The sequence below is a fragment of the Pleurodeles waltl genome, chromosome 10 (assembly GCF_031143425.1).
Source record: "Pleurodeles waltl isolate 20211129_DDA chromosome 10, aPleWal1.hap1.20221129, whole genome shotgun sequence".
NCBI classification, from domain to species: domain Eukaryota; kingdom Metazoa; phylum Chordata; class Amphibia; order Caudata; family Salamandridae; genus Pleurodeles; species Pleurodeles waltl.
In genome coordinates, this window is record NC_090449.1 from 618216170 (window position 1) to 618360348 (window position 144179).

The window sequence follows — 144179 nt, forward strand, 5'->3', positions numbered from 1 at the left end:
TGCCTGGATTTTCGAGGCCTGAATAAAATAACTATTAAAGATCGTTATCCTTTGCCTCTCATAAGGGACATTTTAGAGGCAGTCAGAGGGGCCCAACGGTTTACCAAACTAGATCTACGGGGAGCCTATCACCTCTTACGCATTAAAGAAGGAGATGAGTGGAAAACGGCCTTTAGGACTCCATTTGGCCACTTTGAATACAGGGTAATGCCTTTTGGTCTTACTAATGCCCCGGCAATCTTTCAGAGATTTATGGACTCAGTATTTTCGGATCTCCTGAATCAGACAGTTGTAATCTACCTTGATGATATTCTTATTTATTCCAGAAATCCCGAACTCCATTCTTCCCATGTGAAACAAGTCCTTCAACGACTCCGGGCACATCAACTATTTTGCAAACCCGAAAAGTGTGAGTTTGACAAGACGGAAGTCAAATATCTAGGATATCATTTAAGTACCACCGGTGTAGCTATGGATCAAGAAAAGGTACAAGCTATTCTAGATTGGCCTTCTCCATCTTCTATTAAAGAAACACAATGCTTTCTAGGATTAGCGAACTTCTATCGACAATTCATCGCAGACTTTGCAAAACAAACTAGCCATATAACTCACACTTTAAAGAAGGAAAATCTTATTAAAGGGTTTGTCTGGACTAAAGCTGCCGAAACAGCCTTTCAGGATTTAAAGAAGGCATTTACTCAAGCTCCCATCTTAAGACATCCAGATACCAACAAACAATTTATTGTCGTCACCGATGCTTCCGAAAAGGCCATTGGTGCCGTCCTACTCCAACAACAAGAGGAGGATGGTCTTGAACATCCTGTTTTCTATTTGTCTCACATACTCTCTATTGCAGAACAACATTACTCAGTACTGGAAAGAGAATTGTTGGCTCTGAAAACAGCTTGTAGTGAATGGAGACAGTTTCTGATGGGTTCCAAGGAACCTTTTGAAGTGAGAACCGACCATCGAAACTTACAATGTTTACGAAATTTCATATGCCAAAATAGTCGTCAAGCTCGTTGGGCCTTCTTCTTCAGCCAGTATGATTTCTACATTACATATATTCCTGGCTCCCAAAACATTCTGGCTGATGCTCTGTCATCGGGCTTCCATCCTCAGACCAATGGACAGACTGAGCGTCTGAACCAAGGCTTAGAACAATACCTTCGTTGTTTTTGCAACTCAACTCAAAGCAACTGGAACACTTATCTCCCTATTGCTGAATTCTCTTACAATAATTCAGTCCATAGTGCCTCCAAGACCACTCCTTTTTTCTGTTCTTATGGTTTTCATCCTACCTCTTTTCCTACTTCTTCTCTGTCTCCCACTCCCTTGCCCGCTATTACTCATTTTTCCAAACGTCTTCTACAAATCCATAGACTAATTCGTTCTAATCTCTTACACACCAAGAGATATATGAAGAAAGTAGCAGACAAGAAACATAGGGCCTCTCCGGACTACCATCCACAGGATAAAGTTTGGCTTTCTTCAAAGTTCTTACCCTCACGTCTTTCTCAGAACAAATTCACACCTCGCTACTACGGGCCTTTCCGCATTTTCCAGTTGCTTAATCCTGTCACTGTCCGTCTTCACTTGCCTCACACGTGGAAGATTCATCCAGTCTTCCATGTCTCCCAACTCAAACCTTATGTTCCAGATCCGTATTCTCGTCAGTTTTCCTGTCCTCCTCCTGTCTTAGTGGATGATGTTTCTGAATATGAGGTTCAGGAGATTTGTGACTCTCGTCTTTTTCACACCCGTCTGCAGTATCTGATTCATTGGAAGGGTTATCCTCTCAGTGAATGTTCTTGGGAAGATGCATCTTCTGTTCATGCTCCTCTCCTGACTCAGCGCTTTCACCGTTTATTTCCTTTCAAACCAGGGCCTTCGGGAGGGGGACCTACTGTCGCGCCACACCGCGCGGCGCGAGCCGAGCGTTCGGCACAAGCCGCGCGTTCGGCTCGGGCCGCGCTTCGCGTCTTTAAGACGCGGCGCGCCCCGAGCCTTTCCTGCACACTACGAGGCCCCAGGGCTTACTTGGGGCCTCGCGCTGCTCTCTCCCTCCGTTTTGTTGGGGTCTCCTGACCCCTCTTACCTGTTTGGGCTCCTTTTCTTCTTTCTTCTGTCTTCTTCCTTTTTGGGTCTGTTTCTTACTCTTTCCTTTATGTCTTTTCCCCTTCCCAGGTTACCCTTGTCTTCCCAGCATTCCTCCTTCCCTATTCTCTATGGTTTCTGCTCCAGTCTATTCTATCTACTTTTCCCTATCCAAGATGGTGTCCTTTTTCTTCCTGTGGGTCACTTCCTGTTTTATGGTATTTAAGGGTGGTGTTTTCTTCTCCTCTTTGCGCTGCAACACTTTCTGTTCAGTTAGTGTCCTCGCTCCTGATTTCCTAGCCTTTAGCTCTGGATTTCGCCATTTCTGTGTTATTCGTCAGTTCTTTTGATTCCTGTTCCTCTGTTCTTGTTTCAGGAATCCTCTGCGAATCTTCTTGGAGGTTTTTTCCTCTTCTTCTGAAGGGGTTTTTTCCCTCTGGCGCTACTTTCTCACGGTCACGGTCTGTCCTTGGCGTTTCCCTTGCCTACAGCACCGTGGCTACCAGAAAGAGTCGCCCCTTTTTGGGCCAAAGTCGAACTCTCAAGATCCACGCCTCAAGATCTGCAAACTCCAGGCGCAAGCAGCATGTGAGTCGTGACACCACTCCGCCGACCTCGCCCTCGCAACAGTCCCCCGCATCCAACGCACCATCTCCGGCAGAAGATCCTTCTCCCATCTTGCCACCAAAACCTGGAACTTCCTCCCCACCAACCTACACAAGACCCAGGACCTCCTAGCCTTCAGAAAACGCCTCAAAACATGGCTCTTCGAGGATTAGCACCCCCCATCCCCACCCCCAGCGCCTTGAGACCCTACCGGGTGAGTAGCACACTTGACAAATTATTGATTGATTGTTTGATTGATTACTAGCTGTAGGTACCTACCTGCACTTACTAGGAAAACACTTTTCAACACCATGAAGCCTGATCTAAGGCCTGTTCAGCATCCAGCAGTATCATACCCAACCTACTGCCAATTGTCCTTGCAACATCAAAAATAGCAACTGCGGAGTTTGTATGACTTGTGGTACCCCTACAAGAGACAAAGCTATGTTGCTGTCATTAGGCTAAATGCTGAATCAGAGGGACCAGGCAAGCAGCTAAAGTTTAGGCAAGGATTTTTGTGTCAGAATGGATGAGAGAGATAGGCTGATATGACCCTCTCCCCGCTGTGTGTTTCTCTTTTTTTTCATAAACACTATGATATTAGTGTAGTTCCAGTAGGTGGGAATTTGCCCACGATTATCAATATTTATGACAACATTCATAAATATGAGTAGCAGAATATTACTAAGGGCCTGATTTAGAGCTCAGCAGACGAGTTCCTCCATCACAATAATCATAAATATCCTGTCTGCCGAAATCTAAATCTATTCAATGCAATGGGGTTTAGATTTTGGCAGACAGGATATCGTCACCGTTGTGATGGAGTAACACGTCCACCGAGTTCTAAATCAGGCCCTAAATGTCTTATAGAGTTCCAGTGGGATAACATCCTCATCCGCTGCATTCCCCGATGGTTGCAATTTGATTGTCTCCTCAAATTCCTGAAAGGTAATATTTCTGTACAGGCCTACGATCTGATGTGAGTCAAGACAGGGCAACCACACACTTTGTGAGTAATCATTGACCTCTGGTTGTTGAATAGGTAGTGAGTGACCATAAATATCCTTATAGAAATGTGTAAACTGCTCCTCAATTAGCTTGGATGCTGTAGTGAAGAGTGCTGTCTTTATTCTTAATACATTTAATTATGTTCCTGTGTCTTTTTCCGCAATTTGATGTGCAAGCACTTGTTAAGTATTTTCCCCATACTCATATTGAAGCTACTTTTTGCTACAATACTTAGCCGCATCTTTTTTTCCCGTAGCCCTCGATCCAATATACAACAAAGTTTTACCAGTGCTAAGTAGACAGAACACTCATCCTAGCTTCATCCCTAACTGCTTGGGGATGCTGGATCTCTGCGCCCTGCAGTTGGGTTCGACATTTCGAGACCTCATATTTCTTTAACCTCTCAGCCTGCAAGATATACTGAAGTGTAGTACCAGGTAGAGAAGCCTTCATTGCCTCCGATACAACATGGGGTGTAACAGTACCAGTATTGACTGCATTAAATTCCCAGAGGCAGTCAGTCATATGAGTTAGATAAGCAGACTTTTAAAAAAGCCAAGGAAATCTAAAACAATGCCATTCCTTACTAGAGTCAGGTGGCTGCAAAGTCAGCAGTACTGGATTGTGACTTGACGTGATCTTAGGACACATCTCTATGCGTGCAGATTGAGCTAATCATTGATCAAGCATTCTATTTACCTTAGAATACTGTCTATGTAGTGCAGGAAAAAAGGTATAGCCAGGTCTCATAAAATGGTGAGTCCGACAAACATCAGTGAAACCATGAACCTGATCCTGGATGGCAACTCTAGTTTTCACCATCTGAGGATTGGCAGCACAGTTAATAGTGCCCAAAGCGTAGTTCATAATACAGTTAAAGTCAACAATAAGTACTAAGTCCCCTGACCACTCTGATAATTCTAGATTCAACCAATCAAACAACAGTGGATCCTTAGTATTTGGCTCATTTACAGTACAGATCGTAATCTTAGCAAGGACCATAAATTAAGCAATAGCCCACCTACCCTTAGAGTCAGATGCAGTTCTCGGTATCGAGCATTCCTAGTGTCTAGAACAGAGCGTGGCAACCCTTCATATAGAGATAGATTGACTGGTGCTAATAACAGAATTGTACCCAAGCTACCTTAGGAAAGACTGATCTTAATATGCAAAATGAGTCTCTGTTAAACAAACAGTTTGGGACTTGTAGGCAACATTTTTCTCACTGACCATCCTAGGCATAAAGGGACAGTTAAGGCCAGCTATATTCTACCAAATTGTCTTTAAGCGGGCATAGTGTGTGTCTTACAACAGCACTAAACAATTCAGTAATATATGATTAACACTCATCTGCAAACCTTAAACACACATGATCATAGCAGTTCATTTATCCTAGCACCCACCGAAACTCCTAAAAAACCCACCCAAAATAATGAAAGAAGACTCAACATGAGTGATATCACCCTCCAAGCACATAACTCCACCTTGGGCACAGAGAAAAATCATCTTATCCCTAAGGGTATCAGAACACCGAGATAGCCCTTAGTGTGCTCTCTTCCTTCCTCCAAACCCCACTCTTAGCTACCTATATCTGCAAGTATCCATTATTTTATACCCCTGAACAAGAACAAATAAGAGATAGCCAAAAAAGAGAGGCTGAAAACTAGGGAGAGAGAGGTGCAGAGCATAAAAATATAATAGAATAAAACAAGGTGGTGCATCTACATCATCAATCCTCTATCCTCTGTCCTTGACCCTTTTTAAGAGTTCTGGCAGTATCACTCCAACCACACACAGAGAGATTCCGAGTTAATCAAAATCAGAGCTGAACGGTGTGCTTTGAGAAAAATTACTTGTCTCAGTAGAAATTTACCAATATGTATCAATTTCGGCCATGTGCGATCTCCATCTAATTTGAAGGCATCATGGTGTAGTTGAAGATGTTGAGCATGCTAAATTTGACAGTCCAGGTCCCAATCAGCCAGCTCCAGGAAAGTCTTTGTGAATAGCGGGATTATAAATTATTGGGGATCATGCCCCTCTTTCCTTTTGGGAATCCCAAAAACCCAGAGATTGTTACAAAGTTGGTGATTCGCCAAGACCTCAATCTTAAACTAAATCAATGCAGGCAGGCCTTCATGCTCCCTGACTGACTTTGCAGAGGTCATTCCAAACTTTTCTGTATCTGCCACTAACTGCTGAAGTTTCAAGACCTGTGAGGTAAGCGCTGATACTTTCCACATTATCTCAGCTAAATATTTCTGCAGCTGTAAGTTTTCAAATAAATCTATCCTGGGTGTAGCGTTGGAGTGCCTCGAGCGCTAAAGCTGCATAAGTTGAATAATGGTGGTAAAATAGGACGAAGTAGCTGCCGCAGAAGTTGCTGTATTAGTAGTAAGTCAGTTTCCCAGTTGATGCCCACTGCAATGCCATTACTAGATAAGGAGGGCTCTGTATTACCTTTTTAGTTGATTGATCAGCTATATCATAGTCCTTCTGGAGCCATCAGAAATTCACAGACAATCCGCACGTGGGAGAGAAAGGGCAAGTATGCTACTGCCATTGTTCGAGCTAGTTTAGGGGCGGCCCTTCTGTCCTATGAAGTTATTGACGGTAAACTGAAATAACCCATACTGACTGACAGCCTGATTACCACTGATTGCCTGAGGATCAGCAACTTTCTCTTTCTTTTGCGAAGTAACCTACTGCTATAGAAGGCTACCCTTAGAATGGTCAGCCTTGTTGTCAGACTTGCTCCTTGTCCCTTCTCCCCCTTCTACAGCCGGAATCAGCTTATTATGTGAGGTAGCCTGTGATATTGTGTGTGTATCAGTCACACTCCTGAATGGAGAGGCTGCTCGAATGTCAATGTGTAAAGGAACGCAGTGTGCCTCATGTTATTATTATATGGAAGGACATTGTGCTCTTGGCTACAGTTAATGCGGTGGACCTCTGAGGCCTCTGAGGACTCTGCATCAGGTCTAAGAGCTATACTATGAGTATTTCGCTGAACATTCTCAACTCTCCCAGCGACTGAGGTCTCATCATTCTGTTTAGAATTATTACATGCATTATCGCAGACAGGAGCAACGAATATAGGACAGTCAGCAGCAGAATCATTGTTACCCTGTGAAGCAGCAGCCAGCAGAGTAGCAAAAGTAACTGCAGAGGCGGATACATTGTGACTTAACTGTTGATCCTTTTGATGAACTTCCAGCTTTGCAGAGGAGGGCGGACTGATTGAAGACATTGCGGAAGGTAGGGACAATATCTCCTCCTTGGGCATATTCCCATTAGCGCTCGCCTGCAACATCAGGGCCACAAGCAAAGTTGCCACATGGGTAGCCCTTGACTCAAGCCCCCGAGACAGCAGACAGGCGCTAGCTCTGATGCAAGTAGCTTGGACAGTGGTCGCACAATTTGAGATGCGGATCCCGTCTCTGTCAGCTGCTGCGTGCCAGAGACACCGGCTCATGAAGCTGTGTTGTTGGCAAGCCAAGTTCGTCTCCCTCCTCGTAATGTGCTCCGCTTTGTCGGTGCCATGACCGCTCGGAAGACACAAAGGGGAAGGTGAATCTTACCAAGGATGGTGTAGCTGCCCAAGGAAGCCCACACATATATCAGTCACATCAGCCAAAAGCGATGCCGGTAGGCCACTCACCTTTATTAAGTATATGCACTTGCGGCCAGACAAGAAACAGTGGTAATAATGGAACAGCGAGGTAGGGGGAGAGTGCTCAGCCCGCGACCATCTTCTTTTTCCCCACCAGATAGCTCCAATTAGAGCATTTCTTTGTAGGCAAAGGTTTGTTGCATTCCAGCTTCCAAAGTTCAGTGCTAGTAACACTTGTTATTAAAAAATTTATAAACTGCTGAAATGCGGTTTGAAGAACTGTATACACACACATTAACTTCTTTTGGGAAGGCAAGTATTGGAATGAGATGCTTGATGTCTAGTACAGTATTCAAGAGCTTGTGTGAGCCTCAGAAGTTAATCTGCTGTCTTCTTTCTCCAGTGACAAAAAGAATATGGAAACGTGTAGAGGCATGTAGCCAGTAGAATTAATGTCCCGATTGCTTACTGGTAATCTTCACTACTCGAAGTTCAAGTTTTCCTCGTCACAGTCAACATAACAAGTTGCGTCCTCACCTATAATACAGTCAATCCACTTGCTCCCTCAGAAAAAAACAGATTAATCTTCCGATAAAGATAATTTTGCTCTTCGTCTTCCTGTTTCCATAAGAGCCTTCATAACTCATCACGCATTCTGGTTTGTCTCTCTCCACTGAAGGAAGGTTCTGCAAGCCAACTACTTTTCAGCATGATGATAAGTGTTGGCTGTCTGATTCAGATTTGTCATGCTTGGTTTAGGTGTGTTTTTTTAGAACTTGCCTAGAAACTGCTGAAGCTGCCTTGCCAGCTTCAGGTAATACAAAATAAATCATGAATGCAAAACATACTTATGCACTTGCATAGAGGTGTTTTAGGTCAGCTCTCTTTATCTATTGGTCTGCTCAACTCTTAGTCACATTTTGCATATGCCCACCAAAGCACACAATAAGCTAATAGCACCTTTCTGTACCACTAAGGTTTATATTTTCCTCGTTTGTGCATTAAAATTAAAAGGACTTTTTATACCCATTCTAAGAATGCCCGCATGCCAGGAAGCACCTGCTCTCTCACAATTACATGAGATGGCTGTTTTTTTTTTTATTAATTCATTTATTTTTACTTTTTATTGAGCGCATATGGCCACCACCTTTATGCAGCAACATGTTTCTTTTTGAGGCATATGCTCTCAATAAGAAGTAAAAAAGAAAACAGCAGTCGCACCAACGTGAAAGAACAGTCCCGTTGGCTTTATCAATGCTTATTTGTAGTGTTTCTTCCCTCTGGCTTATTAAAGGAGGTTGTCAAACTGTTAATGGCACATCCACGCTTGGTTTTGGTCCTTCACAGGGCCTGAGCTGAGCCAATGTGGGGTGTGATTTATTGCCTTTAAACATGTGGTACTGAACAGGGAGCATCTCGATAGGTGGAGAAAGCCTAGGCAAGTGGTATCTTTACAGTGGAAAAAAATCTTCATTGAGAAAAAAAAAAAAACATAAACATACACTTACTGTTATACCTGTCACCCTTAGTGTGATTTTCCCCAAAACAGCTTTGCCTCTGTCCTTCGCATTTTGCTGAAATTAATTTTGTTGGCTGTGGGACTCTGTGCACTTTATGACTGCTAACCAGTGTTAACGTGCCTGAGCGTGGCAAATTAGTTTGCACCTGATTATCAAAATTGCCTTGCACTTGATTGGCATATTTAATTTACTTCTAAGTCCCTTATAGAGGGATATGCCATATACCCAGGGCCTGTAAATTAAATGTTAAATGCTTCTAGTGAGCCTGCAGCACTTATTATGCCTCCCAAATAAGTAGCCCCTTAAAGCAGGTCCTAGGCCGGCCATTGCTGCCTGATTGAAGTTTTAACCTACCATTATGACTTGGCAATCTAACTCCCTCTCCAAGCCCTAACTTGCATATAAGTCACCCCTGAGGTAGGGTCCCAGGTAGTCCATATCACAAGGTACATTGTACTTAAAATGTTGGACATACACTTTTAAGTTTTACATGTACTGGCTGTGAAAAACTCCTGCATTCGTTTTTCAGGACTGTCAGGCCTACCTCTCTCATTATATAACATTAGTCTTATTACATTAATTAAATGCGAATGCTTGATTGGGAACAGGTTAACATTTCACATTTAGTGCTTGGGGAATTTTATTTAAAAAAACCCTCTTTGACGGCAAAGTCAGATTTTAAGTTACAGTTTTGAAAATACCACTTCTAGAAAGTTGACATTTTCCTGCCTTACCATTTGGTGCCTGCAGCCTGTTCCTGTGTCCCATGAATGGGTGTATTTGGCAGCTGAACTTTTATTCCCAGACAGTCACGCAATAGATGGATTAGGTGTGCCTGGATGGGCCATCAACTGGAAGGATGGGGGAGCAGAGCTGGGCACAGCCCCACTGGCAACTGAATAGGTTGTAGTCTGCCTTCACACAAAGGAATTGTCACCCTTGCTTTGTTGATGTAACCAGCCTGGAGCCAGAGCAGGGGAAGAAGGAAACATCAAGCACTTCAAAGGGAATTCTCTAGAAAGTTATCTTACTAAAAAGAAGGCACCAGGAATAAAAGTAGGACTTTCAAACCCACTCTTTAATTCACTTTCTAGACCTGTGTAAGGACTCTTAGAGGACTGTCTGCTGCTGTGGCCTACGGTTTTTTCCACAAGACTGGACCTGGAAGAACTGCTTTGCCACATGGAGACTGCCTTGAAACCTGAGAGGCCTAACTTTCTGTTTGAGTCCTGTTTCTGCTGTTAAACGCAGGACTACCAGAGTGACTCCAAGGGCTAGTTGGCTAGCCCCTTGACCAGAGCCTCAGGGACAGAAAAGCTTCCAAACATCTTAAACCTGCAATTGGACTCAGCTTGAGTGAGACTTAACACCCCAAGTGGTGCTTCCTCCCCCAAGCCCTAAAACCTTTGTGGTGATGCTAAATGTGCACAGATAAGCAAAATGCAAAACTTGGGACTTAGAAAAATTTTGGCTAAAAACTAAGGGGCATATTTAAGAGCCCCTACTGCCACCGGAATGTCTCTTTTAGTGTTGCTCCAGTGGCGCTATGCCCTGTGCCATATTTAAAAGGTGGTGTTAATCCACTTTTTGTGGCTTAACGTCACCATGCAAATACAGGCCCTTCACATGCAGCCCTTTGCGTGGAAGGAGCGTGCAATGGGTGTTGCTGTAGGCATGCCACAGAAACACCTATTGCATTTTGACGCTGCCTCAGATTTACGAGATTTCGTAAACCTGAGGCTGTGCCAAAATCGAATGCCACCCCAGGGATGGTGATAGCAAGGCGCAACAAGGAGGAATACTTTTATTCCTTCTCGTTTTTTGCTTTTCCTATGCATGCTGCATTGTGCAGCATGCATAGAAAGAGCAAAATGCAAGACATGATTGTTTTTGTGTGGGAAGGTGTCCCTTCCTGCATATAAACAATCATTTCAAAATGACGCTTTGGCACATCTGTGTGTGCTGCATTCTGCAGCACACACAGAAGTGTCAAATCATCATCAGTGATTGTTAATGTGCAGGAAGGGACACTTTCCCAGACAAAAACAATCAAACACATCAACGCAGACAGCTTTACATGATGGTGCAAGGATACATGCGTTGGTGCAGGCAGCTTAATTTAGCACCAGCGCAGGGGACAACTTAGGGGTGCACCGTACCAGTTAAATATAGCGCATTCCTGCATTGTGAAAACGATGGAGCGCGGCACTGCCAATTTTGGTGCAGCGTCGCTCTGCATTGTTTTCTTTTCAATGTGGCCCTAGAAACCCAGAGAAGATGGGAACCAACCTACTCATCTATCTGTTCAAGATGCATCACCGCTCAGCCTCACTCTGCGGAAGCTCCCACTTTGTTCTTGTCCACAGCAGGAAATCCTGTTCAGGGGTCCTTCTCCAAAGGGGTATGAAGTATTGTGTAGTTCTCTCATTGTTTCCAGATTCCAGCCTAGTTCCTGCTAGAGATTTTGGACTTCCAAAAAACAGATTTGGTGTGAAAGTAGAATCCTGAAGGCAACCAACCCACTAGCCGCTTTCGACCCCAGGGACACCATCACCCTGGGCCTGGTGCATTTTTTAGGGATAGGAAGGCATGGGTCCCCTGTTCCAGGGCCACTTTTGGCCCGGGTGATGAGTCCCCTTTGGACCAGCAACATATTTCAGGAGATTTTGGCCCTGGGGCCCCATACCACAGGGCCCAGCACTGTTTAATAGGGAGAGGGACATGCAACACCCCTCACTGGGACAAAGTTTGACCCTGGGGAACCCATACCCCTGGAAACCCCATCCCTGTGGCCCAACACATTTTGCATAGGGGAGAGCACATGTCCCCCTACCTGGGGTGATTTTGGCCCCAGGGACCCCATCTCTCTGGGCTCACCACTATATTTATGGGGGCACACAACCTCCCTCACTGGTCTAATTTTGACCCCGGGGACCCCATCACCCAGGTCCTAGCACCTTAAAAATTGGGGCGTGGGTACTTAGCCCCCATCCCTGGGCTGGTCTTTGCCCCAGGGATGCCATCCCCCCAGGCTCAGCACCTTTTAAAAAGGGGATGGTGCATGCAGCCCCCTCCCCAGGCCAATATATGCCCTGGAGACCCCATCCCCTGGGCACAGCCAATATGTAAAGGGGAGGGGTGCATGCAGCCCCCTCTTTCCGGGCTTATTTTGGCCTCAGGGAACCTATTCCCTGGGGGATGGCCAGCAAAGGGTGGGTGCCCTAGTGCGTCAGTGAGGGCTGGGAAACAGATGAAAAGTCCACTATGAATGGGCAGGAGTATGTTTCATGCTCCCGCTCACTGGGAGCTGACTAAGGTTCAGATGTACGAAAGAATTTTGAATTTCCTAAGAGACCGAATCGCAATTTCGGTCCATTAAAAAATGTATTACTGCCTTTCCACATGTACAAAGGTCTAAACAGCATCACAAAATGCAATTCAATTTCTACCCAGTATAAATCGCATCTTGTGAATCTCTAAGTAGGAAATCGCATATAGGGCTTTCCTATTTGTGATTTCCTAAGCACATGTACAAAGCATTTCTTTAATGCAAAATGAGCATCTAAGAAATGCTATTGCAGTCAGATCCAATCTGATGGAAACCATGTGCAATTTAAAAAAGACACCCAAAAATGCTTTTTTTAAGTGCCATAGAGTGCACACTTGCCCTAGAGCATTTGAGCACTTTACCAATTTTATTTTGGGGTGCATCAAGGGGGGGCCTTAGGCCTGTGTGCATTCTTGGTTTTGCATTTCCATATTTGGATTTCCTATCAGGAAATCACAAATTTAGAAATGCAAAACCATTCGAAACTATGGGGCATTAGGCCCATAGGAATGAATTTTTTAGCATTTCCTAAATGGCGATTTCCAAAATAGCGATTTCCTAATAGCGATCCCTACTCCATAGGAATCGTTATTAAGAAATCGTTGGTTTTGTACTTTCAAATTGCATTTCCTAGAAAACAAATTCTTAGGATTCGCTATTTAGGAAATGCAAAAATGAAATTTCGCACATATGGCCCTTAGTGCATGCTCCTGTTTGCCAGGAGTTTTGAAATTGCTCCCCCAAGCAAGAACAAAGACAGAGTTCCCTGCCTGGGCCACTGCGGGCAGGGAAACTTTTATGTCTCAGGGTTGGGCACCATAGGACATAGCACAAGCCAGCCCTGATGGATGGGCTCCCCAGGACCATTAATGGTTCAGGAAGAGGGGCATTTATGGCATTCCTCCCTTTTGAAATTGCGTATGGGTCATGGGGGATGGGGTCCCTGGGGTCAAAATAGGCCTGGGGAGGTGGGCCTCATGCCCCCCTTTCCCTTTTTTACTGGGTAGTAAGTGCCTGTATCGGTGAGTGAGTTCTGTGAGTGAGTATATGGCTGATATGGCTGAGTGTGTGTAAATGCTTGTATGGGTTAGTGAGTGGGTGTATCATTGGCTGTATGGATATGTTAGTGGGTATGTAGGTGGTTGTATGGGTGTATAACCGGGTGTGTGAGTGGCTTTATGGGTGAGTGGGTAGCTGTATGAGTGTGCAAATAGCTGAATTAGTGCTGTATGGGTCAGTGAGTGGATGTGTGAGTGTTGTCTGAGTTTGTGAATGAGTTTGTGTGTCTGGTGTTTTATGGGTCTGTGAATGAGAATGTGAGCAGTTTGTGTGTGGATATATGAGAGTTTGTATGGGGTATGAGTGGGTGTGTGAGTGGTTCTGTGGATAATGTCATCAGTGATGTCATTGGTATCAGAGGGTAGGAATTTTACTATCTTGCTAATGTTCTATTAGTGGAAAGTGGACACACAGCGTTGTCATGTGGCATGCTGTTGTAGACATGACACATAGGCAGTGGTAGACTATTTACAGTTACAATCTTGACAGATATGTATGAACATCATATTCCCATTGAAAGGTTCAGTAATGTATCAACATTGGCAATAGTTATGTTTACTTGTGGTTGCTATGGTTGCTATGAAGGATGTGGCAAATGAGTCCTGGCTGTCTGGGAACCTAATGTTGGCAATGACACCTATGTGGTGCAGGTGTGGTAGTTCACATACACATGTGAGTAGTACTGTAAGTGTATCTAGGCGTGTGGCTTGCATTATGGTAGGTCTACTTGTCATGACAGCAACACATGTGCTTTGGCCCTGAGAATCCTCCACAGACAGATGTAAGGCTTGCAATGTCTGATGTATGTGTAGTGATGTACCCACTCAGTCAGTGGACCATTGATGGACTAATTGCATGATTATGTAGGTCATCTTTCTGCACAGTATGTTAGTCCCTATGTGTGGTACACCCATTTTGACATCTTGTGGTTGTGTGTGGGACATAGGTCTGAAATTACTTGGCCCTTACTTGACTGATAAAGTTTGTTTGTTTTCAGAAGATCAATTACCTAAATGACTTGGTCCACATTGTATTTTCAATCGTTGATACATCACTATTGGGGCATGTGTGTGTGCCATGTGTTCTGACTCCTTAACCTTAAATTTTAATGTATGACAATTTGAGTCGTTACAGGTTTGCATATGTCCATTGTGTATGGTTGTAAGTATGTGACATGAAGAAGGTATGGCTTGTCTAAACTAGGCTTGCTTGCCTTTACTTTACAACATGTGCCTTAGCTTGGTACATGGCATTTGAGTGAAATATTTGTATGTGTAGAGTATGTGCTTTTGATTAGTGATAAGAAATTTCACATTCCTTACTATTGGTTGATTGGTGCTTGACTATATTGTTGTGGTTAGGGAACCTGTACCATGTGGCAAAGTCGTCTTCTCATGGTATGGTCAGTGTGATTGGTCAACTTCACTCATGGTATTGTAGGTGTCAGTTAGGTAGCTTAGCTGGTGTTTCACAATGTTCATATTGGTGGACATTCATCATATTTTGTTGTGACACGATGTTGGCACATTACTGGCACTACCTGGGGAGGTTGGTGACCAGGATGTAATGAGACTTATGTCTATTGTATGATGGAAGTGTTATCTTGTGAATGTGAGGACCATCCTTTCTGTTTTTCAGCATCAGCATGGGCAGACGAAAGAGATGGGGCACAGTGAAGTGGGGAAGCTTGTGGCCACGGGACCTCCAGCCACGAGGACACCAACAGCGAGGAACCCAGTGGTCCGGAGGGCGAGGGGTGTGCCATGGGGGAGACCGGATCCAGTACATGTTCTTCAGAATCCTCTTCCAGTGGCCATTCCCTAGTGGTGGCGACCCCATCTGGGATATCACAGTGCCCTTTCCTCAGGATCTGCACGCTGCTGAACAAAAGGCCCACCTCCCGGCATCACCAACTCAGAAAGCTATCAGAGCACAGAGTTATGATGAAGCCAGGCGGGGGGAAGGAAATTAGGGTAGGGAACTGCAGGGAGAGAGATCTGAAAAGAAACGGTTGGAACAAATATGCATATACTCATTCATAACAGTATAAACTCACCAATAGACTATCTGGTATCAGATTGAGACCCTTTGTGAATTGGGCATGGCCCCTTGTTTGAATCATGAAACAAGAACAAACTGCCACCTCTGAACCTGGAGATGGCAAAAGCTTTGGACTATGGTCATACTCTGAATATCAATAAAGTAACAATTATGCATTCATAACATAAACGTTTGATCTCAGCCTAGAAATTGTCAAAGACTTAAATATGTATCTCATATATTATGCTTCCCAAAAAACAATGAAACTATAATTTGCTTATCTAAAAACGTTTTCACATTTACTACTAGGGCCTGAAAGTTTTACTCATTGAACTTGAAGGGCTTTGTTCATTGGGCAGAAGCACCTTGTTTGTTGTTCATGAAGGGCTTTGATCATCATACATGAAGCGCTTTGTTCATTATGCCAGAGAGCGATTTTACTTGCTTTGTCTGAAGCACTACGTTTATTGTGCTAATGGGGCGCTTTACTCATGTGGCATGAAGCACTTTGACCATTGTGCCAAGGTCGCTTTACTCGTGTGGCCTGAAACACTTTTGATTGTCGTGCCAAGGGCGCTTTACTCGTGTGGCCTAAAGCGCCTTTGATTGTCTTGCCAAGGGCGCCTTACACGTGTGGCCTGAAGCGCTTTGCTTGTTGTGCTAAGGGGCGCTTTATTCATGTGGTCCGAAGCACTTTGATCGTCGCGCCAAGGCTGCTTTGCTCGTTTGGCCTGAAGCATTTTTATCGTCGTGCCAGGAGCGCTTTACTCTTTGGACTGAAAGCGCTTTGCTCGTTGTGCTAAGGGGCGCTTTACTTTTGGAAGTAACGGCTCCCTTCAAGAATGGTCTCATCAAGACCTTACTGCTACGAGTACGACCTACTCGTATCTGAATTCACCATGGAAACAAGGATACTCTGATTTGCTGTCAATCTGCCTTGCAGGAAATCTGCTCTTCTTCAGAGGAACCCCCACAGGGTCTGACTGCATCGAACTCTTCAAAATAGTGAGCAATGGGCTTAGGTGTGGCTGGGCTTTGTAGGCCTGCCACAACCCAAGATGGCTGCTGCATCTAGAAACCTGGGAATTGTAGTCCATTTTTAGAATAGCACTAATAAGTGCATCTTGTCCACCAATGTCCTGACCCTGCAGCTACATGAGCTTTACCACAGGGCAGGCGATGCTGATAACCACTTCTAGAACAAGAGGGGGTGAAAAGTGGTGCCCATGAAGCGCCGCAGATATGCACAGCGGAGTTTGGGGCGGGACCTGGACCGCACACAGCCTTATTCCTGACATGGGACCACCCCAGTTCCATCTCTGTCCACCACCCCATCCTATCACCACCCTCCCTCTAGGTCCCCACCCTGTTGGCCGTGCCCACCCATCCAAGAGGGTGGGCATCTCCTTCACCGCAGGCACCTCTGCCCCAGCCCCTGTTTGCCCTGCTGCCCTCAGTGAGGAGGCTATTGACCTCTTGAGGTTGATCTGTGTGAGTCAGTCGACCATTATGAAAGCCATTCAGGGACTGGCAACTCAAATCCAACAGCGCAATGCATTCCTGCAGACCCTTCACTGTGCACTGGCTGGCCTACAGAGATAATTTCGGGCTCTGGCCTCCACACTAATGTCAGCCAGTCACCCCTTGTTTACCCTCCTCCCTCCACCTTTCCTCTTCATAGTCCTATTCCCCCCTCCCCGACACAGCCAAAGCACACAGACAGGCATGCATCCACCTCAACATCCAAGAGTAGCACAGACAAACATAAGCACCACAGGACACACCACTGGCACGCACACAGACAACATCCACCTGCAGACACAGCAACAGTCATGCCAGGCCCTGACACCCCCATTACCGCCAGCATCACAGACAAAACACCTGACACACCTGCAGACACAACACAAACATTCACTGATCTAGCCACCACACCTATCCTACCTGCAGACAGCACCCCAGTAGACCCTCAGACATCCAAACCAGTCACCACACCTGCAGACACCACAACCACTGACATGTCTACATGCAGAACATCCACGATACCTGCAGTCACCACCCCATCAGACAGGCACCCACCCTACCACCATGGCATCACCCAGCACCTCTATCCCCCTCAGCCCAGGACACATAAACACCCTCACGCACCCACCCAACAGACTCCCACCACCGACAAGCACACCTCCCACAAATACACACCCAAGGCATCCTCTCCTAAATGTCATACAACCACTCCCTCAACCTCCACACCCAAAACCCTCCTGATGACCATCCTCGTGTGTCTAAGAAATGTTTTCTGTATGAGTTTGACCTTTTCCCAACTCCTCCTCCCTGTGACACCCATAAGGGATCTGTTTCCCTCCCCAAGGCCATCCCTGCCACCTCCAAGGCCTCCCCTACCCCCTGCCAGCACCCATACCCTTCCCCCGTCAAAAAGAAGTCCACCCCTCCCAAAAAGGTTCAACCACATGCCAAGCCAAACTCTAAATTCTCCCCTTCCAAGTCTGAGCCCAAACCTCCCTCCCCCACCACCCCGAATGTGCCTGCCTGCCCCCTTGATGGAGGTGAAATGGCAGTCAAGAGTCAAGTTGGGGCACCATTTTGTGCCTTTGGTGCAACATTATATATGTATGGACTGGCCAATGGCCTTGGACTTTAATTTGTTTTAAAAAACATCATTATAATACATTATACCCAACCAGGTATTGGCTTTCTCGTTACATCTTTCTTCTGTATTTCCTTTCCTAGTTTTGAGTTGTTCCTGGCTGACATTGGTTGTGGGCAGTATTTTTGTGTGTGTGCTGCTTGATGCTTCTGGTACTGTCTGAGCACTCTGTGAGGTTGTGTGCAGTGATTTTATCCAACAGGGATAGGGTGTGTTTTGTGTGTGGGTATGCGTATGTAGCTGACATTTTTTTGACATGGTGTTGTGTTGTGTCAGTGTTGATATGTGTTTGTTGTAGTGCTGTGTGGATTAGTGTGTTTGGACTGTTTGAGTCTGCGTGCATTGTGCATGCCATAATAGGTTTGTGTACTCTGTATGTGTGTGGTGTGTATGTCGATGGTTGTATATTGTGTTGTATGTATGTTATGTAAGAGTTCCAATTTATACATTTTACTACTGTAACAGGTGAGTGTGTGTACTTACGGTTTTTGTCTTCCTCGTCCGCGATGATTCCGTTGTCTTTTCGTGAGCAGCGGGATGACATCCAGTTGTGTTTCCATGGCAGCTCCGGACGAGTTTCCTGGAGGTGAGTGTCTCCTTTCATACTGTTTGTTTCCTCCTGGTGTTCCGTGTTGGTCTGATCCCAGCAGAAATCTTGGCGGTGTGCAACCTCATAATGAGTCCGGTGTAAACATGGTCTCCACCGGACTGGTGGTGGCTCAATTGACTGTGGCGGTCTGACCACACTGATACTGCCGCCAGTGTCATAATTTGGGGGTGTTAGCGTGCCCTTAGCTTATCTATTTTATTATAATAATAGTAAGTGGATGCAACTTTAAGGTCAATGACCCTTTTGACTCGTTTAAATTAATATAGTTAGGTGTCACATTACAAAGCAATATAAACAACACAAATCACACTAAAGAATCAGTAAAGAACGCACCATGACCCATTTGGCCATGAATAACCACACCTTTAGTATCAATTAAAATGTTTATTCCCCTATATTCACAATGCTAAGATCATGAAAAGAATCTCAATGTAAACAATGCAATTAAAACAATTATTTCAATAGCAAAAACACAAATTAATAGCAGCAATATTTGAGGAAGAGAAATAACGTACATTTTTTCAATCCTAGAAGGATATCAGTTCAAAGGTATAAAGGAAAACACCTCACTAACTTCAGATTAGCATTGGCATGTTGGGCTTCATGCGAAAGTTTTTAGTAACATAAATTTAGAAAACATCTAGTTATGGTGTTAGCAAAACAGTAGCAGTATCAAAACAGTAGCAGTTGGTACTTGAAAAACAAAAGACAAATAGCAATGCAAAGATTAAACATAGTTACCTACCCCGAGGGAATCAGCAAAACAGCATAGCTTCATCAGAGGGTCAGCAACATCAGGACAGGGGGCAGGAAAATGGGTGACAGTTCAGAATTTGGACTCTAAGTTCTCTGAACCATCAAGTTAATTATCTAAGGCAGGCAACAAAGTGCTACAGACTCTAAGCATTGAGCGATAAAGTGACCACCAGCATCATTGCATGGAGCATGGGAAATAACTCAAATAATAAAGTACCAGAATGTCAGTAGACTAACAGTCAAGTGTCAAAGTGACTGAGTGTCAAAATGACTAGCATCACAGAGAAGTTGTGCAGTGGCATAGAGTGACCAAAGAGACAGAGAGCTGACTGACTTAAAGTTCCAAGTGACGTGATTCAATTAAAATCATTCCACATTGTCATTGGTCAGAAGCATCAGGCCAAGAAAGAACATCCAATTACGAAAACAATAGCTATCACAATTGCATAAAATGTTAGTGAAGAGGGTTCTTTGGGAATATTTGAGGAAGATACACGTGCAAACTCAGTCAAGGTATTTACTGGGTGAGTTTTATTGTTTTGTTCATAAATTGCGGAGTTCTCAAAAGAAATGTCTTTAGTCTATTTTGTTTTCCTTTCTCTATTTTTATAGTTCTTCTCTCTTGTCTTTTCTTTTAGGTGTATGTTTAGCTGCCCTCTTGTTTTTCTTCTCTTTTAGGGTTTTGGCTCCTTAAAGTACTTCAACGCAGATGGGACCATGCGGACAAAACAGAAGCGGGAGATAAAGGTAAGTGGACTATTTTTATCGATGTTTAATAAAGGGGGTATGTGTGTGTGAGAGGACAAATAGTGAGTGAGGATTACCCCATGTGAAAAAGGACTTTAGGAGATACTCGTATAGACACCTTATTGTGAGAAAAAATAAAAAAATACTATAGCTAAATCTTCCCTCTATGGAGTGGAAGATACGGTGGAGCCCAGCTGCTCAAAATAACAGGGCTGCTCACTCTCTGCCCGCTTTGTCGTTCCCTCCTCCCCCTACCACCAATATCCCGAAGAGTTTTGAAAGCAGGCACGTACCTGCGTGAGCCATGTCCCTCCAGGGACGTGGCTGTCTCCGGTGCCTTCTGCCGCAGCTGCAAGTGGCAGTACTGTGTCGGTCGGCTCCTTGGTCTTTTCCAGTCCGGCTGTTTCCATCCTGAGGGGCTCGCCGCCGAGGTTCTGCCATCCTCCTTCTCCTTTCTCACCTCCGTTTTCACGCACGCTCTCCTCCTCGTCTCCTGTCTGTTGAACCCGCATATCTGGGTTTTCGAGTACCGTCTGGACTTTGGTGATATCTTCTGTACCTCCGGGGTATGATAACACAGGCCTGCCTCACCCATCTTGCCGCAGGGTTGTTGAGACCCCGTTATAGTTAGCTTAGAAAGTGTTGATTCGCTTCTGCACTTTTTACGTAATTCAAACTTATTCTAAATGTAGCACTGTGACTTTCTCTTCCGTCTGTCATCTGTAGGCCCTTTTGCTTCGCATCTTCTGGATTTGCTTCTACTAGGCAGTGGTTACAAAGATATGGCAACATTTTCGTGCAGTACCATTTCCCTCGAAAGAAATACATTACATTAATTACATGCAATGATTCAAACAAAAGAAGTTTGTTATTCAACGCACATGAGCACATACAAATGATACTTTAGCTAAAACTTGGTAGTAAGATAACTTCTCGCTGCGGCCTTGCTCAGCTTCAGGCCCAGCAGAAAACAAGAAATACTCATATAGAAAGAAATACATTACATTATTAAAAGTTTTAAACAACTTTGAGATTCAAACAGAATGTGTTATTCAGCGGACATGAAATCATTCTACTAACATTGCAACTTTCACAAATTTGGCAGACATTCAACATCAGCTCTGGCCTTCCTATGCTAGAGACCCAGCAGTTACACAAGAAATACTCATATTATTTCAGCACTTATTAAACTAAACAGAAAACCCTTCTTAAAGGAGAAAGCACTTTTAAACAGCATTAGTGTATTCTTTTCAGAGTGCATGTGCAGGCTTTTTACTTGATGGCGGCCAATCAAAAAGGTACATTCTTTGTTAACATTGATTTTATAGTTAAAGCATTTCACACATTAGTACATGAACATGATTACGTAAAAGATAAGTATTTATGTCAGAATATCAGCGGTCTTCTCCACCAACCTGTTAGCGGTCCGACCGCCACTGCCAACATGGCAAAACTCAGACCGCCAAACTCGTAATGAGGCCCTATTTACTATTATGTATGCAAAAATGTCTTTGAAGATAAATGATCAGTCCTAAAAATAATAACTTTCCAGAAGTACACTCCAAAATCTTTGTGAATCCAAGAAATTTGAAAAACTAACATCAAACAAATGTGCAGCTTAATTATATACTCCAGAATTCCTTTGAAAATAGGCAACGTCATTTCCTGCCTGATCATTTTAAACATGATTTCTAATTGTATCTATTATCAAAGTTTGTAAGCGGCCACGATAAACCCTTAGATGGAACTAAAAAGACAAACAGATATTAAAGAAAATGACCACCAAACCATTCAAAGTTTGAACTGAGGGATTATGGGTAGTTTTTGCGTCCCAACATTTTACACAAGATGTGAGTGAGAGATGATTTCAAGATAAACAGGACCAAGTAAGTGAAAAATAAAATAAACTAAATATGTGTTATCATTTCCCAGGTCTGGAGTTGGAGCTTGGCTTTCTGACCCAGTCACACTTCGCTGTGGTGGAATGTATCTGCAGTGGTTTAGGCTGATCCGTTTTCTACACGAAGTAGTATAATTGTTACACTTTACAAACCATTTTATTTCACAGAGTCTAATGTCTGCTTTGTACCATTCATTAAAAAGACATATATGTTCTGTAGGCATCACACTATAATTTAATTCATAATTGCATGATAAAAAAATGCAAATGAGCCACGGTTGCGAAGCAGACAGCTCTCTGGTTTCCACATTTCTTCAAGGGTTGTCTCCAGTTTGAATGAACGATGCAGGCTGTAATTAGCAGCCTGATGTATTTGACTTATAATGTCCCTGAAGACACAGCAGAAGACCGACCTTATCCAATTAGTACGTCCTCAATGTATGACTTTCCGCTGGCGAACTGTCTCCTTCAGTGGAGTGATTTAATGTGAAGTCTGTTGGTGGGAGGTAATTTTAATGTTAAGATCTTAGCTATAAACTGACTTCCCGCAGGGGATTCCATTCTCACAGAAATGACTATGTATCTGAAGACACTTAAGTCATTACCAGCTTTGTCCAGAATTCGATGTCATTGAGTTACTCTTGCTTTGCTTCAGTCCCTTCTTTTGTTGCCCCTACTCCTTCATCAGTATTAACCTGCCAAAATTCAGCAAAGTATGGTGCCCAAGTAGTATTTTACATCGTGTAGAACGAGGATTTATTTTCTTACCTTACAATACTGGAACCCTTGCTACCATATATCATTTCCCGGGGAGGGGAGGCATAATCTTTGCTCGAGCTTGACCACAATACTTGACCAAGATCGCAGATTCCATATCCCATTTTCAATGCACACTAAACTCAGAGGAGTAAAAAAGTAAGCTGAACTTTTCCTGTTGTGTATTTCAAGACTTCCAGACAGTGAAATTAATTTGACCTTGCCTAGATGTCATATTTACTACCATAAGTCTACCTCTGTACAACAGTCCAAAAAGTCTATCAGTGGACCACAGTGGAAACAAGTTTATCATTGGACAACAGTCCACACAAGTCTATACCGGAACAATTGTCCAATCAGTGATCATTAAACTAACTATAATAATAAATGATCATTAAACCATTTGCACGCAAGACTCATATACACACAGGTATTTGCAGGTTTAGTTTTACATGAGTAAGGGGTTGTTTTGCAAACTCAAAACTACTTTTATAGTTAGCTTTGCATCTGCTAAAAACTTTTAGGGCCTGATGTTTAAAGGGTTTTACCAATGCTGTGTCTCTGAGGACACAAGGAAGGATGTACGTGGAAGTATGTGTGTATATTGAAGTTGATATGTATGTGGGTTTGCCTATTTCAGGGCAGGAAAACCCTGAAGGTTTGTGAATACCTACAAACGTAGGCCAACATTCGCAAAACGGAAGTAGCACATTTCCAAGGGGTAAAAATGCTCTTAAAAATGTGCAGCGACATTATCGTTGGTAGCTGGATACAATTCACCAATGGGACCTCTAGACAATGGAGGTGCCAAATTACTTGCTGACATTTCCCAGGCAGCTGTCTGCTCGTAAGAAATCAATAGGGCAGGCCTTCCTCACTCTTATGAATTGACTCTTATGAGCTAGATGGGCATAGTGATGTCAGAAGGCTCTCTCGCCCATATTCACATCACCCATGTGAGATAAGTTGACAGGTATAGGGCTCACGAGGCCAATCTATATTGAAGTTTTTATATTTATCTTTCACCTCTAAGTTAATGCTGGGGGCGTAAAACCTTACTACACTGCTCATGTAGCAAGCACATGAGTGGTCGGCGATGGAGCTGTTGTGTGTAAATCGATAATGTCTGTTTTCTACCTACATTGTTCCTTCTTCATCCAGGACTACTGTAGAGGAATAAGCGTGGACCAGGTATTTGCATATTGGTTTTAGAATGAAGGATTGTGCTCAAATTTGCACTTGCAACGCCCATGGTATCCAATCAATGCTGTCTTTCAAGGGGCTAGATGTGTGACATATGACCATCACATTTTGTACATACATTACTTCCCTTCGTGAATGTGTGCATACAAATAAATGAGCTCTTTATCCCCATTTCCACCAATGGACTTTGGACAGTAAAGTCATCCAAACCTCCCACATTTGTGGTCGTTCTCAACCTTTTTTTCATCTTGGAAATGTTTGGAGATTTGCTCCTGTCAAGGGCAGGAGTAAAAGTATTTCCATGATTGAAAGGCAGTTTGTTACAGAGGAAACTGAGGATTGCTCTGTCTCATTCTTTGCCCTCAACTCAAACTGAGTTGTCGTTTTTTTATAAGCTCTACAATCCTGGGGGCCACGAAATCACTACTACAGTCCCCATTGGGAGTCTGAAGCAAATATGTAAGTACATTCTGGCCAGCTGACATAATTTCTCCTATTACCCTTAAACCCACGTAAGGGGGAACGACTGTGTAGGTCCAGTTGTATAATGTTGAACTCCACGCTTTTTCTCCTGTCAATGTGGTTTAAACATGCACACTTACTACCTACACTGACCAGGAGATAAATGCATTGCATGGAGGCCTGTGTGGGCCATGGAGCCGAGGGAGAGGATGGGGAGAGAGGGAGAGGGAAGCCGAATGGTTTTCTGCGCAGCCTTACAAGCTCCTCCATACCTTGGCCGGGTGTGCGGCAGGGGCCAGGTTGCAATGTAGCCCTTTCCCAATGCAGTTGTATGGATGCTGAAATGAGGTCCTGTGTGCTCAAATCCCGGAAATCTCGGTGAGGGAACACTGGCCCACTAATAATTGTGCTATAATTGTGTTCAGCACAATGCCACATGGGAATTTCTCTTTGCACAACTTCAGAACAAAAAAATAAATAAATGAGAGCATCTACTCACCCCTGGTAAAACATAGTACTTCAAACACCAACTGAGGAAGAATAATTCACGTGAACTACATCAAATGTTTAGGTCGTAAGTGACTGAGGTGGGCTACCAGTGTTGTCGCTGATTGTGGTCACCAAACGGTAGGGCAAGGAATTTGCTCTACCTGATCTGTAGAATCCATCTCCACATTTTGCTGAAATCATACTTCATTACACGACCACCCAATGTGCTGTTTTTTCTATTTCAGTAGATTCCTGTGTTTAACTTAGGTTTCTATTTCAGATGTTGAAACAATGGGGACGGTGTTTGACGTCGACTGCTGGCACGACTTGCAAAGATTGGACAGTGTCTGTTATCTCGTTGTATGATACACAAGTTATCCATCAATTGTGTTTGCCTGAAAGATGCCTGAACTCTGTTATTTGATAAAATAACTTACAGTGAGGTTTTTGAACTCAATGTTGCCTTTCTAGGTTTCTCTTTGGAACATCAAATACAAAATACTCTGTTTACTAAGACAGATAAGATAAGAACATTATTGATAGAGAGATGATGTAAATACATTTCACCTCGAAACTGTCTCCTTAAATAACCCCCAAATATAATTACACAAATCTAAAAACAAATTCAGGATCTAGCTCAAAACTGACATACATTTTTATTTTAATTAAAGAATGATTCAAAACGCATTTTACTTTAGGCTAATTTATGAAATACTGAGAATTAAGGGCCATATTTATACTTTTTGACGCAAAACTGCGCTAACGCAGTTTTGCGTCAAAAACATTAGCGCCGGCTAACGCCATTCTGAAGCGCCATGCGGGCGCCGTATTTAATCAATGACGTTAGCCGGCGTTAGCCGCCGGCGCTGCCTGGTGTGCGTGGAAAAAAACGACGTACACCAGGCAGCGCCGGCGTAGGGGGATATGGAGCTTGGGCACCAAAAAATGGGGCAAGTCAGGTTGAGGCAAATTTTTCGCCTCATCCCGATTTGCGCCATTTTTTTTGACTCCCAACCCCCATAGAAATTACTCCTGTCTTAGCAAAGACAGGAGTCATGCCCCCTTGCCCAATGGCCATGCCCAGGGGACTTATGTCCCCTGGGCATGGTCATTGGGCATAGTGGCATGTAGGGGGGCACAAATCAGGCCCCCCTATGCCACAAAAAAAAAAAAAAAAAAACTTACCTGAACTTACCTTAATGTCCCTGGGATGGGTCCCTCCAGCCTTGGGTGTCCTCCTGGGGTGGGCAAGGGTGGCAGGGGGTGTCCCTGGGGGCTTGGGAGGGCACCTCTGGGCTCCTTCTGAGCCCACAGGTCCCTTAACGCCTGCCTTTTCCAGGCGCTAAAAAACGGCGCAAAAGCGGTCATTTTTTTTTACCCGCCCACTCCCGGGCGTGAATTTTGCCCGGGAGTGTAAATACGGCGCACATGCCTCGGAGTCAATTTTTTAGACGGGAACGCCTACCTTGCATCTCATTAACACAAAGTAGGTGTCCACGCTAAAAAATGACGCAAACTCCATAGACTTTGGCGCTAGACGCGTCTAACGCCAAAGTATAAATATGGAGTTAGTTTTGCGTCGGAATTGCATAAAAAAAAACGACGCAATTCCGGCGCAAACAGAGTATAAATATGCCCCTAAGTTTACTATACTAGCTGCTCTTAAGTTGAATTCGAATCGAAAGTCGAAGTTGAATACCCATTGGTTCCAAAAAACATAACACTACTGCAAGTGCGCAGCCTCGCCCCTTTAAGTGAATACTGAAGGAAATAAATAATCATTTTATTTGGATGACTTTTGCCTCAGCGTCCTGGGTTTCACTTGTTACCTTAGCATGATTAGCACAGAAACATTTATATTAAATGACTCCCTGCCATTTGCTTCTAAGGCAATAAATGTGCAGATTTAAGTCAAAAGATCTCTGCCAAAACATTTTTGGACAGACTTAAAGACAATCTTTTTTGCTGATATCAAAGAAAAAAAATGTATTGATTTCACTTGGCCGATATGTAGTTGAGGAAGAGAATTGTAGAAAAACTTTAAATGTAAAGTCAGAGAAATAACTTGGTGAGTAAACACTCGCCTACCTCGTCTCGAATGGTCTGCATATCACGATTTAAAATTCGAACTAGGGCGAGCTGGCATTAAATTGGGTACTATGACATTTAGTCATGAGAACGCCTGTCATTTAAAGCAATAAGAAGCTGCACAGGACTGATATGAAGTCATTTATAAAACTAGATTATTAAATGACTGCCAACAAGTCTCTTACTTATATTTCAAGGTCGAAAATACAATAGCAGCTGCAGAGCAATGTATTACAGCCTTTAGATATGACAGAACGTTAAAGGACCAGACAAAGAACGTTCAAGCACTAACATATGAATTAGCCATTCTAGGGTCCTTAGTCCAATGTGCCACTAATATTTGAGGGGGAGGGCAGCGTGGTGAAATAATGATGCTGGCAGTATCACACTGTGAAGGGGGGTAATTCAGAAGCACCCCTCTCCTTTTCTGAGAACGGATTTAGCTGCATATATTTTGCGACACCTTACCTGTTGAAATTTGTGTGGTGAAAAATCTGACGGTAGGGACAACATTTGTACAGTACATGTAAGTGCAAAACTTTGCTTGTGATCAAATCGGTAATATTCCTTTAATGAGAATGAGGTCATAACTAGTGTTTCAGGAAAGCCAAGGCCCGTAAGGATATTGCGTGGAGTATAAAGGCAGTCAGCCAATTAGTCGGGCATATAAATAACAACAACTGGCCATCGAAAACACAGCGATCAACAACAGATCTTTTAGAATGCACTGCTACTTTACAAGGTGTTGTACTATTCCGATGCTGATCCATTTTAGTAATGGATGAAATGCTGGAATACCATAAGAATAAAACAACCTGTAAAAACTTTACAGATGAAATTGAAGTTCATAATCTTTCTTTGAATGTGTCAAATAAAAAATGATAAGGCACATTTTTAACTTATCGTTTTCATGTAAAACAGTTTGGTACATTGAATATGTTGGCCATGCTCATGGAATAACATTCTGAAAATTACTGATATATTAATTATCTCAGAAGGACACCACCGAGGAACTCAATATGCTCTAATCATAGACACCTTTGTGACCCCATACAAACAGAGCAGAGCAACCTCACTTCAGTAGCGTGTTTTTCAACTGCCATGATCTAACTATATTCCACCATTTGACCATGTTGGAGTTTTGAAGCCACAAGAGAGTCGATATAGCATGATTATGCAACACTCTCTGCTCCCGCGGAGTTTGAAATAAGAAGATACACAGAAGAACTGATGACCCCCCCTACTTTCTGAAGTGTTGAATTTGACCCATCGTCCTAAGTAGTAATACCTATTAACAGACCAGAATTTACAACTTATACACTGCCTGGTTTGCGAGTGCTGTGCAATTTGTGATGCAATCCTGTATCAATAGGTCACTTTACTAACTGTCCATTCGAAGACCGGATGTAATTTGTAACCAACCCCCCTCCTAGTTATTGGCCGATAATGCAATGGTGGAGGCTTGCAAAGAACAGAAAGCCTCTGTATCTGTATTGCCAAATAAGAGTCGTTTTTTTTAAAGCAGCCAGTGTCCATGAAAGGATCAGGTGTTTATTTTAACCATGTTTGCGATTTGTGAAGACTAGAGGCAGGAGGGAGTTGACAGTGTTCTTCTGGCAGTCAGGATGAGCACTGTCTTACCTATCCCACTTTCCCCTGAAGCTGCCTAGCACAATCCCAAACAAGATGTAGAAGAAATTAGAGGGGAATGCCCCTTTATGCCCTTTATGCCATAAAAGCCCTTTTATGATTTCAAAATAATTTCCAACTTGACAATGGCATTTTTGACCTGGAACACATTTTTATGGTAGCAAACCATTTAATTTTGCAAATCCACAGAATTGGTTACTTCAAAAGGATTTTTACATTGGTCACTTATTTCCTTCAGTGTGAACATGGCTAAGCCACATTTCTTTGGCTAGGTTTACTCCTAAGGGATTGTCTTAATCAACGGCACACCCCTAGAGTACAAGCTAGGCAACTCAAGTCCATCCTAGATGAAAATGTAAGGGTTTCCTAAAGATCAAAATTCAGAACACATCATGCATTTTAAATACTTGAGGTGTTATAGAGACAATGGCAAGGCCTCTTTAGCCTAGAATCACTCTAAAACCCACCAAAATTGCAAAGCAGAGGGTCTCTCTTTCTGACAGCAAAGGTTGCAGCAGGTGGATCCTGCATGCTCTGCTGCTGAGGTCACTGACGGACCATCCCCCGGTTATGCTGGATCCACCTCTGGGACACTGTCAGAGGGTGAGCGAGACACGGAGGAAGCGCATCTGGAACGTGGAACAAGAGGAATGAGCAGAATGAGTGTTTTGGGGTCAATCGAGAGGAGCCACTAGGTCGATGCAGGCAGCGCAGCTTATCGTACCTTTTTCCTACACCCGAGCTGAGAGCCAGATGGAGCCGAAAAGAGCGGCGAGGCTGATGGCAGGTGGTGCAGCAGTTAAACTTGCCTCCTCCTACAACTGAAAGAAAAAGAGAAGCTGAGTGAAGCTGAGAGGAGCTGTGAGGTCCGTGGCAGTTAAATCTGCCTTTTCCTATAAACTGTTCTTTAATTGTTCAAAGAACTGTCAGCAGTACGTTACTTGGCGTGTTGGGCAACAGACTTTTATTCCACTGGATGCGCCATCTTACTGAGAAGCTGGGTCAAGTAAGCAACTTTGCAAGGTGTCCTCCCCTTAATTCTTTACTGTGACAGCAAATTTAGACTTTGCATGTGTGGAAAACAGGGTGTCCCCAGGAGTAAATTTAAAGTTGTTATGGACTTTGTTCCTGTTTTTGCTTTGTCGGGCCATCGCTTTGTGTGGGCCAAAAAATATTTGGAACATTGAGCTTTTTTTTTTTTCTGTGTCATTACAGGGATTGATTTAGTCTGACCTTGCTCCAGGGGAGGCCAGTGGGTGGTTCATTCTAGAATGCTTATTTTGGAGGGCAACAGGCACTATCAGGTGGCAATTCTGCAGTGTAACAAAGAGGAGAGGGGTAAGTCAAGTGGCTGAAGGGAAAAAGAAGAAAGAAATAAAAAGGAAGAATTAGAAAGGAAAATAGAAAAGAAACACTTTAAGGCTGGCACTGTGGGAAATTCAGAATCCTCTGCATTGACACAAAGGGCCAAGAGAAGAGCAGGGCAGTTTGTCGCTAGGGCAAATCATAGCCTGCACTCTTGTAAGGAGAGTATGATGTTCTCTAATTCTTCAAGTCCAGAAGATACCCTACATCATCAGTATGTGGGGGCAGCAGTAGAAGCTGCGCTGCAGGGGGTGGGCTCCTCAGTGAGCCCTAGCCAGGTCTACATGACTGCGGAGACAGTGTTCGAATCAACTGACCCTTCTAATGTGGCAAGGATACTGCTGCCCTTTCCTCTTTTGTGACCTCTGGGCCATTTCCTCCCGGTGGGGTTAGCCAGGTTCTTGAGCCCAAGCATGGGAACGCCAAGGGCTATCCTTGGTTTGTTAAAGGTAAAGCAGATACTACTGCCTCAGAATCCACTCACCCTACTATCCTTAGCAGATCCATTGGAACTTGTTTTTATTCCTAGCCCCTCTGTATCACAAATGCAGCCTCAAGGCCAAGTCTCTCAAGTTTGCTCTTCTGTTAAGCACCCTGACCAGCAGGTGAAACATCAGCAAGCTTCCATGGACGAAGGAGTGACTATGCAAATGGATACCAAAAGTATGCCTAATATGATATTTGACGAGATCAGCGGTCTCAAGGCATCCCTGATCCCGAGGTAGCTGCTCTTCATGCAAGACTTGCTAAAATTGAAAAGGTAATGACTCAGCTCCCAGAGAGGCTCAAGGAGGCAGAGGTCATAAATGGAAGATCAAGTCTCATTGACTCTGAAGCTCTTTTCTCAGCTTGGAAAGCAGAATGTATCTAGTGAGGCCAAACTTGAGGACTTGGAAAATCACTCCAGGCATTCCAATTCATGAATTGTTGGGGTCCCAGAAGGCTGAGAAGGTCAGCAAGTCCCTCAATAGGTCGACTTTTTCATCAGATCCCAGGTCATTCCAGAATTCTCAGGAGATCTATCGATAACCAGGACCCATTGTGTACCAGTTTATTACCCTCCTAGTGCCAAATTCCCTCACACTATATTGATCAACTTTATGGATTATCAGATTAAGGAAAGGGTGGTGCCAGAGGCTATCAAGCATAAACAATATCTTACACCTGAGATACCCCAATGCCACATTTTTTTTGATATGACTGCTTCAGCTTCCAGTAGGTCAAATTGATGCTTCTGTTTAAAGCCCGGGGTTTGCAAGCATCAGTCGTGCAGCAATCAAAATTAAAAGTGTTGGCTAAGGGACTGTTCCATAGATTTACTAATATCGCAAAGGCTCAGCAATTTCTCCACAAAATCTCTAATAAGACAAATGTCTAGATTTACGTGATGATTTAGCTTGGTTTCTATGCCGCTAGTTAACTAATTGAATTGCTTGAAATTCTAAAAAATGATGGATTTCTAGTGTTATTATGGTTTGTGGGTGAGGGGAGATTAGGGTCACCACAGGGTGCAAAGTTATGGTACGCAATCTAAGGTGCTATATGGCAGGAGGGGAAATGTGGGCAATTCCCCACCTGTGAAGGGGGTTCGTTTTTTTTAATTTTTTGTTGTTGGTGCTTCACGTTTGGTGAGGGTCTCTCTTTTTGAAAAGATGGGTGGAATTCTGGGGAAAGGGGCTCACACAATATAAAAAGAGCAGATTTGAGTATAAATTCATGCTCCTGAGCATACATCAGTGCAAGGTCATTTTTGAAATTAGTTAGTTGATTAAAAATGAACAAGGGCAGAGCAGCACAGATTACTCAAGAAAGGTGTTGTGTAAGGTTCTGCAGACTCAAACAAATACAGCGAGTCATTGTGTATGTTGGGTGACATTAGAGGGGAAATTTGGGTGGCCCTAGGAGGATTTATGAGAATATGAAGGGGTGAAGCCTGATATTTTGGGTTAAAATGTTGCAGATAAAAATTATTACCTGTAACGGGAATGGCCTCCTGAACAAACAAAAATGTGCTGCTTTGTTAAAATGGATTGCGTCATTTAACCCAGAAGTTATTTTTTTACAGGCAATGCACTTTCTATGCATCAGTGAGAATGGCAATGTGGGGGTGGCGATGTTGTTCTCTAACACATTGGATTGGGAGATAAAAGAGGTCCATTGGGACAATAAAAATGAGATGAATATGGATAGAGGCCAGATTAGCTGGAACGGTTCTGAATGTTTGCAATTACTACGGTCTAATTATAGATGAGACTGAAGCCTGGGAGCAAATATATAATCTCACGCTTCAGGAAGAGGGATTATTAGTTCTTGATGGTGACTTTAACTTTATGCAAGACCTGTCTTTAGACAACTCCAAGATAAGAGGCAGCTTATGCCTAAGTCTGCTAGAATCCTGAATATAATCAAGGAAAATGTGGCATTGGCAGATCCGTGATGTGTTAAACATCCTGAATTCTCCCAATATACATGTTATTCTGTCAGGTTTTGGTCTGCCTCCCGCATAGACTTTTTCTTACTATCAAGATGGTTGAAAAGTGTGAAGGTTGAGACCTATGCAAATTCCTTCTCAGACCACTCAATGGTGCAGCTGGAGATATTTTGGGATGGCGGGAAGGTAAAAAGGTAAAAAGTCCAAAATGGTGATTTGATAAGTCACTACTTTCTGATCAAATTAGCCTAAATGAAATGCGTCAGTTTATTCAGGAATTTTTCAAGATACTTCTTAACACCGCCCCCATATTCATGGTCTGGGAGGCATTTAAGGCAGCATTTATAGATCAGGTAATATCTTATAAAGCAAATTTAACCAGGGTCCGGATGCATAAGATTGGGCCTGTGCGGAGTGAGCAGAGTCCTGCTACGTGGAACTCTGTGCAGTTGGTAAAAAACTCCGCTACGCGGAGTCCTGCTAGCAGTTGGAGTTCTCCGTTTGCATTGGATTTGATGTCAAAAGCGATGCAAAGCATGTACTTGCGTTCAAAATTGCACACGAATGGCACCACGCAGTTCGCAAAGGTGCGGCCATCATGTTTTTCACTCTGTTCACTGTGCTGGTCATTCAACTTCAATTAGTCCCCAATCTTTCTAATCCTCCACCCCACATTTGATCTACCCCGTTTTTTTTTCATTGTATTAGTGTCTTTTTGTGCTTCATTATTTTTACGGTGTATTCATTTTTTTGTGTGTTTTTTGTGACTTTTTGTATTTTTATTTATTTTCCCTTATTTATTCATTCCTTTTCCTCCCGTTTCTTTTCTCCTATCCTAGTACTCCACCCAGCACCATGCCATGTTGGTGGCTTTGCTGTCAAGGGGTGCAGCCTTAGCTGATCTTCAGCAAGGAGGAGAGCGCAGCACTGTTTTTTTTATGTGCAGCGCCACCTACCCTCCATGCTGGCAGCAGATGGAACACCTGGAGCAGTTACGCTCTGCAGGAGAAGCGGCAGTGCTGGGCTAGGGTTTGCCGGTTGGTCAGGGCCACCACCCAGGTCCAGTGCACTACCCAGCAGCTGACGCCCCGCTAGGCATCAAGATCCCGGGTATGGTGAGTATTATATTTTTATTGTGTTCTACAATGCTTACCTTTTTTTTGTTTTCGAAAAGCATGTGGTTTCCACTCAGAGGTCAGTTACATTTAGTTTACATTGGGAATATTATTTATTATGTGATCCAGTTAGAGCTAAATAGGTGCTCGGCACTACATCATCATCATACACGTAGATAGGCACTCGCTTTGGCTGATCACTTAAGAAGCCATTGCAACGCAGACTCCTCAGTCGTCCTGTCTCTATAGTGAATTAGTGAAGTCAGTGAGTTAGCGTTCTCTATGACTTTATGTAGCTCGTACAGTTCCAAGCAATTTCACAGTGATGTGAGTATGCATGCATGGCAAAAAAAGGGAGACTGAGTTGATTCATCAAGGGGCTTAAGAAATAAGAATAAAATGAAAAAGCATGCATTGCAAATGCAATGCATAAGTTCCAAATGTAGTTTTTGTTAAGGAAATTTGGAATAGGGATTTTAGGAGTATAGCCAACTCAACAATAGTTGATCATACTAGTATAGTACCATAGGCGATCTGATTTAAGTACAATGTTATTCCATTTGCCTGTTATATAATAATTTTGTGGAGATTAATTGTACAATGAATATCTTCTTTCTAAATATCACATCAGCACCCAAGGGCAAGACAAGGGCACTTCACCAGCGGGTCTGGCAAGAGCTGGGGAGGTGCCGAGTGCCAGCGCTGATGCCGATGGCTCTGCTCATCCCAGTAACTCCTATTATTTAATATTATTATTATTATTTCCATAACTTTTACCTCTCCCTACTTTTATACTAAATATTCAGTATCCAAGTTTTGTTTAATTCCTTTTATCCATGCATTCTCTTTTTTCTGTCTTTCATTGATCATTTTGTATTCCACCCCTTCATTACTCTTCAATGATTCAGAGTCATCGTCAATCATCGGCTATAGCTCTGCCCTTCTACTATGCAAAGCTTTTGGTTGGCTCGGCTACTTGGCTTTTGGAACATTCTACCAAAATGCCCAGAGTGATATTTTTACAGAAGATACTGCAGTGTAATCATTGCGCTTGATTTTTTTTAATTTAAGAAATTGAGAAGGGGGCCTGTCATCCAAAAACTGTATACCGTTTTTTATAGCCACACCAACCACTCGAGCCAACTCAAGTTCGACCGCTGCAGGAACAGATGGAGCAGCAGGAGATGTGGTGGCAGCGATGGGTGCTGGTAATTCACATTGCTTGCTAATTGACAATTACTCTTACTCACTAGCTACAAGGGTGTTGTCGTGATCTGATTTATGAAACCCCGCATTATAGCTACATTAGTGGTTGGGTCACTCATGGCTTCTTCTATCTTTAACTCAGCAAAAGTACATATATTGTATGCTGCAAATGATGGCTTGATGGAAACATGAAAGAATGGAAGGTTAAAAGAAAGTATGGGTGAAAAGAGATAAATTAAATGATGCATGGGTGTCAGGAATAAGGCCATGCGCGGTACAGGTCTCGCCTGAAACTCCGCTGCGCAGCTCTGCGGCACTTTATGCGCACCACTTGTCATCCCATCTTGTTCCAAAGGTGGCCATCAGCGTCGTCTGCCCTATGGCAAAGCTCATAGAGCTGCAGGTTCAGGACATTGGTGGACAAGATGCACTTATCAATGCTATTCTATGAAGGGACTACAATTCCCATGTTTTTAGAGGCAGCAGCCATTTTGGGCCTACAAAGCCCAGCCACACCCAAGCACATTGCTCACTATTTTGAAGACTTCAATGCAGTCAGACCTCGTGGGGGTTTCTCTGAAGGAGAGCAGAGTTCCTGAATGGCAGAGTGACATCCAGCCGAAGTATCCTTGTTTCCATGGTGCATTCAAAAACAAGTAGGTCGTACTCATAGCGGTAAGGCCTTGATGAATCCAATTTTGGAGGAAGTCTTTACTTCCAAAGGTAAAACATCCCTTAGCACACGAGCAAACCGTTTTTAGTTTCCAGAGTACAGCAGCCTTGGTGCAACAATCAAAGGCGTTTCAGAGCACAGGTGTAAAGCGCTCTTTGTACAGCAATTCAAGCGTTTCAGTTCACAGATCTACAGCGCTCTTGGGACGACAATTCAAGCGCTTCAGTTCACAGTTGTAAAGCGCTCTTGGCATGGCAATTCAAGCGCTTCTGTTCACAGATGTAAAGCGCTCTTGGCACGGCATTTCAAGCGCTTCAGTTCACAGGTGTAAAATTTGTCACACTTCATCCGGTTAGTGGTGGAAACCGCTTGGCCTGAAGAAAAAAGGTCAGCAGTATTTTATCAAGGGCTAAAAGACGAACTAAAAGACGTATTGGCCCAAGTTGAACCACAACCAGAAACTTGCACTGATTTAATTAATCTAACCCTACGGATAGATCACAGACTTTCTGAAAGAAAAGGAGTAAGGAAAAAATGGGAAAAAACAAACTGGCGAATGGAAATATCCAGACACTTTCAATTGTTTTCAGATTCTATGATAGAACCGATGGATATCGGAACTGTTCACCCGCCACTGACCAAAGAGGAGAAAGACATGCAACGAAAAAATGGTCAGTGTCTGTATTGTGGGAAAAAGGGTCATTTCATACAAGAATGTCAAAAGAAACCCAAAGGTAAAATTGATCCAACATTTGTGACTAAGAAAAAGATAGCGGTTGCTTTGGAAAATTCACAGGAAAACTAAAGTGCCCAAGAAAAAACAAAGAGGACCTCTTGGGCAAATTGACAATCCCTTCAGTGTGCTCTTGCACAAATCGTTAGGTCAAACATTTCTGAATTTTAGTACAAATGACTGTGTGGGGAAAAAGGCATAACGTGCAAGTTCTAATTGATTCAGGGGCAACTGGAAATTTTGTGGACCAACAAACTGCACTAGACTTGCATATACCCAGTGTCAAGAAAAAGGTTCCAGACGTTGTGTATGCAGTTGATGGTAGTGAGTTGGCAGGAGGCCCCGTTACTAAACAAACCTCACGAATACAAATGATTTGCAAAGATGATGAGAATCAGAACCACTGTGAGATAATTTGCTTTGATATAATTCAAGCACCTTAATATGGTTTTATTTTAGGAATGCCATGGTTAATGTTACATAATCCATGCATAGACTGGCGCGACCAGGTTTTGCGTTTTTATTCTTCCTCTTGTGCAAAGAAATGTTTTCAATCAAGATGAAACAAAAAAGGAAATCTTCAACACTCCATTGCTACTGCAGTTGAGAAGGAAATTGATTTGCCATCACATTATTCAGAATATATTAATGTTTTCAGTGAAAAGAAAGCAAGCTCATTACCACCTCACAGGCCGTACGATGGTCAGATCAACCTTGTACCTGGCACCAATATACCAAATAGTAGGATCTATGCACTATCGGAGAAAGAAAATCAAGTCCTACGAGAATACCTTGATCAATGTTTAGCCAACGAGCTAATTCGGCCATAACAATCTCCAGCAGCTTCTCCACTGTTTTTCGTACCTAATGCAAATGGCGATATGAGGCCTTGTATTGACTTTAGAGCGATAAATAAGATTGCAGTTAAAAATAAATATCCACTACCTCTCATACCAGTCTTGTTAGACCAGGTGAAATCCGCCGTCATTTATACCAAACTTGACGTACGAGGTTCTTATCATCTAATTCGAATTCGAGAGGAAGATGAGTGAAAAACGGCTTTTAAGACTCGTTATGGCCTCTTTGAGTATCTAGTGATGCCGTTCGGTGTGTGTAATGCCCCAGAAGCCTTTCAATATTTCCTAAACGATGTTCTGAGAGAATACCTAGACATCTTTGTCATTGTTTATATTGATGATATATTGATTTATTCAAATTCTGAAGATATACATCAAGAACATGTTAAAAAAGTATTAAAAACTCTACAAAAACATAATTGGTTTTGTAAGCTAAGTAAATGAGAATTCCATACCAAAGAAGTTGAATTTCTAGGAGTCATTTTAACACCTTACGGCAGGCAAATGACTGAAAGAAAAATTCAAACTGTATCCGAATGGCCCACACCAAAATCAGTACGTGATATTCAATGTTTTTTGGGTTTTGTGAATTTTTATCAACGCTTCATCCATCACTTCTCCCAAAAGGTAGCACTAATCACCAAATTGCTAAGAAAAAAGGCTGTCTTCAACTGGTCCCAATAGACAGATAAAGCATTTCAAGATTTTAATAAGGCTTTTACTACCGCTCCCATTCTAGGTCACCCTAATGTGGAGGAACTGTTCATCCTGGAAGCTGATGCATCTGATGTTGCTGTTGGGGCCATCCTGTCTCAACGTCATCGAGAAACTGGACAATTGCATCCCATAGCATATGCGTCAAGAAAATTGAATGAAGCAGAACAGAATTACACCATAGCAGAAAAAGAATTACTAGCAATTCGTAATGCTTTTAAAGAATGGAGACATTATCTGTTGGGAGTGAAACACACCATAACTGTATATTCTGATCATAAAAATGTACAATTTATGAATTCTGCCAGACTACTAACTCCTAAGACAACTAAGATGGATGCTATTCTTTGCAGAATTTGATTTCATAGTGACTTTTAGACCAGGAATAGATAATCGTAAGGCCGATGCATTATCTAGACAAGATTCTTCAATCACACCTATTGAACCAAAACCTATGCCTATTATAATGCCTTCAAAAGTGTTGTGTTTAGTAGCTGCCAAGAATTTTTTTGATCTCATTCATAATTATTTTCACATCACTAAGTGTCAAGATTGGTTACAACAAGACACCAAGAGGTCTATTCAACAAGGTTTACCTCTACATGAATCTCGAGTATTTCTGCCCACTTAGGAGTTAAGAGAGACAGCTTTTTATTGGTTACACAATCATCCTCTGGCAGGTCACCCAGGTCCTCAAAAAACAATGGAACTCAGGAAAAGGTATTTTTGGTGGCCTACCTTTGTTCAAGACCTTAAGCAAATGCCACAATCATGTGAAGTATGTGCAAGATGCAAAAGCGAACATAGCAAGCTCAAAGGTCTACTGATACCTGTACCCGTTACCAATAATTCATGGGAACATATCTCTATGGATTTTATTACTGGTCTTCCTCAAATAAAACAATTTACAACCATTCTAGTGGTAGTAGACAGTCTTACCAAGTCTGCTCATTTCATTGCCTGTAAAGGGCTCCCAACTTCCGACACCTTAGCGACTATCATCTTAGAAAATATAGTTCGCCTTCACAGACTTCCAAGGGTTCTCCTCTCTGATAGAGGAACACCATTTTCTGGGCGTTTTTGGCAACGATGGTGCAAGGCTCTACAAATTGATTTGCCTTTATCTACTAGTTATCATCCACAAACGGATGGTCAAACAGAGAGACTAAACTAAACTCTGAAACAATATTTACGATGTTATGCAACAAAGTCTCCTAAAACCTGGCTGGATCTTTTGTGGCTTTCCGAACTGGCTTATAATAACTCTCACCACTCCAATAAATACAACTCCTTTCTATGGTTTATATGGGCGTCATCTGCACATTTTGCAAGTTACATTACCTACCTCTACTCAAACCACTCCAGTAGTCAAGGACATGCTAACACAGATGAAAAAGGTACATTCACAATTAGAAACAAGTCTTCATCAAACAAAGAAAAAATATAAAATGCATTGTGACAAAAAACACCAGCCTGGTCCTCAGTATACAAACAAAGATAGAGTTTGGTTATCCACAAAAAACTTTGTATTCAAAAATAAAAATATGTTTCATCCAAAATTCATAGGGCCCTATGAAGTACTACGACAAGTGAACCCAGTAACATATAAGCTAAAATTACCATTGTCTGTGAACATTCATCCAGTATTTCACACTTCGCTTCTTAAACCTGCTTCGTCCTCAAGCATCACACAACCTGCTCCTCTATTAGTCCAAGGTCATTGGGAGTATGAGGTGCGATCTATTCTAGACTCTAAAGGTCTTCCCTTTGGTACTTGGTGTCCTGGAAAGGATACGGACCGGAAAATGACTCTTGGGAACCTGCAAGAGATGTTCATGCACCACGTTTGGTGCGACGATTTCACCTCCTCCAACCTGATAAACCAGGCCCTGGACCAAGCTTGGGAGAAGGGTGTAATGTCAGCAATAAAGCCATGCGCGGTCCAGGTCTCACCCGAAACTCCGCTGCGCGGCTCTGCGGCACTTTATGCACACCACTTGTCATCCCCTCTTGTTCCAAAGGTGGCCATCAGCGTCGTCTGCCTTGTGGCCAAGCTCATAGAGCTGCAGGTTCAGGACATTGGTGGACAAGATGCACCTATCAGTGCTATTCCATGAAGGGACTAAAATTCCCATGTTTTTAGAGGCAGCAGCTATCTTGGGGTGTGGCAGGCCTATAAAGCCCAGCCACACCCAAGCATATTGCTCACTATTTTGAAGACTTCGATGCAGTCAGACCTTGTGGGGTTTCTCTGAAGAAAAGCAGAGTTCCTGAATGGCAGAGTGACATCCAGCCGAAGTTTCCTTGTTTCCATGGTGCATTCAAAAACAAGTAGGTCGTACTCGTAGCGGTAAGGCCTTGATGAAACCAATTTTGGAGGAAGTCGTTACTTCCAAAGGTAAAGCATCCCTTAGCACAACAAGCAAAGCGTTTTCAGTTTCCAGAGTATAGCGGCCTTGGTGCAACAATCAAAGGCGTTTCCGAGCACAGGTGTAAAGCGCTCTTTGCACAGCTATTCAAGCCTTTCAGTTCACAGATGTAAAGCGCTCTAGGCACGGCAATTCAATTGCTTTCGTTCACAGATGTAAAGCGCTCTACGCATGGCAATTCAAGCGCTTCAGTTCACATATGCAAAGAGCTCTTGGCACGGCAATTCAAGTGCTTCAGTTCACAGATGTAAGGCACTCTTGGCACGGCAATTCAAGCGCTTCAGTTCACAGATTTAAAGCGCTCTTGGCACGGCAATTCAAGCGCTTCAGTTCACAGATGTACAGCGCTCTTGGCACGACAATTCAAGCACTTCAGTTCACAGATGTAAAGCACACTTGGCACCGCAATTCAAGCGCTTCAGTTCACAGATCTAAAGCGCTCTTGGCACGGCAATTCAAGCGCTTCAGTCAACAGGTGTAAAGCACTCTTGACACAGCAGTTCAAACGCTTCAGTCCACAGGTGTAAAGCACTCTTGGCATGAGAAGGAAAGCACTTCAGTTCACAGGAGTTAAAGGTTCTTGGCACAACAATCAAAGTGATTCAGGCCACTTGAGTAAAAGCGCCCCCTTAGCATAATGAGAGTAGCGCTTTAAGGCAAGACAAGTAAAAGCGCTTCCTGGTATTATAATTAAAGCGCTTCAAGTTCAATGAGTAAAAACTTTTCAGCCTTTATAGTTGTGAATGTGAAAGTATTTTTGGAGATAAGCAAATCATAGTTTTCATTGTTCTTTGAAAAACTTAAGATGTGAAAAGCATATTTAATTCTTTGAGATTTTCTAGGTCATGATCAAATGTTTATGTTGTGAATGCATAGATGTTACAGGATTGATATTCTAAGTATAATCATAGTCCAAAGCTCTTGCCAGCTCTTGGTTCTGAGGTCATAGTTTATTCCTGTTCCATGTTTCAAAGAAGGGGCTTCACTCTCATTTCAAAAGGGGTCTCCATCTGATATCTCGGAGACGCATTTAGTCAAGAGCCTATTGATGAGTTACATTTCTATGTTTGAGTAAATGTATATTTGTTCTAACCTTTTCTTTTCAGATCTCTCTCCCTGCTGTTCCCTACCCTAATTCCCTTCCCCCCAACTGGCTTCATCATAACTCTGTGCTATAATAGCTTTCTGAGTTGGTGATGCCGGAAGGTGGGCCTTTTGTTCAGGGACGTGCAGATCCCGAGGAAAGGACACTGTGACAATGGGTGGATGAAAAAGGATGCACGGGTGACTATTGGTATTGGATAAATGGATGGATGGGTGAAAGGATGATTGAAAGAAAGGGTGGATAATGTGGGTGCTGAATGGATGGATAAAGGATTGTGTATTTGGGTAAAAGACTGGATGAGAGATTCTAAATCTTAAGTCATGGTGACTATGGGTGTATATTAAGGAAAAATGAAAGGATGATTGAATGATTGTTTGGATTAATAAAGAAGGGAATTTTTCTTCTGAAGAGAGAACAGTAACTCCCCTCTATTCTTCTATAGCAAAAGCTCTACTTACCTGCCTAATCCATCTGCCTTACTCTGCAGTAGAGTAAGTCAAGTTTCTTTACTTTCTTTACTGCCCAGTGAACCAATATGTTGGAAAGAATTTGTGATGGTGGGTGCGACTAGTGGGTAAAGTGGGAATAGTAAGTGCCCGATTTGATCTCAAGTTTGGCGTAGAAGATGCTCTGTGATGAACGTGCCAAATACAACTTATATAGCCCATTCTTTTCCCTGTAGTGCAGTGCATCATTTCCCCCGTTAATTTACATCAGACAGGTTAAAATATATCCGCATTTTATGCATGGCATGTGTGATGTATCTTATTTATTCATCTGCCTCTTTGGAGTCAGGATAGAAACTAAACTAAATCGAAGGCCTGTGGGGAAGAGTAGGGCCAATGGAATTAAAGATAGATAATTGTCAGCTACATCTGTACGAGGTACAGACAGTAGCAATGTAGTTTAAGTGCTGGCTAGCATGCCTCCAATTATTTGGCACAACAACTTGTACTCCAGAGTGCATAATGCCTTACTCATCATAATGAGAGTCAATTCATTTTTATTTTTCCACTAAATATGTCTGTTTAGTTACTAGAAAAACCTTTAAAAGAAAACAAAAATGAAATCACTGTTTTTAATCTTGTCTTATATGGCCTTAACTATTTTCTATCAGGCAGTTAGTGCTTCTTATATGAGGCATGTATAGAATAACAAATAAAATATTGGCCCTGTGACTCTCCTAATCATAAATATTCATATTAAATTCCAACATCCCTAGGGGACCAGCAATGTAGTGCTACTGTGCCACCCACTATCTATCATTTGAAGAAGTGTTTGCTCAGAGCATTGTTTGCAATTTGTCTTTTGTTATTCTCCTTTTTCTCAATATAGCTACTCCTGCCTGATAACCAACACCAACCAGGCAGGAGATAGTGACCCATCTGTGGCAGCAGAGGCTGGGGAACATTCAGGCAGAATAACAGTGAATAGAGATCCTAGAGGAGGAAGAGCCCAAAACAGCTGCCTCGGACCCAAGACCCAGCATATCAGCATGGCAGCCTCTAACCTACCGGCCAGTACATCTCTGGCGCCGCTGCCAGCAGTCAGGGTCCCTCACTCCACCTGCTGCTACACCCTCTTCCTCCACCAGGGCATTGCTCTGAGGAATCCTGCAGTGGATGGACCGGATGGAGAATGGGCTAACCAGCATTGAGCAGAGCCTTGACCAGCTCTGGACCCTCAATGATAGTGTCATTTTTTAAGACTTAAAAAAAAGAATTGGGTCGGAGGGACTTGTTGTCTGTGGAGAGGATGGGGTGGGATTTTGTCTGGACTTTAGACTTTTTGGAAATGAGGTTATTTGATGAGGGAGAGGGGTGGGACTGTTGTGGGTGGAGAAGGAAGTTTTCTATTTGTAACTAATAAAGGGGATTTTTCTTTTAATTCATTTGCATCACAAATCTTTACTTTGGTGTTTTAGACTTTTAGTTTGCACTGCTGTGTTTTAGTGTAGCCTGTTATTTTTAATCTGCTAAAAAAGTGTGTGTCATTTACTTAGACCCTTGCTCTATTGCCCCCTGCAACAGTTATAAACCACTAGGTGATGATTGCCCTTGCCTTTTTTGCCTAAACAAACTCAGTACACACAGACAACATCTTCATCAGTAGAGTTAAATACTAATTAAACAAGTTCACTTCAATCTATAGTTATTCTCTTTAACTGAATAGATGAAGTGGGAGAGTCTTCTTACTACTGGGTTTTTCACAAGATGGCATCCTAAGGGGGTGGTAGGTATGTAGTAATAGTTGCAGGCTAGCACACCAACAGGGAAGACAGAACTTCACAGAAGGTGCCACCCCAACCTATGCGAACTCCAACTACAGGATTAATCAAAGGGTTATCCATCACTGTCAACTCGATTGAAAGAAAGCAAAGATTTAGTGGGTCATCATCATAACTTTAGGAAGAATAAGACCAGCCTATCACAATGACAGTATTTGACCCACAGCAAAGAACACCTAATAGGATAATAAAATCTAGCAATTTCAATTTCTTTTGAGCAATGGCGGGGAGCTATAGTATAAAACTAAACTTGGGAAATGAAATTATGGATTCAGGAGAAGTTGGCTCAGACTCAAGAGTGTTGAGACCAGATTAACATTTATGGAACACACACTCAAGGTATGAATGAAGATGTTGATAGGGACAGTGTGTGATATTGCTCAGGCAATAGAAGGTAGAAGGTCATGCAGTGAGTAGGTGTTCCTTTCACCACATCAACCCCAGCTAGTGTGTGATTCATTTATGGTGTAGTATTAAGTCACACCTCAATAAATCACACAGCCTGGGGGAAGAGGGTAACGGGCTCAATGAATGGATGGGAAAGGGGATTTGGGGAAAGGTATGACAAAGACAAGCACTACACAAAAGAAACCACAACAATATTTGTTGGGGCGCTGAGCAGCACACAACCATTAATCTGTTGTGGAAGGAAACAAGGTATGAGTAATTATGACACAGTTCAGTAAATTCATTGGAATTAGTCCTTCTGCCCCAGCGAGGCCCGAGATAGTATATTTTAAGTGTTTAGTCTTCAAGTTTTGAACTATGGTAAATTGAATGTAACTTACTCAGTTCTAAAAATGATGGGACATATTAATACTCTGTTTGTGCTGGATTTGTGTAATTATTTTTTTACGCAAATCCGGAACAAACTTAACTCCATATTTATATGTTGGTGCTAGACATGTCTAGCGCCAAAATATTGGAGTTAAGATAATTTTCTTCCTGCGGAAAACTACCTTGCGTCAATGAGATGCAAGGTAGGTGTTTCCGGGCAAAAAATGACTCAAAGGTCCTAGCGCCTTAATTATCCACCCATGTAAAATGGCACACAGGAGGTAGGCAGGCCTAAATAATGGTGCTAAGCTTGCTTAGTGCCATTATTTAACGCCTGGGTCAGGGCAGGTATTAGGGGACCTGTGGGCCCATTTCCATGGTGGAACACCATGAAAGAAGCCCACATGTGCCCTCCACAGGCCCCAGGGACACCCCCACCCACACCAAAGGACAGGGGAGGATGAGGGACCCCATCATAGGTACATGCAGGTAAGAAAAGGTAAGTATTACCTTTTTTCCTTAAAGTGCCATAGGGAGCCCAGAAATGGGCCCCCATACATGGCATTGGGCCTTGTCCCCTGTGCTGGCCATTGGGGTGGTGGGCATGACTCCTTTCTTTTATAAGTCATGCCTTATGTTAGGTCAATAAATGATGCTAGGCTGGTTAGAGTCATCTTTTTTTACTCTAGCCAGCCTAACGTAATTTTTTAATCCAAAACCCACTACTCCCATACCGCTACCCGAACCCAGCTAACGTCATTCTCCATGATGTTAGCCCACCCTTTGCACCGGATTGCGCCATTCCATAAATAAGACGCCCAGCAGGCGTCTTGGAATGACTCTAGCCGGCAATATACTTTTTGACGCTAAACTGCGTTAGCGCAGTTTAGCGTCAAAAAGTATAAATCAGGCCCTATGATTGTTAAAATGAAAATTAAACTGTATTGCCAAATTGGGTGATGCATTTCCATTCTTCTGGGTATGTCCATCACTCTGGTGCCTGTCTTAACCTGTCCGATAGGTAAGCTGGAGTCTTGAGCTTTTCAAGTTTTGTTCATATAGGGGAAGACTAGGAGAAGACCTGGGTATTGAAAAAAACAGTGGTTGTATTATAGACTAAAGGAAAGGGACACAAGAAAGCAAGGTAAGCTTCATGAGGATTCAGGAGTGTACCAAGAAGACTTCGAGGCAGAGCAAGAACATAAGAGGAGTTTAACGTTTGAGCTAGCAATATACTTTGTTGTGTAGATTTGTGTTTGTTAACTAAAGTGGCTCGTTTGTAATGAGGAACCAGAAAAAAGGAGTAGACACTGCCAGTAAATTTCACTATTTTTGAAAGGTCAATCACTTTCAGGAACAAATTATCACCCTTCACCCCCCAAACTTTAAACATACACCAGTCATCACTCACAAATTCACAATCACAAGCAATCAATATATCATCACTCCTTGGTGCAATAGTTACTTAGTTACCTCTTCTAATCTAAGCATGGTGATTGAACAAATTACTTCCTCTTCGATGGTATCCACACATCACAATTAGGCATTGGCACAGGTAGTCTTTTAATCAATGATCTTCTCATGCAGCCATGCTAGGTGATGTAAAAATAGGTTAGTCAATGGCATGTGAGGGAAGCAGGCATCATTTCCAATGTCCTGAAGAGTATGTGGGGGCTTCTTCAGTGCACACGGGTCCAACTCCAATCCGGGCTAATATGTGGCTATAAAATCAAAGGTGGGGCAGCATAACTCAACACTATTATAATGTTGCACTAGCATTTTTTTCTTTTTTTGGCAAAGAAAGAAAGAGAAAAAGAAGCTGAGCGAGAAATAATTAAAAATTGAAAAAATCTATGGTGGCAATGCCATGCTCAATCCAGGAAGTAGAGTTCATCCTCAGATTCTGGTGGTTCACCCAGAAGTTGGTTAGCTACCATGCTTAATTCTGGCCAATCATCCTCTTCCTCCTCCTGTGGTGTTTCACTAACAATGTAAACAGGTGGTATACATTTCTGGTTAATTTTCATCATGGTCAATCTCTCCATGTTTTTGGGTGAGAGAATGGTCCTTCTCACTGTAACAACTGCTCCAGCTGCACTGAACACATGTTCAGCAGACACACTGGGAACACAACAAACCAGAAACTTTATTGCTAGCCTGCTGAGCTCTGCCCATTGGTGCATTTCCCCATATCAATACACCAATGGATTTTGATCCACATACACCTCTTTCTGGTCATCCAGATGCTCCTGGAACATCCTCTGAATGGTCACTGGTGCTGCCACCTACTTGACCGCTTTTTCTTCCACCTCTGTACTGGACTAAAGACCTGCCACCTAAAAATCAAGCCAATGCAGAGGTTGGGTCTGATTCTTCTGTTGCTATTGTCACCTGTTTTCTTCTTGGTGGGATTGATGAGTGTGAGAGAAGACTGCCCTGTCTGGAAGTTGAAGGCAGCACCCCAGAACTGCAAAATGGGACTCTATGTTCCAGCCGTTCTTCTTCCAGTTCTCCTGCTTGCTCAACAATCCACTTCTTGTATTGTGAAACATTACCTTCAGAAAAAAGAATGATAGTGGAAAGAATTGCTTTGTAGCATGGATCAAGTAGCTCGGCACAGATGTACTCTTTGGGTGAGATGATGTCATTTTGCAGCCTTGCATTACAAGTCAAGCAATAGCTTAGGCTATTAACCAAGACATGCGTGTCTGGGTGTTCATTCACACCCCTGAATGCAAACCTTTCAGAAACCTTCTTGAGCTGCTCCTATAGCAGATGCAATAACGGGATAGCTTGGCCCATTGTACTGTCCTCCTTGCTAACTTCCTGAGTGAAAACTTCAAAAGGGAGCAGCATCTGTGTGAGGCATTTAACTAAGCCCCATTTATCCACACCCATGGTCATAGCTTTCCCAATTGTACCAGCTTTTCTTTGAATGGCATAGTCATTGATCTGTTTGCACTGCTCACAAAGATGGTGCAACATATGACAGGTCAACTTCCAATGTGTTGGCACCTCTTGTATCAGGGATTTAACTGCTACTCTGTTATCATGCTGCATAATCTGCAACTGTTTCTGGGATTTAAAAGAATGGCTGAAATGAGTGCAGATGCATCTGCAGGTAATCAGTATATTGCCGACCATGGGCCCGATTTTGAGTTTGCCATCTGCCGATTACCCAGCAGGGTGGCCGCTGCCTATGCCGCAACCTCCCCGTCAAAGTTAATAAGGGTTTCCCGCCAGGTTCACGGGTGGAAACCTAAGTTTCCACCCGCTGGCCTATCGGGAAACAGGCTACAGCATTGTCTCAGGCTCGTACTGGAGCTGGTGGAATTGATGTAGCCTGCAGGGTGCACCAGGACAAAGCAGACAGTGAGCATTGCGAGCTGGGGCCCCCTGCACCCATTTTCTGCCAGCATTTTCATGGTGGTGGTACTGCAGTGAAACCACTGGCAAAGAAGGGGGTTGTCATCCCCAGGGCAGCGCTACCCTGACACATTAGGACCACCACCATTTCCAGACCGACAGAATCTCCTATCCTAGCGGACCTGGCGGCCCAACCGCCAGGATTGTAATGTGGTACTCGGACCGCTGCATTGGCAGGGGTCTGACTCCCACCCACGAACCTGGCGGTCTAGTGACAGCCAGATTTGTAATGAGGCCCTATATCTTCTTTTTTCAGAAAGTTTTGCACAAACATGTTGATTTAGTACATCAAACACAGGGCCCTAAAATAGCCACCATCTGCCATGGCCTTGACTGTGTTACTGCCATTGTCTGTGGCAACAAATCCAACTGGAAGAACTATGGGTGGCAGCCATTCAGGGACCTTGCTATTAAATTCCTCTAAGATGTTTGCAGCTGTGTGTGATTTCTCCATGGTCAACATGGTCACTGTTGCATGCCCCTGAACAATCTTAAAAATTTCTTCAGGGCCAAGACATATAGATAGCTTTTGCCTTACCCCCAGAAAAGAGATCCAGTATGCAGTGATGCACATGTAATTAGTCTCCTGACATCTGGTCCACATGTCTGTCATCAGGTGGATAGTGTGGAGAACACTTTGCTGCAAAGCTTGTCCAACTAATTGAAGTACATCGTGTTGCAGCACTTGAACAGCAACTGTGGCAAAATAGGTCCAGTTTGGAGCCTTCCATGTTGGGCAGAGGGCTGCCACAAACTCTAAAAATCCCACTCCTTCCACAAACGAAAAAAGGAGCAAGTCCAGCGTTAACATTTTTCCAACCTTCCCATTTTACAAACTTGCCATTGGGTGGTTGCGGTCTTAGAGTCCCTCCTGCCTAAACATGTCCGTAATTGTAGCCTGGATTTTCTTCTTTTGTGGGGCCACTGACACAGGTGACTTTTGAGATATTGGTGATGGTAGACGTGATGGTGCAGTCAGTGTAGCTGTGGTGTCTCCATCTGACTCTGTGTCTTCCTTTGCCATTGTGAGGTCGCTGAGGTGGGTGATTCTGTTGCACTGCAGGGTACAAGGCTGCTTTGCATGAGGATGTCACCCTCTTCTTCCTGACTTTCCACCATGATTTGACCAGTTTTAGCTGATGTTTCCTGGCTCTCCTCACCTTCACCACTGCTACCACATTGAGCTGTTTTCTTAAGGTGCTCCTCCCCCCATATTCATGATGTTTTTTTCATATGGGTAGTCTGGCCTCCAGTATCAAAATGTGAACCAGACTTATTTCGTTGAGTGCTCTCGTGGCAAATTGAGCATATGGCAATGGCCTCCTCCTGTTTGCTAATTGTAAAAACTTCTCAAACTGGGGAGGAGTACTTTCCTATTGGGCCACTGCCAATGCCTGAAGAAGAAATAGATGGGGGTGGTCGTGGGTGTGTTGATTGCCTCTCTGCAGTGCATACTTCTACTGAGGTTGGTGCAGGTCTCTGCTGGGACCTTACAAATATGGGAGCTGGTGGTGCTGCCTGTGCCACATCCCTCGAAGCAGGTTGAATAGTAATGTCGGACTTCTCTGTGCCAGATTCCACAATGACTGGTTTGTCCCCCTCATCATCGTCCCCTTTCTCGTGTGATCTGCGAGTGGCTGGGATACGGACAGTAGGTACACACCGGTAATCCCTTTGGTCTGAGTGTGACTACAAGGGATACCCTCCCTCCGGCAGCTCCCAGACCAGAGGCAAACGGCCTTATCCCTCGGGACCTACCATAATATGAACAAACAGTTCAGGTAGGCTTATTATTCTATTCTTCCCACCCACCAAGCATGCTACAAAGCATTCACCATTAGGGGATCCATGACCCTGACAAATGCCCCTGACCTTCCAGCACATAGAGAGGGCAGAAACCTGTTGGTCCTTGTTTTTTAGACTCCTTGAGTCATTAATCTCAACTGAGTCCCGAGCATAAGTTTTAACCTTACCTACATACACATCTATTAAAGTATCCTACTAACCGTGACAGGTGACTTTTAAGGTAATTTTATTCACACCCCATCTGGATCCCTGTAAAATATCCAGTTAGATTAATTTCAGCACTCCCTCTGGTGTTCTTTTAACAACGAGGTTGAGTCCGCCCAGGTAGTACCATCTTACCTGGGTGGGGCTAGGTGGTCAAATGATGAAGCATGCACCATTATGTGCGTGAGACCACCTAGTCCGTAAAAGGAACTCCCTCCTGTAGATACAGCTACAACCATAGACATTTTACATTCAGCCCTTTACCCAGCAATTACGCACTGAGCCAGCGCCTCTAGATGAGGGTTTACTAATCCAGTTTTCCCTTACTTATCACCCCACACCCTTAGTGGTATATGGAAATAGAATTACACCTAAGAAACTGAATGTTGTAGTCCAGCTGTGCATCTTTGGTGGATGGATGGAGAAATGGAAGGGATCAGATGGATATGGATGGATGGAGCAATGGAAAATGTAGAATTAATTAAAATTAAAAAAAATATATACAATTATTTTGTTTAATAAAACATAAAAATTTAAATAAGAACAAATTTAAAAAATGAAAATTAAAAATTAAAATACAAAATAAAAAAGTACAAAAATGATGAAAACTAAAAGTAAAATATAAAAATCAAAATAACAAATGAAACAAAAATAGCATAGAAAATTCAAATTCAAAAGGAAAATGTAAAAATAAAATAGAAAAAAAACCTAAGAAAGCAAATGATGAATAATTATGATGTTTGTATGTAAGCCTATGTCAAAGCAACACTGGCTGTATGCACAAAATAGCTGCCAGCCATCTAAATGGTCAAACAACAAGTTTCAACAACAACGAGCCAGGAGGAGGCATGGAGAACAAAAAACACATGCAAGCCTATGGCAAAAGACACTGGCTGGATGGAAAAAATGGCTGCCAGCCAGCCACATGGTCAAACTACAATAACAAGGAGCAAGGAGACATGGCAAACAAAGAACACATGTACACCTATGGCAAGGGACACTGGCTGGATGGACAAAATGGCTGCCAGCCAGACACATGGTCAAACAACAACAGCAAGGAAGCATGGCAAACAAAGAACACATGCACGAATATGGCAAAGGGAAGGACACTGGCTGAATGAACATAATGACTGCCAGCAACATTATTAAACACCAACAACAAGGAGCAACGCGGCATGGCAAACAAAGAACACATGCAAGCCTATGGCAAGGGACAGTGCCTGGATGGACAAAATGGCTGCCAGCCAGCCACATGTATAGAAACAACAATAAGGAGCAAGGAGGCACGGCACACAAAGAACACATGCAAGCCTATGGCAAGGGACACTGGCTGGATGGACACAATGGTTTCTAGCCAGCCACATGGTAAAACACAACAACAAGGAACAAAGAGGCATGTCAAGCAAGGAACACATGCACGCCTATGGCAAAGGGAGGGACACTGGCTGCACGCCCAAAATGGTTGCCAGCCACATGATCAAACAACATCCTCCTATCCCATCATATGTTATTACCCCACAATATATACACTTTTTGCAGAAGCCATTTTTTTTTATTATTCCAATGCCATCCCTGCCCTAAATAAAGTTTTAAAAACATATAGCGGTGAAACATTTTTTTTGTGAACTGATGACTGCTAGTACTGGGCTGACTGGCTATGTAGCCCTTTGGAAACCCAGGACACATAATAAAATTGTATTGCAAATGCTACAAAAAAGGTACTGAGCTGTGCAACAATTGTCCTTAACAAAAGGGGAAAAATCAATGAAATGCAAAATAAATAATAACTACGCCCATACTTAAACACCAGCCTACCCAACACTGTCAATTAATTTAAAATCAAATACCAAATTAAAGTAAAAAGAAATACTGGTGCATGCCCAAGGAAATAAACACAACACCCTTATGGAATACCTTTTTTACTGTCTTGTGTGATTCAACAAAAACAAAGTCCTTGTCCAAAGGTGTATCTAAGAGACAAAGAGAGTGATCCTTCTACCTTGAAATACAAGTGAAAAGTGACCAGTAGATGGACAAAGCACTGGAAGGAGCCTGTGGGGAAGGAACAGGAAGTTGGAGTCTCTGACACACTTCCTTCCTGTTAAAAAATAAAAGGGGTCTCTATCTGAAAAACACATTGCAGCTTCTATTGGAGAGGAAAATCTAGTCAAAATCTCTTTTTGACTAGATTTAGTCACTCTGGAGTAGAAAATCTACTTCAGAAGTGAGTTCGAGCTCGCAAGCAGCCTTTTTTTGGCCACCAGCAAGTCTTGCATGCGCTCACTAGTGGCCTGTGAGTATCACCACGCTTGTGAGAGAGAACCAAAACCCAATCTCGAGAGCGTCACCAAACTCCATTCTGCACCAGAGTGTGGATTTAGGGAACTCGGCACTCCTCAGCATAGAGCAAAGTGTCCAAATTCTGCAAGCTACACTGGTGGAGCGGAGTTCTATGCCCAGGCCTACTGTAGAGACTGCGGTGAGAAAAGCCTCAAAGTCGATGGGAGCATAGGCCAGGCAGGCATTGCAAGATCATCTCATTAGAGCAAAGCAAGAGCTCAGGGATTTCTTTATTTTAGAGGTAATTGTCGGGAGAAAATATTTTCAACAGAAGCTCTATGAAGAGACCTAGCATGTGGGAAATTATTTGGCATGATCAACAAAAAGTCAACAAACTAGGCAGTTAATTAATAAAATTGAGGATCCAGCCACAAGGATCATTTAGGGCAGTGCCATAAGAATAACAGAGACAATCCTAAATTATTATAGGTACATTTATGAAGAAGATCAGGCAGTACAACAAAAACAATCGCCCCACTACTTTTCTTCATTATGCTTACCTCAAATCTCTAGTAATTAAAAGGATGCTCTGTCAAAGCAAATAGTGGCTGAGGAGATAACTTCTGCTCTGAAAGGTATGGCAAACACTAAAGCCAGTGGGAGTGATGGTATACCCACCAAAGTATATAAGGCCTTTGTGGCAGAACTTCTTCCATTTCTAATAATACTTTTTAACAATATAAGGGAGTCAGAATCTATTCCAAAGACTTTTAAAGAGTCTGTAGTAGTCAGCTTCCGGAAAAAGGATAGAAATCCCTTAGACTCTTATTCTTATCATCCCATAAGGCTGCTGAATGTTGACTATAAATTATTTATTAAAATATAGGCTGAGCGTCTTGCACCTTGTGCTCAGTGGGTAATCCATAAGGGCCAAATGGTTTCTGCCCAACAGTGTGATGGGTGCCAATACCCATTTTCTGATTCAAGCAATCAGTTATTTTAAAGTTAATAAGAGAAAGGTGGAAATACTAATGATGGATGCTGAAAAATCTTTTGATCTTGTGAATTGGCAGGCACTCTTCTTTCATTTTGGGAAAGTTTGGGTTCCCGCTGTCATTGATCACTATGCTTAAAGAACTTTATAATGGTGCAGAGGCCAAGATTATTATTAATGCCAAAGAAGCGGGGGTTGAGAGGATCAAGCGCGAGATCATAGAACAGTGGATTGGAAATTCACCATGTTTGGGATGGAGTATTCCCCTCCTCCAATAATAAATCAGGCTCTTAATACTGTTTGCAATCTTGCTTTAGATAGTACATTACTGAATATATATTTGCACATGTAAATATTTACATTGGTGGGGATAGATTTGAAACCTACTGAAGTGCCTGCCAGTTGAAAATAGTAGTTGTCTCCATTCCTGAAGTAAAAATGCAGTACCTCAAAGGGACAGCTTTTTGTGGTTCCTGAAAGAAGATAACCCATTTTACGGCCTACCTTACGTCATGATGAGACATTGAGGTGTAACAGTAATTTACATCCATAGCACATGAATACTTTTGTGTATCTGCATACAATAGTACAATTTTTCAAGTCCTCAACATTTGAGTCATTTAAAGTACAAATCCTGTCAGCTTGGAAGACTCCAACCTAGCTCATAGTCCTCCAACTTAATATTGGTGTTTTAGTTGTAGAAAAGTGATACATTCAGGCATATCACTAGCAATCAAATAAACATAATTTGTATCATATTTGATAACATGTGCCACTGCAGTAAGTTCTTAAAAAAATTGCCTGACTCCTTTACCAATGTCTTGTTATTGTTTATTCTTCTCTGATATTATCATATGACAAGTATAAACAGTGAATACTTTGTTGTAACCATTATCATGTAAAAAGGCGCAGAAGGATTTGTTCTAGATTAACAATATCAATATACATTTCTAAGCTCTTTAAAGTGAATTTGAAGGTTAGCAGGGTCTAAATGATTAATATTGGATTGTCTGTACAGAGTGAAAGAAACTATTCAATGAAGTCCATTTAAGTTGGGGATTCAGTAATTTCTTGAAGGAAACTTGGGAGATCAGCAAGACATACCGAAAATAAAAGAGATGCTAAAACACATTCTTATTTAAATCAAAATGTTGATGTTTTGATTTTAATTAAAGCTTGATTGGTTCTCATTGAAATCTGATCCCAAACATTTGTCTACAATTAAATTATGAATGTACAGATGTTAGAGGTAATTCCAGAACAATTTAATTTTCTTCACCAAGTTTGAAGATCCACATTTTCAGATTAGCCAATAAATTCAACATGTAAGAGGTGACCATTTATAAGAAAATATCTGTCAACAACAGTATTCATCATCATTGCTAATACTTGAGCGATTAGACCTAAATCCAGTTTATTCTTTAGGAATAACTATAATGTTCTGTGTTTAATTTCACAAACAATGTTCAAGAATCATCCAGCAATGCAGTAAGGCAAAACATTTTCAGGGACACATTTTGAGCCTTTTTTAATTGGAAGAAGAATGTTCCTTCTTCAAGAACATGATCTAGAGTCAATGTGCGTTTTTGGAGAATGGGTGCAAATCGTGTGCCAACATTCATCTACAAATTAGAACATCCAATCTATTAGGTCCTTTGATCCTTTGCTCAGCATCTCTGTCCCTGCCTTGGAGTGTACAAATATATACTCATTTTCAAAATGAGCTGTAATTGTGAAAGGGATGTGCTGTTCCTGATGCATCAAAATCTATAGGAGATTTGGGTTGGCAGAGTTTTAAAATGTATACATTTTGAATTGTTTATCTTAACTATTTCTGTATTTTTTGATTGTTAATACTTTTACATAAATATTTTATTCATTGAATTTAAAAAATAATTTGCTCTTTCATAGTTAAATTTTTTATTTCAAGGAAATATGTTTTATAATTTTAAATTAAACAGTACACATGTTTAAATAAATTATTGTGCTAGCTTAAATTTATTTATCAGTTATTATTATTCTTATTTTCATATTTATGTTACATTTGTGAGTTTATTTTTTAAATAAGATATTTGTATCTTGATTTGCTTTACTATGTAATATATTTCTGATATTTCTATTTTTTATTTCTATTTATGTATGGCAATTTTGTTTACATGTACATAGATGTGGAGTTTAGAACAGTAAGTCTAAACTGACTTGTTTGCACATAACTGTTCGATATTTTGGTCCTCAATATTTTTGACACAGTATTCTGTCCACACAACATTTTTGTTTCCACTATTCTGTCAGTGAGACCCACAATGTTTCTTAGCTTGGAGTGGGAAATATAAATCTGATCTCTTCAGCATCGAACTCTTACACAAGTGTTGCTTAAAATCGAGCGGAATTAGCATAACTAATGCCCCAGCCTCCAATGCTTTTCTTAGTTTAGAGTGGGAATAGTAAATTTGGCTCTGCAGAAATCCAACACTTGCCCCAATGTTGTTTTGTTTTAATTTGGAGTACTAAATATGTATCTTCACAAATATGTTAAATTTGCATTATTTAAAAATATTAAATACTTTTTATATGTTTTTAGATATACATGCCATTATCTAACATTTTAAACATTTAAAAGTTACATGCTTATGTCATATTATTTAATATTAACTTTATTTTCAGACAAATTGATATTTATAATAATTGTTTTATTATTGTTTTATTTTTTTCTTGATTTATGTTTTGTAACTTAAATATTCTTAAATCTACAAGTTATAATATTTTTTCAAAATGTATAAATTAAAATGTACATATCTTTTTAGGATTAATTACTATATTTATTTTAAATTATATAATATAAATTAGAAATTGGGTTGTTGGTTGACTGAGCAGCCACTATCCTGGCACGATGAACCACAAAAGTCACTACATTAACCTGTGCTTAACTGTGGGTAGCTTGACTCAAAAAGCAGTCAGGCTTCACTTAGAGGCAAGGTGTAAAGTAGTTTTGCAGCACACAAACAGTAATAAAGTGAAGACACAAAATAAGCAGAACCCCATGCAATTTAGACAAAAAGTGTACCAAAACAACAAAAATCCAATCAGTAGAACCAGAGTTATGAATTTCCAAAGTTTTTAGTAAAAACTAGTGTAAAAGAGATCACAGCGACAACTGTGGGCATTTAATCATGCAAGACTGGGTCAAAGTCAAAAAATATATCTGCCCCCAATAAAGCACGGGCCGAATTCAGGAAGTGGAGTGGGCCAGTCGATGCTTCCTTTCTAAGTAAGAAAATCTTTCAAGACAAACTTTTAGGGAAGTTAGAATCAGTAGAATGAATCCTTACAGCCCTTACAGTCCTACTTGTTGGGTAATTACCTTTTCAGTGTCTTCCATCCAAAGAAAGAACTAGGTTACACAGAGGGGTACCACATTCCTTCTAGTCAGGACCACTGGAATTATTTAACCAGGTTGCACCAAATTATGTGGCAAGGTGGACAAAGTTATGCAGCAAGATAAGGCAAATTATGCTGCACAATGCGGCACATTTATGTGCTTGCATTGCTTCTTTATTTTTGGCATTTTTGCACAGTTGAACACTGTCTGGACAAAGGAATCCCCTTATTAGTACCAGTTTAACTTTAACACCCTAACACATAAATAAGCAACACAAAGGGAAGGCAGTCAAACCTTTGCAAAAGGCCTTCCGCTGACAACATGCATTTTAAGTAACATGAACCAGCAACAATCTTTTTTGTTAAAATCTGCAGATTGTGAAGCAGATGATGGATTATGTGGCAAATGTGGAATAAACACAAATATGCAGGAAATGCTGCCACCACAAAATTGCTTATAGTCTGCAAATGCTTAGAAAAAAGAAAGAACCAGAATCCTTTGCAGTATGCTTTGTAATTCTTTACTGAACTTTATGCACCCTGGTTTATGTACGCTGGTTATCAGCTTTTGCACACTTTGCCAAAGGAAAAGACTATAAACCTGATTTGTTCACTTGGAAATGTTTTGTCGGATGTCATACATCTGATCTGTTTATTATAAAAAAGTATAACAAAGGCAGTAGGCCTGTCTTGATTATTGTGAACAGCATTTTCCATATATCGGTAATTTTATTGATGGGTGCCTTGCAGGAACGTTAATGCTGTGGAACAGTTGGCTTGCTTCTATTACAGTGATAAGCCACTGACAAAAGTTATATACCTGATTGGTTCAATGGTAAAAGATATTTCATATACCATAGGTCTATTCTGTCTCTTCTGTCTCTTATGAAAATTTCTGACACAGGCAGTAGACCTCCCTTATTTATTAGGAAATAAGCACACATGTCAAAGCCAATAGGCCTTTAAGGGTGGATTGTTATTGCACCCTGTGAAAGCCTGCAGAATTATTTTTTTACAGACAATCTCACAGATTCGTTTTTAGTCAATAATTTTTGTGTTGATCACCCCTTTGACAAACCTTAGGGGTACACGATTCATACTGTAAAAAAGCCTTTCAGAATCTCTTCAGAAGGTGTGGCAATCTTAGTTGCCTGCCAAGATCTTAAAACAAAAAACATATGTACCACTGCTATACATACCAGTGATATACCACTTCAGTCATTGACTCTCTTGCCACGTGAGTGACATTTGTCTGATCACATGTGCACAGTCACCTGAAAATGAGTGCACTTCAGTGACAAGGCTAGTGGGCCAGTGCTTTAGTTTTATATTTTCTAGTTACAGATCCCTATTCATTTCTTTTATTCTCCTTTTTTTATTTTCATCATTGAAACATGCCTCATGTGGCTCCTTGAGCCCTGGGGAACACCACCGCCACAGGGCTTTAGTTAAGAAAAGGAGGTGTCCACGTGCCCAACCCTCTACTGGAGGAACACCTCTCTGGGGCTAAAATATTAAATAAAAAGGGGGCAGCACAAAGCCCCCAGCTCCAGGGGCCCCCTCCTCCCCAGGGCCAAATACATAAGTTAAATTGGGAGGCGCCTTGCAGTACCCCTACCAGGTCATATATGACTTGGGCACCACCATTTCCCCGGCCTTGCATACCTGGGTGCCTTGACCCCACCCAGGGCACCCAGTTTACACTGATTTGTACCGCAGGGGAGCCTCAACGCCCGTGTGGTCCCAGCTGACTCCCTGCCTCCTGCAGGAGCTGGTATTGCTCCCACATGCTGGGAGCTGCTAAATATGCAGCTCCTTCCATGCAGGAACAATCTTTCCTCTGTTTTCCTGCCTGCATGACAGTGGGAAGGGAAGCAGATGAAAACTCCACTCCAAGTGAGTGGGAGCAGTTTGACAGCTCCCGCTCATTGGAAGTGAAGTTAGTGTTTGCTGTTGCTTGGCGGGAGCTGTCACAGCCCCCACCAAGCAAAAACAAACTGCTATCTCCCAAGAGTGGGCCCCTCGGGAGAGAGTGGGAGCCAGCCATGGGGGTCCCTAGGGCCAATAATGGCTCCTGCTGGGGAGCCACATGATCCCCCTCCTTTAAGTAGCTCAGGCTGCTCCAGGGAGGTGGGAGTCCCCGTGGCCATATATGGCCCAGGAATGTGGCCACAAGGCCCCCTCCCTTAATTAGCACAGGCCTCCTCAGAGAGGTGGTGGTCCCAGGGACCATACATGGTCAGGGAGAGTGGCCGCAAGGCCCCCTCCCTGTTTCAATTTTTCATTGGGCTCCAGGGAGGTCATGGTCCCTGGAGGGTCAGTGCAGGCACAGCACCCCTGCCCACATTTAGATTTAGCCCTGGGGAGGTGTTGGTGCCTGTGGCATAAAACAGACATGGGGCGTCTGCGTGGCCCTCTTCCATATTAGTATTCAAGCCCCGGGGAGATGGTAGTTCCTGGGGTTCATCAGAGCCCAATGGAGGTGGGTCCATGTGGCCACCCCCCTCTGAATCTATCTCATAAGCCCTGGGGAGGTGGTGGTACCTGGGGCTCAAATGAGCTATAGAACAGGGTGCCCCATGTGCCCCTCCTTTTTTTTGTGGCCAATGCCCCCAGCATATGGCCCTCCCGGGGGGCTATATTGTAAAAAAGTGTGGACACCTTTTTATTTTCTCCTAATTTGTGATTACCCACAATTTTCAGCGAAGATGAAAAAAACATTGTTTTTTGCACTGCGATGTGCCAGCACAAAGGCTAGAGGCTCAGAGTATTCATACCCTGCCCACTTTTCTTTTTTTATGTTTTTTTCCCAAAGTTGCTGCCAACACTTCCTGGTTGAAGTGTTGACAGTCCTTCATATCAGCTTGGGGAGCAGTGCATGTTGAGGGTACGAGTTGTAATTCTAACTTTAACAATTTCTATGGTTTTGTGAGCTTACTATAACGTTCTTGTTACCTTTGTTTTTTAAGAGAATTTCTATGTCTTTTTTATTTTGTATTCTATTTCCTAAATATAATGCCCCTGTAACCTTTGTTGTTTTCGGTCACTTTCTCTCTCTCTATATATATATATACATATATATATATATATATACATACATACACATATATATGTATGTATATATAAACATATATATACATATATATGTATAAATATGTACATGTATAAATATATATATATATACTTATATATATATATATATATATATATATGTATATATATGTATATATATATATAGTCGCTACTGGTGGTCACCAGTAGGTAGTTATAGTTAGGACCCAGTTTCTATAGAAAAAGCTGTTTTTGTTTGCCTATATGGTTCCAAAGAGCCCCCTGAGCTAAAAATCATTAAAAAACTTTTTTTATTGCCGGATCCACAGCGGATCCGTAGATCCTGAGTAAAAAAAAAAGCGCTTCACCATGAAGACCCTGGGTGGGCCAAGTCCAGGCCCCCTCCCACTGACCCCAGGACCTCAATCTGCCTGGGGCTGATAATGTATATGGGGGGGGTGTGCCCCCCCACTGCTTTGGTGACTGCCAGCTCCCTAGGGCTATATTAGGTAGGGGGCCGCCCGGCCCCCTACCACAGCCCTGGGGACCACCACCTCCGAGGGGCGTTCAAGAAATAAGGCACGAGTTATAGTTTTAGTGATTTTCTATGTTTTTTAAAATTCTATTTCCTAACTATAACGTCCCTCTAACCTTTGTTTTTTTTTTGTGAATTTCAGTTTTTTTTTAATTCCATTTCCTGTAACCTTTGTTTTTTTCACTGAATATATATATGTATAGAGAGAGAATATATATATATATATATATATATATAATTCAGGTGGCAAATTTGTATGCTGAAAAATTTCTGGGGGAGCATGAGGCACTCTAGGGCCTCATTCTAGGGCACGCTAGTAGACTGCCATTAAGCTTGAGGAGTTGAAGATATTTTTATGATTTACAGTCAAAATGGGGTTAGTGCAGAAAACAACCTTGCCATCCTATTGGTCTACACGCTCGGTTCGGGTAACCTCCATCTTCGCACCATATATGAGCAGAGATCATTTTTTCGTTATTGCAGCACATGCACCATTTCAGTGACCATTCTGCTGCACTGCCCCGACACCATCCAGCCCATGGCATGAAACATTTGTCTGCCAGTTTTCCAGAAATTTAGGGCCAGATGTAGTAAACTCCAATTTTGCGACTTGCAAATTGCGAGTCTGACCGACTCGCAATTTGCAACTCGCAAAATTGGATGCAGAAAGGTGTCTCAGACACCTTCTGCGAATCGCTATGGGGTCGCAAAGACCCACCTCATCAATATTCATGAGGTGGGTCGCAGTTTGCGACCCCATAGCGAGTCCCTGCACTCACAGGGATGGTGGCCTGCTGTAGTCAGCAGACCTCCATGTCTGTGACTCCTTTGTCAATAAAGCAGTTTTTTTTCTTCATTTTGCAGCCCGTTTTCCTTAAAGGAAAACGAGCTGCAAAATGAAAACTAAACTGAAACCATTTGTTTTTGTTTTTTTCAGAGTAGGCAGTGGTCCATAGGACCACTGCCTGCTCTGAAAAAATATTTTTTTCGGCATTCACAAAGGGGAAGGGGTTCCATGGGGACCCCTTCCCTTTTGCGAATGAGTTACCACCAGTGTGACACTAGTGGTAACTGCGAGTTGGTTTGCGACTGCATTCGCGGTCACAAAGCAACTCTGAATGGTGATGCGGTCGCAAATAGGAAGGGAACACCCCTTCCTATTTGCGAGTCGCATTCCCAAATTGTTAGTCGGTATCGACTCGCAATTTGGGGATGAGCATCGCGTTCGGCCTTTTGCATGCCGCAAACTGCGTTTTTTGCAGTTTGTGACATGCAAAAGGCTTTTTGTACATCTGGCCCTTATACCCCTGGAAAGAATATAGCCATTGATGAGTCCTTGATCCTGTATAAAGGGCAGCTGCTGTTCCCACACTACATTGCAAGCAAAAGAGCTCCCTGTGGCATCAAGCTGAATATGCTGTGTGAGAGTTCTACTGGCTATGTGTACAGCTTGAGATTGCATACAGGGAAGGACTCCATTCTAAACCCTGTACGTTGCCCTCCCACGCTAGGAGTCACAGGAAAGATTGTATGGGAGCTTGTCCAGCCTCTCCTTCACAAAGGTTATAACCTTTATGTAGACAATTTCCACACATGCATAGAGCTGTTCAGTGAGCTGGCACTGTGGCCTGCGGTACAGTTCATTGTTGCAGCAATAGGTTCCCACAGGAGATTGCTTGTAAGAAGCTCCAGCAACCCCAGAGCACTGCGTGTGTTCCAAGGAATTGCTAACACTCAAGTTCTTGGATAGGTGTGATGTGTACGTGCTCACTACAATCCACTATGAGAGCACTTCCCACATCACAGTTTGGGGTCCAATGGCCAAGGTTCACAAGTCCACCTGTATACTTGATAACAACAAGTACATGGGCGAAGTGGATAAGAATGACCAAGTTCTTCAGTCATACAATGCGAGTCATACAAATCGCACTTAGTACAAGAAACTGTTTAACCCTTTGCTCTAGATAGCAGTATACAATGCATATGTTGTTTATCGTAAGACAACCACAGGAAGACATGTCTTTCCTTGACTTTCAATTGTCCATCATTGAGAGTCTTACTGCTACACAAGCGACAGCCTTCACTTCATATGTTCTGGAGGACATGGCAAGGCTGCAGGAGTGACACTTTGATGGTCACATTTCTGAAACATTTAAAAAGGCTCTACAATGTTGTCATTGTAAAGTCTGCTCTAAGCAGGGAAAGAGGCTGGAGAGTCATGTTTTCTGTCCCCAGTGCCCATTTAGGCCAGCCCTGTATATTCCTACTTTATGTTATAGCATGCAAAAGTGAAGGACAGGGAAACTGGTTGAGGTGAAGCTGCCGTTAGGTATCCCTTTCGATGGCTGTGCACAAAACCTACCATCCATGGGCCACTGCTTGGCTAGGCAAGCAGCCACAGAATTTTGGTTCCTCTACTTTTGAAAATCATGAACTGCCTTATGGCCTGCTTAACTTCTTTATCTGCTGTCAGAATGTGGTAGGTGTTCTATTCACCTATTGACTAGTGCAATATTGTCCCCACATTGCACGTACTTGTGGACGGAACATATGCCACGTTGTCATGGAGTACCCTGTGTGGCAAAATGTAAAAGGCTTGACTAGATTTTGAAGTGCTTGTTAGGTAACATATGTATACTACACAAGCACCACCCAAATTGCCCGCAAGAACCAGAGTAAGTGTAATAAGTCAAACAAATGGCCAGTGGGACTTATTCACCAACATTTCTTCTTGCTTTGAAAGTGTGCAAATTCTGTTAGTAACTTGTATCATAACCAATGTTATTGAAAAGGGTTACAGGGCAAAAATGTGAAAGCAATCATCAGACAAGATCTTTGTTTCCACATTATTGGTTTAAGATGTGAAAACAATCATCATACATGATATTGTGTTCTGTACCCTTTTTAGTAACATTGGGTATGATACAAGTTAGTAATTGAGTTCTCACACTTTCAAAGCAAAAGTAAAAGTGTTGGTGAATGACTCGCACAGGACATGTGTTTGGCTTATTACTTTAGGGAATCTAGGCAGTATTCACCAGCATTTTTACCTTGGTTTCAACTGTAGATATGTTCACTCAGTTCGAATAGGCCTCGGAAGCCATACTCAAACAACCCCAATTTGAAGCCGCAAATTGGAAGGAGTTGGAGTTAGCACACTAAGGGGCATTTTTATACTCTGTTTGCGCCGAATGTGCGTCAAAATTTTTGACGCACAATCGGCGCAAACCCTGCCCCATATTTATACTTTGACGTCCGACCCCGCGGGTGTCAAAATTCCACCATATGCGTCATTTTTGGGCAGGGGGAACCAACCTTGCGTTAATTATATGCAAGGTAGGCGTTCCCTTCCAAAAAATGACTTTAAGGCCTGTGCCCCATATTTATACTCTGGCGTCATTTTGACGCACAGGAGGGGGTGGGCCTTAAAAAACGGCGCACAGCCTGATGTTCGCCGTTTTTTAACGCCTGGGTCAGGGCAGGCGTTAAGGGACCTGTGGGCTCAGAAGGAGCCCAGAGGTGCCCTCCCCTGCCCCCAGGGGCACCCCCTGCCACCCTTGCCCACCCCAGGAGGACACCCAAGGATGGAGGGACCCATCCCAGGGAAGTAAAGGTAAGTTTGGGTAAGTATTTTTTTCCGATTTTTTTTGTGGCATAGGGTGGCCTGATTTGGGCCCCCCTACATGCCACTATGCCCAATGACCATGCCCAGGGGACATAAGTCCCCTGGGCATGGCCATTGGGCAAGGGGGCATGACTCCTGTCTTTGCTAAGACAGGAGTCATGTCAATGGAGGTTGGGCGTCAAAACAAATGGCACAAATCCGGTTTGAGGCCTGAATTTTGCCTCAGACCTGACGTGCACCATTTTTTGGCGCACAACCCCCATTTTCCCATACGCCGGCGCTGCCTGGTGCGAGTCATTTTCTTTGACGCACACCAGTCCTCAGCGCCGGCTAACGTCATTCCATTAATAAGGCGCCCGCATGGCGCGTTGGAATGGCGTTAGCCGGCGGTAAAATTTTTGACGCACAACTGCGTTGGCGCAGTTGTGCGTCAAAAAGTATAAATATGGGCCTAAGCATATTTATACTTTTTGGTGCAAAAGTGCACTAACACAGTTTTGCATAAAAAATCTTTGCACCGCTTGCACCATTCTTAAGCGCCAGCCGAGCACGATATTTATGGAATGGTGCAAGACGAGGCAGAGGGTAGTCTACCGTCAATATAAATAATGTTAGCTGGTGGGCGGGGCGGTATGGGAGAAGGGGATTTTGCACAAACAACTGACGTTAGGCAGGTTAGAGTGAAAAAAAATGACTCTAATCAGCCTAGCGTCATTTTCTCTTTCAAAACCATCCATAACACATAACACATGTCTTAGAAAAGACAGGAGTCATGCCCACTACCCCAATGGCCAGCACAGGGGACCAGGGTCCAGGGACCAGGATCCCTTGGTCATGGCCATTGCACCCAGTGCCATGTAGGGGGACCCATTTCAGGACCCCCAATACTTACCTGTACTCACCTGGGATGGGGTCCCCATCCTCTGCTGTCCCTCTGGTGTGGATGGGGGTGTCCCTAGGGCTTGGGGCCTGGGGAGGGCACCAGTGGGCTTATTCAATGGTATCCCACCATGGAAACAGGCCACAGGTCCCCTAACGCCTTCCCTCACACAGGCATTAAATAATGGTACAAAGCAAGCTTTGCACCATTATTTGACCCTCCTCTCCCTGTGCGTGATTTTAGCACGGTGGATAAATATGGCGCTAAGGTCATAGAGTCATTTTTTGCACGGGAAAGCCTACCTTATATCTCATTGATGCAAGGTAGGTTTCCACATCCAAAAAATGACTTTAACTCCATAACTTTGGCGCTAGACTGGTCTAGTGCCAAAGGATAAATATGGAGTTAGTTTTGCACTGAATTTGCGTAAAACATTTTTTGCAAATTTGGCACAAAACAAGTATAAATATGCCCCTAGGTACTCTAATTGTGCATGAAAGACACATTTTCTTGAGTTTCCTGTAGCTAGGGACAGAAGTTATTAGTATGTTCACTTGGCAATTCTACAGGATCAGTCAGGACTCTACTGAGTGCAGAGAAAGACATGGGTATGAAAAGCTGATGGTAGTTGTGCTTTCCCAGGGATATTGGATAGGTAGAAAGCAGATCGTAAAGTTTGTACAGATACCCATGTCATGACTTCATCTTGATTACAGATTCAAGCCCATTGGTGCCGTTCTCGCCCCAATACTGAATTACTATGGCACATATGAGTAAATGCTTGACTTGCTTGCCATGTTCATCCTCTGTCAGAACATGGGGCCAGATGTAGGAAAAAACCAAATTGCGACTTGCAATTTGCGAGTCCGTGCGACTCGCAAATTGCAACTCGCAATTTGGTCTGCAGAAAGGTGTCTCAGACACCTTCTGCAACTCGCAATGGGGTCGCAAAGACCCACCTCATTAATATTAATGAGGTGGGTCGCATTTTGCGACCCCATTGCGAATATGGGCACTCACGGGGATGGTGGCCTGCTGGAGTCAGCAGACCACCATGTCCGTGACTGCTTTTTAATAAAGCAGTTTTTTTTTTTTTTTCTATCTGCAGCCCGTTTTCCTTAAAGGAAAACGAGCTGCACTTAGAAAAAAAACCGAAACCTTTTGTTTTGGTATTTTTCAGAGCAGGCAGTGGTCCATAGGACCACTACCTGCTCTGAAAAATAATTTTTGTTTCCATTAACAAAGGGGAAGGGGTCCCATGGAGACCCCTTCCCTTTTGCGACTGGGTTACCATCCACTTCAAGTGGATGGTAACTGCGATTTCATCTGCGAGCATTGTGAGTCGCAAATAGGAAGGGAATGCATTTTGCAAGTCGGATCCGACTCGCAAAATGCATTTCTGCATAGCAAAGAGGCTTTTGCGCCTCGCAAACGGCGTTTTTCGCTGTTTGCGAGGCGCAAACACTTTACTACATCTGGCCCTTAGTAGCTGTTCAGTTGGCTGTATGATAAGTACATTACAGTCACGGCACTGCACATAACAGTGCATGGGACATATGGTACGTTCTTACAGACTACCCTCCGTTTCAAAAACTACAGTTCTTAATCATTTATGATGTTCTCTTTTAGCAGTGTATCTGCCTTAGTTTCAAAGGTAGATATGCTCAGTCAGTTTGAGGCATAGGGGGTCATTCCGACCCCGGCGGGCGGCGGGTGCCGCCCACCGGGCGGAAACCGCCAAAAGACCGCACCGCAGTCAAATGACCGCGGCGGTCATTCTAACTTTCCCGCTGGGCCGGCGGGCGATCTCCAAAAGATCGCCCGCCGGCCCAGCGGGAAAGCCCCTGCAAAGAGGAAGCCGGCTCCGAATGGAGCCGGCGGATTTGCAGGGGTGCGACGGGTGCAGTGGCACCCGTCGCGATTTTCAGTGTCTGCAAAGCAGACACTGAAAATCTTTGTGTGGCCCTATTAGGGGGCCCCTGCACTGCCCATACCAGTGGCATGGGCAGTGCAGGGGCCCAAAGGGGCCCCACGACACCCGTTCCCGCCAGCCTGGTTCTGGCAGTGTAAACCGCCAGAAACAGGCTGGTGGGAAGGGGGTCGGAATCCCCATGGCGGCGCTGCAAGCAGCGCCGCCATGGAGGATTCCCTGGGCCAGGGGTAAACCGGCGGGAAACCGCCGGTTCCCCTTTTCTGACCGCGGCTTTACCGCCGCGGTCAGAATGGCCCAGGAAGCACCGCCAGCCTGTTGGCGGTGCTTCCTCTGCCCTCCACCCTGGCGGTTTCAAACCACCAGGGTCGGAATGAGGGCCATAGTCCTTGGAGGCATACTTGGACACCCCCAACTTGCATCCACAAACTGGAAGGAGTTGAATGTACCACAATGAGTGTGCTAAAGACGCATGTAAGACATGTCTTCATGAACCTCATGTGGCTGTCATGGGAGCCATTGGTAAAGGTTCAATAGGCATGCATTAGATAATGCTCAGGAGGCAGTTACATGACAGGTGGAAAAATGTAATCACTGATTCCATCCTGTCGTATATGAATGTGATGGGCCCCTGCATGGTGGTGGTATGTTGATCTGAGTACACTGATTGGTTGGATTGGGCCCACGGCTGGTGGTATGAAAGTCTTGTATGTTGTGAATGAATGGACCTTAAAGCGGTTGATATCGTGAGGTGGCTTTATGGCTCACCTTAAGATGTCTTGGTTTCACTGTTCAGGTATTTTGTGCTTTAAAGCCATCATTTCTGGAGGTGCTAAATCCAACCAGTATAAGTGGTCGATTAACTTTAAAAAAATAGTACCAGATTTGTTTCTATCGCTGTAAGATGGCTCTTACTTAGAACTCCATTTTTTCTCACTATGGGTAGCTTTGGATTTCAGGCCCTAGCTCAGCTGGCACCTAGGCAAACCTGCACATTTTTTAAAACTAGACAACCAGGGGTGCAAGACTTGTCCAGCTTTCACCAGGTAATATTACCTAGAAGACATTGCAAAAGTCAAACTTTGGTGAGAAATAGACATTTTCATCACATGTCTGTGACAGAAAGACATGGAAAGTGCATAGTTAAACGTTTTCTACCACCCTGAGCTCCCCCATGTCTCCCGATAAGAACTGTATCTCATATATATGGATGACCAAAGAGAGGACACAAAAAGCCCTAAATTATTATTTTGGGAGATACAAATTCCGGGTAGGTGCACTATTTGGGGCCGTGCTTTGGCACCACCTATGCAAATCTACAAACCACAGACATTATTGAAAACTAGACAACCAAAGGAATCTGGGGTAGTATACCTTGCATGGATCACACAAGGATTTCTTACCCACAATGCCCTATAAACCTCAAACTCTGATTGAAATCACACATTTACCTTCCATTTCTGTGAAGGAAAGTGCCAGAGTCTGCAGGAATTCACAAATTCCTACCACTCTGCATTATCCCACTTGTGCTGATAAAAATGCTATCCCACTCGTGTGGCTGTGCCTAGTGCCCGTTGGAGGAAGGCCTCAAACCAAGGACAACAGGAACCCTTACCAGGGGACGCCCATTGACCTTGGTTTGATCTGTTTCTGTCACTGGCACTAGGCCTACCCACACAAGTGAGTTACCATTTTTATCAGGAGACTTGAAGAAATGCTGGATGGATGGAAATTTGGGGCTCCCTGCACATTCCAGAACTTTTTGTACCAAAAACGCAAGGAAAATGTTTTGTTTTTAGTCAAAGTTTGAGGTTTACAACAGATTCTGGTTAAAAAAAAACATGGTGGGAGCCACACAAGTCAGCCCACCCTGGATACCCCTAGGTATTTAGCTAATAAAAAATGTACAGGTGCCTGCTGAGCTACAGTCCAAAATCTAGAGATACCCACATTGGAAAAAGAGGTTGATTTTTCAGTGGAAAAATGTACTGTGGTTGTTTTGTGTTTTGTGCTGTTTCTTGTCACAGGTACTAGATATAACCACACAATTGAGGTGCCATTTTTATTGGGAGACTTGGGGGAATCTGGGATGGAAGGAAGTTTGTGGCTCCCCACAGATTCCAGAAACTTCCATCAAATATATTTAAGGAAAATGTGTCAAGGTTTGAGATTTGCAATGGGATCTGGGTAAATATATGTGGTGAGAGCCACATGACAGCCCGCTATGGTAACACACTGAGAGGGTTTCATTTACAGAACAGTGGACAGCCCAACACCATGTAAGTGCCCAGTAAAAACATTTCTCTCTTCTTTTGATGGAGGACTGCCTGCCATAATTAGAACTCGCCACTGTTATAGCAGGGAACACTTTAGCAAACGTGCTAGCCTGTCACTACCATTTCATCCTCTCCGCATTTTGTTGTTTTGTTGTTTTGATGAATTAGGGGCTTCATTCTTGAAACCAGAATATTCATGTCCCTAACTTATTTCCCGATTCTAATGCTGTTGTGGTCCTGTTAAAATGCTTTAAACCTAATTTTGCTGACAAAATTCTGTATCTGCAGTCATTTCTGTTAATGGTAAGCTTCCTCAAATAAACATATTTTTACTTTCTAGGTTCTAGATTGTTCAGCTTTGTTGGAGTGTTAGACCTTTCATCCTTGGCGTGGTCCTTCTTAACTTTTTGCCTCTGTTTCCCAGGTTGTTGATGTGTGCTGGACTCTGATTTTGCTGTTTTTGTTACTCTGGACACTTTACCACTGCTAACCAGTGCTAAAATACAAGTGCTCCTTTACCAAATGTGTATATAATTGGCTTATCCATGATTGGCATATTTGATTTCCTAGTAAGTCTCTAGTAGAGTGCACTAGAGGTGCCCAGAGCCTGTAAATCAAATACTACTAGTGGGCCTGCAGCACTGGTTGTGCCACCCACATAAGTAGCTCTGTAATCATGTCTCAAACCTGCCAGTGCAGTGACTGGGTGTGCAGTTTTAACTGTAAGTTCGGCTTGGCAAGTGTACCCACTTGCCAGGCCTAAACCTTCCCTTTTCTTACATGTAAGACACCCCTAAGGTAGGCCCTAGGTAGCCCCAAGGGCAGGGTGCAGTGTATGGTTAAGGTAGGACAAATCGTAATGTGTTTTATATGTCCTGACAATGAAATATTGCTAAATTTGTTTTTCACTGTTGCAAGGCCTGTCCCTCTCATAGGTTAACATGGGGACTGCCTTTAAATCTGGTTAAAGTGTAGATTCCCTTTGGGAGTGGATAGACATGTGGGGTTTGGGGTTTCTGAGCTCAAAATTTAAAAATACATCTTTTAGTAAAGTTGATTTTAAGATTGTGTGTTTGAAAATGGCACTTTTAGAAATTGAGCATTTGCTTGCTTATGCCATTTCTGAGACTCTGGCTGTTTGTGGCTTCCCTGTCTGGGTCAGTTTGACAGTTGGGCTGGTTGCATCTCACACTAGACAGTGACACAAAGGGAGCTGGGGTGTAGTCTGCATTTCCTGATGAGCCATCTGTGCTAAGAGGGAGGGAGGAGTGGTCACTCACACCTGAAAGGGCTGTTCGTGCACTCACACAATGCAGTCTCCAACCCCCTGGTGAGTGTCTGTGGCCTGACATGGACAAGGAAGGATTTCACAATCAAGAGAGACTTTGCTTTGAGTGGGCCTACTTCTATGGAGAAAATGGGTATAAGAAGTGTACCCCAAACCAGAGACTTTAGAACACTTCTGGAAACCAAGAGGAACCTCTGCCTAGAGAAAAGCTGAAGAGCTGAGGAAGAAGAGCTGCCCTGCCTGTGACCATGCTTTGTAGAGCTATCCTGCAGTTGCTGCTTCTGCCTTGGCTAGATGACAACGACTGGACTTTGTGTTACCTTCCTTCTTGTGAAGAACTCTCCAAGGGCTTGATTTAGAGCTTGCCTCCTGTTGTATGAAGTCTCAGGGACAGCAAGGACTTCTCTCTGCAAGCACCTGGAGTCTCTGAAGAGACTCCTACTCTGCCAAGTGGTGCCCATCCAGTTCCTGGGACCCTGAAAGGAGAAGCTGGCAGCCCAAGAGTGAGAAATCCACGCACAGACCGCTGAGCGGGGAAAAGATCGACGCAACTCCGATCTGCAGCTGAAAAATCAACACGCCGCAGTCTTTGCGGCTGAAAATCGACGTTCACCTGCAAGGCGACCCAAAGATTGATGCCCAGGGCTGGAGAAACGATGCACAGCATAGCTGACGGAGGCTGTTGAGATCGCAACCCGCACTGCGTTGTTTTTGGTACATCATGAATTTCTGACACAAACACAGATGGGTGTGTAAAAATGACGCAAGTCCTGCCCGGGCCCAAGAGTGCTGACTGGATCGACGCATCTCTCTCCTGTGTAGAGAAGAAACGATGCACGCAGACCTGACTAAAGGAGAAACGATGCAAGGTCTTGCTTGTGAGTAAAATCGATGCATCACAAACCCTTTTTAAATCTCTTTTACCCTGACTAGAGTGGGGGTCCTTGCTTGGACAGGGGCTAACCTGACTGCCAACCAAAGACCCCATTTCTAACAGGGAGCTCAACTATAGCTCATATCAATATTAAGCTTTCACTCCTCCCACTTTTCAATGTAGGTTATACAATTAAAAACATTGTATGAGATGAATGAATAAACAGGAAGCCATGTTAACTATGCTGCCACCTTATTTCCCAAACACAACCCTAAAGATTTCCATGGTGTAACCTAATACCACCTAGACATAGGATTGCTCCATCACACGTTGGTTCCTGTAATGCTTTCTCCCCTCTCTTACCAATCTCCCTCATTTCTACCCACCCCTAACCTTTCTCTTTTCAGCAACTATTTCCACTTTCCTCTTTCTTGCTGAATGTGTTCCCCATTACTGTACAGCATCTTGAGCCATATATATCAAGCTCCCTGTTTGCATTTCTTAAATAGCGAATTTGAAGAAATTGCTATTTAAGAAATGCAAAATGGATGTATGAAAATTGCAAGTCGGTAATAGCGATTTCTTAAAATTCGCAATCGCTATTACCAAATCACAATTAGGGAATAGGACTCCATTCATCCCTATGGGCCTGTAGGCCCATAGGTGCGAATGGTTTTGCATTACCCAATTTGCGAATTCCAGTTAGGAATTCGCAAAGTAGGTAATGCAAACCCCAGGGTGCTGGGGGCCTAAAGCCCCCATTGATGCACCCCTAAAAAATATTAGCAGACATGTGAAGGGCATACATGCCCTAGGGGCATGTGTGCACTACACGTCATTTTAAAAAATGTATTTATAGTGCATTTTTAAAAATTGCACATGCTTACCACCAAATTCGGTTTGGTGGTAATTGCATTTCCTAAATACCCAATTCGCATTTAGGAAATGCTTGATACATGTGCTTGGAAATCGCAAATAGGAATTCTCTATTTTTGGTTACCTATTTAGAGAATTGCAATTTGCGATTCTCTAAATGGGGTCGCAATTTTAAGGAATCGCTATTTTAGCGATTCCTTTAAATTGCACAGTGAATGCCTTTCATACATCTCGAAAGGCATTTTTGCATTCACAAACGGGCACATTTTGCGATTCACACCGTTTGCAAAAGCAAAATAGCTTGATACATCTGGCCCCTTGTTCCTTTGTATCTCGGGTCATGCTATATAAAACTGCAGATAGAATTACATGGACGTTTCTTGAAATGAGAGGATTTTTTATGTGGAATATGGCTGGGTGTAATAGAAGGATGGCCTGTGCTTTTTTTGCAGGATTATGTGTGGTCAGTTATGTTCCCAAGAGAGGAAACCCACACGTCTCTATCCTCATTCTTACCTTCAAAGACTGCAACCTAAACAGAAATTCAGTGGGTACTCTGGTGGGCAGGGGTCTGTTTGCATTTACGGATATTTACAAGGTTTGTAGAGGGTCCATGATGATAACTGATGTTCATATATCAAATGCATGTCTTAAACGTACTGTATACAACTAAAATGGGCAGACTGGATTAGAGTGGTGCATTTTTTCTACCATTGGCTTCTACACATGTGGGTGACACTCGAAAAATACAAATTCAACCTGATAAAAAGCTCCTGGAACTTGGAAAAAAAAAGATAGCAAAAAGTGTTAGGATTACCACGTCTTTCTCGGATTTTGTTTAAATGTTGGCCCAAGCATGAGAAGCTGTGAAAAACGTAACATTTATTACATACGGGGCAAGGAAACTAAGGATAGATTTAAGAAAAGTGGTGCTGCAACCAGTGCAGCACCCCTTTCCTTGCCCCCTTAGTGCCTCCCTAAAGCCACCATGCGTGCGCCTTAGCTAAGATAGGGTGCACCATGGCAGTAGCTAGGGACCTAGCTTCATAAGTTTTGATGCTGGTTTGGAGCTTTGCAGGTTATGGTAAAAAATGTTGACGCTAATCCTGCAAAGCCCATTGAGGCCCATCATGAATAATGGTATGCCTCCTTTTAACGCCTGCCCTGAGGAGGAGTTAAAAGTTCAAAAAAAGTGACACAAAGAAATCTTTTAGATTTCTTTGCACCATTTTTTTGCCCCCCCAATGGGGGAACGCCCTCTTTGCATACATTATGCTGGTCAGGTATAATGTAGTGCAAAATTTTACAAAATCTGGTGCAGCGTTTCTGGCCATCTAACATCACATTAGCGCCACATTGGGCATTTTAATGCTACATTAGCGTAAAAAAAAAAATGAGGCCAATGTGTAATTAGATGGCACAAGGGGCTCTTATATCTGTCCCTAAATGTCTATATAGTCATGAAAACTAGCTAAGGGGGTAGAGTATGTAAAAAAGTGGGTTATTATTTGGAGTGAGCAGTTGCACACCTCAAGGAATAATTATACTAAGTTTGTCAGGGTGAACCTCTAAGGGTCAGGTGTATGAAAAATGGAGCTTGCGACTCGCAAATTGCGATTTTTAAGAAATCGCTATTTCCGAGTCGCAATTGGCCATGTAACAAAATAGCGAATCAGAAATATCGATTTCTTAAAAATCGCTATTTGTGGTTTGCGAGGCCCATTTACCGAATCGCAATTTGCATTATCGCAAATTGCGATTTTTATGCGATTCGGTAAAAAATCGCAAAATGCGAGAAAGTTGGAAAATGCACACCTGTAGGAGCCTGATGACATCACCAGCAGGAAATGAGTCATCCCAGGCAGTTTCAGGTGCCACACCCAAACCAGCATCCTGAGAGAGAGCAGCCCAGCCACACAGAGCAGCACTCAGAAGGAGCATGAACACCTGAGACAGGATGGACACCCCAGGCCAAGCACAGGAGAAGGCTGAAAGGAAGCGCAAGCAGAAATTCAGTGAACAAGAGCGTGAGGTTCTGACTGAGGAGGTGGTGAGGAGCCATGACCGCCTGTTTGGAAAAAGCTCACTCCAGGTGCCTGAGAGTGAAAAGAGGAGATTATGGCTGGACATACAGTCCAAAATCTGCACCACTGGAGTGGCACAGCGCTCCATCAAAGAAATCAAAAAAGGTGGTACGACCTGCGCTCCTGTGCAAATGAGAGGGTGGCAAGGAGACTTGCGGAGGCCAGGAGTATAGGTGGCAGACCACCAACAGAAGCACCATCAACACCATTGGAGGACCTGGTGGAGTCCACACTCCTCCCTGAAGCTGTGACTGGGGTCACAGACATCGACACCTCCGGCACACCGAGTACTAGCCAAGGTAAGTGCAATATTTTTTTGTAACCCTATATGTGCATGCACAAAAGCCCCTTAGGAATTAGCATGTAATGTGAAGCAGTGTGTGAAGTAATCCAGTCCACATCTTAGAAGCAGCACAACAATGCATTATCGGAGTGGCAGTCCACAAACTAGTACTGAAAGTAGCACAACAATGTAATTAAGTATAGTGACACCCAAGGTAACACAACACACACAACACCGTGTAGAGCAGTACCTGTACCTTTATTGCCATTGTCTGACAGATAATGTAACATACAGAACTGACATGCTGCATATTGTTGTTGCAGGTGGGCCAGGCCCAGCAGCCACACCATCCACATGTGTAGGAGAGACGGACACCCATCAGCCCTCAGATACAAACACCAGTGGGTCCCTCCACATGTCCACTGTCCGACGCAGGCCCAGGGCAATGCCACTGCCAGAGCTCAGCGACGACTCTGATGAGCAGCAGGAAGGGCCAAGCACACCGTCAGCACCAGACAGGCGCAGCCAGATTCTGGAGGGCAGGGGTCAGCCAACCACAGCACCACGCAGGATTGCGACGGAGTCCCGGGCACAACATCATGAGGCAGGGCCTTGAAGCTGCTATGTTGCAGCAGCAGCGTCTGCAAAATAAGCGGATCCTTAGTTTAGACAGAAACCTGCGCAAACACCAAACACAACATGATGGGCCTGCATCGCCAACTGGACGCACTCAATGGCAATATTGTACAGCTGCGTGAGGAACAGGTGCAGGCTTCAGAGGACACCAGGGACCTTACAAGTGCTGTCCGTGACCTCTGCCAGGAGCTGCGCCATGAGATGGTTAGCCGGCGCAGACAGGAGCACAGATTCCGGACAATGTTTGGCAGCTACTGCAGGTCCTCTAACAGGATGGCAAATTCCACTGCATTGATTGCCCGACGCGAAGTGGCGGCGCAAGTGGAGGCTGCACATAGCAGCAGGGACATTGTCCAGGGACTTGTTCAGATCACGAATGGGATAGAACACTTAATGGGACAAAGATCAGGCACTCCAAGTGAGGTAGCACTGGGGGACACTGAGGACACTTCCAGCCTCAGCAGTGTTGCCGTACCAGCAGCAGACACCAGACGGCGCAGTGCCAGGCACAGCACTGCCACTGAAGGTAACAATAGAGGTGCCAGTGACTTAACTGGGCACCTGAGTGGTGTGCGTGGGAGAAAAAAGTGACTCTTGCCGCCATTAGACTGCTGTTGCCACTATGAGGAAATAGTGCATGACTCTGGTCATTAGTTTTTTTGCGCTTGTCACATCACCTCTTTCATTTATTTCTCACTCATACATTACCTGTCGTAAGGTAATACATTTATATCACTGCAGGTACAGTTGTCAGTGGATTTGTGTCATTCATACTCACGTCTGAAATTGTTGTGTGTGATGTCGGCACGCCTCTGCCTTCCCTCTGCTGCACTGGTCCTGTCTGCTGGCTGTAGAGGTGGTATGGGATCGTCATTCTCATCTGATTCAGTGTCACTGATTTCTACAGGTATGCCCCTGGTTGTAGCTATATTGTGCAAGATTGCACAAGTAGCCACTATTCTACATGTAGTCTCTGGACTGTACTGTAGTGCCCCTCCACTTTTGTGGAGGCACCGTAAGTGACTCTTCAGCAGTCCAAATGTGCGCTCCACCACGTTGCGGGTTGCCCTGTGTGCTGCATTGTTTCTCCGTTCTGCTGGTGTTGTAGGATTGAGGTAGGGCGTCATCATGTAGGTGCACACTGCGTAGGCACTGTCTCCTGGAAGGAACAGATGGTACAATGAGTAAGTGAGCTATTTGACGTCACAACTCCATAAATGCACCAGTGTACAGAGGGAAAATACCTAGTAGATATCCTTCACCAAACTCCCCAGCTAGTAGTCTTGTGTGAATGCCGCTGTGGCAAAAGATGTACGAATCATGTGTGCTCCCTGGGTACCTGGTCACGAGATCTGTCATGATATAGGAGGCATTGCATATCACCTGAATATTCATGGAATGTTGGTATTTACGGTTTCGGTACACATACTCTGTGGCTGATGGTGGACATATTGTCACGTGTGCCATCTATGGCACCTAGATTGTGGGGGAACTGTGCTATCTGGTAAAACTCTATTTTTGTCTGCTGTATTTCCTGTGGGGAGTGGGGGAATCTGATGTACTGTTGTAGTTTGCTCAGCATGGCGTTGATGAAAGTATTACAAAATCTGGAGAGGGTACTCTGTGAGACCCCTCCAGCTGCTGCTATGACCCCTTGATAGCTCCCTGAGGTGAGTAGGTGGAGGGAGCATAATACCTGCACATGGGTGGGTATGCTATGAGTCCTGAGTGTTCTGTGCTGCAGTTTGGGTTGTAGCTCAGCTATCAGGTCAAGTATCATGGCTGAGTTCAACCTATACCTCTCATATATTTGCTCCTCTGTCAGGTCAAAAAGTGTAATGCACACTCTGAAAATGCGCTCCTGTCTCCTCCTCCCTCTCCTCAAACCTGCCAAGATCCTCATCCTACTCGCCATGACGTAGAGTGCAGCCATTGTGGAAAAGAGGCTGAGGCATTCTGGGCCTCTTTATATAGGTTGCACCTGGTTACCACCTGGTTTCAGTTCATGGTATTTTGCATGTGCAAAATGCCATTCTGCGAAAAATCGCAATTTGCGATTTTTTGATGCATCTATTTGCGACTTGGATTTTGCGAATCGCATTTTGCGCCTCGCAATTTCCTACTGGAAATACCGAATCGCAAAATGCGACTCACAAAACCAGGTCACAACGCAAAAAATAGCAAAAATTGCAATTTATTATTTTTGGTCTGCGAATGCCTTTCGTGCATCGCAGACCACGTTTTTGCACTCGCAAAAGGCCAATTTTTGCGATTCGCACCGTTTGCGAGTGCAAAAACTTTTCAAAAACTTCGCCAACCTCGGCCTCAAACAACTGGTGAACACCGCCACCCACATCGCCGGACACACGCTCGACCCTATCTTCTCCGCCAGCAAACACGTCTTCTTCAGCCACACCTCTGCCCTACACTGGACCGACCACAGCTGCGTCCACTTCACATTCCGACGCGAGACCTCCCACCTCCGCACTCAACCCATCCCTCATAGACAGTGGAACAAGATCCCTGAAGAGCAACTCTTCTCCGCTCTCGCCGCCAACCAACCCACCCTCACCACCGACCCCAACGACGCAGCTCTCAACCTCACAAACTGGATCTCCAACTGCGCTGACAACCTTGCTCCCCTCAAACGCACGCATCGACAGACCAACACCAAAAAACCTCTCTGGTTCTCTGACACCCTCAAAGAATCAAAGAAAACTTGTCGTGCCCTTGAGAAGGCCTGGCGCAAGGACCACACCGCTGACAACATGACCGCCCTCAAGAACGCTACCCGCGAACACCACCACCTGATCCGCACTGCCAAAAGGAACTTTTTCACCGACAGACTAGACAAAAACAGCCACAACAGCAGAGAACTCTTCAGCATCGTCAAAGAGTTCTCCAACCCCAGCGCCAGCGCCAACGCCGTCACGCCCTCACAGGATTTGTGCGAATCCCTCGCCACTTTCTTCCATCGCAAGATCAGCGACCTCCACGACAGCTTCGGACACCAGACCCAACCATACACCACTGAACCCGCTTCCCCGGACATCACCCTCAACAACTGGACCCACATCAACACGGAAGAAACCAAATCCATCATCAACTCTATCCACTCCGGCGCCCCTTCGGACCCCTGCCTGCACTTCATCTTTAACAAAGCCGACGACATCATCGCCCCGCACCTCCAGACCGTCATCAACTCTTCTTTTTCTTCTGCTACCTTCCCCGAATGCTGGAAGCACGCTGAAGTCAACGCCCTACTAAAGAAACCTACGGCTGACCCAAGCGACCTGAAAAACTTCCGCCCCATCTCTCTTCTACCTTTCCCAGCCAAGGTAATAGAAAAGACCGTCAACAAACAGCTGACCACCTTCCTGGAAGACAACAACCTGCTCGACCCTTCACAAACCGGATTCCGAACCAACCACAGCACGGAAACCACCCTCATCTCAGTCACAGACGACATCAGAACCCTGATGGACAACGGTGAAACAGTCGCCCTCATTCTCCTCGACCTCTCGGCTGCCTTTGACACCGTCTGACACCGCACCCTAATCACCCGCCTACGCTCCACCGGGATCCAAGGCCAGGCCCTGGACTGGATCGCCTCCTTCCTCGCTAACCGCTCCCAAACAGTTTACCTCCCTCCGTTTCGCTCAGAACCCACCAAGATCATCTGCGGCGTACCTCAAGGCTCATCGCTCAGCCCGACACTCTTCAATGTCTACATGAGCCCCCTCGCCGACATCGTACGCAAGCACGACATCATCATCACCTCCTACGCCGACGACACCCAACTTGTACTCTCCCTCACCAAGGACCCCGCCAGCGCCAAGACCAACCTACAAGAGGGTATGAAGGACGTCGCAGATTGGATGAGGCTCAGCCGCCTAAAGCTGAACTCTGAAAAAACGGAAGTCCTCATCCTCGGCAACACCCCGTCCGCCTGGGACGACTCCTGGTGGCCCACGGCCCTCGGCACCGCACCGACCCCCGCAGACCACGCCCACAACCTCGGCTTCATCTTGGACCCTCTTCTCACCATGACCAAGCAAGTCAACGCCGTGTCCTCCGCCTGCTTCCTCACTCTCCGCATGCTCCGCAAGATCTTCCGCTGGATCCCCGCCGACACCAGAAAAACCGTGACCCACGCCCTTGTCACGAGTCGCCTGGACTACGGCAACACCCTCTACGCCGGGACCACCGCCAAACTCCAAAACCACCTGCAACGCATCCAAAACGCCTCGGCCCGCCTCATCCTCGACGTACCCCGCAACAGCCACATCTCCGCACACCTGAGACACCTGCATTGGCTCCCAGTCAGCAAAAGGATCACCTTCCGTCTTCTCACCCACGCACACAAAGCCCTCCACAACAAGGGACCGGAATACCTCAACAGACGCCTCAGCTTCTACGTCCCCACCCGCCCCCTCCGCTCCGCTGGCCTCGCACTTGCTGCCGTCCCTCGCACCCGCCGCTCCACGGCGGGTGGGAGATCTTTCTCCTTCCTGGCGGCCAAGACCTGGAACTCCCTCCCCACCAGCCTCAGGACCACCCAGGACCACTCCGCTTTCCGGAGACTCCTAAAGACTTGGCTGTTCGAGCAGCGATAACCCCCCCTTTCCCCCCTAGCGCCTTGAGACCCGCACGGGTGAGTAGCGCGCTTTATAAATGTTAATGATTTGATTTGATACATCTGGCCCTAAATCACTAAATTAACCGAAGCTCAGCTCTGATAGGTATGACATTGAGCTGGTGGGCTTAACAAAGGGCAATGTTTAAAGTATTTATGCAGTATCAAAACAGTAATAAAGTAAAAAACCAAGCAATAAAAATACCAGTTAGAAACACAGAGTAAACATTAAGATTAAGAAACTAAATGAGACCAAAACAATCAAAATACAATGAAGGGAAAGTGATATACAAATTTTTAAAGGTGTAAGTAAAAATAGCATAAAAAAGCACTAAGCATCAGAGATAGTCTAAGAAAGCGGTGGACACAGTTTCAGTTCAACCGCAATGGAGCCTAGGTTGGATACACCAAGTGTATTTGTCCCATTGAAGGATTCTCCAATCTGACTTATGCCCTCAATATAAATTTGGCACTCCCATCACCGGACCACCAAACTTGTGTGGAGGACGCCACCACCTTGGCAGTGGTACCCCGCCAGAACGTATTACAATGTTCCCGCTGGGAGGACCAGCGGGAACATTTCAACATCAGTTCCCGCTGGTCAGTCTGGCCGGAAGCGTGATACGATATAGCACCAAGAGGGCTGTCCAGCACCCTCGGAATGTGCACTGTCTGCAAAGCAGATAGTACACATTTTGATGGTGTTGGGCAGGGGGGCCCCTGCACTTGTTCTCTACCAGCCTTTCCATGATAGGGAAATCGCCATGAAAAGGTTGGCGGAGAACAAGGTTGTAATCAGACAGGCATTATGTGCTGCCCAGTCTGACTACAACCAAGACCGCTGTCACCCTGCTGGGAACAATATTCCTGGTGAGAACAGCTGCACCCTGGCGGGTCCGTCGCCAGGGTCGTAATTTGGTGGTCAGACCACCCGGAGTGCGGCGGTCCCACCACCACACTCTTAATAAGGCCCTTAGTGTTTTTTATGGAGCAAAATTCTCCAACGGGGCAAGCCAGATGCTGAATTCAAAGAAGGTGTATCAAAATCAGACACATTTGCCATAAGATCCCCCTGATGGTTCCAATGGTCTTGAAAGTCTAAACGTCCTAACTTTTTTGAGTTTGTGGAGCAGCTCCACTCTGTCATTTCTAAGACTCATTGGAATTCATGGACAGCATGTATGAACCAGGACTCACTTCAGCAGAAGTTACCAAGAAGGTTCAGTCCCGGTCAAGTTGATAATGGTTAACTGTTCACTTGTGGAGAAAGGGCTGTTGCAGCTTATTGTATCGCTGATGCCACACAGAAGGTCAACTAACTGAACGTTGGAGTTAATGTCTTGGTCCTGGTTACTAGAAGGAACATGCTCAGATCTTCAGGGTTCCTTATAGGTCACAGACAGCAGGCTAAATCCTCTCCTAATCTTCTGCAGATCTGGAAAGTTCTTGGAGGATGGTACCTCGGGATGAATCTTTTATGTATGTTACCAGCTAGTGGCCAAGATAGTAAAAGTGCCCAGGGGCAACCACATCCACTTTTACAGCAATTTCTGTGCAATCCCCTCCACTGTGGTCACTCAAAACCAGTTCTGGGGGTAGCTCCACACCTACTAGATTTGGATACAGGTTGGCTGAGGGGACAAAGGGTTGCCTTTTCCAGGTATCACCCAACAAGTACTTGTGGAAGGGCAGGCCCTTCTACAAGTTAATGGCGTTGTGTCCACCCTAACTGGACTTTCTGCAAAGGGGAGAAAGCACTTACCCACAACCAGGCCATTGTTCATGCTCTGGGAACAGTTTTTACACCTCATTAAGGTCAATCACTTGACAGGACAGCTGGTGGATTGCAAATGCAAACTATCCTCTCAGAACTTCAGGCTTCAGGTAGAAAAAGGTAACTTTATAACATTTACTTTTCCTAAATATTCATTAAAAATCTAATTCAATAGTGAATGGGACTTTTATTAAACATGAAAATTAATATTTGGATGTCTAGTTTGGGTGTGTCCTGTCAAACGTTACAAATTAGGATTAGGGGTGACCTGAAGATCTCCAGGCAAGGCTTCCAATACTTAGGGATTCATCTAACCCGCTCACCTGAGGACTTCCTTAATGCAAACTATATGATAAATTGGGCAAATTTAAAAGTGATGTTGTATACTAGCAGATATTACTGCTCTCTTTGCTGGGTAGACCAGCCCTATATGAGATGATGGTGCTGCTTACATTCCTTTATGTCTTGCAAAATACCCCTTGCATCATTCCTGAAAGCTTTTTCCAAGGGTTGACCAAGAACTGTGGTAGCTTTTATTGGACAGTGGCATCCCTACATTTGATTAATCCAACCTCACCCGAGCAGTGTTAAGGGTGGCATAGCCCTACCGGATATTAGCAGATATTACTGGGCTGCCCAACTGGCTGTTGTCAATGATTGGATTTTCGCAGACCAGAGGGATCCAGCCTTGAGAGGAATAGAGTCCTCATGGGGGCGGGTGGATATGTAACAACTCTGCATGGAATAAAGAGTAGACTGAGGTCGTCAACCTACGTTAGATTAGTGCTTAATGTGGGGGGCAAGGTGTTTAGGCAGATGGGGTGGTACGTCACTAATGGAGTATACCCAACTATGGTTTTTATGGAGACTCCCGGGGGTATGGAGATTGTTTGTCAATCAGAGTTGGCACCTAATACGGATTAGTGCCCTTGGGAATGTGTCGACTGGGACGGCTATGAAGAGATTCCAAGTGTGAGAGGAAAATTATAAAATTCCAGAGAGTGAGGTGTATTACTATTTGCTCCTTTGATATGCTCTGTCTAGAGACATCCTGGACGGCAATCAGATACTGGAAGCAAACCCACTTTAGGACAGAATACTTACTGAAACTCTTAAAAGAAGGGCAACATCACTGGTTATATGAAGTGCATGAATAATCTGCCTGATGCCTTGGAAGCCTTCAGGGGTTTTTTGGAGAGGGACTTAGGTGAATTCACAAATGACAAATAGACGGAGGCATTTTCTGGGCCCAGAGAGGTGGCAATCAAGCAGGCTACTGACTTGTGCAGTTGAAACCACTACATACAATCTATTATATTAGAGTGCTGCTGGCTAAGATTGGCAGCATAGATCATGATACCTACCTTCAGGGCTATGGGCAGAGCTGTGCCTTTATACATACACTCTGGGATTGCCTTGTCCTGAGGCCATACTGGCAGAATGTAATAAAAACATTGGCCAAGGTTCTGGGGCTGCCCCTGATTCTGGAGGGAAAGTTTTTTGTCTAGGAGTGAGAGGGTGATCAGGAGGGTTGTAGCTATTAGCGATTTCTCTGTAATTTAGATCTTGTGGTAGCCCAATGCAACGTTGCACAATTGTAGAGTTCTCCAACCCAGCCTCACTTGGAACAATGGACTATGGGTATGGACTGGTGCATGAAAGCTGATCAATTTATATGTGAAGGGAGGGGGTGTGCAGCCAAATTCCAAAAAGATCTGGGGCACATGGTAAATTTTAGTGGCAGCTTATAGTTATATCGATGTACCGATCCCACTCAGGAGTACACGGTATATCTTGTAAGGTTTTTGAGATGCAACACCTGATATCTACTGTATTACATCACCTGCATGGTTTTCATGAAAAGTCAATGCTCTATTATGACTGATGTTTCAAACACACTGGGTGATGCTTTGTGCTCTGCAGGATGTATTGATTGTCTTGTTTTGTTCCGTCAGTAAAAAGAACTTAAGAAACATTACAAAAAAGTTTAATTTCTGCTCATTGACAGTCTCTAAGATCCAGCTACAGCTCAGACTGTGAAAATAGCTTTTGGCACAGTCATTGTAGGCATATGTCAACTTTAATTTTAAACAAGTTCTAGTTTTAAATATCAGTCACGTCCCTTGTCAGTGACAAAGTATACTTACTGGTGGTATATACATATGTAAGAGCAGGGTTTCCCACCTGTCAAAAAGGTTATTTTGACAAACTTGACAGCGATTTGTCAGGCAGTTGCAGTCAGGCTACACAGGTTAGGCCTGAAGTCCTGTTTTACAGGTCCACTCAGTGGATGGCACAATAGGTGCAGCAGTTCACAGGTTTCATTTCAGTTCCAAGCTTTGTGACCTTTTTTTTACCACGTACTAGGGACTTATAGGCAAGTTAAAAATGTCAATCAGGGATACGTCTATTTAACCATGTTTAAAGGGAAATCAGAGGCACTTTACTCCTATGCAGCAGGGGTAAAGTTCACAAAGTTCTAGGTAAATCAAAAACAAGGTAAGTTGACAAATATGGGACCACCACGCAAAAATGCAAATTTTCTACAGAGTCATTTTGCTAAATTGTACGGTGCAATGCAATCATTTTACTCTAGCGGACTCCTGCTTTAGGAAGGAGAAGTATATTAGGTAATGTACCTCACTGATCAACATGACATGTGACAAAATCAAATAAGTATCTGTAATTTCTGTTTTCTTGCTGTAGTGTTAGAAGTATTTGTGAATATAGTTTGTCAAAATAGGTTAATACTTCACTGGGAAGAAACATTATACAATTTAAGCTTATAATTAGATTTCTAGATTTCTCTTGGCAACATTAAACACAAGTGACCATCATTAACTAGGATGGCATGACAGATAAGTGCTCTCTTGGTGCGATCGTAATGTAACCATCTCTATCCATGATGGCCTGACATTTCCTTAAATGATACTAAGAAACACACTCCATTATGAACCTAAATTTGCACTCTGAACATTTTAATCCGAAAAAAATGGTTCAGATTACACTAATACCATGTATTTTGTTACATAAATACGGGGACTTTCATATGCTGATGCTAGTTTCAGAGCAACTGGAAATGACAAAGAATAACGAAGCACAGAAATAGAAAAGGCAAATCCTCAGAATGCATAACTTCAACTAAACAAAGAGATATTTCTCATTATTTTGCCTTCCCTGGGGAGGCATAGCACTTTGATGCATTCCCAGGTTTGCCATTATTGGTAAATCTGGAAATGCACCAAAGTCCATGAATGGATAAGTGGGAACACCCATGCTCTAACCATGGAACACCTCACTGGGACAGAGTAATGCAGCGATTTGTGCTGCTTTGCCTTACCCTGGATTTATCAAGCCATTCTGGGACACACAAGGTGGCCTTGCTTGGCTTGATAAAACCAATTTAGGATTTTTTGTCACTCTTGCATCCCCTTGAGTGGGGCAAGGGCGATGCAAAACCTTCATAAATATGCCCCTGACTGTGTAGCTCACTAGCCATTTCCTCAGAGTGCTGGATCAATTGGATGGCAATTTTTGAAGGTTGATGCAGCTAAAGGAGGGAGGAGGCCGGTCCCCAGTCACCAGTGACCTTTACAGAATCAAAGAACCCTTTACAAGTGCACAAGAGAGTCTGGCTCTCCCTTTCTCAAGTATATGTGGCTCATTTACTCTGAGTAATGCAGGCAATGTTCAGAACTGTCTGGGATGGCCCCTCCACCTCCACCGGTCTCTCTGAGGCCATGGGCTTCCAATATGGAACCCATAGGGCTGCATGTACACAGCGTGCACATGCATGCTACACATCATTACATACTGACATGATGCAGGCCAAAGGCAAGTTAAAAACACAGCAGCAGAATTTAACATGAGTAGGCCAACAGCCCTGCCTCCAATGACATAGGTGAAAAGGCCTGTTCACTTAATTGATCACTGTCACAAAAATGGTATACTACCACCACAACGCTCATGGTACTCAACTCTAGTTAAGAGCAGTAGCCCTCTATCACTACCAGTTAACACCATGTGCACCCCTCCTGATCTAACAAGACCACAATTTGTGAGATAGGCCTCAATCATGGCACACGCATGATCTGTGTTCACTGATGACAAAAAAGTTGGTATCAAAGTTCCAGATATCGCTGCATCTGCGCTCAGGGCAAGTGTGAATGTCCATTTCCATGCAGGGGACTTTTCTGAACCAACAACAAGTGAACAAGAATATCTGCGGGGGATTCCAGATGGGGATAAGGCATTTCATAGAGCAGTTGGGTGAAGGTTTAGGGCAGGTTTGTTTTGGCCAAAATTTGTGTCATGGATAATGTGGAATATGGCTCAAAAGTGATCAGTCCAGGGGAGCTCATAGAACCCTTCAAGATGGAGCGCAAGTGTTATGGAGAGAATAAGACTAAGATTACGGCCTTCTCCAAATGTAGGCTCATTGATCAACTAGGTAAAGTCGAAGGAATACATATCCTCAATCATTTTCTGTTCATAGGCACCTGATGAGTCTTCAGATCAGATGTTCAGAACAGACGGAATGAAAGCTCAGTTGTGGAGGGTTAGAATGTGTTGTGCAAGATTCCAGAGATCTGAATGCTAAGACACAAGGTATTTCTTGGATAAGTTGGAGATTGCAGCACAGACACAGGTGATAATTGTGCAAACGGCAGCGATGAATAAGGACAAGTAATACTAAATGACTTACAAAAAGGGCACTGAATTTCTTTGAGAGGCAGTACGTTGAGATGGACCAAGGCGATCGTCTCTTCTCTCATGCATTCTGGCCCAGATTTCAGATGCTCTAGCACCACATTGGCGTAAATGTTTTATGCTAATGTTGCGTTAGGTTAAAAAATCGCCAAACCATATTTGCAAAGTGGACTCATGCATGCATTGTGCCACTTTGTAACCCCTTGCACCACATTATGCCCGCACCAGGCATAATGTTTGCAAGAGGGGCATTCGCCTGTTAGGTAGGCTGAAATCTAAAAGATTTCTTTGCACCATTTTTTGCAGCATTTTTAACGCCTGCACAGAGCAGGCGTTAAAAGGAGGCACACCATTATTTATAGTAGGCCTCAATGTGTTTTGCAGGTTCAGCTTCACAATTTTGGACACTAATCCTGCAAAGCACCCAAACTAGCATAAAAAATGTTGTCGCTAGTTCCCTAACTACCTCCATGGTGCGCCGTATCTTTAGTACAGCATAGGTGGCATTACGGGGTGCTCCAAGGGGTGCAAATGAAGTGGAGCTGCATTGGAAGCAGTTCCACTTTCCTTAAATCTGCTCTACTATTTTTAAACATGATGTAGTTTAAAGGAGGAGTTAGTTTAGTGAAGTCTGGTGCTAAAGCATTGTTTAAGCATGTCCTAGTGATGAGCTAGAAATTTAAAAAGATCAATTGCACAATGGCAGCCTTGTGCATCTGCTTATCAATTGTATTTTCTTCCATCATCTGTAGCTCAAATGTACTTGAGGGCCCATTCCATCTCATTATGACTGTGTTGTGGAACATCAATATGATGCTCATTTATTTTCATATGTATTGGTGTTTTATCCAAATATGTATTTTCTGTTACACATATTGGGTCTTATTTACATTGTGGCAAAAACATGACATCGGTCATCAATCAACTAATGTATTGTTCCTTCACACTCACAGTTACTCCACCTTATCCTGGGTCAAGGAAATGGCTGAGTTACCAAAAGTAGAACCTAAGCAAGCTACACCATAGGAAATGCAGGGATGGCAATGTACCTGCCACAGGTGAGACAGTTTTTCAGTGTCAGAAGGTCCGCTGTTTTTCAAGTGGGCCATTGTATATGACTTTTCCTGCTGTGTCCAAATGCAAGGCATGGCTTTCGCAAATGGGAAAAAAGATAAAACACTGGTGGTTTTAAGTAACAATCCACAGATTTGGAAGGCTTTAAAAAAAAAAAAAAAAAATAATAATGTAAGTTGACTTCCATATCAAAGCACTCTGTCTGGCATTGAGTTTTTGTCAAGATTGTTCCCACTTGTTTGTGGGAGCACTATTGGTAAACGTTTTGAACACAGCAGTTAGGAACTCAAATTATGTTGGTCTGTCTTCAATGGACTATTGGAGGAATGGTCCTTTGCAGGCCATTTCATGGGGTTGGTGGCTGAGCCCTCGTACTTTTAATGACCCCTTAATCTTCTGAATGTAGGGAAATTCACTATTTTGGTTAGACACATCTTAACTTATCATAGTATAAAGAGAAATATGTGTTCTAGTTACCTATATCTATGTACTAAACCACTACAATTTCCCTTAGATTTCTTCTGTAATTTCTTCCAGGAATGTAAAAGGTGTAACTCATCCAAAGAAATGAGTCTTTTTATTAGCTTATGAATGCTTTGCTAAACAAAACAGCAATAACACATCGCCAAGTAATAAAAAGAAGCCTTCAGAACTGCTAATCAGACATTAGAACCCTAAATATCACATTGTAGTTAGTACTTATGTTCCTTTCTATAGTTTGTTTCAAATGTAAAATAGATTGGAATCAGACAGAATAAGCAGTTATTTTGTTTAAAAAAGCAATATTAGAAGGAAGAAAGAAGAAGATGAAGAAAAAACAATGAAAAGTAATACAAAAACAAAGTATAAGTATAAAAGAAACCAACAGAAAATGAGTAAAAAGACTTCTGTGAGAGTAAGAAAAAGCAAATCACCCCAAACATAGTTATGTGATATGCGTTCAGAAATAAAACAATTCTGTTGATGATTTACAGAGAACTATCATATTGTAAAGCTTCATGTAATTAAGTCTAAATATGTTTCTTCAAGGAGATCAAAACACACCAACCATGGTAATATCTCTATCAGCACGTTTTGATAAGGAGTACAAGAGAATCCACATATCAACATATACTTTGAATAATCATTTTGTGAATGTTAGATTTACTGTGTCCAATCTATGGTTGTGACAGATTTTGGCAGAAGGAAGAGCAGTTTAAAGTAATGGAAGCAACTGTAGAACATAAGCAGTAGGCGAGAACAAATATAAACAGTTATTGAAAATAAAAAAAATAATATGTTCAGTATGCATTGTGGTGACATATTTTGTAGGCAATGTAATCCAGCATCATAAGCAACATTTGGATAATAGTAACAAGAATATCATTCAGCATTTTCATTATGAACCAAAGGTATTGTTCTGAACTTACTGGAAACTGTTGATGAGATTAACCAGGATTCAGCTGGTTTAATGTTGGCATTGTAGTCTAAAATGGAAATCATTAAATCATTTCTATCATACAGTGCTGGTCACTAGAAGTGGAAAATATTTTGTAAATGCCGTCCACACTCGGGGCTTTAATCCAATGTAATTATTGTTGTCATAGAAAAAACAAGACTGGTACTCTCTCATTGTACAAAAACCAGTAAATCAGACTGGATAGCAAACAAAGCATCAATGTACAACTCTCCAGCCCCTCTTAGATCACTTTTAAGTCTTGGAAAGCTTTATAACAAGTTCTTAACATGTTTTATTCTCTTTGCCGTGAAGTTTGACTAAGGTGATATTTGGATTTTACATGCACATTTCACAGGAAAAAAGTAGAAAATGGTAAAGAATTTTACATGTATGGTGGAGAATTTCATTTGCTTCCTTTTAAGGTTCACTGACATTAATAGAATGGGGGAAACAGAATTATTGGGTAAGTAACTGTTGAGTTTTGATAAATCCACAGTGATAGTATTACTGGCCATTAGAACTGTCATCCTTGGCGTGATTTCCCATGTCTTTTTGCCTCCGCTTCCTGTGTGTTTGACTATGTGTTGGACTGTATTTTGCTAGTTTTTGGTACTCTGGGCACTTTACTACTGCTGACCAGTGCAAGTGCTCTCTGTGTAAAATGTATGTGCAACTGGATTTTCCATAATTGGCATAATTGATTTACTAGTAAGTCCCTAGTAAAGTGCACTAGAGGTGCCCAGGACCTGTGAATCAAATGTTACTAGTGGACCTGCAGCACTGATTGTGTCACCCACATGAGTACCCCTTAAACAATGGCTCAGATTTGCCACTGCAGTGTCTGTGTGTGCAGTTTTAAACTGCCAATTCGACCAGGCAAGTGTTATCAATTGCCAGGCCCAAAAACGTACCTTGTTGTACTGTAAGGCACCCCTAAGGTAGGTCCTAAGTAGCCCCTTGGGCAGGGTGCAGTGTCCCTAAAAGGTCGGATATGTACTGGTGTGTTTTACATGTCCTGATAGTAAAATACTGCCTAATTCAATTTTCACTATTGCAAGGCCTATATCTTCCACAGGTTAACATGGGGACTGCATTAAATATCTTTTAAGTGCAGTTTCACTTTGGGAGCAGATAGACATTTAGAGTTTGGGGGCTCTGAACTCACAATTTAAAAATACATCTTTTGGTAAAGTTGTTTTTTAGATTGTCAGTTTGAAAATGCCACTTTTAGAAAGTGAGCATTTTCTTGCTTAACCATTCTGTGCCTCTGCCTGCTTGTTGAATCCATGTCTGGGTCAGACTGACAGTTGGGCTGTTTGCAAATTCCCTCTAGACAGTGACACAAAGGAAGCTGGGGTGTAGCCTGCATATCCTGATGAGTCTCCTAGGCTACAGTGTTCTCCAACCCCCTGGTGTGCGTCTGGGGCCAAGCCTGGGCAAGGCAGGCTCTTGTGAACAACAGAGACTTTCCTTTGAAGTTTGCCTACTTCAAAGGCAGAAAGGAGTATACGTAGTAGACCCAAAACCCCAGGTTTTTAGATTACTTCTGGATCAAGAGGAACCTCTGACAAGTAAAAGAGCTGGAGGAGGAGCACTGCTGCTTTGCCAGTGAGTGTGCTTTGCTGAGTTGACCTGCAGTTGCTACTTCTGCCTGAGAGAGTACAAAGACTGGACTTTGCTGTGTTTTCCTGCTTGTGAAGTGTCTCCAAAACTTGGACTGAGCTTTCTCCCTGTTCTGGAGTTTCAGGGTCCTCAAAGACTTCCTCTGCAAGCACCTGGACTCTCTTGCTGAGACTCCTACCCTGCCAAGTGGTGCCTAATCCAGTCCCTGGGCCCTTAAAAGGAGAAGTTGGTGGAACCAAGACTGACGTCCATGCACAGAAGCCGCGCGGGAGAAAAATCGAAGCAGCACCTGCTTTGCGGCTGAATAATTGACGCACCACCTGCATCATGGCTGGAAAATCGACACAACACCCGTGTGCAGCTGCCAAAATCAATGCATCACCCATGCTGTGCAGCTCTTCACCACCATGTGCCAGATCTTTGACCGCATCATCACTTGCTGTGAATACCACAGTGAACTTACACAGACTTGAGGTTGCCTGTCTGGAAATCGATGCATTGTTTGTCTGTGGGAGAGAAAAATAATGCATCACATACCGGACCCAAGAAGAAATAACACACCGCCTCACTTGCGAGTAAGGAATTAAAGCATCACTGACTTTTCTGACGCATGCACACCGGTGCATCTTTATTTTTGATGCAAACCAAGTACAGCCAACCCTTGATTTTTATGTATGACTTATTTTACCTTAAAAATTCATAACTTTGCTATTGTCTGTTGTATTTTTGTCATTTTGGTATTGTTTGAGTTAGATAAATATTGACAACTTTTCTAAATTGGTGTTGTGTCCATTTTGAGATAATCCTGACTGCTTGTGCCAAGCTGCCAAGGAGGTGAGCATGGGTTATCCTAGCTGTGTATCTCCTTTACCCTGACTAGAGTGAGGGTCCCTGCTTGGAGAGAGTGCAAACGGGCTGCTAACTAGAGACGCCATTTCTAACACTGGTCTATATTAAAGTATTCATATGCTGCAAATATCAGCTCCATTTTATTACATTACGTGACAAAATGAAGCAAGGCAGCCCAAGATAGAGTGGAAAGAAAGGTTTGGCACTCAGTGCTATCTAATACTCTACAATACGGACGTTATAAGGTTGTGGATTAGTGTATTTGCCTCTATATATACATGGCAATTTCTGTACAGGACAAAGTTCTTCCAATAATAAATACAAATACCCTTTGTTCATAGAGAGGAATAGAGCAAAACTAAATGTAGGAAAAAATGAAGACGGGTATGTACAGAAGTTTTGAGGGTATGACAATGAAAAAAACGTATAAGATAATTGTCATGTAAAGTAAATAATGGTGATTTATAGTACTTGAGTGGATTAGTTGTTCCTTTAATGATAAGAAAAGATTCAATTTAAGAATGAGAAAAGTTCCAATCGGGGCTGCTAAAGGTGGACATTCATGTATTCAATAATAGTTAGGTATTTGTCCTTTGTAACAGGAATATTACGGACACCCTTTATTTTTATGCACTTAGCTCTTGCAGAAAGAAATATGAAAGTGAAGATGCTATGGCTCAAGGTTTTCTATTTTCTAACTCCAACGCGAAGTCGTAATGCTATTCATTCTGTTGCTACATGTATGCTGGCGGTTAAAGGAATTGTATCACTGTTGTTCAGTCTATTAAACTGCTAGGAATTACTGGTTGCTTCTGCTTCTAAGGTGCTTTGGATTGTATAAACATGTAATGGAGAGAACATTTTAAAATGACATAAACGTTTTTTAAAGTAAAGCAATATTCTATTTGATAGGGTGTACTGTGAAAGTGGACAGCTGACAAAAAATGGAATGTTATTATTGTTGTTATGTATGGCTCTGGTAGAGAGACATTAGCGTAAATAACTCGATTCAAATCCAGTAGCTTATTAATATGACACAGCACCAGTTGTTAACAAAAGCTGTTAGCCACTGTTGCTACTTCATAAAAGCAATTTAGACTGCTCAGACAGGATTAATAACAGTTTAAAGCAGGGGCAGCATATTTGGGAGGGCATATGTAACATACAGTTATAGATGGGTTAAAAGTGAATTAGAGGGAAATGTTTCACTTCGGGCTTGTGAATGACATCATTGGGAACTCGAGCTTCACTCAGTGAAAAACATACCCATAATTTAATGTTACCCATCTGTAATTTTATACAGTATTTTTAGTAATAATACAAATGGTAATTACAAAAGAGGAAAAGTCGTAGGACTTGTGTCAGTAGAAGATCACAAACCTAAAATGGGTTGATTCGATTTTACTAGCCTTTAATCATGAAATATAATAGAGAATAAGGTAATCAATATTTATTTGGATTGATGTTGATTTTTTGTACATCTTGAATATTGCCATTGCACATCTCAATATCTGTAAATCAACACTGATACTCCTAATGCAGTAAGAATGTTGGCATGTGGTTCTTTTTTAAGGACAATGCGTTTAATACCTTTATATGTAGTTTTCTCACATATGTTTTTTTTTATATCCTTAATTTGTAATTATCCTACACATGGATAATGAACTATTTACACCAGTGGTTCCCAACCTTTTGATTTCTGTGGACCCCCCACTTTAACATTAATGGAACCCAGGGACCCCCTCTGAATCATCATGGGAATCCGGGGACCCCCGCCTGAGTCATTACTGGAAGCTGGGGACCTAATTTGTCAATATTTGTTAATATTTTTTAAATTTCTAGGCTCTCGCGGACCCCCTGAGAAGGCTTCTCGGACCCCCATGGGTCCCCGGACCACAGGTTGGGAACCACTGATTTACACTATTGTGTCTTTGGACTAAAATCACAAAGAAAAGGCCCACGACTAAAATGACCCAGTTATTCACTTCAGGCTGAGTCATAGATATGCCACAATATGACTGCTCCTGAAAGGATGTCCACCTTTCATGGCTTTTTCACAAAAGGCTCCAGGTATAGGTTCTAAAAAATCTATTTCTTTTTGGAGATTTTAAGGAGTATGCTGGGTAACTAATCATACAATGGCATTTTAGTCGCCATGAGACTCCTGGCTTTTTCTGGACATCAAAAACATGTTTCCATGTGTTGAAACCCTTTCTATAAAATACCCATTAAGTAATTAGTTGTTGCATAGACTTTTCCTCCCTAGGGACACACAGACAGATAAGTGATGGGTTTCAGAACATTTTTACAGTGTAAAAACTCGTCGGAGGCATTTTACCATCTTTGATAAAATTGATATTTATGACACATCTAACTATTTAATTTGTGAATTGAACAATGTTTAAAACATTTGTAGTAAGTACATTTATTGTTTGTTTTTCTTCGAGTTTAGATACACTTGAAGAAGGGTTTAAAGACGCGAAGTTACAACTAGGAGAGCTTGCTTCACTCCGACACGAAACAATATTAATGATTATTGCTTATTATCTTTGCATAATATAACAGAATTTTTGAAGATGAGGGGTTCAGGACTATGGACAGTTCAAATGCAGACTTTTTGTACATCTTGGACTAGCCATGTGATGTACTACTACAACGTACATACTTTTTGTGATTTTAACATAATCTTAAAGTTTAGTATCTGTTATTATTTGGAACGTGTACTGAGTTTGCCTTAAAATCAATTAAGTTACAAAAAAACATTGATTCAGTAATCAGTGACCATTATCCATATTTGGCCAACCTCGAACTACTTGTCTCTTTCCTTGGCAGAGCTAAACGGGCAACTTCAAATGACCTCCAAATTAATTGAAATGGAAGTGGGACTCTAGTAAGTGTATTGAAGGAAAATTCAGGATGCATACTTAATAATTTAATGGATTGGTTCGTGCACACTTTATTTTTCTTGGAGATGTGTTTAAAAATCTTATTCTAGAGACGCAGTTCATCACCTCATGTTTTTAGAGCATTATCTTTTCGAGGGCCTAGTCAATGCAATTTATTTTCGTTAGGTATAGTGCAGCATTTAGGGGCCTATTTAAGAGCCCTTAGCGCCACCGGAGTGTCACTTTTAGTGAAGCTCTGGTAGCCCTATGCAGTGCACCGTATTTACAAGGTGGCTTAAGCCACTTTTTGTACGACCCCTTCACACACAGCACTTTGCGTGGAAGGGGCATGAAGTGGGTGTTGCTGTGGCATGCCACAGCAACACCCATTGCGTTTTGACGCTGCCCCAGATTTACGAGTTTTCGTAAACCTGAGGCAACGCCAAAATCTAATGCATTAGTGTAGCACAACGAGGAGAAATGCTTTAATTTCTCCTCGTTTTTTGCTCTTTCTATGTGTGCTCCACAGCACACATAGAAGGAGCAAATCGCCATTGAAGATTGATTTTGTGGAAGAAGGTGTCCCTTCCTGCACAAAAATAATCTCCCCTCAACGCAGCCATCTTGCACTATGGTCCACGGGAGGTTGTGTTGGCGCGCGGAAGAAAATGTTTCGCCTGCGCAGGGGGAAACACAGGGGTGCACTGTATTATTGTAACTACCGTGCATCCCTGTGTTTTGAAAATGACAGTGCACGACACTGCTAAGTTTGGCGCGCGACACACACTGTCCTTTTCACTTAAATCTGTCCCCTGAATTTTTAGGGAGTTCCTTCATGGAGCATTGTAGTCCTGCATATTATTTCTTCGAATCATAGAGAACATACTCTTGTTTAAACAGTGAAGGCACTCAAAACGTTTGGGGCTCATATAATCCATTTTTGGGAAACAGTATATGTACTGATTGTCCATTCTTATGCAGTTTTCTATATATAATCCACCACAGGCATCTTCAATGGGTTTCAGGTTTATTGCAGAGGATGCCAATACGCTAGGAGGGCATAAGAAGTGTAATTCTCTCCAGAAAAATTTCTCTTAATCACCTCAAAATAACTTGCAATTATTATTAATTGTGAGAGAAGCATATACTATAAATTAACCCTTTTTTATTAGTGCAAAATGCACCCTCACATCCAAAATGGACTTGGGATGAAATTTTCGCTGGGAAAACAAAACTAAATGCTACTGGATATGAACAGCAGTAGCCAGCAGCCACTCACTCTCTCTTTGTTTGTTGTTCCGGTGATACTACAGTATGATTTTTGCCACAAATTACGCTTAATTACTCTTGCTGGCGTAATCCCGTAGTTTTGGTAATTTAACATCATAGAAGTAATTCGTAATTATTGAAATTACTCTGAATACACCGGCATAATTAACATTTTTCCTGGCCAACAGTACACTCACTAAATGTTTTTGGATTTTTTTTCAATTAATACTCCTTAATTTTTGGCAATTGTTATCATGGACTTGGCCTTTTTGGAGGAAAAGTGAACATGCTTAAAGGGGTACTGCAGTGAACAATCCATAATTCTGAGGGAGATGCAGTTACTATCTTTTTGGAAGGCATGGAATAGGTGAACTCTAAACGAGGCCCTTGGTACTCTTTTAATGTAAAGCAGAAGCATAGTTATTAAGGAAGCGGAACACCACAAAATAACTATTATTCTTATTCTAATTCTTATTAATACTTAGCAAGAAATCGAATTCTTCTGTCAAACGTTTTTTCAATAACTCAATTTGCAGTCATTTCCAGCATAGGTGCCCAATGTTAGCTGTAGTATAATGTGGCATTGTTATAAATAGAGAGATTGTTTTAGTACCTTCATCAGCAAAAAATATCAATCTTTCAATGGATTGAGACTTTCTATGAATTTTATTAACAGCAATGCATCATCAAATTCAGTGTAGCATGTTTTAATCAATATTTATTTTGAGTGATGACTATCTTCTGCATACCGATAGCTAAATATGTTGTATTGTTACCATATGACATTGCAGTGCTTATGAATCATCACTGCACTCTGATTCCAAAGTATGTCATCATCATTTGAGTTGTTAAGGCTAGGCACTGCATCAGATAGGGCAGGCCTCACCGTTGCTATGTGCTGGCCAGAGGTTTAATTATTTTTCCTATTATTGGTGTGTCTCTTTTCTGCAAAAAACAATAACTTGTTGCACATAAGTGGTCTACCATAGTGTGGCTCTAGATTAAAGTCACAAGAACAACTTCTACTCTCTAAATACTCAGGTGTTAAAGGTCGAATCACAAAACCTACAAATCTGATATGTAGGAATATGACTGAAGCAAATTGTCTACCGGCGGACACCACATACTTTATCTTCACATGCAAAATATTTTAGTTGTTGTGAATCCCTTCTCCAAGATCCCAATAAATTAGTGTAGAATTCTTTAACCTTTCCCATACTTGGAACAGTTAGAAGGGCAACAGATGGGGTTTAAAATATGTTAATTGTGCTAAAACAGGCTAGGAGACATTTCACCATCTATAATAAATTCCCCATTTGCACCGCTCATCATTTTCATTGTTTTTCTTGTTATGGTGATGCTCTTTAACACAGGTGGCCAGTGTACCTTGGATCTTCCACTTCAACTCTGATCAATTGGGGAATTTAACTATTGTTTCTCTATATAGTGGAGAAAAACTCTCAGGGGCATATTTACTAAGAATTCACACAGTGCAGCAAGGCAAGTTGCTGCAATGTGTTGCCATGAATGGGAGAGAACTGAAGAGCACCATATTTACAAAGGTATGTCATTCTTTAGGTCTCCCCCCAATGCTGAACGCAATTGTGGCTGCCTATCACCAATGCCGGCACCCTTGGGCCTTGCTGCAAGGCTGCCTTCATTACGGGCAGGATTGTTTTTGTGACAGAAAGGAAACTACAGTAAAGAGTCATTTTCCTCTGTCTACACATGATGCAGAATGCATCACACAAGTAAAGAGGAAGAAACAAGGAGAAATAAACATAGTTTTCCTCTTTAAGCCTTTCTGTGATAGGCATACTGAATTCACTCAATTCCAGCTTTTCAAACCTAAAAAAACCTGGAATTGAAATAAAATCCACAGGTGGGTGCACAGGAATGTTCATGCTCCACCCACGGAATGCCTACCACTAAGAAATATAAGGTTAACACAGTCAAGCCACTGCATTGCTTTATATTTCTTTTCAAACCCACAAAAGCCAATGCAAATCAGACCTTGAGTGGATTTGTATATCCCAAGTATTCCTTTGCGTTGCTCTGTTTCTCCTTGCGCAACGCAAAGGTAACACAAAAATGACACAAAGATTTAGTAATTCTGGGCCTCATTGTCTATTTTTTTTGTGCTTTGCCTTGTCAGAGGAAAGTGTAGCGCATGAAAGGTTGCAACCAGACTAGGCTCTCTCACTCAGACTTGAAATGATGCTAACTATTCAGTTTGACGTTTGTTGTCCAAAATCTGTTTTGATATAATTTTTTATATTTGCTTTTTATCTGCTTTTAACTTGCACATACTTCACTTGTTTTTTTCTAATTGGCAGATGGTAACTCTTTGACAAAGCACATTTGAGGAGGGTAATGTGTGTAAAGCTGTATCTCATACCTTATCTATAAAGTATTAACTAATTATAAGATGTTTGGAAATTCCTACAGCTTCTTTGTTTAATATTGTCCTGGGTCCCTCATAGTATGTTTTGGAAAAAAGGTCTCAATATGCAGAGTGTAAAAGCCATATTATCCCTGACAAGTGATAGAGTGATTGTCTACCATTGATGATTAATACACTGCATCTTGGGCACCAGGGTTTGGCAGCAGTTCTTAGGGTCTGTGCTGGTGTTTTTTCTTGTGAACTCCTCCTGATTCACCTCTACAGCTAAAGCACTGAGGTCTTGTTTTCTTGGGCTCACTAATAGGGGCATTATGATTGTACTTAAACACACCTGAATGTGTGTAGGGCCATATTAAAGAACCTTCTTTTGTGGTGCAAGAACAACTATTTAAGGCAAGGCAATGTATTACGGATGTGGATGTAACTTGTGTCAAAGGACATTAGTACATCTTTCTGAACATTTGTAATGAAGGATGACTTTGTGACATTGTTGTAAACTTGTTTGAACTCAGTGAACATTTGTGCAAACAAACTTGTGAACTGTAAACTGATGAAACTTGAATAGGGAAATAAGGAAATATGGGCCAGATTTACAAGGTCCTTGCGCCTCCTTGCGCCACAGTAGCATTTTTACGCTAATGTGGCATTGAGGAGGCCATTTCCCTGTGCGATATTTACAAAATGGCGCAATGCACCGTGTTGTAACCTCGTGCGTCACATTATGGGCCTCATTTCAATTTTGGCGGTCTCAGGAGCACAATGTTGGCGCTGGCAATCGTATCAACAGGCTGGCAGAGAAGACTGCCAAATTATGACCATGGCGGAATTCTCAACAGAATACAGCCAAAGCACCACTGGCGCCACCACTGCGGTCAGACTGCAGCAGACGACAGAGGGCACCTGCAGGGTGGCAGAGAACCATGTTTCCACCAGACAGATTACAAGGCATCACCCCACCAAGGTTTCTGCCGCGGCCGCACCATCACAGAAACCCAGGCAGAAACAAGCTGCATAAAAGGAGACACACCTTCAGGAAGCCATACTCGCCCGGAGCTGCCTTGGAATCAGAACTAAACGTCATCCTGCTGCTCCTGCTCGCACAAAGACATCAGATTGTTACCTGTAACTGTTGTACATTTCAATGTTTGTACACTCACACAATATGCCATCGGGGAGGGGGTGCAAGGGTGACAACCACATGCTACTACAAACTGACATGCACATTCACATATAGCCACACACACACCAGGACATACATAGTACACACACTACAGTCAACACACACATGTCAAAAACACACACTTACTCACGGAAACACAGCACAGGCCCAGTAACACACACACACACACACCACAACACGTTACAACAACACCACAACCAGACCATCATCAATACGTTGGCAAGCCCTCACAATAGACACTACCCAGGGACACATCACACATACAACACAAACTATAACCAACAAGGAATGAAAACACACAATCACCCAACAATACAACTTACCAATCAACATACCCATCACACACAGCACATTGTATCTATCATACCATGCACTAAGCACACACACAGTCAAAGCACACAGTGCCACACAACACAGCAACAAACACATGTCAACACAAACACCACTCAATAGCATGACAACAAAAGGTTTCAAACAGACACATTCCCATCACACACACCCTATCACTGTGGGACAACAGCACTGCACACAACCTCACATACTGCCCAAACAATACAGCTAGCACACGCACCATACACACAAAAACTGACACACAACCAATGTTGGCCAGGAACAATTCTACACAAGGAAAAGAAATGCATGACAAAGATGTAACCTCAAAACCAACAACAAGTTGGTTATTATATATTAATAATTGAGTAATGTGAAAGTCAAAGGCAGTAGGCCAGCCATAGTCAAAAGTTTCTGTGCATATAATGCACATATGGGTGCCCCGAACATGACTCCCGATTGCCATGTCACCTCCACAGGTAGGGGCATCAAGGGGGCAGGCAGGCACCTCAAGGATTATCAGTGGGTGGCGGAGGGGGGTTGGGGCTTGGGTTTGGGAGGGGGTCCTTTATGATGTGGCTTAGGAGGGGGGCATTACATTTAGGCTTAAGGGAGGGTTGACTTTTCTTGGGAGGGGTAGACCTCTTGGCAGGGGTGGGGCAAGGGTACTTGCAGGGAGCTAGGGGAGGCCTTGGAGGTGGAAGGGACGGACTTGTAGAGGGAAACTTAATGTTTAGGGGCCTCACAGGGGAGAGGAGTAGAGAAAAGGGCAAACTGCGAAAGGAAAGCTCTTTACGGCACACAGGGACGGCCATAGCAAAAGCGTTTGAGTGTGCAGGGAGAGGGAGTGGTTGTCTGAGGTGTTGGTGTGGAAGTCTGGGGTGCATGTTTGTGGGAGGTATGCTTGTGGGTGCTAGGTGAATGTTGAGTGGGGGAGGGCGTATATGTGTCTTGGATGTGTCTTGGGATGAGGGGATAGAGGTGCTGGGGGATGCAGTGGTAGGTGGGTGACTGTTGGTGTGGTGACTGCAGTTATGGTGGATGCGTTACATGTAGGAGAGTTAGTAGTTGTGGTGTATGTGCGTGTGGTGACTGGGGTGGATGTCTAAGGGTCTACTTTGGTGCTGTCTGTGGATAGGATAGGTGTAGTGGCTGGATCTGTGAATGTTAGTGTGGTGTCTACAAGTGTGTCAGGTGTGCTGTCTGTGATGCTGTGTGTGGGGGTTGTCAGGCAGGGTGTGACTGTTGCTGTGTGTGTATCTGAATGTTGCTAGTGTGCATGCTGGTGGTGTATCTTGTGGTGCTTATGCATGTCTAAGCTACCCTTGGATGTTGAGGTGGATGCATGCCTGTCTGTTTGTGTGCTTTGGCTGGGTCTAGGAAGAGTGGTTTGGGATTGGGAAGAAGAAGGTGTAGGGGGGACGGTAGACAAAGGGAGACTGGCTGCCATCAGTGTGGAGGCCATAGCCTCAAAGGATCTCCGTAGGCCAGCCAGCACACCATGAATGCCCTCCAGGAATGCATTACTCTGTTGGATTTGAGTTGCCAGTCCCTGGATGGCATTAACGATGGTCTACTGACACACAAAGATTGATCTGAGGAGGTCAATAGCCTCCTCATTGAGGGCAGCAGGGCTAACGGGTTGGGGAAGAGGTGCCTTTGGCAAAGGAGACACCCACTCTCCTGGATGAGTGGGCACGGGCAAGTGGGTGGGAAGCTACAGGGAGGGAAGTGGTAGAAAGAGAGGGGTGGTGGACAGAAATGGTGCTGGGGTGGTCCCAGATGGGTCCACCACTGCCAGGGAGCGTCCACTGGAGGATGATTCCGAAGATGATGACAAGGATCCTGCCTCCCCCATGGCACTCCCCTTGTCCTCCAGGCCACTGGGTCCCTTGGTGTCGGTGGTATCAAGACTTGAGGTCCCGTGCAGCAGTTTCCTCACTCAGTTGTGCCCTGTTTCCTTCACTTGCCAATGCTGATGCTGGAAATCTGAAAGAGAGGTACGGTCATCATATTCTTTTCAAACACTAACATCCCACTGTACACATCAATCACATTACAACCACTTGTACTACACCCTCAGGTAGAACCAGGTTAGTATCAATATCATGTCATAACTAGACACCATCTACACCCCTACATTACAACAATGTCACACACTAGCTAAGCCACCTATCGCAAATCTACTATACCATCACATCAGTAGAGCTATCACAATAACCATTCCATGACAACCTGACTTGCCAACATGATTCTGAGTTCCTATCCACAGCAACATAGTCAAAGAACAACCAAGCAATGAGGAATAGTGGCAACATTCATTTCAACATATCACATACACAAAATCCACACATACCTACATAAGGAGCTGATGTAATGTACCAGGAAAGGAACCTTATCATATGCCAAACACAAGACAGCATATTGCATACAAGCCAAAATCATTGCATGTCACAGAGTCGACAACCTTCACCTTTGATATTTGCAAACATGCAAGAACTATATTTGCCTTTTCATAAATTGGATTATGATAGAGTCTAAACACATCACCAACACATGTCCAAATAGTCATGTAGGAAAGGATGATACATACTTTGTTGAGCTGCTCATCTTAGTCATTCTCCACCTGTAAACAAAGTCATGTACACTTATAAGGGCCTACTTAGCCCACTGGATTCACCCACAGACAACCCCAGGTACCATACCAACTCCTTAAATACAATGGACACCTTTCATGTGCATGAAGGCTACATTCAGTACAACTAATCATGACGAGTGGCAAAATCAATAGTCCATTATTTAAGTGGCAAAATCACTATCCACACTTCAGACATGAGCAATCTTACATCTGTATATGAACATTACAGTGCCATAACACACTTCTGAGATTAGCATGATAGAGACACACACCTTGAGGCAAGCCAAACGACTGCCTGCACATACCATTCCATCAACATGTGAAGGTGAACTACTACACCTGAAACTCATTTAAATCAGTACAAACAATAGGATTCCATACAAAAGCCTTCAAAACATATCCACAATAGCAAAAGTAAGTATGTTTAAGTTGCATCACAATGTTGATATATGGCAGAACCTAACAAGGTACACACGATGTTGGCAAATTCAGTGTAGACTGTACCTATTAAGAAGATGCTGTGGCCTATTTAGCATGCCCACAACACATTGGAATAGGAAATTGCTGTGAAGCCACTTACCATCTAAAGAGCATGTTCACTGTACTAATATCCTGAGCTCTCATATCAATGATATGTGTTGCACTAGGAGTCTAGTTATACCAACATTGTTTCCTACATGCAGGATGTCCATTCTGATGAAACATCACAGGTGCCTATGTATAGTCCTCACTTACCAATGAGGACACCTCCTAACAGGTCTGAGTAAGTGTAGCAAGTGTGGCATGTGAAATGTCAAATTGAGATCACAGCCTCACAATAAGTTGACACTCATTTGAAACCTCAGGAATAGTGGGACTGTTTTCAACTTGTCACACTCTATCTTGCACATAGAGATGGATCAAGGGACATTGGGATGAACAGAAGGCAAAGACCAGGACAATTTACCATCAGGATTTTGGGAGTATGGACCTGTAGGTGGCAAGGATCAACCAGTAGGGTATTAAGAGCAGTATAGTGGTACACATATGATGCAGTCACATGTGAATCATCATATGTTGCAGTACAGAAGGTATGATATAGGAGAATAACATGTCCTTATACACAATACTATGTGCACACCTATGTACTAATGTTGAGGACTGTACATCTAGGTGTTCCTGGGAAACATTTGACATTTTACACTTACCACATTTGTCACAGCTGAGAGTCTTTTACATCATACACTTGCCTTCAGAGGGATGTAAATGATTACAGTCAGTACTTACTCCATTGTGGCTGCTGTGCTGCCCTCAAATGCCCAGGCAACTCAGGGTAGGCCACCGCCGATATATGGGTCATTAGGAGGGGTCAAGGTCCGACGGGCACCCCTTAATCCTTGAGAGGACTCCCCTGCTGGACCTCTATGGTCATCCAGGCCCAGTGTCTCAGGTCCTCCCACCACTTCCTACAGTGGATGCTCTGATGATTATGGACCCCCAGGGTCTGCACTTTCTTGTCAATGGCATGCCAGATCCTCTTTTTCTGATGAGCATTGACCTGCATGGATGACACAGACAGGAGGAGAAAGTCCCAAAACAAGTAAGGTGAAAAAGAAGTTAATGCAAGTAGCCAAACGTACCCATTCTCACACTTCAAAATATTTCTCAAGTCACCATATGTAGTCAGGCCATGTGTTAAGTGGAGTCAGGCATACATCATGCATAGCCAGTAACAAGTTTTGGCTAGAAACATATGACCAGACCACGAGACTGTACTTAAAATGGTATAGCTCAACAACTATTTGTCACACCAACCTTGATGTTAATGCTGTAATGAACATTTGTGGATCAGGCTACATACATCACACACTACCTACTTTGTATCAGGGGTGACAGCCTTTCTTTGCACATGTGAATGTCTATCCACACACACATAATAGCTCAATCCTCCATTCCTGCACATTTCATCTACATCATCATACACTCAACCTTTCACCTATTGGTATTGAATTGGACTGACCTGCTCCTCTGGGGCACCAGATAGCTGTCCACACAGCTGTAGGACTTCCTCCAAAAGCTTGTCCAGCTCTGCTGGAGAAAATGCAGGGCCCCATCACCTGCAGGATGTGTCATGATTGCTACCAGAGGCAGTACACAGCAGGTCAGGTCGTGGAGGTCTTACTGGCAGAAGTGTCAGGAGTCAAGTGAGGGATTGTGCAGAAGATGGTGGTCACGTCCACCACATACAGGACCATCACCGCCATTGGACATCTCCATTTGCCCAAGTCTGCCAAAGGCAGTAATGTGTTCCAATGGCAATGTCCACCGCGGTTTTAACCGCCTACCTTCCAGTTGAGTCAGGTCACTTCCTGATATCCTGTACAGTAGGTCAGGCAGCTGCCATTTTTGGGCTCATATATATACGATGAAGTAATGAAAGTTGCATCATTAACTGAAAACTCATATCTATGACAATGTGTTAAGTGCTGGCTTACTGTTTACAAGTATCAATGTGTATGTCATTAGTAGAGGAAGTGAAATGAGGTACTTTGGGTTATGTACAAGAAACAGTGCAGTCACCATACTATTCACAATCTGAGGATAGTATAGGTGCAACAAATATGTGTTACATGTCAACTAGCTTGTTGTAACTTTTACTGTCAGTGACATGTATTGCCATTTAGAGAACATGCGAGGGGTTTAGGGGATTTGAATATAATAAACTTTCATATTTTGCCTAGCTATGTGCTGAATACCACATATTCACTGTTTCATGTGGCATGATTTAGATATATGCGTGACATGGGTCTGATCATACTTATGATGTATTGATTGAGTCATTCAGATAGATTCTGGTAATGTTCCACATAGTTACCCTGGCCTGACGAGAGCAAGACAACCTCCAGTGTACCGTCCACTAGCAAACTTGAAGACAATAGAGGAGAGACATGTAATCCAAATATATCGGCTGGATAGGCATACAATTATGGATCTATGTCCTCAGTTGGAGCCAAATCTGATGCCTGCCATTCGCAATCCCAATAGCATGCCTCCCATTGTCCAAGTAGTGTCAGTGCTGCACTTCCTGGCCACTGGGTCAGTTCAGAATACAGTGGCCCTAACTGCAGTTATGTCTCAGCCCATGTTCAATCTGGTTTTGAAGGCTGCACTGTCTGCATTGTTAAAACACCTGGACAGCTACATCAGGTTTCCCCAACGTGAGGATTTGGGCCATGTGAAGGCAAATGTTTATGCTTTGGGACACATTCCACATGTGGTTGGAGCCATAGATGGCACCCGTGTAGCCTTTGTTCCCCCAAGTACAAATAAACAGGTATATAGGAACAGGAAAAAACCCTACTCCATAAACATCCAAGTGGTCTGTTTGGCTTACCTATACATTTCACAAGTTTGTGAAAAGTATCCAGGATCAGTCCATGATTCCTTCATCATGGAGAACAGCAATATCCCACTGCTAATGACAGGACTATGGACAGAGAAGACCTGGCTTGTTTGTAAGTCATATATGTCATATGTGTCTGTACCTCTTTTCCTGCTACCATATTTGTGGATGTCCAAGATTACAGTTTGGATGTGTGTTACTATACCTTACAGTGGGCTGAGGCTATCCAAAGCGTCCTTGGTTATTGACACCAGTGAGGTACCCAACCATGCCAGGGGAAGTCCACTTCTATGAGGCCCACGGAAGGACAAGGCCTGTTGTGGAGTAGACTTTGGGGCTCCTGAAGGCAAGATTTCACAGCATAGGCACGTCTTGAGGAGCCTACAATGTATGTCAAGTAATTGTTGCCTTCTGCATGCACCACAACCTTGCCCTGAGACATCAGATACCATTCATACCAGATGAGAGGGAGCAAGCAGATCCTGTGGGTGGAAATGCAGATTTACCAAGTGAGGATGAGCATAATAAAGATGAAGCTGTAGACATCAGGGCAGATGTCATGAATCAGTACCCACTGACTCAAGGTATGTGATTTGATATCACAATTGTTATACCTTGGGGTATTGTTTAGGTTATGCATGCCATGTAATGTTCTATTTACTACCATCAGTGAGGTCATAAAAGGCTCCATAGCCCAGGACTCAGATATGCATGCTGTCATGTATAGAGTCTATTGTTTTGTAAATGCACAATCAAAGTCACATTTGTAGTTATGCATTGACAATGTGATGTATGTATTCCACTCTGGTTTACACCTAATCTTTGTCAATCACAGATTAGCAGATTGGCTGTTTGGCTCATCCTCATTTGGCAATTTCAGACAGTGTCACAGGCAGATGGGATTTGCAGACTGACATGAGAAGTGGATATGGATAACATCAGGTACTGTTTAGCATGAGATTAGTGGTGTGTGTGTTCTATGCCCTGACTGTCAGGACAGTCAGATGGAAGTGTCCTTTTCCACAAAAAATACCTGTTTGGTATTACAGGTGGCTCAAATGGTGCCATGTGTGTGTGTCCATTTGTGTCTAACCCGTAATATTGTGGCATACAGACCCTCAAAGATTATTATGGTTTGTGTACTAATTGGTGCATAGCTGTCAGTGTGTTTCCTCATTACAGACCAATGTGAATGTGTCTGAAGACTGACATAGGTGAGTGGCAAGCCAACAGATACCTGACCATGGGAATTGGAAGGTTCCATGACTAGGGAGGTTAGTACTGACCTCTGTCTGTTTCATGGGTATAGTCATTTGGAAGGTAAGCTATGGGTATGTGGTAAGGCTTTCGCTGATGATACATGGAACCAATCTGTCTGCCTCCTGGGATGGTGAAAGACTGACATGTCCCTAACTTCTGTATTCTGTGAATTGGTAGTGAAGGACACTGAGGCTGAAACACTGAAGTCCACAGCAGTACTTCGCTATGTGCTTATTGCTATTCTCCAAATAAACATGTAGAGATGTACAAAACAGGTGATTCTTGTCATGTCTATGTTACAGTTCCAATGCAATATGTATCCTGGTTGTCCAGCACCTATGTGATGACCATGACAAAAGTTTAACATTGGAGAGGAACATTTTGCCACAATAGTTGTCCTACATAACAGTTCTATATGGTTGATAGATTACACCTACACAGGATCCGTGGTTAAGTGGTGTTTACTGGGGAGTACACAACAAAATGAGTGATTTAAAACAGCAAAAGCACAAAGTTAACAGTGAAGGGTTCGTGATGTTGGAGGAAATCATCAGGGTAGCTGCTATACCATTTACAAACACAAGTCCAGAGTCCTTGCACCATAGGAAAATGGAGTTAGGTTTCAGAACAGTCAACAGGGTGTATCAGTGACAAACAAGGGGAACAAATCAGGAGAGATTAACTTCCTGGGTGTGGGTTTGGGCTCGGCATCTGCTTCTCCTAAATGTCTGGGTGGACGTCCATGTTTGCGGGGGGGTTTTCTGCTACAGAGGGTGTCTGGGGCATTACCTTCCCCCTGGCAGGGCCTCAATTCCACTAGCAGCCACATATATAGAACAGTGTGATGTCTCTTTGCTAGTGGAAGCGGCCTGATGTTGGGTGCCAAACCTACTCAGGATAGTGTTCGTGTCCCTCAGCACCCCAGCAGTGGAAGTCAGGATGGCATTTTGGGCCTGGCACTGTTGCATGGCTTTCTGGTGGCTGTCCCTCTGCAGTTGTTGGATTTCCCCCATCATGGTCAGTACCTGGCCCATCATGCCTTAGTCTGTTGTATCCTTGGAGCCCCCATCCTCTGGCCCACTCCATCCCTCTTACGTACCCTACACTCATATACCTGTGCCCCTGGCACAGTATGCCCACTCCTACTGGTGGCAGGACCATCATTGTCAGGGGTGACATTAGGAGACTTAGGTACCTGTACTGGGGGGCACACAATGGAAGAGACTGTCCTTGGGACACAGGTTTGGGGGTGAAGGGTTGCCTGTGATGTAGTTGCAACAGAACTGGGAGGCTCGTTGTGGGTAGCGTGAGGCTGACAGTTGTTGACTAGCCAGGTGTCCCTGATGGGCCAGATTCACCCTCAGTGTCCAAACATCCAGGGGTGTTTTCCTCACTGGGGGATTCATCCAGAGGGGCAGTGTCAGTGTCTGGTGTCCTCTCCATGTTGAGAATGGCAAGGTTACCTGTAGGAGAAGTGGAACACACAGTTGGTGTAAGTGGTGCAACAAATGTTGTATACATGAGATAACTAAACATGGTATGTGAGATGCACACACTTCCTTTGCATGATCCTTTGAAATGACAATGACAGCTGCTACTAAATCTGGGTTAGTGCAAAGTGGGACACAGAGATTTGCAATTACATACAGCATGCTCCAAGCTCTTGGAGTATGTTGGTATTTAGATGGCTACTGGTACCCTCATATTTTGTCTGAGTAACGAAATGACGAAATGACGAATAGCATCACTGAGTCAACTAAAAGCTGAACAATGCACAATGATGTCAGAGCTGGCACACAATAAAGGAGTTACATTTTGACCTGGGCCTGGATGTACTGCAAGTGCATCCAGTTTGCCATTTAGTTATCCTATCCCTCCCAGGTGAGTATCTGACATTATTGGGGAGCTTTTCTCAGAGGCCAGTTTCGTATGGGACACAACTGTAGCTGTGATTTGCTTGTAACAATACTTGTAGTGGGCAATTGCATAGCTGTCATTGCCATGAACTGTTAAATGGTAGACCATTCAAGATGGGTTTCTTTGATTGTTAGTTTCACATGCAAAACATTTCAAATTTAGTGCACTGTTCTGGGTTTGATAATGGTGGAACAGTGTCTTCTGGAAGTGGTAGTGCTGCCAGTTTCCAATACTTCACATGCCCTTCCCAAACACTGTGGCCCAAGGTGAGTTTCCTTGACATTTGGCATGGCAGGGAGGTGTATTTAGAGATTTGGACAGAGGAGTGGTGGGTGGTTTGGTCATTGGTGTGGGGAAAGGTGATCAGCGGGCATGCAAGACAAAACTGCTTGGTAACAGGTATTCCTGTCAGGCCCTCACGATGCAGGATGTCCAAGTCCTTCTCCTCCTATGATGTGAACTGTTGGGGAGGAGGTGGGACCCGCCACCAGTCTTGAGTACCGCCAGCTGGTGCCTGGATGCCATGGAACATGCCTGGCTCCTGAGGTCGTTCCACCTCTTCCTGATGTCCTCCATTGTGAATGGGTAACTGCTAACCATCCTTTGCCACAACTCCATTTTCCTGGATATTGATGTTTGCTGGACCTCGGATCCGAATAGATATGGCTCTACCCTGACCCTCAACTCATCATCAGTGAAACGTGGATGTTTTTGTGGGGACATGGTAATGGTGGTAAAGAATGTGAGGTAGTGAAAAAAGGATGAAAACATTTTTGTGATGAGGTGTGGGTTCTGTGATGTGAGTGGGTGACGGTTGTTGTGTTTTATGTGGGTTGAAAAATTGCGTGTAGTGTATGTTGTGCAAGTGTGGGATGAGTGCTGAATAAAATGTGTGGGGGTGCCTATTGTTTGTTTAGCTAGTTCTTTTGATTTTTGCTAGTCCCTGGCTGTGAGTAGTATTCTGGTTGCAAAGGATTGTGGGTTATGTAGAGGTGTGTTTTATAGTGCAGTGTGTAGGTGTGTTGGGTGTGTCAAGTGTGGGGTATTCAAACTATACAATGTGGTATAGTGTTCTGACTGATGTGAGTTCAGACCGCGGTGGTTCGCACCGGCCAATGGTTTCCCTCCATGGAAGAACCGCTCTTGTGATTTGTGGATTGTAATTTGATCGGATGATTTTTGTCGGGTTGACGGTGTTGGTGGTCGAACCGCCTTTTTTCCATCTGCCAGTGTCCTCCAGGATTTGGGAAATTGGTTGTTTTTTGGCAGTCTGAGCTGTGTACCTCTTAATACGGCAGTCGGATGACCACCGACATGGCAGTCTTTTGGCGGACACCACCAAGGCGATCTTACTGTCAGACCGCCAAACTCATAATGAGACCCTATGCCTGCACCAGGCATAATGTATGGAAGGGGTCTTTCCCATGCAGGAAGGCCACAAAAAATGGTGTAGTGAAATCTACAAGATTTCACTACAACATTTTTTCTGTCTTTTTAATGCCTTCTCGGGGCAGGCATCAAAGTGACTGACACATAGGGGGTCATTCCGACCCCGGCGGTCAAGGACCGCCGGGGCCGGGGATGCGGGAGCACCGCCAACAGGCTGGCGGTGCCCCGCAGGGCATTCTGACCGCGGTGGTTTGGCCGCGGTCAGACCAGGAAAACCGGCGGTCTCCCGCCGGTTTTCCGCTGCCCTGGGAATCCCCCATGGCGGCGCAGCTTGCTGCGCCGCCATGGGGGATTCCGACCCCCTCACCGCCATCCTGTTCCTGGCGGTTCCGACCGCCAGGAACAGGATGGCGGTGCGGGGTGTCGTGGGGCCCCCATAAGAGGGCCCCACTTTGAATTCCAGTGTCTGCTTTGCAGACACTGGAATTCGCGACGGGTGCCACTGAACCCGTCGCACATCCTCCACTCCGCCGGCTCCATTCGGAGCCGGCATCCTCATGGAGGGCTGTTTCCCACTGGGCTGGCGGGCGGCCTTTTGGCGGTCACCCGCCAGCCCAGTGGGAAACCCAGAATACCCGCGGCGGTCTTGTGACCGCGCAGCGGGATTCTGGCGGTTCCCTCCAGGCGGGCGGCTCCCGCCGCCCGCCAGGGTCAGAATGACCCCCATAGTAACTAATGGCCTCCCTAGTGCTTTGCTGCACTATTGCCATTATTTATGGTGCTAATCCAGCAAACCACCACAATAGCGTCATGAATTATTACGCTATTTTGGAAACGACCACCATGGTGCGCCATAGAGTAAATATGGCGCAGCTATCGTGTTGTTTGGAGGGGCAGTCGTGACGCAGGAAAAGTGGTGCATCGGGACCGATGCACCACTTTATTGTAAATTTGGCCCTTTCTGTTCCAAGAATAAGAACACGAATAGCTATAAGAACACAAATTATTTCATGCTTGTGAATGTTATCATTGCTTGTAGCTGACTAGTGAACTTAGGCCAACCTTTCGCTACATCAGCATGTTGCCTGAATGATGTCCGTGACAAACTCAGAGTGTAGCACTGTACAGTACTGAGGATGCACATACATGGGTAGTCCTTGCTTAGTTTCGAAAATGTACACATTTTATTTTATTTTATTTTCAATTCCAATGTGTTAAGGAAATGGGCAATAAGGCATTAGGCCACATACATTTGAAACCTGAGTAAGAATATATTATTGGCAATACTTTTTTGACATTATGACTTACAGCCAAGAGTCATGGTATATCGTTCAAATGTCAAATTAGTGTGCTCTCAGGCCCATATTTATACTTTTTGATGCACAACTGCGCCAACGCAGTTGTGCGTCAAAAATTTTACCGCCGGCTAACGCCATTCCAACGCACCATGCGGGCACCTTATTTATGGAATGACGTTAGCCGGCGTATGGGAAAATGAGTGTTGTGCGTCAAAAAATGGGGCAGGTCAGGTCTGAGGCAAAATTCAGGCCTCAAACCGGATTTGCGCCATTTTTTTTGACGCCCAACTTCCATTGACATGACTCCTGTCTTAGCAAAGACAGGAGTCATGCCCCCTTGCCCAATGGCCATGCCAAGGGGACTTATGTCCCCTGGGCATGGTCGTTGGGCATAGTGGCATGTAGGGGGGCCCAAATCAGGCCCCCCATGCCACAAAAAAAATCTGAAAAAAATACTTACCCGAACTTACCTTTACTTCCCTGGGATGGGTCCCTCCATCCTTGGGTGTCCTCCTGGGGTGGGCAAGGGAGGCAGGGGGTGTCCCTGGGGGCAGGGGAGGGCACCTCTGGGCTCCTTCCGAGCCCACAGGTTCCTTAACGCCTGCCCTGACCCAGGCGTTAAAAAACGGCGCCCATCAGGCTGTGCGTCGTTTTTTAAGGCCCACCCCCTCCTGTGCGTCAAAATGAAGTCAGGGTATAAATATGGGGCACAGGCCTTAAAGTCATTTTTTGGAAGGGAACGCCTACCTTGCATATAATTAACGCAAGGCTGGTTCCCCCTTCCAAAAAATTACGCACATGGTGGAATTTTGACGCCCGCGGGGTCGGACGTCAAAGTATAAATATGGGGCAGGGTTTGCGCCGATTGTGCGTCAAAATTTTTGACGCACATTCGGCGCAAACAGAGTATAAATAAGCCCCTAAGTGTTTCATTTTTTTTTGTGGTCTCAATTTGGACACAGAGTTATTGTTTATAATAATCTACAAGGCACAAAGAAGAAAATTACTGACAGTGATGTTTATGCAGTACTTGTTACTTAGGTGGCATAAATCTTCCTTTAGCTGAATTATATCAAGAGAGAAAAAGTCCCTCTAGAATTTTGCAATTCATATATACATTGATTCAGGGCTATTCACAAAAGTTAAGTGCAAATTTACTTGTTTTCTTCACTCTTAAATTTAGAGTAAATGTATTACTTTTGGCTACTCACAAAAGCAGAGTGTAAATTGTGTCAAAAGTGCAGACTTACATGTCTTCACCCCCTCAGTTTAAGGGGTTGAGCAGGAATAATCCTAATTTATGACTCTATAGGTGCTACATGTAGTTTATGACTCAAAGAATCTCTGCAATTTGGGAGGGGACTCTGCCCACAGGCAAAGACTACCAATTGGATTATCCTTGTCCTGATGATGACCCTTTCTTGACTCACCTTATTACGGGGTCGAAACGTCAACATATCTCCAAAGAGTGGTTGAGACAAATACAAAGAAATTTTGTGAAACTTCAGGGCTTCCTGGACTGAAGGAGCCACTCGAAGTTCATAATTTTCTTAAAACCACACTCTGCACTGACTGTATATATCACCTTCACTTACCTGCACTTCAGCACTTTCACTGTTTTTTAGGAGCACTTATTGAGACGAATGTGAAAATATAATATATACTTTCTCATGAACAAAATTACATGTTCAATCAATATTCACATGTAAAAACATTTTGGATTAATATGATCAAAGTAATATATGAAGTAATACATTTATTTTGATATCCCATTTATGGTACACAGAGAATTTCTTAAGTCTTTTGTATCCCGTGGAAGTCTAGGTTACTTTCCCCCTTGCACTGACCTCTAATGCAAGCACTTTTATTACCCTGGTCAAAAGGGTTAGAGGGTATTGGCCTCATTGGTTTACCTACTTTTAGAAAGGAGGCATCTTATTGCCGAAACCATTCTGTGACTCTACTTGTTTGTGGATTCCCTGCCTGGGTCAGTTTGACATTTGGGCTGTTTGCACCTCTCCTTTAGACAGTGACACAAAGGGAGCTGGGGTGTAGCCTGCATATCCTGATGGGCCATCTGGGCTGAGGGGAGAGGAGGAGTTGTAACTTACACCTGAAAGGGCTGTGCCTGCCCTCACACAATGCAGTCTCCAACCCCCTGGTGTGTACCTGGGACCTGTCCTGGGCCTTGAAAACACCAGAAACTTCTCTTTGAAGTAGGCCTATTTCAAAGGCAGAAAGGTGTATAAGATGGGCACCCAAAACCCCTGAAAGTCAGATTATTTCTGGAATCAACAGGAACCGCTGCCAAGGAAAAGAGTTGGAAGCTGGAGGAGGAGAACTGCCCCTTTGCCTGTGACTATGCTTTGCTGTGATGGCCTGCAGGAGCTGCTTCTGCTTGAGAGAGGACAAAGACTGACTTTTGTGTGACTTCCCACTGATGAAGAATCTGCAAGGGCTTGAACTGAGTTTGCCTCCTCCTGTTGAAGTCTCAGGGACATCAAAGACTTCTCTCTGCCAGCACCTGGGCTTTCTGCTGAGAGACCTGCCTGCCAAGTGGTGCCCTAACCTGTCTCTGGGCCCGGGAAAGGTGAAGCTGGTAGAAAAAGACAAAAATCTACAAAAAGCCCGCCGTGCGGCGAAACTTTCGACACATCACTCGCCCCGCGGCTGATATACAATGCCTACCATCCTTGTGGCTAAAATCGACACTCCATCTGCATTGTGGCTGGGAGATCAATGCAATGTGGCTGGAGAAACGACGCACAACACCCGCAGCGGCTGCTGTTAACAATGAAAGCCCCCACGCAGCGCGGTCTCTTGACACCATGCGACCGATTTTTACGCAACATCGCTGGTTGAGGAAAATCAACGCAAAGCTTGCCCGGACCCGAGGTGCCCGTCTGGATAGATGCATCGCTCTCTTGTGGGAGAGAAGAAACGACGCATGCTGACCCGACCGGAGAAGGAATGACGCGCGTTCTCGCTTGCGGATGAGAAATCAACACATTGCTGGCCTTTTGTGATGCTCACTCGCCCGTGTGGCTTTATTTTGACGCTACCCAGATACTTTTGTACGCTAACAAAGTTCTCACTGTTTTCTAAAGGATTTAAAACTCTTTTGCTTTTTAAATTAATAACTTGACTTGTGTATGTTGGATTTTTGTCATTTTAGATCCTGTTTTGTTTAGATAAATATTGCCTATTTTTCTAAACCTGTGCTGTGTCATCTTGTAGTGTTTTCACAGAGTTATTCTGTGTGTTGGTACAAATACTTTACACATTGCTTCTGAAGTTAAGCCTGCCTGCTCATGCCAGGCTGCCAAGAGGGTGAGCTGGGGTTGACTGAGGTCAAGTCTCCTTTACCCTGACTAGAGTGAGGGTCCTTGCTTGGACAGGGGATAACCTGACTGCCAACCAAAGACCCAGTTTCTAACATTGGTGGCAGAAGTGAGATTGGACTTGTATTTGTACTTGACATACAGTGATTAAGTATACACTACTGTTTTCACTGAAGACCGTTACGTAACCACATACTTCTTGTCTTTGTGATTTTTGCTGTTTTTCTCTTTTTTTATTTTTCCCTACTTCCATTTGCTGGTAATCCTTGATTAACTTTTGAAATCCATTTAGGAAGTTGTTTTTCTGCCTTTGGAACTTTGCCCTTTTAACTCTTTATTGTGTCTCAATTTGGAGATGCATCAGCTGGAGCTGCTTTTGATTTAGGGAAACTGGAGAGCTATACAGTTGCCCAGTTGAGGCAGTTCTGAAAAAAACCTTGCTTGTCCACCAGGAAGGAGGAGCTGCAGAAGGCACTGAGTGCCTGGGTAACAGCCAAGGAAGCTGAGGGGCACGCAGAGGAGTAGGAGAAGGAGGAGGAGGAAGAGCAATCCATCTACAATGGTATGGTGTGTGGGCCTGTTATGTCTAGGGAGAGGGTCTCCAGGGCAGGTAGCAGTGTGTCATCCAAGGGTCTGACTCCTGAAGAGTTGTAGGACAGACAGACAGAGAGGGCTCACCAGTTTGATTTGGAGAAAATGAGGATGGCCATAGAAGAGAAAAAGTTATTGTTGGCTCATGAGCTCATCTTTAGGGAGCTGGATCAGAGGATTCAGTCTAGTAGAGAAGGTGGCAGCAATAGCACAGTGCAGCCTTATAGGAGAGTACACATTCCTAAGGACCTTGTGAAGGATTACAAGAGGGAGGATGACATACTGTTGTGGTTTAAGGGGTATGAGTCTGCTCTCCATATGAATCTGGTCCCTGAAGCTCATTGGCGGCGGGTCTGTGGAAGCACTTCGAGGGAGAGGGAAGGGATACTCTGATATCCTTAGGGGATCCTCAGGGGCTCACTTATCCTATAATGAAGGACACCCTGATCACTAGGTATGGTCTCACCCCTGATCAGTATAAGGAAAAGTTTAGGTCCTATAAGAAGAAGGAATCCCAAACATGATTGGAATGTGTTGATTCTTTTTGCAGGTCACAGGATGGTTGGGTGAAGGGCAGTAACTTATAAGGGACTTTACAATTTGATTGTCTGGGAGCACTTGTACAGTTAATGTTTTCCAGAGCTGCGCCAACACCTACTTGACACCTGACTGACCCCAGTGTTGTATAGCCATTTTTCATCATAGCTCCATGCACGTTATTTTAACATACTAGGCCTGCTGCTGTGCACTTTAACGCAGATATATTTTATTCGGCTTTGCTTTATTATTGTGACAGTAGCCACGTTTACGGTCTTCTTTTATTTTCTCTCTATCTGACTGTTTTTGCCTAGGCCACCACTCTGTTGTCAAACAAGACATTCTTGCTCACTCTGTGCTTCTTCCAAGGCTGCAGCAAGATGGGTTGTCGGTGAACGTGATATAAGTTTAGTCTCTGACATTCATAGAAAATACACATCCTTACGTAGGGACATTTTCTTAGAACATCATCTGTTTTATTATAAAAACACTTCCTTGTCCCTTACACGTTAGAGGGAGATTCCAGCCAGAGAACCACAACTGTATGATGATTGCCGAATGCTTCACTATAGCTGTTTGCAGACTTCAGACCTTTGCTCAGGTATGGAGGATGATGTTTTCCCAGTGGATACTGAAAGGCAGAATTAGAGCTTAACATCCTGTGCTCTATCATAGCTTAGGTGGGAATTAGTCTATTGACTCTAGTGATAATATGGTACCAATATTTTTATGTTTTACTCTCTTTGTCACAATTTTAATCCTGTCATGCCGTATCGTCCTGTTTGTTGCAGACCATGCTTTGCTATCTAAGATGCAGTCACTTTATTAAAGCATTATTGAAATGTATAATGCCTCTGCTTGTCACTGTGTATGTGAGACTAATGTAACTGAGAGAAATGGATGAGACCTGAGTGACCATGGCTTCCCTGAGAAACCAGTTATGTCATGCGCTCTGCTGCCCAATCACCCCTGCCCTTGGGTAGAGGTGGGCACTCCTAAGTTAGCAGGAGCAGAACCCGGATTGGAGCGACAGGTGCCACCTGTAGTGTGTCAGACTCAGTCTCCCACACCGCTGGCGATTCTGCCACTCGAGATCCAGTGCTCTCATTAGAATAAGTAGAGCCTACGCGACATGGCGCCAGAATGGGTTCAGAGATTCTAAGGGCAACACCATGAAACACAGATTACTGTGGGGGAAAGTAGCGGATCTGAAGGATAACGCTACCAAATGTCCATGTTGTACATACACTTGGACACCAGCATGTTGGAATACACATGGCTGGGAATACACTGGCTGATGAAGCTGCAAAGTCAGCAGTTGCTAAGGCCACTGTTGCTGCAGTAACCCGCTCAGGAGAAATAACGGACGCAGACATATGGGCTGCCGTGAAAGCTACGGCTGATGGTACGCCCTATACAAAAGCATTTCCTGCTAAATATTCCTACCAAACAGGAGGCTGCCTAAATGGTGAAGTTAAGATACCAGTCGTAGTGGTCTGAAAAATTCCCAATAAAGATATAAGACCAGAGTTGATTAAAGCAGCGCCTGATGGGGCTATATCTGCCAATGCTGGTGTGGCGACTACAATATCATTGTACAAGCTTGTTTTTGGTGGCCAGGGCTATACAAAGAGGCCAAGCAGTATGTCCTTTGTTGTGACATCTACCAACAAATCAAAGTTTCCACTGGTAAGCGCCCACCGTAGACACCCCTCTTAATTTCTAATAAACCATTGCAATGCGTGTACTTGGACCATTTCGGTCCCTTAACATCAGACAGTGCATACAAATACATCCTAGTCGCTGCTGACTCCTGCTCCAGATTTCTATGGGCGTGGCCACAACGCTCGGCTGACGCTTGGACTGTTATTAAAGATTTGCAAGTCTTTATCAGTACATATGAAGTTGCAGCTTTCCAGTCGGAACAGGGCCCTTCTTTCGCCTCAAGGGTTTTCAGGGACGCCATGGCTTCATTGGAGGTCCAACTCCAGTACTCATCTCCATTTCATCCTGAGGGAAATAGTGTTGTGGAGTGATTAAACCATGATTTAAAGCAATCCTTAACAGCCAGAGTCTTAGGTACAGGTCGTAGTTGGCTTAATCACCTGTATGGAGTCCTGAGAGCACTTAACAATCTGCCTAGAAGGTCCCTAGGGGGGTTGTACTTCATATGAGTGCCTGTTTGGAACTCAAATATATGTTCCAGATCTTGATGGTCCTGGTGTGGAGGTGGCAGAAACACCTTTTGACATAAATGAACGTGTCACTGTCTTACAGGAATTACAACATTTCTGTCATGACAACTCTTCTGCCAGTGCTGCCTCCATAGGAATTAAGGATGTACCTGTAACACCTACCGGCTGGATTCCTAGAGTGGGGGATCTAGTACGAGAAAAGTTTGCTGTGAAAAAGGAATTTGGTCCTTCTTATCGTGCACCAGTCCCAGTCTTGGGAATACACGGTACCAGAACTGTCATTCTACCATCGTTGGCAGGTGTCAAAGAAAATCGTTTTGTCTCCATCGACAATGTCAAATTACACCATGCGGCCGATCCTGCACAGCCGACCAAAAGGAACAACCAGTAGTTCTGAATCCCTCTCACTACTGGTCAACAATTTCCTCTACAAGTTATAAGCAGCAACACTGACACCTCTCCGAGCTTGGGGAGGGTGGAAAATGATCTTGCATTGGTTCCACTGACATCAGATAATACAGAAATAACTGATGAATTGGCTTAAAGTAACTTATTTCATTCTTCCATGGAACTATCTGTGACTTTCCTTGACTGTATTAGCATTCCTGCTTTGGATTGGGTTTGTCATCACATTCTTTTTGTTAATCCATGGTCATTTTCTTCCTGAAAAACAGTTGAACTGGTGGATGTGGTCCTAAAAGCACATTTTTCTTCTCACAGGGCCCGCACAGACTTGTCTTTTGTAAACATTTCCGCTATACCAATTCCTGATGGGATTGTTTGGGATAAAGTAACATTTGATATATATGGCCCTATGAGGTCATTCAAATACCATATGTGTTTAAACTTTCAATGACCAATATAATAATACCCGGGGTTGTTTCTGATGATTGGGATGTGAAAACAGTTGACTCTATGATGACTGAATTGCAGTATCATACTGTATTTGAAAAAGAAGGTGTTTATCAATCTAAAGAGAATTATGATGATATGTTTTGATATAATTATTATGGGCACAATTTTATCCACAGAGCAAGCAGCCCTAAAACTGTATTTAATTATACACAATGGGAACATTGTCCGACTCCACCAGAAGGGAGTTCTAAAAGGTATTCTGAAAAGTTTACATATTTTTCTGGCATGATGTTAAAAATGCTGAGTCGTATTGTTTTAAATTGCCATCTACGGAAAACATATGCATACTATTGACAAATACAAAATGGATATATTCAAATTCCTTTGTTTCCCGGTTGACTATAGAAGGCTATGAATATTCGCTGAAGGCAATTGCCTTAAAAATGTGTGTGGGGCACTAGACATTGGCAAATACGGAGGAAGGAAGCTTTATTTAGAGCATGCCTGATACCTGTTCAAATTATATTTTTGAAAGAAACTGTACAACAAGCGAGTTGTTTAGGCTTAGCAAAGATTAAGGAATTGATCACGCCCAGTATACCTTCCCCTGCAAAATTTTATAAATGGCAAAAGTATATAAATGCAACTGAAGATCAGCTCGATGATTGGGTCCAGAATGGCACATTTAATGTTTCACTGACACATCCTGGTGGGTGGTTATTGTGGCAATAGATACCAATGGGTGTCACAAATGTTTTATCAACTCCTCGGGGGTTTTAGAACTAGTAGGCCTGACCCTTGCTATATATCGTCAGAACATGCAGGTATAGTAACAACATACAGTGTAGGGAAACTATGCCAGCAATGGTTAAAGACTTCCTCTCTAGACGCGGTTAGAGAACACCTCAGTCTCCTGTCTAATAACACCGACTTACAGGACTTCCTGTTAGGCCCCAGAAAACAACACAGAAAACGCTTCTTATATGAAGTATATTATGAAATTTGGAAGCTTTCACAACAAGAAGCTGCTGCCTGGTTAAGGCAAATAGACCAGGAAAATTTAAAGAAGGCATTCATTGTTGTAGATAATGGGATTAATACCCTGTCCGACCGGATATACACCTTAAATAACATCATCTCTTCTCCTATAGACATTATGCAAACAGATATGTCTTCCTTACATCATGGACAGAGTCAGCTAAGGCCCATTATGCAATAGGGTTGGACACTTCAAACACTGAAGGCGGGTCGCGTTCCCTGGCAATATGTCATCGCGAGGGAAATATTTTCTTCTTTTAATTTAACGCGGCGACAACAACAACTAATGGCTAAGAAAGAAGCGACATACGTCATGCTAAACATCGAAAAATTAGAAAAGTTGCCTTTCACTGTGGCTGAAATAGCATCTGCTGAGTGCTTAATACACAGGGTCATTTATCTGCCTATTTCCACACTACAATTCACATCCTGTTTAAAACACATTCCGGTAGGCAGATACGAAAAACTAGGAGATAGTTACATCCATGAGGTGTGGGAGCTACCCTTCGCTTACAAATGTCTCAGTGGCATGAAATAAGTCTTTCTTAGCGGTAATGAATGCTAGACTTCTGTCAGCCATTCGATGGTTCGTAAACAGCTGTCCTTGCATGAGGCATGTAAAGCGTCTGCAGCAAACTTGTCTTGTTATCTGAAGGGAGTTCCAGTACCCTTGATTAGACCTATGTTCCAGGTGCTTTCAAACGGCAGCTATGTTCTCCTCAATGGTGAAGACTGTTGTGGGATGCGAGCCGGAATAGTTTATGTTTTTTCGGTCTCTAAGATTGCTACATGCTGTGGGAGCATACTTTTTCCTCCCACTAAAATAAAAGAGGTAGAGGACATTTGGCCTCATATTGCTACTTCTAATATAAATTTTGACAAGTTGAGCAGACTCAAAGCTTTATTATTTCAAACACATGTGGCACTTACATCTGCACGTGAGACCTACGCACTTTAGGTGGCAAGGTCGTCAGCAGAGATACAGTCCCTTTTAAGTACCAACTTTCCGAGACACTTTAGTGAAGTCGTGGGATGGATATTTAGTGAGTCCAGTACTACTGGGATCACAAATTTCTTTAAGGCTGTTGATTCTGGTTTCATTCACACCTTCTCCTCCATATTCGGTTTAATACCATCAGCCATCCACTCAATATTCTCCAGTATTTTTGAGGGATTTCCAATAACTTTGGCTATAATAGTTGGCGTTTTGTCCTTGCTATTTTTTATGTGCAATGGCTGTCCTGCTGCAAAAAGAAGGAATAAAAACGCTTCCATCAGCGCAGCTGTGTCATGAACGCATGATGCAGTATTTTGGAGCAACACTCCTAGAGCAATTAGAGTGTGACTGGTCTCTGTCATTCAAACCGGTTTTACATTGTGTGCAGCCCCTGTTTCGGTGCGTCTGGTGCTCTTTGGAACATTGTCTGCACTGGAAGTTTGTCTTTCTAAGCAGCGCTTGCTTTCATTGGATGCTGATCTGTTAATGTTCTCGTGAGGGCTCATTACCAGACATGCGCGTTGAGGGTCAATTTGCTGGGGGAAGCTACTTATGAGTTGCCCTTCCTGGATGATGTGGCTCTTTACTCATCAATGGACACACCACAGAATACCGCCTTGGCTGAAGCTCAGGCTATGGAACACGACTGCTCCTTCTCGGCAATGCCTTTCCAACTTTAACATCTGCTGGAGTGGAAGATTTCCTGTCCTCCATTGTCCCTGAATCAATTGGAAATTTAAAAAAAACTCTGATTCTTGAAATTCGGTCCCTTTTATGCCACATGTTAACAGTTTTAAATTGTCCTTTTATGCGCTCATGTGTCCTTTCAACTTGTCATTATTGACATTTGATATATATATATATATATATATATATATATATATATATATATATATATATATCTTAGGTTGAGTTTTAGTGGCTTTTAAGTATATTTAGGCTTTGAACCACCTCCAACCGACAAGGGCAGGGTGTTGTGTAACCATTTTAGTTATAGCTCCATGCACGTTATTTTAACATGCTACTGTGCACTTTAACCTAGATATATTATATTCGGCTCTGCTTTAATATTGTTACAGTAGCCACGTTTACGGTCTTCTTTTATTTTCTCTCTATCTGACTGTTTTTGCCTAGGCCACCACTTTGTTGTCAAACAAGACATTCTTGCTCACTCTGTGCTTCTTCCAAGGCAGCAGCAAGATGGGTTGTCGGTGAACGTGATATAAGTTTAGTCTCTGACATTCATAGAAAATACACATCCTTACGTAGGGACATTGTCTTAGAACATCAGCGGTTTTATTATAAAAACACTTCCTTGTCCCTTACACGTTAGAGGGAGATTCCAGCCAGAGAACCATAACTGTATGCTTATTGACGAATGCTTCGCTACAGTTGTTTGCACACTTCAGGCCTTTGCTCAGGTATTGGGGATGATGTCTTCCCAGGGGAACCTGAAGGGCAGAATTAGAGCTTAACACGCTGTGATCTATCATAGTTTAGGTAGGAATTAGTCTGTTGACTCTAGTAACAAAATGGTAGCATTATTTTTACTCTCTTTGTCACAACTTTAATCCTGTCACGCTGTGTTGTCCTGGTTATTGCAGCCCACGCTTTGCTATCTAAGATGTAGTCACTTTATTAAAGCATTATTGAAATATATACTGCCTCTGCTTGTCATTGTGTATGAGAGACTAATGTAACTGAGAAAAACGGATGAGACCTGAGTGACTATGGCTTCCCTGAGAAACCAGTTATGTAATGCGCTCGGTTGCCCAGTCACCCCTGCCCTTGGGTAGAGGTGGGCACTCCTAAGTTAGCTGGAGCAGAACCCGGATTGGAGCAACAGGTGTGACCTGTAGTAGGTTAGACTCAGTCTCCCACACCACAGGCGATTCTGCCACTCGAAATCCAGTAGTCTTATTACAATAATGAGAGCCTACCCGACACCAGGAAGCTTGTGCAGGAAGCGAAACGTTGGGCGAGCACCAGGGTCCAAAGAGGTATGGGGAGACCACGCCAAAGGTGGGCAGGGTCCCCATCAGTAGAAGTGGGGGGTAAGGGTAAACAGGGAGAGAACTCTAAAGGGCCCCAACCTAGTTCCCAGGGTAAGGAATCTCAGATCCCAGTAGAAAAGAAACCATTAGTCTATAAAGGGAAACCTGCAGAGGGGGGTTCAGCAAGTGCTTTGCATGTGATCAGGAGGGTCGCATGAGGGGGGAACCCAAATGTCCCAAGTGGACACCGGCACCCACTGTTGCTAAGTCACAGGGTTTGGCCAGTGTAGTGCTTGGGGAGGAGTTGGTTCCAGGAGTGCGGTAGCCAGCTGAGATGACCCTTGTCTCACTAGGGGACAGAGAGATGGTCCAGAGGACCCTTGTGCCTGATAACACTAAGATGTACGGGCGGTGGGTGACCATCAATGGACAGAGGGTGAAGGCTCTGAGAGACATAGGAGCTAGTGTGACTACAGTGAGGAATCACCTGGTGTCTGAACAGCAGATCCCTGTGTGCTTCACCAAGTAATTGTAGTGGATAACTCAGAGCGCCTGTACAGAGTGACGCAGGTTCCCTTTGAATGGGGGGGGAATCTCAGGTTCTTTGAAGGTAGCTGTGAGTCCAACCATGCCTGTAGATTGTTTGCTTGTCAATCACCTAGAGGATTCCTCTTGGCAGGATGTGGTAAAATAGGTCACACTTGGAAATGTTGAGTCTGCCTGGTTGGGTGTGTGTGTCTACCTGGTCTATGGCAGCCCGTTGGGGTGATCAGGTGACCCTGGAGCCTGAAAGAGTGACCCAGGTGTCTGTCAGAAGGAGGAATGGTAAGGGGGCGGGGAAACCGGCTCCAGAGGTTTCCACCGTCCAGGAAGAGACTGAACCTGAGGGGGAGGCCCTGGAGCCTACAGTGAAGCATTCTGTAAGGCACAGAAGGTATGCCCTAATCCGGAGGGTTTGCGGCAGCAGGCTGCAGACCAGGCATCTGGTAAGGAGCCTGGATCACATTTGATTTACTGGGAGGATGGCCTCCTATATAGTGAGCCTAGGGTTCCTGAGCCTGGGTCAGCCCCTGTGCTGGTGGTACCCCTGTGCTTCACAGCCTTCCTACTGGGTCTGGCTGATGATGTGCCATTAGCTGGTCATTTGGGGCAGGACAAGACTTTTGAGCGGCTTGTCACCCCTTCTATTGGCCCCAGATGTGCAGGCACTCTGATGATCACTGTAGGTCTTGCCCAACTTGTCAGGCAAGTGGCAAGAGTGGGGAAAGTGAAAAGCTCCTCTCCAACCTTTCCCTGTGGTTCGTACCTCCTTTGAAAGGGTTGGTATTGACACTGTGGGGCCTCTGGATCCCAAGACAGCCATGGGCAACAGGATTATCCTGGTCTTGGTGGACCATGCCACACGGTAGCCATTCTTTTGAGATCGATCACTGCCCCTGTGGTGGGCTGTGCATTGATGAGGTGTTTTATCTGCATGGGGTTCCCCAAGGAGGTGGGGTCTGATAGGGGTAACAACTTCATATCAACTTATATGAAGTCTCTGTGAAGGGTGTGTGCAGTTGCTTTATTAAAGCATTATTGAAATATATACTGCCTCTATAAGTTCACCACACCCTACCAGCCCCAAAGCAATGGTCTGGTTGAGAGATTCAACCGCACCTTAGAGGGCATGACAATGGGCCTGTCAGAGTCCTTGAGGCAGAAGTGGAAAGTCTTCTTGCCATGCCTTCTGTTCTCTTACAGGAAGGTGTTTCAAAAAAGGGGTCGGCTTCAGTCCTTTTGAGCTGTTGTATGGCCACCCTGTGAGGGGACCTTTGAATCTGGTAAAGGAGGATGTGGCGAAAGCTCCCACTAAACCCCCCCAGGATGTATTTAGTTACATGCTGGCTCTGAGAAACCAGACTGCCCACTTCAGAGCTCTCGCACAAGAGAACCTGGAAGCAAGCCAGGAAGACATTTTGGCCCTCATTACGACCCTGGCGGTTGATGGAGAAGTGGCGGTTTTACCGCCAACAGGCTGGCGGTAAAAAAATTGGAATTATGACCATGGCGGTTACCGCCATGGTCATCTTGCACTTCTCCGATCAGACCGCCATGGCGGAGACGACCGCTGGGCTGGAGACTTGGGTCTCCAGCCCGGCGGCCATCACACTACCGCCAGCGATATCATGACCTGGCTCACCGCCATGGATTTCATGGGGTTGGGAACCGCCATGAAATCCATGGGGGTGAGCACTATCAGTGCCAGGGAATTCCTTCCCTGGCACTGATAGGGGTCTCCCCCACCCCTAAGTCCTTCCCCCACACCCCTCTCCTGCTGCACCCCCCCAAAGGTGGCAGGACCCCCCTACCCCCCCACCCCCAACATCACATTACTGATTCACACCCGACACGCACGCAGGAACCACCAACACACATACCCGCACACACACCAACAAACATACCAACAGCCACACACACAGTCATACACACACACCCACATTCAGACAGACACGCACGCATCCATACAGACATCCATACAGACAGCCACGCACACATTTCCAAACACACGACACCCCTGCATGCATACACGCCCTCACACACCCCCTCTACATACTCACACGCACACCCCCATGCACACACACAACACACCTACCCCTTCCCCTTAACTTACCTTGCCTGTTGATCCTCCGGGAGGGGACGGGATCCATAGGGGCTGCTCAGCCGCAAGCACCCCGTCAAGAGAACACTGCCACGCTGAATCACAGAACGTGATTCGGTGGGCGGTGTTCTGTTGAGGTGGCGGTGGAGGAGGAGCAACCTCCACTTCCCTGCCGACCGCCAGTATGGCTGCTGGCGGCTCTCCGTCCGGAAAAGGACGGAGGGCTGCCAGCAGTCATAATGCGCAGAGCAGAAAACCACCTGCACTGGCGGTCTTCAGCATGGCGGTCCCTCTGCTGTCTTGTAAAAAGACAGCTGAGGTTGTATTGACCCTCTAAATGCTGGTATGACCAGAATGCGAATCTGGTCGAGTTTCAACCTGGTCAAAAAGCATTGGTGATGGCAGCAGTGGAGCCTAGGGCACTCAAGGACAAGTGGACTGGGCCATTTGAGGTAGTTGAGCGCAGAAGTAAAGTCACCTACATGATGGACTTGCAGACTCTCAAAAACCATTTAAGAGTCCTGCATGTGAACCGGCTCAAGCCACACTTTGAGCGGAGTGAATTGTCCATGCTCCTAGCAACAGATGATGGGGTGGAGGAAGAGAGTGAGCCTCTTCCTGACCTCCTGTTAGCTGGAGAAAAAGTTGGGTCTGTGTAGGGAGCGATCCTCTCCCCCTCCAAGACCCCAGAGCAGCAGAGGGACTGTCACCAGGTGTTGGGTCAGTTCTCTTCACTGTTCTCCTTGATCCCAGGGGTCACACACTTGTGTACACACAATGTGAACACTGGGGTCAGTCTTCCTGTTACACACAAAGTGTACAGAGTGACTGACAGGGTGAGGGCTAACATTAAAGATGAAGTTTCTAAAATGTTAGCGTTGGGGGTTATTGGGGGTTATTGAGTTTTCCAGCAGCCCTTGGGCCAGCCCAGCAGTTTTGGTCCCAAAGCCAGCTGCTCTTGGTGCCACTCAAGAACTCAGGTTCTGTGTGAATTACTGGGGACTCAATGCGGTCAATAAGACTGACGCGCACCCCTTCCCCTGAGCTGATGAGCTCATTGACCGGATGGGAGCTGCTAAGTACCTAAGTACATTTGATCTTACCTCTGAATACTGGCAGATTGCCCTGACTGAGGGGACTAAGAGAGGTCTGCATTCTCCACACCATATGGGCACTAACAGTTTAGGGTGATGCCCTTTGAGATGAATTATGCCCCTGCCACCTTTCAGGGGTTGGTCAACCAGGTGTTGGCTGGGCTGGATGATTTCAGTGCTGCCTACCTGGATGACATTGCTATCTTTAGGAGGAACACTTACAACACCTCTGCAAAGTGTTGGAGGTCCTGCAGAAGGCAGGGCTCACTATTAAGGCAAGAAAGTCTGTGGTGTACTTGGGACACCAGGTGGGGGGTGGCCAGGTGGCACCCTTACAGCCAAAAATTGAAACAATTCTGTCTTGGGATCCCCCCAAGACCCAGACTGAGTTGAGAGCCTTTTTAGGTTTCACTGGATACTATAAGAGGTTTGACCAGGGGTACAGCACAATTTGTGCTCCCTTGACTGAGTTAACTTCCGGAAAGCAGCTCAGAAATGTGATCTGGACTTAGTCTTGCCAGACAGCTTTTGATGCCCTGAAGGCTGCCATGTGCACAGCACTTGTGATGAAGGCACCTGACTATTCCAAGGAATGTGTTGGGCAAACAGACACCTCAGAGCATTGTATTGGAGCCGTAGTCTCACAGATTAATGAAAAGGGGCTTGATCAACCTGTGGCCTTCATTAGCAGGAGGTTACTTCCCAGGGAACATAGGTAGTGTGCAATTGAGTGCAAATCTTTTGCTGTGGTCTGGGCACTGAAGAAGCTAAGACCCTACTTGTTTGGGACTCACTTCCGGGTACAGACAGACCACAGACCCCTCAGATGGTTAATGCAGATGAGGGTTGAGAATCTGAAATTGTTGAGGTGGTCCATCTCCCTACAGGGAATGGACTTTACGGTGGAACGCGGCCCTGGAACCGACCACGCCAATGCTGATGGTCTGTCCAGATTATTCCACCTTAGTGATGAGAACTCCCATGAGGTTGGGTAGTTGCTCCCCACTTTAAGCTGGGGGACACACGTGTTAGGCTTGGCATCATTGGCATGGTCTCCCCTAACTTTTTGTCTCTAATTCCAAGGTTGTTTCTGTGTGATGGACTCAGTTTTTGCTGTTTTGTTTGCTCTGGACACTTTACCACTGCTGACCAGTACTAACGTGTAAGTGTTCCCTGTATAAATTGTAGGTGTACATTGGCTTAACCATGATTGGCATATTTGATTTACTAGTAAGTCCCTAGTAAAGTGCCCTAGAGATGCCCAGGGCTTGTAAATCAAATGCTACTAGAGGGCCTGCAGCACTGGCTGTGACACTCACATTAGTAGCCCTGTAAACATGTCTCAGACCTGCCACTGCAGTGTCTGTGAGTGCAGTTTTAAACTGCCAATTTGACTTGGCAAGTATACCCACTTGCCAGGCCTAAACCTTCCCTTTTTATACATGTAAGGCACCCCTAACATAGGCTCTATGTAGCCCCATGGACAGGGGGCGGTGTATGTTAAAGGTGGGACATGTGCTTATGTGTTTTACATGTCTTGACAGTGAAAGACTGCCAAATTTGTTTTTCACTGTTGCAAGGCCTATCTCTCTCATAGGTTAAAATGGGGGATGCCTTTAAATATTATTAAAGCACAGATTCCCTTTGGGAGCAGATAGACATGTGGAGTTTGGGGTCTCTGAACTCACAATTTAAAAATACATCTTTTAGTGAAGTTGGTTTTTAGATTGTGTGTTTGAAAATGCCACTTTTAGAAAGGAGGTATTTTATTGCCTAAACCATTCTGTGACTCTGCTTGTTTGTGGATTCCCTGTCTGGGTCAGTTTGACAGTTGGGCTGTTGCACCTCTCCTCTAGACAGTGACACAAAGGGAGCTGGGGTTTAGCCTGCATATCCTGAAGGGCAATCTGGGCTGGGGGGGGGGGAGTGGCCACTTACACCTAAAAGGGCTATGCCTGCTCTCACACAATGCAGTCTCTAACCCCCTGGTGTGTGTCTGGGGCCTGGCCTGAGCAAGGCAGGATCTTGAAAACAACAGAGACTTCTCTTTGAAGTAGGCCGACTTAAAAGGCAGAAAATGAGCATAAGAAGAGCACCCAAACCCCTGGAAATTGGATTACTTCTGGAACCAAGAGGATCTCTGCCAAGAAGAAGAGCTGGACAAGCTGGAGGAGGAGTACTGCCCCTTTGCCTGTGACTGTGCTTTGCTGGGTTTGTCTGCAGTAGCTGCTTCTGCCTGAGAGAAGACAAAGACTGAATTTTGTGTGACTTCCCACTGGTGAAGAATCTCCAATGGCTTGAGCTGAGCTTGCATCCTGTTGTTGAAGTCTCAGTGACATCAAAGACTTCTTTCTTCCAGCACCTGGGCATTCTGCTGAGAGTCCTGCCTGCCAAGTGGTGCCCTAACCTGTGTCTGGGCCCTGGAAAAATGAAGCTGGTGGAAAAGGACAGAAGTTAACGCAAACACCTCCGTGTGGGGAAACTTTCAATGCACCACCCACAAGCAGCTGATAAACGACGTGTCGCCAGCCTCGCGGCTAAAATCGATGCTCCACTTGCATCGCGGCTGGGAGATCAATGCAACGCGGCTGGAGAAACGGTGCACATTACCCGCAGCGGCTGCTGTTAACGATGCAAGCCACCATGCAGCACAGTTTCTTGACACCATGCGATCGGATTTCAACGCAACAACGCTGCCCAGACCCGAGTTGCCCGTCCAGATAGAAGCATTGATCTCTTGTGGGAGAGAAGAAACGACGCACTCTGACCCGACCGGAGAAGGAGCTACGCACGTTCTCACTTGCGGGTGAGAAATTGACGCATTGCTGGTCTTTTTTGACGCACACTCACCCATGCAGCTTTATTTTGACGCTACCAAGGTACTTTTGTACGCTAACCACGTTCTCACTGTTTTCTAAAGTATTTAAGACTCTTTTGCTTTTTAAAATCATAACTTGACTTGTGTATGTTGGATTATTGTCGTTTTTGGACTAGTTTTGTTTAGATAAATAATGCCTATTTTTCTAAACCTATGCTGTGGCATTTTGTTATTTTTTCACTGAGTTACTGTGTGTGTTGGTACAAATACTTTACACATTGCTTCTGAAGTTAAGCCTGCCTGCTTGTGCCAAGCTACCAAGAGGGTGAGTGGGGGTTGACTGAGCCTCCTTTACCCAGACTAGAGTGTGGGTCCTTGCTTGGACAGGGGGTAACCTGACTGCCAACCAAAGACTCCATTTCTAACAGTGGCCCAAAGCGTGTTTCGCATCTTCAGCAGGTCTACCTGCCACTATTCAAACCACTCCTGAAACAGCCATTTCCCCCCTGTATAAAAACCTCAACAAGAACACCACTCCTGGCTGTGTGTAAATTGAGGACAAATCTGGCCCATCTGGGGAACCTGGTCAAATGACAACTCTCAGCCTCAACCTGCCCTCATTGACTCCTCCCAGCCTGGTTGCATCGACATCACAGGCAACCAGGTGCCCCCAAACCTGTGTCATGTGGAAAGTTACCACCAGCTTGTGCCCCCCAGTCCCGGTACTTAAATCACAACTCCAAATCCCTGACAATGATGGACCTGGCACTAGTGGCAGTGGCCAAACTGTGCCAAGTGCACAGGCACGTGCGGGTAGGGGGCGTGGGAGGGATGGTGTGGGTCAGCACCATAAGGCTGCTAGGGACAGTTCTGGCCAGAACACAATCTCCCAAGTCTTGGGAGCTTACCAACAATCTCAAGGCATGATGGGCCCGGTACTTGTCATGCTGGGAGAGATCAAATAAATGCAGAGAGACAACCACCAGGATGTCATGCAACAGTGGTCAACCCTAAATGGCCACATGGCCTCCCTCACAGGGATGTTGAGAGACATGAACAACACCGTGAGCAGGGATAGACAGCAACACTACACCCCTTTCATTGCCCAAGTTACACCAGCCCCTACTACCTCTGAAGTAACCAGTGGAAGGGAGGCCCGGCCGGGGGAAGTATCTGCCTCAGTCACCCCTGCTTCTGTAGCTGAAGAACAACGCCTCCCCCACAAGCTTGGACGTCCACCAAGACATCCAGGAGTTGCAGATGCCAAGACACCACCCACTGCCAGGAAGTAACCTCTGACTGATGGAACCCGTTTGTCTGCCACAGATGCAGCGTGTTGACTTTTCTTAAACCACTTTCCATTTTCCATGATAGTGGGACACTGGACTTGGGATTATAAATGTTGTGGCTGCTTCTCTGATGATCACATCCACCATGGCTGATCCCTTCACTGTTTGACTTTATTTTTCCAAACACAATCAGCCCAATATCCTGTGCACAAGAAAATAATAAAATAAAATAATAATAAACAGTACTAAAACACCATCTAAGTATTGTGAGCATTATCACCAATATGAGTGGATGTTTGTGAAATGTGTTACATGCTCCTGATTCAAATATAAGAAGGTGATGTCAGGAGGGACATGTCACAGGTAATGCCATGCTGAGATCCCTAACAACACTAATACCCAAGTCAAAATGTTCCAAAAACCATTTTCTTTACACTATTCAGCACACAGGCAGCACAATTGTCAGGCCTGTCATAGTCAAGACAGTCCACAAAATATATACTTTTGCTCAGGTATCTGTAAGTACCACCCCACTGGTCACTGAAGTCATGGACATGGTATGCTGTGTCTGACTGAATAAGCCAACAGAATGGTTGAAATTCTCATCAGCTTCACCATTATCACATACCTACACCATGCCTAGCAAAACGACATACACCATTACACAGTCAGAAAACAGTACTGCAGTCCCTAGTCCCTAGCCACTTACAATGGTCAGACATCTGTAGTCATGTGACACACCTATGTCAGTGTTGTGCCACAGGCACTGTGGCCTGCGATGAGGGAACACAATGTCAGCTACATACCAGCCACACAGGATTAATTGTTTACACAATGTGAAAGTAGAGGGAAGTGTTTGCACTGGATTACATTTGACAGGGACACAACATCATAAAAAGTATACTATTGTACCCACCTACCATGGCAAACAAGTCTATTGTGTAGCACAGGTCTCTGCCCTTCCACTGCCCTGGCAGCCTGGGCATGGGACTCATAAACCCCAATTAGTTTTAACACAGTACCTGCATCAATCCTTGTCCACTTCACATGTCAGACCAGCTCCATCCATCGTCCATTGACATGACTCAGATATGTCCACATGAGGATAGGATGACATAGTGAAGAGACCTGGATGGATAAAAGTGTAACAGAAGAATGTTAGGCAGGTGAAGGCTTACATGACCTACAAGTTTCCATACCAATGTGTTAGTTAACTCAGACTATGTTTTGCACTGCCCCAAACTAAGCTTATTCTTCACAAAAGTCACAAATACAAGTCAGTAAAACCTAGGAAACTTCTGCTGCATACTGCATAGCATCAAATGACCCGTCAGATGATCACACGGAGACCCTACACATGAAACCATGAACCCCAAAGGACCGCAAGGAATTAGTGAAATAACAGAACATTACATACTTACACAAAGGTGAAATACTGATTGATGAGATCAGTACACATGTCTCCACCTTCATCCACATCACTGTCATCCTCACTTGGCATTTCTGCAATCTCACCCAGTGGCACTGTTAGCCCCCCCTCATCTGGGATGTATGGTATCTGTTGCCTCAGGGCAAGGTTGTGGAGCATGCAGCAGGCCACAATGATTTGACACACTTTAGCAGGTGAGTAGAGGAGGGCTCCACCAGACATCGATGCAGTGAACTCTTGCCTTCAGGAGCCCAAAAGCCTGCTCCACGACACGCCTTGTCATTCCATGAGCCTAATTGAAGCAGATTTCCCCTGGTGTGTTTGGGTTTCTTACTGGTGTCAACAACCAGGGGCTGTTTGAGTATCCCTGTAAGGGAATGCAACATGTGTAGAAACATAAGTACAGGGCATCATCACATGTAGCAGCAGACATAGCATACTAACACACATGACATATGTGACTCATCAACTAGACAGCCCCTTTCTGGGTACAGTTGTGTCATCAACCAGAGAAATAGCACTGTTCCGCATGATGAAGGCATCATGGACTGACCTGGGGTACCAGGCACATACTTGGGAATTGTAGAGGTCTGCCAAACAGAATACCTTGATATTTATGGAATGCAAGTCTTTCCTGTTTCGATAGACCAGTTCATTGCAAGGTGGAAAAACCAAGGCTACATGGGTACCATCTATGGATCCCACTACATGTGGGATTTGTGCTAAACCATAGAACTCTGTCTTCACATGACCAAAATCTTCACATTTAGGAGAACTGCAGCACTGACATGACTTGCACAATGGGTGGTATGCTATTTGGATGACTGATGGCAGGCATTAGATCTGGGTGCAACTGAAGACAGAGATCCTTGATTGTCTGCCCATCTAGGCAGTAAGTTTGTATCACATGATGATTCTCCATCGACTGCAAATTTGCCAGTGGACCGTACACAGGAGGTTGTTTGACTCTCCCAGAAAATTATGCAAGAGGAAATAAGAAGGTATTTCCATCAACCATTGTGTCATTTGTACGTGACAATACATGTGTCTCATAAAAGTGTTGACATGCCAATTGAAACAGTGAAAACATGTCACACATAACACATCAAGGGAATCAGTGGCATCATACTGACATTATTTCACACTGTCCAAAGAAATAGAAATATCCCTGACATCGTACCACAGTGACAGTATGTGAAATTTACATCAGACATTGGCTGTGGTCAATTTCCCAAAACACATGTCTGCCCATGGCCGGGAGGTTGGTGACAGCATCCTGAACCCCCTGATTTCTTTGAGATGAGCATGCCAACAGAACAACATGACCCATCTATCCGTAAATACAAATATTTGTGGTCAAGGCCAACACAAATGTGTAGGATGTAGTACTGTTTCAAACATTGTGATGTGTCGAAAATTTTATTTTCCTACCATATAAAGGAATTGGTGACTGCCTGACTTTCTCCACCAGACAATGGAAAATGACTGCCGGCGGAAGCTGTCATGTCGGTAGATGGCTGCTACCGTGGCGGACATAACCATTGGATAACCTTGCTGCCTCTTGCAGTCCTGGGCCAATGACAGTGTCCGCCAGTGGTGATGGTTGCGTACATGGCAGACGTGACTGGCATTTCCTGCTCTCACTTGACTCCTCACTCTGCTGCCAGCAAGACCTCCACAGCCTGAGCTGCTGTGTACTGCCTTTTGGAGCAATCATGCCATGTCCTACAGGTGAAAGGGCCCCTGCCTTCTCACAAGAATCTGGAGAAGCTTGTGGAGGAGGTCCTTCCCCTATATCAACAGCTCTATGGTGCATCAGAGGAGCAGGTAAGAGCACCATATGCAGATCTGTTTCAGTTCCTCACCTCCAACATTAGTTAGTCCTGCACCGGCGTATGGGGTAAAAGTTAGATCGTGTCATTTAATTCCTGTAGGTGCTATCAGTGTGCATACATGGTAGAGTTACTGTGCATGTAACTACATGAGGTGACAGGTTTGGAGTCCAGAGACAACATGTAAAGTGTTCAATGAGTGTTCTTTGACCCACCATGTAAATGATACACATGTGTATCTAAGGTGTGTGAAGGGCACCCTTATGGAGAGTGTGTGCAGTGATTTCCCTCTATCCAATGACTACTATATGCCACAGGTTGACAGGATTTTCTGGTCAGGCACTCACTGACTTGTTGCCATTGGTTGAATATGACACTGGCCGTTCTTGTGTGGGACTTGTGAACATGATTTTCTTTCTTGTCTTCTGCTTCCCTGCAGATCAACATCCATCAGAAGAAGGGGATTTGGCGTGCATCACCAAGAAGGTGCAGACCCTGGGGGTCCACAGCCAGCGGAGTGACCCCTGTTGAAAGAGGTGGAAGGATCTGAGACTCTAGGCCCGGAAGGGCGCACAGAACCAGCTTGGGCTGTCCTCCCAATGAGCATGGGGCACCTGTCGGACCATGACCCCCATAATGACCTGCATATTGGCAGTGGCCTACCCTGAGTTGGGTGTTTTAAGGCAGCACAGCAGCCGCAAGGGGATAAGTGCAGTCCTAACTTATGTTTGACCATTTACCAGGTGAATGAGTGAGAGACTGAATGCTACATCTGAGTATGTGGGAAGTGTCATGTGTCACAGTTGTACTGTACACACATTGGTATATTTGGGTCATGTATTGCCAACATGTGTGCACATCCATTTGGACTCTGGACCTGGTAAATATCATGAAACCCCTCAGTCCTATACTACAGCATGGCTAACATTTGAAATCATCTTGTCTTAGAATGATCAGCTGTAACTCCCCAGGAGGGTGTAACTTCACACAAACAGGTTGATCATCTCCAATGTTACAGTAGGAAGGTTTTGTTTTTTGTTGTTACATGATGTTGGTATTTTTTGGGCACTCCTAAGAGGGTTCAGTTGTTCTTAGGATATGTTTTGTACATCTGCATTATGATGGATGTGTTCTTAAGTGTATGTTCTGACACTACTTCAATATCTGTTTCCAGCATCCCTACCGGCAGATAAAGGAGACAGGACACAGGGGAGACCGGATCTTCCACTTCATCTTCAGAATCTTCCTCCAGTGGCCACTCCCTAGTGTGGTTGACCCATTGGAGACCCCCCAGTACCACCTCTGTCCACCACCGGCCATTCTATCACCACCCTCCCTGTAGCACCCCACCCAGTTGACCATGCCCACTCTCCCAAGAGAGTGGGCATCTCCTTTGCCCAAGGCACCTCTGCCCCAGCCCCTGTTAGTTCTGCTGCCCTCAGTGTGGAGACTATTGACCTATTGAGGTTAATCTATGTGGGTCAGTCCACCATCATGAATGCCATCCAGGGTCTGACAAGCCAGATCCAACAGAGCAATTTGTTACTTGATAGCATTCAATGGTGCAATGACTGGCCTACAGAGATCTTTTCAGGCTCTGGCCTACACACTGACAGTAGCCAGTCACCCCTTGTCTCACGGCCCCTCTCCACCTTCCTTTTCCCAGTCCAAATCCCTCCTTCCCGAACCCAGCCAAAGCACACAGACAGATGTTTGCAATCATTCACCTCGACAGACAAGGAAAGCACCACAAGACACACCCTAGGCATGCACACAAACAACATCCACCTGCAGACACATCAACAGTCACAACCTGCCCTGACACCCTCTCCACCCCAGCATCACAGACACAACACCAGGTACACCAGCAGACACAACACCAACATTCACTGATCCAGCCACCACACCCATCAACCTGCAGACACCACGCCAGCAGACCCTCAGAAACCCACCCAAGTCACCACACCTGGAGACACCCCAACCACAGACACTCCTACATGCAGCACATCCACCATACCAGCAGTCACCACCCCAACAGACAGCCACCCACCAACCATGGCATCCCCCAGCACCTCCACCCCTCCTCAGCCCAAGACACATAAACACCCTCACTGACCCACCCCACAGACACACACCACACACAAGCCCACCTCCCACAAACACACACCCAAAACATCCACACCTACGTCATACATCCACTCCTTCACCCTCCACACCCAAACCCCATTCTGATGACCATCCTTGTGCATCTAAGAAAGTCTTCATATGCAATCTTGACCTTTTTCCTACTCCGCCCCTGTGACACAACCAAAGATCGCTCACCTTTCCAAAGGCCATCCCTTCCACCTCTAAGGCCTCCCCTACCCCCTGCCAGCACCCATGTCCCTCCCCACCAAGAAGAAGTATACCCAACCCAAGACGGTGCCCCCCCAAACCCAAACCTAAACCCACTCCTCCCAAGCCCAAACCTCCTCCCCCACCCCACCCCAATATTCCGTGAGGTGCTTGCCTGCCCCCTTGATGCCCCTACCTGTGGAGGTTACTTGGAAGTCAGGAGTCAAGTTGGGGTACCTTTTTGTGCCTTTGGTGCTTATGACACTATTGTGGACTGACCAATGGCCTGGGACTACGACATTTGTCATATCTATGACATTAAAGCCAACCAGTTCTTAGTTTGCTGCTTACATCATTGTCCTACATTTGATTCCCTAGGTGTATGTTGTTCCTGGCTGACATTGGTTGAGTGTAAGTATTTTTGTGTGTGTGTGCTGCTTGCAGATTCATGTGTGGTGGTTTGATGTATGTGGGTTTGTGTGCAGTGCTGTGGTCCCCCAGGGAAGGGTGTGTGTAGTGTGTTAGGTTTGTATGTGTATCATAAATGTTGTCATGGTATTGTGTTTTGTTTGTAGTGGTATGTGTTTGATGTGGTTAGGTGCAATGTGTACATGCATGGTGTATGCCTTGTATCCTGATGTGGCTATTGTGTACATGTGGTGTGTGTTGTGGATTTTTGTCAGTGCAGACATGGAGTGTGTTGAGTTGTGCTTTTTGCTTTGCCTTTGTGACCATGTCACTGTTTAGGTGTGTGTTCTGCAGGGCTGTCTCGTGTTTTGTATGGTGTCTAGAGTGGTGTATGTTTTGTATACTTCCCCTTCACCCATATGTATGCCTGTGCAGTACCTTTATAATTGGTCAATCTTGTCTCTGAGCTGTGAATGTGGCTAGTTCATGTGAATATGTTTTTGGGCCTTGTTGTAAATGACATGGGTCCGAGTAGGGGCTCCTTCCATGTGTGGTCTTGCTGTTGTCATCGCTGATGTACCGTCCTTGTTGTGGTGTGTTGCTTTGTGTGTTTGGTATGTTTGTGTGTGTGTATTGTTCATGGCTTAGCTGGTCCTATGTTCTGTGTGCGTGTGATGTGCGTGTCGATTGCTGTGTGGTTTGATGGAGGTTTTTTGTATAAATGATGGCACGTGGATTTATATGTGTTGTCCAGTCCATGGCCAGTGTTGTGTGTGAGTGTGTGAATTGTATTTGGATGTGTGCAGTAGTTGTGTTGTTGTGGTGAGTGTGTATGTTTTGTGGGGTTGTGCGACCCTAGCCTGTGTTGTGTTGCCATGCGTATAAGTTGTAACTGGACTTTCCAGTATGGTACCAAGTGCCAAAACTGAGTGTGTATACTAGTATGCAACCAAACCGTCACTTATTCACAGGTATGTGTAACATACTGGTAGCATCAATACTAGGTAGCCCATTCACAAACCCATGGCCGTGTTTGAGGGGGGGTAGTGGATACACAACTATAATTTGCCAACAACATGTACACCGAGGAGTGTATAGGCAACTCCACACATGTTTGTCTCTACAGACACACCACAGGTAAGGTCTATCTACAATTTGGAGTCAGCAAACCCTAGAGCACTCATAGGGTCAGACATGGCTGGAAATTCAGAACTTATACACAACATATAATTCCAGTGAGGCCTGACTTACATCAGACACAGAGTTGCTAGAACACCCATGATCATGAATTGCATGCACACCTAGGCCATAACACTCAGGTTCCACAGACTTGATGCACTACATGTGGAAGTACATGCTGCATAGGAGGTTCTACCTACTGTTTCAAACTTACGTAGGTAAATAGGGAAGCAGATGTCTATTGGGAAGCTATTAGCTCCACCAATCTTAGAGAATGTGGGTCTGACAGGCTGACTAAATAGGGGCTGACTTCCATTGCAACTCTTGGTGATAGAAGTATCAGACACATGACTATCCCCTATACTCACAGTGGGGCCTAAAGGAATGTCCTACAATCCCTACATGATACCATTGGATACGCATTGGCAAACTCAAAACATGTGAGAACTGCATTCCCACTCATGGAACAAGTGAAAAACTTGCCCAACGCATCACACCTTGCTATGCGTCCAACTCACACGAGTCCATAACCAGCAAACACAACACATAACAGACATATCAACACTTACTGGAGTGGTCGGGGCCCTCAAATGTCGCCACCTCTCCCACAGTGTAGGGTGCCGGTCCACCTGTGAGGTATGGAAGGAAGAAATGTGCTCAAAATCTGTGCACAGTGCAACAATTTCATAATCATTTACAATGTGTAGGCTGAATAAGGACATGGCAGCCATTCAGACATGATGGTACTGCAGCTGATATTTCACGGCCAACTTGTACATATCATGAGTCTCCTGTGACAGTTACACACATATCTGCACATATACATTGGCCCTAACTATCATGTGGTTGCAAACTTGCCCCATAATTGGTGAGCACTAAAGAATATGGAGTGTAATCGTCTCATCATGTGCATCCAAGAGAAACATCCAACGCCTGGTTACTTGAGGACTGCATTACCAGTCAAACATGCCTTGTGGCCATGACACATTTATTGCACATAGGCCCAATGTACAGAGGGAGGGGCAGGGACTCCTGTAAGCCATCCTGTTGTTACAGTATAGTCAATTGATGTGGCCCAGCTATGGTGATTTGCACTAACCATGGAGATGTGAAGCCATCTGCATACACTTGGACTGCCATCCATATTTGGATTGTGGCTCAACTAATTCCAACAAACATCTTGAGATGTTAGCTGAGGGCACCTTACACCTTTTCACAATGTTTCAAATCATGAACTGACATGTATCCAAAAAGATCAAGAAACCAAATAATCCCACACATTCATAGTACTTCAGTGAACACTTTCCTTCCACACTCACCAGACTAACATGAGACCAATGTTTGAGCCACTTTGCTATTATCAATTGACATGAAGGCAGCACTAATTTTCAGCATCATGTAGTGATTCTAAAGTCAGTCTAGCAATTGCGTCAACATAGTTGGCCTAAATGTTGGTACATCTGTACTTCTCTCTCAATAATACCCTATATAGACATGATTGGCTCCTATTTTGTTAGCTGTGCTGAGAAAAAAGCTGCACCAGTTTCCTTCATGGTAAAGTTACCTGTAAGTTTGCTGAGCACGTGCTACCTGACAGCTAGCAATTGTGATCCTTGCCATAGTGCATCAATGGTCCCCTTTTATTTCCCCAGCATTACACACAGTCATCAAGTTAGCTGGCAGACATTGCACTAATCTCATGATGTCACTACAGAGCATTTAATTGTGCACATTAACAATTGTCATACTCACCAACAGTGCCACCAATCATGATTCCCAGGTGGTCCAAGAGATCCTGCTCCCTGGTGATGAGGTCAGCCCACTGGTGCTTCAGCTGGTGGTCACTCCCCTGGCTGGCATACACACGCTGCAGGTGATGCAGCACCTTTCCCCACCGGATTCTGCGCGCCTCTGTCGGGTACCCCTGTATGATCCTGCCTGGATCATGAGCGGCAAGAAATGTGTCACCAGCCAGATGAAGCCCCCCAACTCCTCTTCCCCCATCCTGCCAAGACGTGGCCTACCAGACATACTTATAGTTGAAGATAAGGAATAGGGGTAAAATAAATAGAAAGGGGAAATGGGTGAAAGTGGGGGTAAAAAGACAGAAAAAAAGTAAACCTAAACACTAAAAGAGCCCAACTATCCCCAAACTAACACTACCCACAACAGACTCCCACAAACAAGAAATACACAAGATAAATGGACAAATGTAGACGAAACACAGTACTACAGTATACACAAACAATATTTATTTCACAAAAGGACTTTACAGATAGCACACAGGACAAATACAGCACAAAATCTCTGGACAACACTCTCTACACAGCCACACAGTCTAGAAGGATCATAGACTGCAAAGTGAAAGTACACCCACTGTACATGATCTGTAAACAGGATATCCTATTACATCACTTCCTGTATGAAAAGTCACGCCTTTTTCGCGTTATGCGTCATTTTTGTTCCACAAAACTGTATTTGCGTCATTTGTTTTTGACGCACAGATGTGAATATTAACCCGCATCCACATAATGATACATGGACTGTACAAATATCTGGATGCGGGCTAAATTTCACTCCTGTGTGTCAAAAAAAATGACGCAAATGCAGTTTTGGTAAACAAAAAATGACGCACACCGCTAGGGACTTCAAAATTACAGTGCATTAACTGGTTTGGGGCATTTTTACTTGTTTTTTGGTTATTTTACATTTGGAACACATCAGAGATTGGCTAATTGAAGACAGTATGGTGTTGTTGGTGTATGTTCACATGTGTGACATCATACTGCAGCGGAACATCATCCACTACAACCTTCACAGTATGTTTACAGCTGGCTGACGTCATAGATGGTCATAAGTGTGGCCTACATATATGTGTGGCACAAATTGTGCATGTTTGTCATAAGGAGAGGATAGCAATGTGACACACATATGTACATTACCTACATGCCTTTGCTCAAAGTGTGTGCTTTGACAACTAATGTGTTGGTTGACCAAGTGTGTGTGTGTATCACATGAAGCATTATTGTACATATGGTTGTATGAATGTGACGTCCATGTGTCCAATCCTAAGATGCAAGTCAAATTTGGAATGAGCAAGGGCATGTGTTAGTCATACATGTAACAACACCCATAAAGTATACTTCCAAGTTTTAGGGTCACGTAGACACCACATGTGACATAGCATGCACCAGATGGATGGCAGACGCATGTTCATGTCAGTGGTCCACATTTTCTACATCCTATGTCCTAGAGTATTGGTAAGAGCTTCCTAGGCACTAGTTGATGAATCTCACAGTGAGACATACACATGCATTGAGGAAGTGGGTACCATGTTGTTTGCACAGACAGACAAGGGTCAATCTCATATGTATGATGACACCACAGTTGAGGCAATAGAAGTAAGCCCCAACTATTAAGTGGCTGTGGTGGACCAGCATACAAGACAGCACGTGTCTACATATTTCCAGTGATCAATTGCACATAGGTGTCTTGTTCATGTGTGTGGTCCAATGATGATCCTGTAGATTGTTTGGGGTGTAATTTGTCACAGTTCGGACCAGGACTCATCATGAGTCAGTGGCAGCTATTCCTGTAACTACTGAGTATCCTTTGTTGATCAGTGTGAGTAAAGTAGATGTGGACATGTGAACCAACATGTAGATGGTCCCACCCTGTCACTAAAGATGTGTAATGAGACAGTCAACAGGGCAACCTTGGTGTGCTGAGTCAGATAATGTCTCAATTGCCATGTTCCGGCAGGTGTCATTACAACATTTGTACACAGGTTGGCCTCTGCACTTCCCACTGCATCTGGGAACATCATAGCCTCTGTGCTATTTATTCTCGCAGCTATTCACCACACACGGCCCATCACTATGTTGTGCGCACTGTGATACTGTGTGTGAACTGTCATGGTTCTGACATTTGTGTATTATTCATGTACATTATCAGAGGTTGCTGGTTGTGCTGAAAGCCCCGTACCCAATCCCTGCCTATGACCCTGGGACACTGTCACACTTTGTCATTCATGCATATATGTAACCAAGACAAGGGATGGGCCATGAATTTTGCATTTCCAAGAGGATATAACTCAAATGGTACAGTTAAAAGGCAGATGATGCTATACAATGTATTTGGGTATGAATGGAAGAAGCCCATGCCCAATGCCCCCTGATGAATGGGAGGTTCTCTTACGCACGTATGGTACATATGTAGACACAGGGATACTTTAGTGTGACGCACAGACAGTTGCCAGTCAGGCTGACAGAATGCAAGGTGATTCTGGAGCCAGCTACTGGACAAGTTACATAATCAATGGCCTGACTGAGACTGTTTGGAGGACAAACTAGACAGTTGACATGTCAAACTGTGTACGTCCTGTGTTTTTGTAGGTGACAAATGTACCCAAGGGCTGTGTTACACGGCTTAATTAGTATCAATGGTTGACAGTGTATTTGACATAATGGCAACTCCTATGCTGTTCCAGGCATCATCAGGGGCAGTACTTTTTGAAATGGGTGGAGTGCATGGAGGTGATCACAGGTGTGGGCTGCATCTGTTTCTCACCAATCCTGTAGGTGAGACTTGCATTCTAGGGGCCAACAGACATTTTCACAAGGGGAAGCAATCTACATGTGCTAACAGGGCTTTGAAACTAGAAGACAGTGTATAAATTGACCTGACGTCCATGCAGTCAGAAGTTATATGACAATGGCATACCTTAGGAAAGGGTGTAGAACACTGGTTTGCTAATGTTGGTCTGTGTGTGTAGAGGAGGTATTATCAGGGTACACATCTTAGTATTCCAGGGACCTCTTCCGACAGGTGGGTTGTGACCAGGTGCATGGGTGTGTCAGGAGTTAGGGAATGGCCTGACATGTGCATGGAATGTCATGTGCGCAATGCATGTCATATGTGTGGCACTTGTGATGTCTATGTTCTGCTTCTATGGAACTCTAGTCACAGATGTTCCTTGCAAATATTTGATGCAGTTGGACTAACTGCTGTCAAGGGTCTTGTCAGACATTCCCATTAGTGATGCCAAAGCACATTGACTGCCTCATGTATGAGGCTTGTTTTCCCCTTATTGAGTGATGGTGTCATAGTTGTGTGCCATATGCTGCGTTGGACCTTGCTTTCAACATGTATGTGTGAAATAGTAGTGGTCCTCTGCTATTGGCCTTCAAAGGAGATATGTACATGATATATGTCATTAAGAGTGTGTGTGTATGTGACCATTGTATGTTAGGCATCACATTAGCTCTGGGATGTTCTGTGTCCTACTCAGTATCTCAGCAATGCTCCATGAGGCAACACTCTTATTCTGATAAGTAGAGATGAAGGTGTGCAAAAAGGAATAGCCAGACCATGATATGGTGATTAGAATAGGTGTTTATTTAAATCCGTTAACTAAAGTGGTGAAGGTGATCATATTCAGAAGAAATTATTTATAATCTGTTGCCGCCTGCGTATACCAGCAGCTGTGTTCTGTAGTTCCCCCTCCTGTTGCAGGCCAGCATCCTCCTCTTCCTCCTCTTCAGGCATGTGTGGCTCTGGTTCCAGGAGGGGAATGTTTCTTCTGATACAAATGTTGTGCAATATTGCACATGTGAGGATGATCCTACAGACCATCTCGGGGGAATATAGGAGGCTACCACCAGTGATGTCGAGGCAGCGGAACCTTGACTTGAGGATGCCGAAGGTCCGCTCAACAATGCTGCGGGTCCTCCTATGGGCCTCGTTGTAAGCACGCTCTGCAGCTGTACTTGGGTTGCCAAATGGTGTGATAATCCATGGCTGGATGCCATACCCCTGATCAGCTGCAAGAGAAAATGAATGGGATCATGTTGATGTAGCTGGCACTATTAAAAAGACCTTTCATGGCAGTAGTTGTCTTGTGTTGTCTGTGACTCTTTTGTGTACTAATGTGACATCCTATGCTTGTAGGCTGTACCATCTGCATTGTGTTGTTTCCTTGGCTAAATAAGTGTTTGTCTGCTAACCGTTTGTCAGCAGTATGTTTTGGGATTTGCAGTACAGTGTGCCCTCCCTAGCATTGTGACTTGTGATACAGGTGTCTGTGTGTCTTCACTGGGGGTGAGATGATAGTTCCATGCACAGTTAAAATTGAAAGTGTTGTTAACACGTTCATATCAAAGTACCCTGGACATCCCATACCTTGAAACTTATGCAATGGATTAATGTAAAGGTCATTGGGACACTTACAATTTGCAAGGTGACATTTAGGCAACCACACTCATTGACGTCTTCACATTAGGCTGTACAGTAATTTCCAATGTGTGACAGGTTCAATGGTGACTTAAGAAACATGGCTAGTGATGTCAGGACCTCAGTGTGTTCCTGTTGACATGTTGCTGTTGTGGTGTATGTGTTGTGTGTCCTAGAGGGTTGCTATGCAGTGTGTATATAAGTAGGTTTTTGTACTTACCAACAAGTAGTCCATTGCCATACCGTCCATCCTGGAAGTGTTCATTGATGGTGCAGTGACGGAAGATGTATGAGTCATGTACACTCCCAGGATATTTAGCCACAATGTTGGTGATTAATCCCTGGTGATTGACTATGGCCTGCACGTTGATGGAATGTGTGTGCTTCCTGTTGCGGTAGAGGAGTTCAGTTGCAGCAGGTGGCACAAGGCGTACATGTGTGCAGTTGATTGCAACAAGGATGTGTGGGAAGCCACTGATTGCGTAGAACCCCTGTTTTGTTTCCTGCTGCTTCTGCAGTGTGTTAGGGAAGCAGATGTGGCGGGTGTCAGTCGAATGATGGCATCCACTACTTTGGGCAAAAAGGCAGAGAATGATGGTTGTGATATT